Below are 143,086 nucleotides of genomic sequence, written 5' to 3' on the forward strand. Positions count from 1 at the left end.
GCTCGTAAAAACGCACGAGTACATGTTGATGCGAGATTTGTTCCGCCTGCGTGATTGAAAAAAAAAAAAAGAAAACCAAGGGAACATTCACACACGAGCTCCCTGCACCTCCACCACTCCAAACGGGAATTCAAATAAAAGAATGGAGCGAGTGCAAATATCCAAACATGTATCGTCACAGCGCTAATCTGAATCATTAACAAGCTGTCAGTGTTCACGGGTTTACAAGGAAAAGGGAGACGCGAGGAGGCTGCGCGAGACAAAAAAAACACGCAGCGTATATAGTTTTCTAATTACACGCCGATGAAGCCGTGGATTAAAACTGTTGCATTTGATGTTGTTTTTTGTGTCCACATTAGTTACAAGAGACACGTATGAGACAATGCCACACACACATACACACACACGGTTGACTTTATTATAATTAAAACTGTGCAAAACTAGATTTACATCACACATTCACCCCCTGCACAAAATTGTAATCATTTAGAGCTTCATTTAATAATATTGGATTTTCCGGCTTTTGTGTAAGAATTAAAAGTATTTGCTCTATAGTTTTTCAATTTCTGGCTTTTGTAAATGTTTTAACCATAAAAAAAACTAATTTTAAAAAGAGGTGCTCAGCACACACGCAATTATATAGATATTTCTTTAAATGTATATGTATATGTAAATAATCTCAAACCCGTGTTTAGCTGTGATTGTTATTATTGCTCATCAAGCACATTTACTAGACACTTTTATTGTTCACTGCTGCATTTTATAACACAATAAAAACCCTCTGCAACACTGATTTGACTGAATTGACAGAATTCAAGAATGACCTAAAACATGCTGATTATTATTATTATTATTATTATTATTATTATCATGCCAACAATGTCTCAAGTTGTGTTTTGAGTGGGAGCTGTGGGATTTTCAAGTGAGATGCTCTAAAGCAAGTATAGGGGCGATTCCGACACATGTGTTGTTTTGTTTGAGTGGCAGCAGTGATGCAGCAGTGATGCAGCAGAGGAAAAATCAAAAAAATCAAATCAAACGTGTGTTGAAAAGAATCATTTTTGGAGATGCAGATATGTAAACATTCTGCACTGACGCAGTGACGCCGACAAATAATCAATTCTTAGTTTTCCAGTTGCTGGAAGCTGCTGCTGCTCCTCCACTGTGGGTTTTGTTTTAGTTTTGAGTGCTTGTATTGATTAATGGAAAAAAGTAGCCAACAGAGAAAATTAAGGATGCAATGCATCGCAGTGGAATCAAACTGAGACTGTTGACATAATGTAATCATAATCAAACTGTGTTCTGAAACTAAGAAACTCTTGAAAATATCATGTATTCTTTCAAAGAAAGAAACGAATATGGCAACACAAATTATAGACAAACATTTCTTATGAGGGAACTTTGCATACTCTGCACACTTTTTTTGTACACAAATCTGCAATATTCAGCATTGCTTTTCATAATAATAAATAAAAGGATAATGGCAGCACAGAAGGTTTCACAGGGCCGACAAACTCCCTGAAGCTCTGTGGTCAGGCAGCACAGAGGACTACTCTGTGTGTGTGTGTGTGTGTGTGTGTGTGTGGGAGGTGGGTGGTTGTGGGCATTTTCAGGGGGTGGGGGCGGGGTTGTTTGGCTCTAGACCAATGGCAGCGCAGCGGCCTCAGCTAAAGGTCACATGGTGTGACCTAACACATTCTCACCCTCGCCTATCTGTGGCCTGAGGAGAAGTTCCTCCATAACAAGATGCATGAGCGTCCGAGCTCAGGTGAAGTCCAGAAACTTCAGTTTCAGCAACTTTTTACCGATCCCCCCCACGATCAATCGCTTTTTACTCACTCGCAACAACATTTACATTTGTTTGCAAAAAAAAAAAGTACATCTTTTCCTCCAACTTGTGCTTTATGTGAAAATATTGACTTGAGGAAAAGGTACACAAAGGCACGTAATGTTCCCCTCAATGGTACAGTATATGGCGCGTTGTGTGCAACTACACGCATGTGCGTGCCTTGTGAACGCGTGCTGTGGAGGCTCGGTGCCGTCTGGCGAGAGCGTGTGAAAGCTGATAATTTTCACGACGCACGCACTTCCTGCTCACTGAAGTTTCTATTAAAGAAAGATGAAAACAAAACACACATCTGAGGCGAGATTGTTTTCTCTCCCAAATCAATTTCTGCACATTAAGCCTGCTGGAAAGATCAGCAGCATGGCTCTGATGGACCTTGAAATAGTTGGCAGTGGAAAAAATTATCCATAAAGTAGGAGCTCAGAATGTTGTTATTTTGATAGAAGAAATTTTTTTTTTTACATTTCTCCATTTGAAAAGCAGCGTGCACAGGTAAACCAAATCCTCACCATCACTCATCACAGATTTCACTAAAGTGTTGGAGGTTCCTCAAAGTTATTTTGCTCTCTGAGGTTCTTTAATGGACAAAAACACAGTAGTCATGGCTACCCGCACTTATTTAGAGCTCTCTGACTTGTGTATGTTGTGTTGTGTGAGTATGTGTCATAGGGTTATTGCAAAAGAAAAACCTAGCATGCTCAAACTCCTCTGGATAAAAAAGTGCCATTCAAGTGGTATTACGCGGCATTAAGGTTGACTTACCCAGCTGCATGAAAGACCACTAATCCCTTATTATGTTCCACACTGATAATGTGAAACATATCCCACATTTTTAACAGATATCATCTTGGGATGGGCATGTATATTCAATTATGCGTTTGATTATGAAAATCCATCCGTTCATATATTAAAAAAAGAAAAGGTTTCATCAATGCATGATGTATTTTTTTTACTCCTAAATAGCAAAATTGTGGCGCATCTATTACCACAAGGTGGCAGCGGAAGTGTGCATTTGCAGAGGAGATGACATTTTTCTTGAATGTACTCCTTCAAGCTCAAGTGATGAGATTTCCCAGGGTCATTGAATGCATCTCTTTCACTGCTCCTCATGGATCAACATGCATTACTTTCAATCCCTCTCATGCACTGGAGTTTTCTTCATCGTTGTTTTCTGTTAGCCACACAGCATCACATGTGGCTAGCATTGTTGCCTCGCAGCAAGAAGGTTGCTGGTTCGTTTCCCCCAGTGGAGTTTGCATGTTATACTCCAGTTCCCTCCCACATAATCAAAAACATGCCGAGGTTAATGGAACACTCTAAACCGCCCATGGGTGTGAGGGTGTGGAGTAAAAAAACTTACTCAACTTCTAGCTTGTTTTGGCCCATGTGCAACAACAGGGCTGTGTGTGATATAATTGTTGCTTGAAAAGCTCACCCCTAATACCATCCACTGCATTTATTTGCATTATCCATGGAAAATCACAAATATGTATGGGGGAAAAAAACCAGCCTGAAGGGCCCCACCACACAGCTCCCTAAAAAGTCTCCTTCATGCCTCTTCACGTTAACCCGACAAGTCGAAAGCTGCTAGCATTTTCGCCGCGTCGTGTTCAGACACCTTCAGTTTACACAGTCTGCCCCAGATGGCTTCTCTCAGCACTGTTTTTCTAAGGCCACCCGTCATCTAATGTAACGTCTTAATTGACGTTTACCTCTGTTGGCTGCTGTCAGCCACCCAGAGTCTGTGTCTGACGAGCAGCCTGGCAGAACAGTTTCCCAGGCCCCAACTTAAGATAGAAAATTACACCTGAGAGCCTCTGTTTGTTTTAGCTTCTTTTTTTCCTCCCCCTCCCTCCCACTTCCTTTCTTTCATTTCTATTGAATTAGAAAAATGTGTTGTTAACTGTCTAGCGCCTCCCTTCGTGCTATAGTTAATTGCGTGAGTGAAATCCCGCTCATCTGCTCCCATCTCTCCTGTAAAGTCAAAGATCAGACGACGAGCCGCAGCTACACGTAGCATCTCATTTGAAAAAACACGCATTAAGTGCATTTAGTTTGGAAATTTTACTCGTGATTTATTGCGTCAAGACATTTTTCAATGAATTTTGGTTTAAGGGCTAAAGAAACTTGATGACAAAGGCACGTCGCCCCAGCCCTAAAACTTACACGCAGTACTTTATTTTGAAAAGGCCTTCCTAGCGGCAACTAAACCCTGAACCATAGCACCTTTAAGAGTTTTCACACACACAAAAATAGACAACTTTATATAGGGGAAGACTTTTCTTACATCACAAAGTCCATTTTAATGTTGAAAATGTGTGTTTCCTGCAGGGCTGCAAAAGTACCAAGTCTTTTGACAATCAATCAATTGCTTTGAGTGGTTCTTTTAACCATTAAAACAAGCAATAAAAAAGATTTTATGGTTTATTTGCTCCACATGAGATAGAAATCATTAAAACTGAATAATTTTGCTTTATGGACAAAACAAGACATTTGAGAAAATCATCACTTCCAGGTTTGAGAAACACTGATGAACATTTTTCACCATGTTCTGACACTTTCTGGACCAAACAATGACTCATTCAGCCTTATTTTACTGAATTAAACCACTGTGCTTTTCAGTTACGAAGGAGAAATTACCAATATGAGGGATATGCTGCAATGCTTAGATGATTTTAGAACCCTAATTTCATAATAATTTCCATTTATCATCCTTTTTTCAAGTTTACGCAGAAAGAAGTATGATTACATTTGCACTTTCACATCCAAACATGTACACTTTTAAGCAGCAGTTTAAAAAAGGGACTAAAACTGTTATTTGCCACTTTACGTTTGTACCTTTACGATATGATACCATTGATATATACGCTTTTATCACTTTTAAATTCATGTATCTTGGTCGCACTTAAGTTATACATAAAATGTATTATCATTAACGGAGAAGACACTGTGTATACACTACCTTTGATCGTTTAAACGCGTTGTGGTCGGGCAGGCGGCCGTTTCTCTCATTAAAACAATCACTGAGAGGAAGTGGAGTTTAACATACAACCGACTTCAAGCAACTGAAACTTTACTTATACTTAACTTTAATATACTTTGAACATCAAACACATCTCTGCCACAGTGCGACAAAATAAAACATCATTATGATAATGTGTATAACTTTACATCTGAGTCAATATTTCTGTGTCATCGGCGTCACCGCCAAAAAGGGAGAAACGTTTCGACTTCACTTTACAAATAAAACCAAAGTTTGATGGGAGCACTCCTCACATGTGACTCTGTGATGCAAGTCAGCGAGCATGTGTTTCTGTTACTGCGCACGTGACCTTGCGATCAATAAGCTCTTCATCCACTGTTTCCACAGCCTGTTACTGCATGTGACCAACCTGCCGGCAGCAGCCTGTGGTTTACTCAACCACCAATTACTGTGTGTGTACCTCCATCAGCCGACTGTCACAGAAGCTCGGCCCGCTGACTCACTCTGAGTTAATGTGGTGCTGCTGAATTGTAAGATACATTTTTTTTGCTCTTTATTAAAAACAGATGTTGCATTTTATAGTTTTTTATATATAAAAAAAAAAAAAACAAGCCCAGGGGTTTTCAGTTAGTTTTGCTTCCCAGTTGATGAGCAACAAACTGTATACAAACAAATATAAATGGAAATGTCTCTGTTACTTTAAACATAAATATTGATTTGGTTTTGTGTTTCTGCCTTTTTTTCCCCCATTTGCTTTTTTATTCCATTCCTTGTGCAATTATAATTTTTCATATTTGGGTAAATGGTCTGTATTTATATAAGAGCTGCAACTAATGATTATTTTCTATAATCAATGAATCTGTCAACTATGTTCTTGTTTGGTCCAAGAAATGTCAGAAAATGTTGATTATAGTGTTTCCCAAACCACGGTGTCTTGTTTTCTCCACAAACCAAAATGTTTCGGTTTCAATGATTTCTTTGTGATATTTAGCAAGAAAACCAGAAAATATTCACATTTAATTATTATAAAAAAACTCAAAAACTGATAAAATTGATAACCAAACCATTCATTTAGTAAACAAGTCATGTTTGATTAACCGTTGGATGATTTCTTTGTCAAATGGAGCGAAGAAAAAGATGAAAAGATGTGTTTTTCTAGTTTTGATGAATACTTTGAGCAGCTTTACACAGCAGTTTTTGCCATTCACGCATCCAAATAATGTATAAGCTAAATAGGTAATGCAAAAAAAGGCAACTTGTCAAACTTTTGGAAACTTTTCTGAGAACAAAAATGTGTAAAATTACTTTCATACTGGCTATAATACTTTGTCAAGTAATGAAAATAATTGGCTGATGCTGATCCTTAAAAAAAGGGGCAAAAATCAACCAAATCAATAAATAAATAAAAATCTGTTTACCTAAGAGTTCCTATCTTGTTTTATTGTTTTATTCAAAGTAATAGGCAAAGTCTTAAAAACATGGGTTGCTTATTTGCATTGTTGCTGAGATAAGAGAAAGTGCCTTGTTCTCTTCCTGTTGCACCTCTTCAATGTCATAAGACAACAAATACTCTCCATAAATGATTGTTCTATAAATGGGCAGCAGTTAACCCTTAAGGACATTTTTCAGCCATTCTGTTTCAAATTATTACACTATTGTTGCTGTGTTGAATGAATATAGCTCAAATTTTCCAGAGGATATTCATTTTTGGTCAACTTTAGAACTGTCATCTCAGTTTCTTAAATTAGCCTAAAATGGCTAAGCTACGCAAGAACTTCCTAATTTGTTTCTAGCGTCACGAAACGCCACCTTCACAGAAACAGCTGTAAAAATATAATATAGTAATATTTTTTTCCACTTCAAACGAGTCGGTCTTTTAAAGCTACTTCAGCCTGAAATAGACACGTCAAATATTAATAATATTTTTGAAATTTCAACCCTTTAAAGGCCAGTTTGTTTTCACAACTCCACTGTTTTTCTATCTAAAAATATTATTATTCATTACTCATTTAAAGTGGAAAAAAATATTAACATATAATATTCATACAGCAGTTTTTGGCAAGGTGGCGTTTTCTGCCGCTAGGAACAAATTAGGAAGTTTTTAAAAGGAACCCTTAAGGGTTAAATGTAAAATAAACAAAGGGAACCGCTCCACCTGGTCTATACCTGGTCCAACCCCATCCAGAAGTGACTTATACGCTCAACCTATATGTCACAGATGGCAGCATTTCAGTGCGGGGCTGATATAGGAAATCCACTAAGAAGTATTGATCTTCTCTAAGATCTGATCTCCACAGGACCTGAAAATATGCAGAGAACCTGGAGGGAACCTGGAGGGAACCTGGGGGGAAGAAGAGCCGCTGGAACCTGAATCCTGAGGTAATAACAGGCATGAACGTTTAACCTGCACCAATATCACACTAAACATGTATGTGTGTGTAGAGTGTTTGTAAACTGTCTGATTTAATGATGATTATTAATCCAAAAGAAGGAAGTAATGCAACATTATGGACACCAGCTGATGTAAAACACCAGAATAAGACGCCATTAAAAGGGGGAAATCCTTTTCTAGTGGAGGAAGTGATGCACATGAAAGTTGGATTTTCTGTTAACTCACCATATACTTACAAAACTTATAGTTTTTAAACCATAGTGAGGTCTTAAAAATAATAAAAAACAATAGAAGATGAAGAAAGTATATTTAGCTGTATCTAAAAACACAATTTCATGACATGTTTTGACAGAATCTGAGCTAATGAACTGATTCAGATCTCTGTCTTCAAAGTTTCTTTCTCCTTTTTTGGTATAAAATGTTATGTATAACTGTTTAACTTTAGGTGCAGCTTGAATTTAAACATAGCACAGATGTGACACTTGAAAAAACACATTTGTCAGAGTTTGTTTATTTTTGATTTCCTGGAATCAGTTATTAGCCAATCGTGTGATCAGAATGTGAGTGTAATTGTTTGTTAAAAATAAATGAATAAATAAAAAATATCATTAAAAAAGCCGAGTCAGGTTGTTAAATGTTTGTTACTCTTAGGTTATTGAAATGTCAGGTTATGGTTGAAGGGTTATGAAGTGTGGTTGTATGAGGTATAAATAAATGATTAACAATGCCCTGACACATGCACACACACAGCCATTTCCAGAGACATGCCCTGGGAGCTTGACACTTGCAGGGACACAAGGAAAAACAGATTTACACCACACAACAAAAGGCTCACCTAATATAATCTATGTCTAAAGTTTACAGTATCTTAAACACAAGTTTCCCAACAGGAAACTGAAGAGAATAAACTGCTCTGCACGTTGCACTGCCACCTCCACCAGTAAATTCAAATGTGTCATCTTAAATCTTTCATTCAAATTTACGCAAACTTATACCAAATCACGCAGCAGGAAAACCAGCAGCTGCCGTGTCCTGTGAGATTAAAAAATGTGACATTTGTGGTGAAGGCAGAGCAAGGACTTGATGAAGAAGATACATATCCTTAAAATATGATAGACATAGACTTAAAGCAGGTGTAGGTTTTATTAGGCTATAATGTTATCAGATGAGCACAAGACGCTGCAACAGAAGCAACTCTGTGCTCAGTGAAATCAGCGTCGATAATCTGAATTATTCTCCCATCTCCTTAGTTGTAAAAAACAAAAAAGACTAATATCGAGCCACATCAGCCATGATGGCACTGCATTGCTGTTCAAAGTCAGGAGCAGGAAGTGCACACACAACTGTGTGAACGTGTGTGTGTGTGTGTGTGTGTATGTCGCCCTCAGACAGTTTTAATCTGTGATAAGACAGTCACGTCCAGCGTTGTCGTCTGCCATGTAAACTCTAATGCAAAGCAACCTGCCTCCTACGCCTCCAGTCTCCACGGCTCCCCCTTCATTACCACGCGCAGCAGGAGAGCCACGGGCGCGCGCTAACGTAATCCCTGCTGGAAGGTGTCACCGTATACACATGTCATTAACGATGCAGAGGCACACACACACACACACACACAGGGCCAGGATTGGCTAAGAGATTAATGATTACAGCAGCAGCATGTAGGAGTTTTCTGTCTCTGCAGGAGATATTATGATGATGGCTCATAACATCATTTGTAATAGTCAATGTATGTTTCTTTGTTGTTGTTGTTAATGACGTCACCTCGTACGTGTTAAACCATAATCTGCTGAGATGAGGTTTTCTTTAGAAACCTAGTAGAAAGAGTGATCTATGAACAGTTTTTTGGCATTTGACATGAGCAGTTCCACATGAAAACTACTCTCTGAATGCTTCATTTCAATTACTTTTAGAGGCTGGGAGAAAATAAATAAGCAAGACATTCAAAACCAACACAAAATGTAGAGGTGACAAACAACATATTTTCATTATTGACGAGCTCTGTTTGTTGTTTTAATGTCAAAAAAAATGTGAAAAATGTTTCCGTTTTCCAAAACCACCTTTTTTGCTTCCAAACAGAGCAGGACCTGACAGCTTCTGTGACTCGCCGTGACTCACTTTGAAGCATGTGCCTAATGATTTTTGTAGAAAGTCTAATATATTTATTTATTTATGTTTATTTATAAGCATAAGACTGTATTTTGTAACCATTTCCCCAAAAAGGCTGCTGAAAAAACACTTAAATGTATGTTACACCTCATCAGTGCTGTGATAATGCACTAATAAAGCTGTCATCCATTCTGTCATGTGGTTTATTTCAAAGAAAACATCATCCAGCAGAGGGCGCCAAATTAATTTAATGTATTTAAAGCTCAATTCCTCCCACATTTACATTTTTTTAAATGTATCTGTATCTGTTAAGTTTAAAAAGAAATACACCTCACACTCACCATATGATGACAATATCACTCATATGATTTAGCAATGTGCAATTTGCATAATGCACAGTTAATAAAGTTGTTACTTGAACATACTTTAAATAAAAAATAACTTGCTTCCTTCATGGCGAGCATCTTCATTCTTGTATCGAATGGATCTGCGCCATCAAAAGAAACATGACGAACAAAAATAAAGTCAAGTAGACACATCACGAGGACATAAAGGAGAATTAAAGGTCCCCACTGTCCCTCTGATGTGACACCAACACTGTATTCCCCTCAATTTACGAGGCATCAGGGCAAGTAATGAAGCGGAAAGGTCAGGGGGAATTTGTTTTCATCCGCTCTAAACCAATAGGTCAGATTTCCACTTTCCACACCACATCTCCGTGACTGCAGCTGGTGCCCTTTCGGTAAAAATAATACATTCACCACATTTGGCCACTCATACATCATATCACCAATTCTCCATCCGGCAGAGAAATTATAGAATAGATTTACTGCATGGGTTCGTCTGCAAGCCGCAGATATGATATCAACTTCATGCGATGTAAGCCATACATTATGAATCCAATTTGTTTGGGAGAGCAAAGCAAAATCTGCGGGAGCTGCCGCAAGTCGTCCTCACGCCACTAGATGGCGGCATGATAGTAAATACCATGGTGAATTCACTGAGGAAGGAAATGATCAATTCATAATAGACTGTGACACTTGTAGACTGCATCAAATGTCAAAATAAGAAGGATTTAGATGATAGATTAAGAACTTTTCTATATAAAAAAAACATCCTCACTTTACAGGACATTTATTGCACTACAAGATAATTAGGAATAAACAATACTAAATTATATTAAATCATCAGAAGGATTTTTGTTCCCGTAAATTAGATCCCCATTTACTTATATTTCTAATAAAACAATTACACACTGCAGTGTTTAGTGTTTAAAATGGATGTTTATGTGCCACTGTGGTTATGCAATGACTTAGAGAGATGGAGAGATACTGTAGATTGACAGATAAACAGTGAGACACATAGTTTTGCTTTAGGGTTTTAAGGGACTGTCAAATTCTTTGAATGAAATGAAGATGAAGATAACACCAAAAACAAACCTCTTATTTGTTATCTATTCTAAACTATTTCCTGTGTCTGGGTTTCATTAAAGAAATGATAGCTTCTGTACTAAAACTGGATAATCATAATCTAGCGTAATATAATCACTATAGCAAAAAAAGTGATGAAAACAACATTTTTATATATATATATATATATATATATATATATATATATATATATATATATATATATATATATATCTTTGATAAATGTCTTAAAAAGTTGCTTTTATACTTAATAATAATACTATTTCCAATGTTTTTGACATGTTACCAGACAAAAACATAGTGAGATCATCGCAGTGCACGGATTGATTATGAAATGCTTTAACAAACCTGTTCAGGGACAGATGTCTGTTTGTAGGACAGAAAATGATTGATGCATAGCAAAAGTGAATGAACTGTATGTGTGGAATACAGTGTGATGGGGTGAGGAGGAGGATGTATGATCTTACACGACTGACACTCATGAGAAGACTCTCTTTTTAACAAAAATCACAGCAGATAAACATCGGCAGTTTACACAGCGGTGAAAAGGTCACTTCGCGGTCGCGGGTGGTTTCCTGATGAGATTACAGTAACTGGTCTGATGTGTTGTATCAGTGATCTAAAGTGGCAGCTCACAATAGCAGCCATTTTCTATGACTCAACCATCTGAAGCTCAGAGTCCTTATCTCTTGAACGCACTTGACACAGATGATAATACAGAAGAACAAGTCTCAGACCTCAGTGGAAACATGTCGTGATCCTCTAATGACAAATTAAAAACAAAGGGAAGAATGTACTGCCGAGAGCGAAATAAATGAAGACCGTGAGGTCAGACCGGGGTCATTTATATGACATTTAATAACGAGGTACAGTGCAGCTTCAAGGGTCAGGGTTCCCTGAAAGGTAAGGAGCTAGAAGTTGAATCAAATAATGTGATTATATAGTGAATAATTAATAATACGTCAACGTAACCTGGACAAAATACACCTGTATATTCATATACAAGTATAGTTTTAGTATTTGAGGAAGACGATCATCTTGATCAACAAATGAAACATGAAATAAAAAACAAAAAAATTACAATTTCTTATATTCTGTAGCAGCCTTTCACCATTTTACTTCATTTCTGTCTCACTGTCTTTCCTTTTAAAATCCATAGTCATGTTATTTAAATCTAAATACATAGGAGCTTTTGATTCAAAAAACAAACCTGATTTCAATCTCGAGTCAGCTTAAAAGTACATTTTTTACTTGTTTTTCAAACTGTGAAGTCCAGGTCTCAATTAACTCAATTACCATTTAACCATTTTAAATAAATAAATGAATTTTTTAGTAATTAAATACCAGAATGTAAAAAAAAAAAAAAATCATGGCATGTGATTAATTTACAGTGATGTAAAATTAGCAGTTTGGATATCAACATTTCACCGTCACAATTATCCCGACCAAACTAATTGTGATTGACGATATTATTGCGATGATAGCTAAATGGTGTTTTCTTAATCTTAAACAGGTGGTCAGAAACACCGCAGATAGGATACTTGTTTTTCAGTGACAAATAATTACTTTGTTAAGATCTTATTAATGTCATGAGGGAAAGATGTAGCTCCCAATTGTGGGAGGACTGTATATTGGCGAGCAAGAAGGGATCTTTAAGGTCCCTCACGATTATCACGATAATAGAAAATCACCACAGTTAACTTCTTGTAAGGGATTTTTATCATGGTTTTCACACTTAAAACCTTTTAGCGGAGCACAGTTTAGACCCCTACTAATTATTTCACTATGACACATTTATTTAAACCTGAAGTCTTGAGACATGAGAGAACGGCTTTGATGCTACTTTTCCTGTTCTGATAAAACACACACACCCTCTCTACATTATTCACTTGAGTGACTTTCCCTACATAGACAAGACCAGCACATGCACACTTGTGCGTCCTCAACAGCACTTGAGATTTACTTGATGTGGAGGGAATGGACTGGGATGATGAAAATCCCAGATGATGCCGTTATACACGCAGTTTCAGCAGCAGCTGATCCAAAGGGAGACTTTAAGATGACTGTTTTTACACAGTCAGATGTGTGGAGGAGTCACAATACCCTGTTCTACTGCTAAATTACACCCAAGAGACCCGTGGGAAACTAACACTGCAATGATGAAATCAGAAAGATGGATCGGTATGGGAAGCGTAATTAGGTAACCAGGGAGGGGAGGAAAAAAAGCAAAGAAAGGTGCAGGCACAAGAAGTGCAGCTTCAGTCCGTGTGGCTCAGGTGGAACGGATTCATTCTTCACAAGCCAACATCTTTCATCTTAACACAAAAAAGAAGCACAGAGTCCAGTGCCAGCTTTTCATTATCATCATTTCCAGCCAATACACAGCACAACAAACAACACTGTAGTTAAACTACAGATGTTTTACGATATCCATCGTTAGAGCAAACAATCTGCCCAGTGTTGGGTAATTTCAAAATCAACAAAATCACAATTTTTACAACCTGAGAAAGAGCAGAATTCAGAGCGACTCAGTGTTTTTAATTCATTTCCAAAGAGCAACATGTTTTCCCCTTTTACATAGGGTTTTACTCAGGATCACTGTAAAGTTGTAGACTGTAGTTGTAGAAATTACATTTGCATCATTTTAAGCCAAACATTGCATTAGGAGCTAATAACCTAATGTTAGTTTAAAGCTTCTAGCACTCAACAATAGCAATAATATAACAGAATATATTCATCACAATAGCATTTGTGTCCATTCTCAGGTTGAAAGCCTCTGTGTTGTGGAGTGACTCGTAGCTAGAATATAGACATAATGAGTTAAGCTATAATATCATGTATACTCCTTCTACACAGCATTATGGTTCCAGAGAGCCAATTTATACTCAAACTGTGACTATCAGCTGTATGAGGGCATCATTATTCATGAAGACAACTGACATCAGACACAACAGCAACAGCCACAGGTGATAGCAAAGGAACACAGCCAGAGGCCTGGTGAGCATGTAGCATCTTAGCAAGCAGACACTGAACACAAGCCTCACACGGTATAAAGCCAAGTCATCGTCCCACAATATAAAGATGCAGAACAAAATAAAAGCAAGCAAGCAAGCAAGCAAACAAACAAACAAACAAACAAACAAACACTTACTTGGTGAAGCGTCTCAGAAGAAGAGTTGTAGCTACACAAAGCGAAGCACCAGACAGGAAATTTAGTCCACATAGTCGTTCTGAAAGGCATTATGACGATAAACTATCAGTCGATATGGACGTAAACTGATTGGAACGTGTTAATTTACACGACACAGACATGTTCACATAAATTAGCCAAAGAGTCAAACCGCTAACAGCGGCATTGCTGCTTTAAATAGAGCCTGTCGCGTGACTGCAGCGGCACACCTGAGTTTCCCGCCGGAATTAGCCCCGCAATTTAAAGGGAAAGTCACCATTAAATTCCATGAACAGCAGGGGAGTTTATCATAGAAAGTGGTGGCGTTTTATTCCCTCCTGTGAAGAACTGGTGATGACCATACACTGTAAGTCCTTAGCTCTCAAACTGTGGTACGAGTACCACCAGTGGTACGTCAGGTTCTTCAGGTGATACTTGGTGGAACATCGGAAACGCTGTGCTACTGTACCAGTAGAAGAGTGTAGAGAGTATGTGATCAGTGTGGAGCGTGGGAATTTTGACCAGACTGCGTAGAAAATGAAACAAATAATAATCACTTTATCTCTTGATTAAACTAATTTCACTATACCAGTGTATGAAGTATAGATGAGAGAGCTTTTTTTTCTTACTGGGATTAAACCAATCCATAACTGACTTTGCTTGGTCTATTTACACGACTATATTTTAATGTTAATGGTGTTACTTCATGACAGAATATTTTCTCACGTGGTATTTTCTATAAAACGTTGAGAACCACTACTGTAAGTAATAGACAGTAAATATTAATTAAAAAGGAAACTATTACAGCGCTGGTTCAGATAAAATTAGTCATACACTAATTATGTTTTGTGCAGTAAAATTTATAGAAAATCCCATTTCCCTCATCTAGCTTTTTTTGGGGGGGGTTGTGCAATAGTGACCACCAGTGTGTTTTTAGGTCACCAGACTGTGGCAAAGTACAAATATATTAATAGAAACAGTTTTGAAACAATCAAAGTTCAGTCTCTCAGCCTTGTTCCAACTGCCAGAAAAAAAATCTGATGATTCACATGTCCAGATTTTATCCAGTCTGGGCAGTAAAGAAAAAAAAGTCTGAACCCTCTGAACCTTTCTTAGATAGGTCAGTCTGAAATGAATCTCCCAAAATTAAATTGCATTAAATTTGCTTAGTGAATAATTCCCACGTCAGCATAACTTGTGAAAATGTGACCAGAGACTGCGTTATTTTGATCATGTCATGTCAAACTTCCTTATCCAGTTCCCTCTCCTTGACCAAACACCGATGGTTTTGAACCGCTCCTACAATTATGTCATTTTCGTGACTGTTCAGTACAACAAATAGGGGTGTGGTGAGATTTTGCAATACCAGAGAGCAAGGCTTATGTACCCTTTTATTGTAGCGTGATTTGTTTAGTGGATTATAATGCAATGCAAATACAAGACAGTTTGAAATCAGAGTAATAGTAGCAGTGGCTCTAGTAACAGTAGTAGTAGTAGTAGCTGTATGAGAAGAAGTAACCACCATAGTATTGTGGATCATATGTTAGAAAATTCCAGAATTAAGAGCAACCGATTGTGTGGTCACAAGATTTTTGTGTCCAGAGTTTGTGTGAGAGAATCGGCATAAAGTCCATGTCAAGTTGCACTGTAACCAGGACACATCATCATTATCCTCGGCCTGTTATGCAGACGTTCAATTATCAGGTGACTTATGACCTACGATGGAACCTCTGGATTCAGTGATGAGTTTAGTTGAAAGATTTCATTGAAGACAGCTCAGAGACAATGTGACACATCTTCGCAGATTCTGGAGAGCAGCGTGCCAGGTCTGATACAGATAAAGTTAATAAGCCTTGGGATTGTGTATGAGGTCCACATGGCTGGTGCCTTGGTATCTCGAAAGGGAACCTTGAAAGGCAACTAGTTTGTGTCTTATCGTAGGTTTTGGCTGTTTATATTCAACACCAGGTTTGGTTATAAGAATATGTAAGCAATTAAACAAAGATTTTCTCTCACACAGCTCACCAAATAAGGAAATAACCTTCATGTATATCTAAAGACAGCGTCACATGTGCGTACATCATGGTTTCACTGCAGCCTTGAAGTTAATAGCTAGGTGAAAGTTTAGTCCAAAGGCATAAAAAGAAAAGCTCACTCCACCTGTTTACCTTTTTCCTAGATGAGGAAATAGCTTATACAATGGGCTGAACATTCTTTCAAAAATATTGGCTGACAACTGATGATTGGGCAACAAAGTGCTTCATAACCAGGCTGCTAAATGCTAAACTGTGTGGAAGTTATGTAATGAACAATATGTAGATCCTTCCATTTCAGAACAGATTGCATTTTTCTCAAATTTCCAAAATGTTATTTAATCTAAATTGAATATTGTAAATATCATCGTCGGGCAGGTTCAAAACTCTTTTTTAGTGTTTGGCGAGATGTCAGCGGAGAAAATCAATGGACATTTAATACCTCTGTAACCCGAGGTGTTAGAAAATGTGGCCATCACTGTGACGGAGCATCTTCTTCTTGAATTTAATCTGTTGTTGTGAAGTTTTCTGGTGATTTGTCGTGGCTGCTTTTAACTTTTTCCACAATTAGCCATAATTTTCAATATAAAACACAGACAATATCAAACAGACTTGTGGATCCTTTGTTTCACAGTCTTGTAGCTTGTGGTAAACTGGAGGTCATGGTACAGACGAAGCAGGAGCCAGTCTCTAAAAAACTTTTTTCCTAAAATGAAATTTGTTTTCCTTCCTTCCTTGGTCCAAACATCTTTTAAGAACGTACTGTGCTTATAGGACTGATGCTGACGGCTTTCATGGATATGAAAAGAGGACAAAGATGACGTGTTGTATTTGACTATTTTGTTAAAGTTCAGTGTTAAGATCTGTGTGTGCCTGTGGGAGGGGGTAAAGTGGGTCTGATCAGCCCAGGTGGTGCATATATTTGTGTCTCGCGTGGTGAACGATTGACTCTTATAAAGTGTCAGGAGGGCGGAGGAAGACTAGAGTGACATGAAGATATGAGGGGCTTATAATTCCTGCAGTGTTGTTGAAAAGCCGTAGAATGTAGGTTTCCACAGTTGGTGTCCTGTGTATGGAAGCAACATTCTGAAGAAGGGCGTGAGCAGTAGCAAACTCATCAAACGCTCCACCTTCCCACACCCATGATGTTTTTCCCCAAAAGTTAGCATTTCATATGTAAAAAGGGAACAAACTGGACAAAAAAAATGTTGAATTTTACTTATGTGCAATTAAAAGTACTGGTCTAAAAATGTACTCAAGTTAAAGTAAAAAAGCAGCTTATTTAAAATGTACTCAGAGTAAAAGTGCGTGAAAAACCCTCACATTAATTGTTTTTAATAAAAGGCAAACCTTTACAAATTAAAGTGCTGACAAAATAAAATATGTAAACATATGCATCAGTCAAAATGGGTCAAAGGTCACATTAAAAAGTTTCCAGTGTGTGAATTTTTATTCATTTATTTTTAATTAGGGCCAACTCTCAGTAATGGATGTGATTTAAAAATGTAGCAAAGTACAGTACTTCCAAAAAAAACATATACTTAAGTAAAAGTAAATTTAGAAATTTTAAAAATGACTTAATATGTATAATATGGTTTTCAATATGGCATTGTTTTCACACACGCCCCCCCTTTTGTTTTCACCCAAAGGGGGCGTGGTCGATGAGAAGGAGGAATATGAGACGGCGCTAGGACCCAGAGCGCGCCTTGCTAAGGAAGAGGGCGTAGGCTCGTTCAGCCGGCGGAGGAGGGAAAGACGCCGCCGCTGCCGCCACTGACGAGCTGCTCGCGCACAACCGCGAGAATCGCGAGCTTCTGACAGCAGCGCGAGCGATGCCAGTCTTCGGCTGCGAGGAAACAGACTAGTAAAGAGAAGCTCCCCCCCCGCTCTTGGCCGCGTTTTGTCTTGGTTTCAGCGGCGTGAACACAGCGCAGCGAGCATGTCGGTGCTAGCTCTGCAAGAGTATGAATTCGAGAGACAGTTCAACGAGGACGAAGCCATCCGATGGATGCAGGAGAACTGGTAAGGCTCTCGTCTTTTATTTGGAACACAATCTCAGTGAGCGGTTTTCACCGCGGTGTTTGTGACTGTATACATGCACCGGCGCATATGCATCAGCCTTTGCGGGATTAAACCCTCCGCCTGTATCCTATTATATCACACTCTCTCTGTTCCTTATCCGCAAACTGCAGCTCGTGTCTCATGAACTGTGCAAAAATCCACGCACGCACGCAGGCCTCGAGCCGAGTGTCGGCGCGAGCCGCTGTGTGTACATCCCACCATCCGCTGTGGGCATCACAGGTCGATGATGTGTGATTTTGTCAGGAGGAGATGTTTTTTTTGTCTTTGATTTCCCTGTGATTTATCCTCTCGACGTCAGTTACCGCGATACTGGACACTGTAAAGGTCACTCGTGGCTCCAGCTGCCTCATCCATGTTGGACATATAACCACTGGCCCAGCAGCAGGTTATTAAATTAAGCCTGATCACAGGCTGATCTCAGCCACGAGTGACGTGTTGTCCTTCATGATAGGATCTTTCCATTTCTGTTTCAAATCAGGTAAATAAGAGATAAGCGAGTCCTTTATTCGTCCCACATGGATGGGGGAAATGTGCAGTGCTACAGCAGCCAACAATCACAACAAGGTAGAAAAGTAGAATTAAGGTTAATTAAGGTAACAACAATACAAAAACAAGATAAGCAACACTAGCTTCACTGTATACAGTATATACAAATGCACTTTACTGTACAACACAAAGATCTCTGGTGGTGCGCAGAGTAATCTGCCGCACGATTAATCAGATTGATTTCTGCCCTGTTTTGTAATTGGTATTTGTTATTACTTATTAATTATATGAAATTAAATCCAAATAACTCAATTTATCCATTAGCTTCATATGTGTTAAACCTTCAGGTTGAGTCATACACACCACATCAACATACTTCATGTCCTTAACCCAACAAATGCCACAAAATAGCCCAGTCTGATCATCACATGATGTACAAAAGACCCTTTCAAGTGCATTATCTGTTAAAAGTATTGAATAAGAGCAATACATAACATGGAATAAGATGACACTCTTTGTCATATATTTAGTAAATGCACACAAACTGGAGAAGATGGAAGAGATAGTTGAATAAATGCTTATTTAGGTAAAGCAGTTTTCTCTTGTATGTCATATTTTATCAGATGGATGAAGACAAAAGTTAAATGGCATAAAAAAAAACATCCTCAAACTAGCATCATACATTTGCCTGCAGCTGACCTTATTTCCAACAGTTGCCTCTGCCCACTAAAAAATTGCTCAACTTCTAGATATCGCATTCAAATCCTATTTAAAGTTTCCCCAGACCTGTGTAAACATGTTTTTGTTGGGGTGGACCGGTCCAGTGCAGGAGGAAGAAAAACCACATCCCAAACTCGTTTTGCCTGAAAACAGTCAAACGCCCTAAAAATGTCACTGAGCAGCAAATCCACATTCCACACATTGGGAAAGTTGGAATCTATTCATTGGCTCCATTTTCATAATTACCGGCTGTTCACTTACTGTCAACATGACTGACGGATTGATTCATAGATTGCCACGTTGCCAAGTTAAAAACCAGGTTTTTGAACAAAGGATTAGTCAGAGACAACGGTTCTACTGTCACTGATCAATCACTAAAGCTCTCCAGCCCTGGAATTGTTGAGGATCCTGATTTGAAATGAAAACTCATTTTAGACCAGTCACTGTTTACCTAAGGCTGTGTCTGCCAGGCGTTGCACACACACACTGTTATAATATCTTGGGTGATTATTTCACTGTTGCCACTGAGGTTAAGTCAATATTGCTCTGTGGTTGTGTACTTTGGCACAAACCAAATCCATCCAAACTTGGGCTGCAACAGCTAATCCAATATGTAATCAATATGTAATCAAATTGAGGATTTATATTCAGCTTCTTAAATGTGAACATTGTCTGTCATTTTTCCTTGCTAAATATAACAAAGAAACCTTTTAAACCGATAAAGACACTTGAGCACGTCTTCATTTCGAGGTTTGGGAAACGCTGATCAACATATTTCGACTTTTTCTGACACATTGTGGAGCAAATAAGTATCCGATCAATCGACAAAATAATCAGTTGTGAGAGAAACCATTAGTTGCAGCCCGAATCCAAACTTCTTCTACATGGAGTCGATGAATTCCCTCTCTGGTCCATGCCAGGATGAAGCTTCTGAGCAGAGCGAAACAAGTCACGCGTTGGCTCAGCATAGGCCTCATTAGACGTTCGGCATCGCCGCGTTTGTGTAAAGCGGAACAGGATGAGCCGGAGGCATTAATCTGGCGTCATTTGCCATCTGCTTAAGCTCAGCATAACATTTTTAACATCGCTTGAGTAGCACACTCTCCTGCTCTGAGCTGCTCTCCAAACACTTTCATGCTTATACAGTGAGACCGAGTCTGTGTATGTGTGTTTGCAAGAGAGCGAGGGAGAGAGAGGGGGAGGCAGCATGGGAGCAGTGTGTGTGGGAGCTGTCCATGTCCTGGTACTGACAGCCGGCCAATCGCGTTCATCTTCTGATGTCTGCTGACAGAGCGCGAGCCAATCACGCCGCAGCCCATCTATGCTGACTTCTCAGTGCTGCTCTTGTAGTGGAGGGGCGTCGAGGTCGCCCAGACTGTTGCCTCCTGTCTGCCATGTGCAGGAAATCTGACTTTAATATGTTTGTTTTTTTTAATGAAAGCAGTGGACTATGTGTGACATGAGGCAGATAAAAAAAAAAAAGTGAACTAGACTTAGGGCACATATTCACCACCATGCAAAGCAGACACAAATGAAGCCACCTGAAAACCAACTGCTGTTTTTTTATTACCCTTTAATACTTCCCACACTTCTTTAACAGGCTTATGGTCTGTTGGGTAAATATCCACTGTAATCCAGATATTACATTCACAGAGGTGCAAATGCCAATTACATTAGGGTTTTTTTAACTGAGAATATTGTTTAAGAATCTGTTTATGAATTGCAGCACAAGCAGGTTCTATTATTTTATCAACAAAATAGACATAATATGTTGAAAACAGAATTAAATCTATATTTAGGCAGGTGAACTAGGTACACTGTCTAAAAGAATGTATATTTTCTTCAGATTAATGCTTATTGTTATAAATGTGTGTCTGTGTATATATATATATTTATGACATGTAATATATATGTGTATATGTGTATTATTTTTCAGATTCTTAGATGTGAATATTTTCTGGTTTCTTTGCTCCATTTGTCAAAGAAATATTCAAAACTGAATCATTTTGGTTTGCGGACAAAACAAAGACATTTGAGAACATCATCGTTTCCAGGTTTTTCAACATTTTATGGACCAAACAAGTACTTGATGAATTGAGAATGTACTAAAACGTATTGTTAGGTATATTTAAGTTAGTCACAATTGAGTTAGAGCAGACCACCTGAGCTGGAGCATCAAACCACACAGGTAAGACAACTTTACACTCTTTATACCATTGTTGTCGGTATGTCAATTTAGTCAGCATATATGCAGATTAAAATGAATCTCGCAAACATGACCTATATCTAGATTAACTTGAGTATTTGCATTTCAGATTAGCGACAATCCCGCAGCACTCGTTTAAGCTTGAGCTGTGTTTTCCTACCACCATTGTCAACGTTACGATATTGGCATGTGCAGCAGAAACGTTTCAGACTTGAAGGTACAGTGTGTCGGATTTGGCGACACGTGTTGGTGAAGTTGTGTGTTGCAGCTGAATGTCTCTCACCTGAAACCTTTGAAGCATGTAGACGAACGGAGCCTTCATTTTTGATGAAAACTACGCAAAAGGTGTTTGTGTATGTAACTATTAAAGGCTCATTGACAATAAAAACAATTTATACATTCAGGTCATTGTAATTGTTACACACTGGACCTTTAATTGAGCTGTTAAATAGGACAGAAATGTAACATTATATTAATGAATTCAGTTCCTTCACTCTTCTTTGTTTACCCTTTGCACCTAAATCCACTGCCACATCAGATTAAAACGTTTGTGACTATCTGCGTTCTCGACGGTGACCTAATGTAACACATTTGACAGAGTGATGCTCATATGGGAGCTGAATATGCACAGTATATAGAGTCAGTAACAGTCATTGTTTTGCAGGAATGAATGGAGGCTGGTACTCTGATCTTATGCGTTTCCTGAAGACTTTGAAGCACAGACAGCTCCGGCATTGTGAAGCAATAAAGTGACTGGCTGAGAGAAGACGAGGAAGAGGAAGCAGAGGACATGGACCGGCAACACATGCTGTTATTATGATCCAGTTTACCCCGATTACAAGCACGGGAGCACGAGTCGGGGAAGGAACAGTTCTGGATAGAACGTTTTATAAGTGGAAAAATAAAAAGATGTTGACACTTTGCTGTTATTTCGGGGCTGTCGGCAGCCGCTGCACTTAGCACCCAGAACCCGATAATTATGTGCAAAATAACGTCATGCACAAATAGAACCTAACACATCAGCTGGGTGATATTAATATACTGTAGTGACTGCTGTCGTTCCCTTGGCACTTTTCACTTTGTTCAACATTCGACATCCTTTTAACTTAAGGATATGAGCAAGTGAAGACGGGTACAGCTGCAGATGTGATAAATGGAACAGGACTTAAATAGCATTGTTTGGCAAAGTACATCTTCTGTCTTAAATGTCGTCCGCCGACTCTCGATGTTCTCCCGCAGACGTCGGTATCATGCGGGTTGCTTGAAATCTGTGTTCTGTTTTTTAAAAAGCGTCTGGGGTAGTCGGCTTAATGCACGTTTTAATGGATCTCTGGTGGTTTTTGCCCTGAAATGACAGAAAACAGCAGACGCTTAGTTTGTTGCAGTGGGAACAATAATGAAGTGTGTGGTCTGTGGTCTGGTGTTTAAAATTCTGCCACTTGTGTATTTCCATTTTCATATTGCTGTTCCTTTCAAGGAATATTTTCAATTATTGAATCCAATATTTCAGAAACATCTCAAAAGTGATGAGGTTCTCAAATGTCGTGTTTTGTCCACAAACCAAAATAATTCAGTTTTTAATTATTCACTTGTACAAGACGGGAGGAAAACTGCTGTGTCATTCAGTATTATTTATTCAGTGTCTTATCAGTGTTTGGCACTGTGATGGGTTTTTCATTTTCACTTCAACTATTTTACTTTATTCCTTTTTTGATTTACTTTTTGGTATTTATGAGTTACGCATCAGACGTGAACTTTACATCCCACGCTCAAAATAATGCTGACTTTCAGCCCTTGTTACCTCATGTGCTTAAAGGAATACTTCTCTGATTCGCCTTTAGCTTTGTATTACCAGAATAGCGGTAGTATTTTTGAAAAATTGTGTTTCCCAACCTCAGTTTCCCCCGAGTTGAGAAATATCTTCGTACTTTTCTTTGCTACGTGCCCACCAGTGACACTTGGCCCTGTTAGCATAACTGTTAGCAAAGATGGCGAACACTGTTTGCATTCTGGGAATGAGGTCCCGCCCCCTACGAGAATTACGGAAAAAAAATGGAATTAGCACAAGTGTCTCTGGTGGCCACGTAACAAATAAAAAGAATGAAGATATATGTTGTTGTTGTTGTTGTTGTTTTTAGCTGATTGAGGCTTGCTTCATCATGCCAGCATTTTAGGCTCAACTGAGATGAAATCACTTCCCAAACTTCCCAAAATTAGACATGGCCAATATTTAATGCATTTCAAATAAAACACATTACAGTATATTGTTTCCTGTCCTCACTTCCCCTTTGAAATTCTAGCCATTCCTCCTGACAGTGAAACTGCGTCACGCTGCTGCCATTTGAACAAATGCAGCACTTTTTGATCTTGATCAGTGCTGACCATGTTAACCCAGAATCCCTCAGGCTTGATGTTCTCTGGGCTGCTCTTCTTCTCATCTCACAACTAGGCAAAGTCAGAGATGAAAAAAACAACAAAAAAAACATAGTAATCAGAAACAAAGTTCTTCCTGGAGCTGTGCTGTTTTATCACAACTAATATCATGCTCGCTTACTGCCATACCATCTTAAATGCATCGTTCCTGTTCTTTCCTGCACCGTTTAAACCGTCAAAGAATGACCCTTTAAGACACAATCTGAAATGGTGAAGAGAAAAAAAAATGTAGATAACGTGATTTGTTATCCATGCAGGTCACAGACAGTCAAATGCTTTTATCAAATATGATCCGTCATTACAGTGTTTATAGAGTTGAGTGCTATTCAACGCAAGATTCCAAACCAGCCATTTGTCTTTCTCAAACTTGACTGGAGATGTTTTTAAGGCACTTAACTGGCATATAATTATAGTCACCACTCAACAAGAGTGTAAGTGTTTCCTGTAAAGAGAAATCAACCTTTTATATTGTGTCACCAGATGCGGAATGGACTGAAGTAATGGTAGTAGTTTCACAAGGTTGGTCATTTGAAGTTGCATTAAAAACTGCATGCATAGATTTATACACTTACACTTTATACACAGGCCGTTAGCAGTGGTGTAGTCTACATGATGTGCAGGTGTACACTGTGCACCTGCTACAAAAGGGACAAGATTTCCGTTTAAATCCACTTAAAAGTGCACATACTTCTACTGTATATCGGCAGAGTTTTTGTCAAAACTTGCACTTTGTTTTTTTTGCAAATAAAAGTTGAGGACCTCGATCATTTATATTAAAACTCATCATGTGTGCTCTGCCTTTATTTATTAATTGGTTAATTCAAAGAATTAAAACATATTTTTGGATTTTCTTGAATGTGAATATTTCACATTTCACATATTTTTCATCATTTCCAGGTTTGAGAAACGCCAAACAACTTTTTTCAACAATTTCTGACATAGTATGGATCAAACGATTACTCGATTTATTGAAAATAATAATAGATTATGAGAATAAGCGTTTGCTGCAGCCCTAAATTACGATTGTATATGGGAAATGACAAAAAGGCAACCCTTAAAATGGTGATGCAGTTGATGGTAGAGCAAAAAGTTAGTGTGCAGCCATTTGATGTGTTATCTGGAGAGTCGCTCATCTGCTGCAGCTCGTCTAATATTGTGGTCTGTGGCTCATCCCACACTTTGACAAGTCCCACTCTGAACTAACTCTTTGAGTGCATATGTTTCGCATGCGGTCGCGTCCACATTATGTGACGCTGCGAACCACACGCTCCGCTCAGACGCTGAGACACCGGCTCAGTGGCCCGGCCGTGCAGACTCATCGTCGCACTGCAAACGCAGGATTATGTAATGGGTGAAATCTCCTGGATCAGCTAATGCAGATTCAAGTCCCACAGCAGGTTACCCAGCAGCTTTGTGCAGCACTGTCCGTGGGGGAGGGGAGGGTTCATCGATTCAACATCCTCAATGCAAGACCGAGTGTTTTTAGGGAAGGGAAACCAAAACAGAAAGTGCACACTTCTGTTATGATTTACCGACTCAATACCCCGAGCTGAACCTGGTGATTTACTGTAAAAAGTGTGTGACGTCTTTGTCTTAGTTGCCTGGCAATCATGATTTAAGTAACAATGAGAAAACCTGAACAGTCTAGAGACAGCTTGATGTTCCTCATCGATTAATCCGTCTATTAGTTTCTTGATTAATCGAGTACTTGTTTGGTCCGTGTGATGTCAGAGAATGTTCATCAGTGTTTTCCAAAGGTTTGGGAAACACCAATCAACATTTTTCATCATTTCCTGATACTTTGTGGACCAAACAGCTGATTTATTCATCACAAACCTTAGTCAATTGTCTTAATGACGACTCTGTCACAATCAAACTATAAAAACAGAGATGGCATTGTCATATTGCATGTCATATAATCACAACTGTACACATTGATAAAGACTCCTTTATAAGAACACTAAAGGTGTCATTATCAATGTGTACAGTGACGATGACACCTCGAGTAGAACACTTTATTTTAAACTTGATCGACGACTTGACTACAAGTTTCACAAAATAAGAAATAAGCTAAGTCACTGATAGTTCATTTCAGAACCTAAACTGTTTATAAACCCTTTATGTAGTTGATCTAGTAGATAATAGGAGTAGATTTTTAACATTCTTCTGTTATTTTTCTACTTGCTTTGCTTGAGATTTTGGAGAAAACAGCAGGAAGCATAGCAAAGACAATTTGCTGTGTGAAATGATAGGTTTATTGTATTGACCGTGCAGTCAGTTGGTGGTGGCTCTCTCTTAGCTTTTGCTGTGCAGTGATAATACTTCACCTGCTGCTGAGAAGATTAAAAGAATGTATCACTTGTACGACGATGGCGTCGTCGATGATTGTTCAGAGCGGCGCGTCTCCAACTTTTTTATACCAAGTAACACCCGAGGAAAATATTGATGTAATCGCCAACACTAAAATACAGTGGTGTAAATAGGACGAGCAAAGTCGGATTAATTCCCAATAAGATAATTTGCTCTCTCATCATCCTCCTCTTCCTCACACATACTTCAGACACTGGTATAGTGACATTAGATACCCTGGTATATACAGTAGAACAGTATTTCTGATTGTCCTCCAAGTACCACCAGAGGAAGCTTATGTTCTACTGGTGGTACACATACCACAGTTTGAGAACAATGGGGTTTAGGGCATCAGAAAATCCAGTAGTACATATTATCTAATTGTTGACTTTGAGATTACTTTTTTTTTTTAAATCTACTAATCCTTTACGATGACTCTGAAGGCCGTGGCCCTCGGGTGGAATCATGAAGGTGTGATGTGAACTGACACTGGTGTATTAAATGCAGACGTGGCTCGGCTGCAGCTGGCACCAAAGACAACAGCGGCAACATTCCTTCCCCCATCACCACCGCCTCGCAACAACTCACCAGCTTTGACCATGCCTTTGGGTTTCTGTAGCCTGTTTTTTTCTTTCTTTCTTTCTTTCTTCCTTTCTTTCTTTCTTTCTTTCTTTCTTTCTTTAGTTCTCTTGACAGCAGTGGAATCCGTCATACGAATGCTGCTGTAGGCTACGCACACTGTAGCCTCTAATGCACTTCGTCATAAAGATAAGATCATACCTTACAGTGTTGTCGTACGGGCTGTAAATAAATCTAACTTTGAAGGAGCTCATGTCAGTAATCATGTTAAACAAATGTAATTATTGTCTCCACAATGGCTGGTTAACAAAATGACTTGTCTAACCAGTTTGGGTCAGTATCTGTCGTCTGCTTTTATAATCCAGCAAACAGAGATAGTGATTCACAGAGGTGGTGTGTTGAGGTTAAAGCGGCGGGCCGAGTTGGTTGTACTGTATTACTAATAGAGCTGAAACCATGAAACGATGAATCGATTATTAAATTAATCGACAACTATTTTGATAATCAATGAATCGGTTCAAAGCTTTTTTAATGATTAAAACTAGGATTTCCGATTGTTTAAGCTTCTTAAATGTGAGTATTTTCTTCATTCCTTTACTCTAAATCATTAAAAGTGAATCATTTTGGTTTGTGGACAAAACAAGACATTTGAGAACCTCATCATTTCACGCTTTCTGATAATTTATGGACCAAACGCTTAATCGAGAAAATAATCGACAGTTGCAGCTCTAATTACTAATGTATTAGAAGAGATGTGGGTGTGGTTTCTTTGGAATGAAGCAAATGTTGACCTTTTTTGAATCTGATCGTACCAGTTAAGATCGAGGCGATATGACTGCACACACTGTTGTTGTTGTTGGCGTGCACTGCTGAGGTGGCAAAACAGAACAGGGTGGCTTGGTGTTTGTGCAGTGTGTATACATACGTCTCGCTTCTGTGGGAAATCTTTGCATTCATAGCGGAATGTGTTAACAACCCATCGGACCAGTATTGTAGTGTGTGTCACACAGGCGACCTTGAATTGGCACTCGTATCCACTTGCGGATGAGTTCTTTACGCTGTAATTCAGTCGTTAATGCGAACGCCGGGCGGAACGAAAGCAACATCGCTTCTTGAGCTACTGCTACACAACTCATTATATGCAGTGCTGTTCCTGTGCGGTCCCAGAGTTCCCTGAACGCCTCACGCCTTGTCCCTGAACACTGTCCTCTTGAGGGCAATAATGATTTATTTACCTGTATCTCCACAACAGTGTTGCTGTACATGCCTCTTATGTCGACTTCCCTACCTGCGGCTAATTCCTATTTCTTCTGTAGCCTTTTTTTTTTTTGGCTGATGTTGTTTTTAGACATTCATGGAGTTTTCCCACTACTCCATTCTAGCACTACTCGGCTCGACTCACCTGTTTTTTTTTGGTTTTCCATTAGTGGTAGTATCTGGAACCTGGTGCTTTTTTTTAGTACCTGCTCTGTCGAGGTTCCATGCGAGCTGAGCCGTCAAAAATATGTGATATCGTCAGACTGCCGGACCACTGATCGGTTTGAAGCTTTTGTCATTGTCACAAAACAAGATTTCTGATTGTTTTAGATTCTTAAATGTGAACATTTTATTCTTCTTTGCTCCACATAACAAAGAAATCATAAAACCCCAAACACTTTTCTTCAGATTTATTTGTGCCACTGTTGTGTGACGATGTGACACAGCGGTGATCTCTGATAAGTCCCTCGTTGCTGAGTAGAAGCAATAAGTGTAAACTGAAAACTAAGCATTATGCCCGCACACACACACACACAAAGAAAATGATTAAATCATCATTTCAGGCATTGCCTGAAGTCAGTGAAAAAAAAGGAGTTTGTGTTGTAAACAGTGTGCTGTGCTCATGATGGAGGTCACTGCTGGAAGAGAAAAGGGAAGGAAACAAAGTGAAATGGTTAGACATCATCAGTTTGGAATGTATTTTTGTACACTGAGAAATTATTGTAAAACTGCTTATATGGATATATGGATATTTGTTATCTTGTTTAGTATTTTCATAAAAGCCCGTCCAAACCTGCACAGGATGAATAAATGTGTCCATCATGTCAAGATGCTTCATTTGTTGCAGCACACGGCCATGCGATTGTATAGATTATCCCAGAATCGACCGTGTACCACGTCATCAACGCACACGATGACCACATTTACCTGGGTTTGCACTTGCGATCATAAAAAAAAAATGTGTTTTACTTTTCTTGTGTGTCACAGGAAGAAGTCCTTCCTCTTCGCGGCTCTGTACGCCGCCTGTATCCTCGGCGGCCGTCACGTCATGAAACAGAGGGAGAAGTTCGAGCTGAGGAAACCGCTGGTGATATGGTCGCTCACACTCGCTGTTTTCAGGTGAGGAAGAGAACGTGAATGCCTCCTATCACGTCGTAGCATAATCTGGATTATGAAAATGAACAATATGGGAATATGCATATATACTGTGAATGCGTTTGAGTTATTTGTAGCAGCCGTCAGGTTCTTAGAGATGCACCTAATCCAGTTTAGCTAAACACACTGACTTTGTTTTTCACAGTGAAACTGAGTCATGGTCTATTTGCAGCTGCATATTTTAACACATTCCAAAACTGCAGGTGACGCTTTCACACGGCTCAGACGATACTGTCGTGCATAAGAAGCGTGTATTGTATTGTCGAGGTGTAGCAACAGTATGTTCTCATGACTCTGGCATTGCAATTGGAATGAATTACGACACAGAAACAACAAAATTCTTTGCTGGCAGGTGATGAACCGACTCTAATATGTATGTGTACAGAATTGAAGACAAATAAAGGTACGATATTTAGCTGAAACAATAACTCTATTAATCGATCACTAAATGAATCGTTAGGTATTTTGATAATTGATTCATCCACATTAGTTTGAGTGTTTTTTTTTAAGAATTTAAACAGCTTTTCAGATTTTTCACCTTCTTGAATGTGGGTTGTTTTTTTGTTTTTTGCTCCATTTAACAAAGAAATCAGTGAAACTGAATCATTTTTATGGATAAAACGAGACATTTGAGAACACCTGATCAACATTTTGTGGAACAATTACCCGATTATTCGAGATAATAATCGACATATCAGTCGATTATGAAAATAATCATACGTCGCAGCCCTTGTACTTTATGGGTGGCTTGATACCACTTTCTGATTTCACAACCCTGAATTCCTACCAATATCCGTGTAATAGCCATGGTGGACATCTCTCTCTATCGATATCCGATCCATTGATTTTGACCAGTATCAGACCGACGCTGATTCAGAGGCTGGTATCGGCTCATGTCGTCGTCGTCGTACTTTTACACCCGTACAACTTACAGACTCATGTCTACATGGACCACCTCATTATTTGCCTCTTGTCTCTCTCTGTGCGTGCAGTATATTTGGTGCCATCCGTACTGGGAGTTACATGACGTACATCTTGATGACGAAAGGGCTTAAACAGTCGGTTTGTGACCAGAGTTTTTACAACGGGCCCGTCAGCAAGTTCTGGGCGTACGCATTTGTACTCAGTAAAGCACCAGAATTGGGTAAGTCAATAAATTTATTTTATTTTTTTTTGTTTATCAAAAGGCTGCGTGGTCCCTTTCTTTTTTGTGTGTTCATCTCTGTCCTTGTGAGACGTAAATGCCACGAACCCCAGGGTTAAACCCAGAGCACTGATTCCTCTCTGTGGGAATGAAAGGTGACAGACGCTCACTGTTCTCTGTTCTTCTCTCCGTGACTCTGTCGTGAACATGACTGTGACTGTCCGTTCTCTGGTGTCCAGACTCAGCTTCACAAATGTACAGTCATGAGTATTAAGAAGAAACAACGAGGGCCATCTTTGATAATGTGAAGATTTCCGGGGTTCAATTGGTCCTTTTTTTAACACTAACATTTACATACAAATGCACTGTTTTCTAAAAATCTAATTTACATTGTCACAATTATCATTGTAGCCAAATTTAAGCCTGTGGACCATAGTTTAAACACCCCTGCCATACACAAAGCCCATTACTGTAGAGTCAGGAAGTCAATCTACATTCATTTTCCATCATTTCATTAAAGTGTACATTTACTCTTGATTAGAAGAGCCTGAGGTCATAGGATTTTTATTATTATTATTGTTGTTGTTGTTTTAGGTTTGTTTTCTTAAGTTAGGAATGTTACTTCTCAAATGTCATTCTTAAAACCTGACTTCCAGTAATATCATGGATTTGAAACAAGACGGAGAACACTGGATGAGGAAACCTAATGCATGTTTTAAATTGGCAATAAAACAATCCAAAATAGAATAACAATTAAACAGCAGCCTCTGATTCGCTAATTTGGATGCTTTCAACTTCAGATTTGAAAAGGATTAATTGTTCATCCCTACTGTGTGTATACAGCATTATTTTATTTTTATGATTTTAAGTTGGCAGAAAGATTACACCTGTGCCGTTTGTGTGCCGACAGCACTTCCACATGTTCGAGAGCAACTTGCAACAGTAATAATATTCTCTTTTTCTCCCTTTATTCATTCTCCTTTTCTTTACACCCCCTCCTCCTCCCCCCACATCTCTTCAGGTGACACTCTCTTCATCGTGCTGAGGAAACAGAAGCTCATCTTCCTCCACTGGTACCATCACATCACCGTGCTGCTCTACTCCTGGTACTCGTACAAAGACATGGTGGCCGGCGGCGGCTGGTTCATGACGATGAACTACTTGGTCCACGCCGTCATGTACTCTTACTACGCGCTGCGGGCGGCCGGCTTCAAGGTGTCGCGCAAGTTTGCCATGTTCATCACGCTGACCCAGATCACCCAGATGGTCATGGGCTGCGTGGTGAACTACCTGGTGTACTCGTGGATGCAGCAGGGCCAGGAGTGTCCGTCCCACATGCAGAACATTGTGTGGTCCTCCCTCATGTACCTCAGCTACTTTGTGCTCTTTGTCCAGTTCTTCTTCGAGGCCTACGTCGGCAAGTCCAGAGCAAGGGCCGCGGCTGCGGCCGCCGCCGCCACCACCACCAAGAAGAGCGAGTAAAGAGATGAAACAAATGCCATAAGTTTGAGAAGAAGGGAGAAAACAAAGAGAGGAGGGAGTTTGAGAATGGAGATATGGGACCAATGGTTTTTTAGAAAGAGAGGGAGAGGTTGAATGAAGGCTGGGGAGACGGGTGGTGTTTGTGCTTGAGCCTTTCTACTAATGTGCAGTTCTTTAAAAAGCCCCTTCCGAGGTGGTGACTCTGTTGAGGGGGATGCTGGAGAAGAAGCCAGCGCTGCCATGATGAACCAGAAGCCATCGCGAGTTCTTCACCTGATGTGTAAAACAAAAAAAAGAAAAAAAAAAAAAGTAGTTCTTAAATCGTAAAAGATAATGAAAAAAACAAACAAAAAACATCATCTGCCACAAATGTTTACTTGATATTTTAAAAGAAAATAATAATCAGAACATATGAAGATGGATGTGTAGTGTTAACCGGGGCCATCGGAGTGTGTTGTTTTTCTGTCTGTCATCTGTGTTTGTTGTTTTGTTTTGTTGGAGGAAACGTTTGAAAACACTCCCGAGTGTTTGAAGCTGCTGCGTCGGGTCGATGTGAACTGATGGGCTGAGCGGGACTCTATCTTCCGTGTCTTACGTTGCAAAATGTGATATTTTTCTCAGGTCTTAGGTTATCTCTTAAATATAATATGATATAATATAATATGCATATCAAACAAGAGGTAGTCATGTTTGGCATCGGCGTTGGTTTACAGAAAAAGGCTGACATACATCCAGTATTGGCCACATTTAACAAACAAACAAACAAGAAGAATGAAGTGGATCTGTTTGACTGACTCAGATGATCACGCTGCACCTGGGCATGATGGGAAAACGGATGCTGACCGCGCCCCTGACTTCACCGTTTGCCATGACTTTGCAGAAGCTGCCGACCACACTTGGGGTAAGGACTTGCCGTTGATTTCCAGATAGTTGACTGTGTCCAAGCATTCCGACCAGTGAAGGAAAGAAACCGAGTCTGTTGGACACTGAAAGCCCAAATGAAGGACAAACATATTTATGTTTAGCAAAAGAAGAAGAAAAACAAACAAACAAAAACAAAAAACTCAAAACATGCAAATTGTCAAAAATCTGCTGTGTTGACTTTAAAAAATAGTGTGTAACATTAATGTTGTGCTATTGTGCATTTGCACTGTATCAATGTCAAAAACAGTTGTTGCTGAGAAAACTTAACGTATGAACAAAGAGTGCTAAAAATGTGACGTGACTGTGTAGTGTCGGTTCTTTCTTGACGTTACACAATCCTGCTTTTGCTACTTCCACAGCATTTATTCACTCAATACTATGTAGCCGTAACTACATATGGTTGTGTTTCATACTTGCAGCACATCATGGATCCACCAGAGTTCACTGAAGTCGGTGTGCACAGTAAGTGCGGGTTAAATTGAGCCAGATCTAAATAAAGAGTACCTATGACTCTGCTAATGGGCTCAACCAATTACCTCACTTGCACCCTAAAGATCCAACTGTGCACTGACCTATAATCATTATGCATTGTGCAAAAACTGTTAAACTGAAGGGCATATCATTTAAAAAATTAGGTGCTTTTTTCTGTTTTTAAATAATTATTTAACTGAATTTTGAATTTCTTCCTGTGACTCATTGTTTATATGCATAATCACGGCATATATCGAGATTTTAGAGAAATAAATGATCAATGTATTACACTTAAATGCCATATTGTGAACTTTTTGATGGCACCGTGTGTAGTTAAAGGCAGTTTAGTGTTCATTATTTGAGAAGAAAGTTACTATTTATTTCCAACAAGGATATTGTTTGGTTATGTCAGTTATTTATTCTGTCACAAGTCATAGTTAAAGATTATTTAATCTGCATCTACATTAAACATTCTTTCAGTGTTTTCGAAAGGAAAACACTGAAAACAAGAAGTCATAAAAATTCAAACTTTTTTGGTCATGATTGATTCCCACTGCAATCTATAGATATACATTAGATACTAAAATCATACAGCAACAGATATAAGGGGCAATGTTACTTAATAATATTAAAAATGGTCACTGGTTTACAGAGTTAATAATCTTTACTGCCTGGCTGGCATTTTCAATGTCAATGCAGTAAATAATGTACAGAATTCAAATGATGGGATTAAACGTGACATTTGAATGGAGGTATTAAAGGGAATGATACATGAATGTATTAAAAGAAATGTGATTCATATTCATATAGCAGTGGAGTAGTAAAACCAGAAATGAGGAGCAAAGGTGGCAAAAACAGTGAGAAGAACAGGACGGGTGGTGAATTCTGTGGACGTGATAAACATTACAGCAGGTTTTTAATGCACAGTTGGAAATACAAGGAGGAAATAAATAGAAAATGGATGGAGGCACTTTTTAAAGAATTTAAGGTCCAAGATGGAATGCCCTTGCCTAAAATATCTAATAAAAGATTCTTCCAAGGCTATGGAAACCAAACAATTTCTAAATATAAAGCAATTATACACGTATGCAAACATACTAATGGTTCGTATATTAGATTTCTGCCAGCAAAACCTCCTATATTCTTGGTTCAGTGTTTAAGGACATTGTATGTATTGAGGAAATCAGTTGCTTTTCTCACTTTATACCAGTTGGTGGCGGTAATGCACCAATAGCCAAATGGGGTCGTCTCCAATCGTCAAGAAAAACAGAAGAAGAAACTTTTTTGCCTTCTTTTATCTTCAAAACTCCGGTAAATGATGAAAAACGACCTGACGAATGTCAAACAAACTGATTTATTCTCAGTAAAGTAGCGTGGTTTGAAAAGTTAGTTCATTTTCTACAATGGGTGAAACTCAATGTTAGCATGTGTGACGAAGTCAGTGCTGCTAGCGCTAAGTTTGCCGCAGGCTAATTTCAGAAAAATTCACTTTTGGGAGTTCAAACAGGCGGTGAGTTGTGGTGTTTTTCAAATGTGTCTCTGTCACTAAGTCTCCATTAATTAACCGTAATTTCCCACACCGTACGGCTAATTTGTTTATTCAACAAAGAACGAAACGTTTATTTTTCAAGCTAACACCTGTTTGTACCTGTTTTCACATCAGTGGCGTTTCTCTCTAAAACCTAAAACTGGACCAAAACCTTGTCTTCAATCTTAATAATCACTTAATATTAAACACGTGCTCATACGAGACCGGTTTTCACCCGTTAGTTTCTAAACAAAGCAATCATTATTGATTAATTATTGCTTTTCCTTGCACCTGTGGTTTCTCCCCCCGTCGACCCTCAACACAGATGATTTCTTGATACGCTATCGCCACCTGCTGGAAGAAAAGACAACCAGCACCCAAATGTAAATTATGAAGAACCAGACAACAACAGTATCATGATTATAATTATTAGTTTCCCGTGTAGTCTGGTTGGTTTTTATCTAATTATTCCAGGTGAATTACAATTTCAGCCAGTTTAAGCTCCTTGTACAATCATCTAATCCCAATATATATTATTTTTTATGCTTTTAGGGGTGGTTTTGTTCATATTTGTACCATTTTACCCTCGCTCACTTTTAAAGTAACCTTTTGTGTGTTGTTATTATTAGAGAATGAATTGGCAGCTATTATGATATTTGACAGGATTGTGATATAAACTGAAGCTAAGTGGCTTATTTGTTTTATAATAGTTTCAACCCCACTTATGCAGATATATATACAGAATACACAGAATACAGACACAAGTATACAAGTGTATTGAATGTTAAACCTTTCCTTGAATCTGATTCAGGAAAACAATTTGAAATGAAATGAATCTGTTGTTACAATATTTGAAAAACCTCTCTATACTTTGGTAAGGTTCACTGAAGTATGTTACAGTGGAATTTTCCTCCACTTAAAAAAAAGCATGTCTCAGGCTTTAGAGCAGAGAAGTGAAAATGTTCCACGCTGACTCTCAGGAGAGAAAGAGATTCCAGGTTTGGGACTTTCCCTCCTCCGAATTGCACACATAGATTCTGGCTCACATGTCTATGTCCAATATATGCATTAGACCCCATCCACTTTTAGAATTTAAATCTGCCAAAATCCTATCTAACTAGTGTTACTCTGTCCTGCTCAAGAGCTGAGGAGACCAAATACTGACCTGAAGGATCAGAGCAAAGCCTTTGAGTGGGCAGCTAATTCCCTCTTTAGCCCTCATCAGCTGTCCTCCAGGCTGAGATGGAGAAGTGAGTAATGACACAAAGCTATCCCCCCCATCTGGCAGAAAAGTCCAAAATTAGCTATAGATGGAGTTTCAATATCACACTATGTTTTCTTATTACTGTTAAAGATACATGATGTCTCTCATCTGTATCATATAACATGTTTTATTTGTGTGATTGAGGCAAGAAAAGTTAGTCGTTTTTCCCTAATCTAGAGAAAAGTGACCTTTGAAACTGTTTTTTAAAACTGTTGTTGATGCTACACACTCACACAAAAGCAAAGATGGAAAATACTCCCCTCATTTTGTCTTTGAATGCTTTTATAGGTCACAGATGAAGAGGATGTGCCTACTGAAAGAATCAAAGCTTGCATTAGGATGGTGAAAAAGAGAAGGCATCATTGCTGTGTGTATTGTCTGGTGAGTTTAATATTTATTGCCCTTGAAATAATCTTTTCAAGTTACGCAGAAAGTCCTCACGGAAATTGGTGGAGGACATTGTTACTCAGTTTAAGCAGACTAAAGCAGATGTTTTAAAATGATAAAGTCTTAAGAATCAGGTTTATTGCCAGGCAAAGTTAACACAATACTAGCCATTTACTCTGGCAGATTAGAGCTGCAACTAACGATTATTTTCATAATCGATTAATCTGTCGATTATGTTCTTGATTAATCAAGTTAAATGTCAGAAAAGGTTAAAAAACTCTGATCAGTGTTTGTCAAACCTGGAAATGATGATGTTCTCAAATGTCTTGTTTTGTCCACAAACAAATGATTCAGTTTTAATGATTTCTTTGTTATACTGAGCAAAGAAATGAAGAAAATATTCACATTTAAGAAGCTGTGACAATCAGAAATCTTGTTTTAATCGTGAAATTTTTTTCAAACCGATCAATTGATTATCTAAATAGTTAACAATTCATTTAGTTAATCGATCAATAATTGATTAATCAAGTAATTTTTTTCAGCTCTAGTGCAGATATAGGATAAGAAGAGAGAGACCGATAAATAATATAAGGAAAATTAAAATAGAAAAGAGTTGGATAAAGCTATTATTTACAACCGAGAGTGAATATAGTTTAAAACAAAAGCCAGTGCAATCTGTCTGAAGGAAAATATCAAATGTCAGGTTTTACCTTTGTGTGGAGCTAAAGATGTGTAAAGTGTGTGCGGTTAAGGACCGGGATGCAGTCTGCACATCATTGGTATACAGTTTAATTTAAGCAGCAACCTTTTACAAGTTTTACGTGACACAAACTGGAATTATATTCCACACTGTGGTCTGTGCGTGCGTGTGTGCGAGTAAGAGATACTGTATCAGTGCGAGGGTCTGACAGTTTTACTCCACACAACCTGGTGTGGTGCAAGTGAAAAAACCAAGGATTCACTAAAGTCATAAACTCCCCGGATGAGGAGGAGGAGGAGGAGAATGAAGTTATAAATCTTACCTTAATCATCGGTGTTATATATTTATAATAACATTTAAATCAACGCCACGTCCATAAAAATCCACCCCCTCGAGGCCCCGCGGTTACTCACAGTGTCAGTGACTCTATTGCCCCCTGTTGCCCCAATTGAGGAGTAATACAAGATAAATTGACACTGGGCCCAATTTCATCTTTACTTGAAGGCTGAGCTGCTGCTGCTGTTTAGAGTGGTGCCCTAACCTATCTGTTAGCTCTAATGGAGGCCAATATATATAGATAAGTGTGTCTTGCCAGGAAAATCAATATCTATGTGGCCGCTGATGGTTTTCAAGCTAAAGTGCTTTGTTTTCTGCCATTGCCTCGAAACAAAGAGACAGCGGCTCCTTCTATTAACAATTCCCAGTCAACCTTGAGAGGTAGCTGCAGCAACAGAGACAGAGATCGCAGTGGACAGACGGGGGCTGGTGGTGGTGGTGGTGATGGAGGGTGGCAGCGTTGGGTACGAGCACCACTAGAGCGTTAGATTTCGTGGAGGATAGAAATGCACCCTCAGTGGAGCATGGGCATGAGAGCTCTGGAGAGGTATGATGGTATGATGGGTGTGTGAGAAAAATATTTCTTTCAATAATTACAAAATAACGTCATTAGAAATGTGTGTGTCTTTGCAAAGAAGAGTTTAAGATGAAGTGGAAAGACAATACATGATTCAATTTCTATCTATTATTTCAAGGGACGTCTTCGCTTGACTGAGTCAAAACTTAACCGTTGGTTGAATTCGTTGAAATCACTGAAATACTTGGAAATTAAGAAAATTGATTGGATTATAGGAGGATATTTTCCAAAATGTGTTATTTTCATGTAGAAAACCGAGGTATATGGTTAAAGAACACAGATAAAGTGAAAAGAACATCATTTTAGATTTCATCACCTTACCATAATTATTTTCTGAGATATAAGCATAGATGCAAGAGAGGACCGAGCCATATGACCATACTTTTTTGGCATTTGGAACTGCTTCGGAACTTAATTTACCAAAATCTAGTAGTGATTTGCCCGGTAAAGGGTTAAAAGAAAACCCCAGTGTGCGCAGTGTCGACTTTGACTTGGATAAGTAATGCAAGAGATGTCATTCTGTTTGTCTGTTAATAGCTGGTGACTTACTAAAGGGTGTCAGCATCTGCAGTTGTTTTTTTTTTTTACAAGTGAAGTTAAACGGAGGTCGGTGTTGTGCTGTTCATCAAAACACAATTGTTGCGCGTATAGTTTTATTGATGGAAATAAAAAAAAACAAACACTCTTTTCATTTCACAGTTCTCTTTTTCCAGTTATAGAACATTAGTGCTGTGACAGACAATGAGAGTAGAATACGCTCTTTAAATCACTTCACTGCCTCGCATTTGTCATTACTCCATAATACTGTATATACAGTTGTAAATATGTGTCCCTTTATGAATTAAACAAGAAGTTAGCATCTAGTTTCTCTCCTAAGATCACACTTAATCCAACAAATGAAGGGCCATTGTCACATATTTAATAAATTGATCAGGCCATCTTTAAATGTGAATATTTTCTGGTTTGTGGACAAAACAAGACACTTGAGAACATTGTTATTTTGAGAGTTGGGGAAACAACTAATCAAGCAGTCGAGAAGATAACAGATGACGGATAAATTGTACTAGTATACTTAAAACCAATTTTAAACAATCTTTATTTTATTTGTTGTTTATTTTTTAGTAGGAAACATAAAGCTAAGCAAACACTGAAACACCCACAGGTGAATTCGACATTTTCATAAGCAAGCAGTGGAATTGATATTTACTTTTCTGTATTTACCGGTTCGGCTGTGTTTGTGTTATTATTCAAGTACATGAGCTTGTACGACGCATGATTATGTACATATGTATGTTAATAATGTATATAACAGACTGTACACATGTATTGTACACAGTAAAAATGTTGTCAGTTAGTCTGATGGCGAGTTTCAACCCAACTAATAAAGACGTTTGTATTCTAATCTTCACTAAATCCTGGAATAACTAAGAATCAGAGATTGACGATAATGCGTAATACGACTACGATCCAGAGCACACTGATAATGATCATCCACAGTTTAATTTTTCAATGTTATTCAGGTATTTTCTGTGTTCAAAGGGTCCAGTGTATAATAATAATAATTAGTGAGATCTAATGGTGAGACTGCAGCGTGCAACAAATGGAAGACTCCACCACTCACTCCTAACCTTTCCCAAGCTACAGTGACCTCAGTGACCAAAAAGGATGTAATTTTTCCACCTTAAGCTTACACTGGCTGTTTTGTCCATCCTTTATTAAGCAAGGCCCTTGCGTTAAGTACGTATAAAAGGCTAAGGCTATGTGTTAGTATATTTAATTTCTGCCAATAAACTCTACTAATGTCACACTTTGGCCCTTTACTGCTGGAATGGACCTCTTCATTTACAGACATTTTAATCTCTCGGCCCATCTAGGAAGCAGACGGCTCTGGGTTTGTTGTTTGGGAGAGGGCAGCTGGTTTGAAAGTTGTACAAGAATACGAGCTTGATAGTGACAGTGACGGACTTGAATGACAGGCTGTGGATTCGTCGACCTCCATGGCGACAGCCGACGCCATCGAACACTCGTACCCTCTGTTGTGTTTGGACAACGTTTCTGACTCGTCACCTGGTGAAGGGAGACGCTATAATTTAACAGCTCATTTTAGTTGTAGTTGTATAAATGAAAATGAATAATGTCATTAATATACATAAAAAGTACCCGTCTCTGAGGAGCACGATGGGCACACGGCTCTCCGCGGACAACTCGTAGCAGAGGCGACTTTTCCTCCCGTGCCGTTTTCTATCAGCATGTAGAACTGTGGGTTGAGAAAGTCATTCATTCACTGACTTCTGTTAGAGGTGGTGTGGTGAATTTATTTGTAAATAAACAGATGATTCATTTCTAAAGATGTAAAAACTTGTTATCGCATGTTCTCTGATTCTCTGTTGTGATAACAGATAGTGGACTTTTAATTGACAGTTTGACATTTAATTTAGCAAATAAAAAAGCGTGTTTTTTTTCAGTCTTTCAGAATTTAACTGGATTTAAAAATGCCACGCACAACTTAGGTACTATTGATGTAATTATTCTACTCATGTTAATATTGTGGTGAACTTATACATATAATTATTAACTTGATGATTAATTGGGAAACTAATGCAAGTATTGATAGTTGCATTTGTTCTCCTCAAAACCTTTTCTCTTTGTATTCATTGTGTTTTTAAACAACTTCTTCTTTTCCCTTCAGCTGCTCCCTTCAGGGGTCGCCACAGCGAATCAACCTCCTCCATCTAACCCTGTTCTCTGTATCCTCCTCTCTCACACCAACTAACTTCATGTCCTCTTTCACTACATCCATAAACCTTCTCTTTGGTCTTCCTCTAGACCTCCTGCCTGGCAGTTCCAACCCCAGTGTCCTTCTACCAATATACTCATGTATGTTTTTAAACAACAAATGTATGATTTCACTACTTATTAACTATTAATTAATTTAACTTAATTTAACTATTACACAACTGTTATACTATACTATTAACACAACTTCGTGTTACTTGATGAAGTTATAACTGTGATGATGATGATTATTATTGTGGTCTTACCCGAGGCACGCTGGTGGTGGTGGTTTCTGACATGCTCTCATCTGTCACGCTGGTCTCACTCACGTTATCCACTGACGGCTGTTTGCGGAAGAGTTTTCTGGTTCTGTAAAGAAGTGAGTAAAATAACATTTTAATTGAATTTAAATCCTCCTAACACTTTCTTACTGTAGACCCAAAAGGCATTTTTTATGTGTTTTCTTTACATGTTTATGGCAGGAAATGTGACAGAAATGTCCTTTTCTCTACTGATGAAAGTATTATTCAGCACATACTGTATATTAATATCCACTCTGCTGGTTTCAGTTTCTTAGCTTTCAGTATGTTTGATCTCAACCAGAGAGGATCTAGTCCAGATCTAGTCCACGCGTCTAGATTCAGGACCCTATGTTTGTTAATGTGTTGGGAGGATAAGAACGGACGGCATAAGAACCAGGCTGAGTGTTTTTTTCCCTTCACGTCGCCGTCTGATTCTTTACTTGTTTGTGTGTTGCGTCGCAGAGGAAACTAAACCACCTGCACTCGAAAAAACTGCCCAAGTGCACTCGCGCTCAAGTGCAGAAAGCAATTTGAAGCAGAGCTATTGGCGGCCATGTAGCGTCTCCACTGTGGTCATACCTCAGCGGCTCCATTTTGTCGCTGAGAGATGACCTATTTTTATGTGTAATTGCTGTAGAACAAGCTAAACCAAGCATGTAATTGAAAGCGTGCCACTTCCACAGGGGAACCAAGGCTTGCAAACGATAGGATGTCATACGTGGAGGGTGGGAGGGGGCGGGGGGGTTGTGTGCTTTGTGAGTCAAAAGAGTGGAGAATGCCAACAGCCTTGTCCGTAAGCCAGCGAAACACCCGTAAAACAAATCAGCTACTTAGAGACAGCTCAGGTGGAAATAAAAGGGAGGAGGGGTGGCGAGTGTGTACTTCTACATATGCTCCTCACTCACCCGGGTCAGCCTGGGGGGTTCCATGCATGTGATCTGCTCCCTGACCCCCTGCTGTCATGCCGGGGACACCTACATTTCACGGATCATGCCACCATAGGTTTGATAGACACCTTCTAAATTCTGTCAGCTTATTCAGTGCTGCTGCAGCAGCCTGTGTGTGTGTGTGTGCGCGTGTGCTGCTCTGTTCTTCTAACGTCCAGCATTGGACTCACAGTGTGATGTCCAAGAAAACCTGTGGATCCATTTATATTGTATTATGTTGGGTGCAGTACTGTTCCACTTTTCTAAGGAAAACCATGTCCTGTTCTGTTCAGTTCTCGCCTTTCCATCATTTTTGACATTAAAGTAATACTTCACTGATTTGCATTTAGCTTTGTATCACTAGACGAGGGGTTGTGTTTCACAACCTCAGTTTCCCCCTGGGTTTAGCGATATCTTCATTCTTTTCTTTGTTACATGTCCACCAGTGACACTTCTGACACTTTTTCAAAAATAGTAATACAAAGCTAAATGCAAATCGGGGAAGTATTCCTTTATGTCTACATCTATATATCTCGGTCCTTATGTCCTCTCACCCGTAGCAGTAGGTGACACAGGCAGTGATGGAAAGCAGGCAGAGCAGGCCCACCATACACGAGGCGATGACCACGTTTTTCCTCTTCTGTGTCTCGGCCTGTTGAAGCTCCCACCACTCCAAGTCGCTGAACTGACAACGCTCGCCCATGTATCCGGGCAGACAGCTGCAAAGGACAAGGGGTTGCAGGTGAAGACATTCCCGCTGTCCGCCATTCCCCCCCTTTGTTCCAAATGTATTGTGTTCAGTATAAAATTAGGTTCATTGAAAATAAGAATACAATTTTCTGTATCTCTTGACTGTGTTACATTAAATACATCTCTTACTGTTGGCTTTACTTGTCTGTAATCACAAAACTGGCAGAAAAGGTTAAGAAAATCATAACTTTACTAAGCGAAATGTCTTTAAAATGAATATACACTAATTACGTAATTTAAGTTCACGCGTGCACAAAGTATCTGGTTCAATTTGTGTTTTTATAAATGAGAATTTAGTGTTCCCTCCACTGTAGACACTTTGTCATGACACAGAAGCTTTAACTGTGGAACAATACTGGCACCTACTGGTTGGTTGTTGGAATTAACTTAAGAGTGTTTGATTTCATTTCCCAATTGAAGTTTGATTTAGCAGCTTATGGAAAAACCCCTTTACTAAAGAACTAATTTGTCAGATAAGTGGATTATACAATTAAATGATTGATTACTTGCAGGCGTAGGACTCCATTTCAGGGAAGTAGAAGCAGACGCCCTGGTACAGACAGTAGGACTCGTGGCTGGAGGGGCAGCTCTCGAACGAGTTGCTGTCGTGGTGTTGGGATGTGACATCGGCAGGGCTACCGGTTGTCACCCATGACGACGACGATGATGTAGCCTGCAGCTCTTGAGGTAGAGGAACATGGATTTTATAAATATACAGTCTTTTTGAAACACACCAGTACTGAGTTATTGTCCAGTTTAAGAGTCAATATAATTATGTTTTTAGTTTTTTTAATCTAAAAATGAAAGAAAATGCAGCAAAAACAAACCTTGACAAGTTTGTCCGTTGGGGTGATATCCAGCCCGACATTTGCAGAGATATTTCCCCAAGGTGTTTTGGCACTCTTCGTTTTTGTTGCAGTTGTGTGTTCCCAGTTTACATTCATCAATGTCTGGGTCAAAAGTTGATTTATAAAAAAAAATAAAAAAAAGGATCAACAACCTGTCAAAGTATCACAGGTATACAGCATTTACTGGTGAAACTGTGTTAAAAAATTAACTGTTTGGCAAAAACAAAAACACTCCTGGCACTTTCCCATTCCGTCGCCTACAGTTCAAAACCCTACTACACAATATGAGAAATAAAGATGTTTCTGTGCTGAATATAATCCCGTGACCTTTTTCGCAGGATGTGTACAATATCTTCAAATAGGACAGAAATACTCACCTACACACGACTGCCCATCGCCTGTGAAACCTTGCAGACACAAGCAGGTGGGACTGCCCGCCTGAATCAGGCACTCTGCATTCACGTCGCAGCGCTGTGAGTAACACTCATCCTGGTCTGACAAAGAAGGGGAAAACAGAACATTTACCTATATAGGAAGACACTGGTCTTGTAATAACTGTAAAACTGAAATAGCCTTTCTTAAAGGTGCACCGTTACCTGAAACCATCTTGTCTGTGAACAGAGTCGGCTCGCTGGATTCACTGTCTCCAGATTCTACACGTTAACATTAGTGTTAAAACTTTCCCATCGTCATTTACACTGATTTTTACACAGATATTTTACCTGTTACTGTTCCATTTGTATCATCACCGGGAAAGCAAGTTTTCCCATCAGCTGAGAAGAGGTAGTGTGTTAGACAGGAGCAGAGGGCAAATCCTAGTTTGCTTTCACACATTTGGGAACAACCGCCGTTCTGATGAAGACAAACATCTGCCCCTGAAGATAGAGATGTAAAATTGACAACGCGAAGCATCGTAGATGTTAAAAATAGGTTGTTTACCGTTGTCTGTTGAGCTGTTTCCCATAATATAGCTAAAATAATGTATTCATATAACCTGATAACAACAACAACCACAAAAATCATTACTCTGTAGCCATAATCAAAGCTGCCTCTCCTCTCAGTTCATGTACTAATTCATCGCTTTACCTGGTTTAGCAAGCGGATGGACAATCACAATGGATGTCGCTTGGACCGTGTTGCCATGGATACTTTGCAGTTTCTTCCCTGTCCGCTTGTGTACGCTTCTCAGCTGCTGGTGCTCGCGATCCGAGATCCAGAGCCCGTCCTCAAATACCGCGAGGGCAAAAGGTCGACCTGGACAAAATTAGAATTGGAGGAGAAGAACTGGAGTTGGCAAGGTGACACCAGGTGAGATTCTCTTTCTCTTGGTGATGCCGGCAAGGTCAAGAACCAAAGGTCAAGATAATGTAATATTGCTGCTGCGTTAAAATATCAAAAAATGACAAGGCTGTTCTATATTTTCCAAGGAGTGTACGAGTGTAAGACTCTTTTCAAGGTAACATAGCGTTGACTTTTAGTTGCCTGAAGTAAACCCTCAATGAAATGCCAGAGATAGGGTGGAAATATTCTGTATTTCTAGTCAGTGTGTTGTCTTTTGATGTTTCATCCGATTCTGTGTATGGATCACAACTACTCATTGTAATTTGCTGTGCGTTCTGCCATCAAAGCTCTCCCTTTAAAACACAAATGCACAGGGAACCAAACAAGACAACAACACAAACTTGGGTCTTTTGTATTGTTGTTTAGATTGAGGGGACCCCTAGTGGCAGAAATGACATGCTGCATGTTTTAAAAACGCTAAGATCTAAGGTGAGATGGAGTCAATACTGAATGAATTGTTATTGTTAGAAGAATAATAACGCATACAAATGTGTGTTTTTGGATAACTGCATCAATTACACATTTTATTGAATATGTACTGTATATAGAGTAGCTATTATTTCACTTAAGACTCAGCTCTTGAAGCCTCTTGGAGGTTGTCAGATGGCTTTGTTGGTGAGCAAGAGACTCAAAACTGCTGGCACATGTGTCATTAACATGCGACAATTATTGCATTATTAACAAAAACATATGCAGATATTGTGTTTAAATGTTTGCTTTCAAATAAATCAATCAAGGAAATACTATGATAAAATGAGTCTTAGATTGAGAGCCTTGGTCTAACAATGTTATTTATCAACTTTTGCCTTTACTGTGTAATTTTCAGTCAAAGTTCATTTACACGTTTCAAAACCAGCCTCACCTACTTGGTTCTCTAACAGGGCTCTTCGGTCGGAGCCGTCCAGGGCAGCGGTCTCTACCCGACCGCTCTGCTGGTCGCACCAGAACAGACGCTCGTCGGTGAAGTCGATGGCCAGGCCGCTCGGCGACACAAGGTTGGTGCTTGCGATGACGCGTCGGTCTTTACCGTCCAGAGAGACACTTTCCACCACAGGCTGGGCTCCGATATCAGTCCAGAACAACTTCCTCAAAACAACAAAAAGAGGCATATTAAGGCATCAATTTTATTAAATAATCACAAACAGGCTACATTCTGTATTTTAGTTTGTTTTAACAAAAGTTACCATAATGAAAAGTGGTTCAAATGGATTTTAAAATGTTATTTAAACGGTTTATCACATCAAATTCATAAATCACAGTTCGCTCCAGTGGGCTTTACATAAGGGAAAAACAAAATCTCTTTTCAGGCTACTTCACAAAGTTGAGGTCGAATTTGAAAGTGGGGCGGGTGGACTCACTTTGCCAGAGGATGAACTGCGATTCCTCTGGGTTTTTCCACTCCTTTGGTCACAATAGTTTCTCTGTTTAGTCCGAACAAGGTACTGGAGTCAACAGTTGAGCGGCTGGAACACAAAAGCGTAACATCAACAATTCAAAGTTTCACTTTTGTGAATGTTTAGTAACACAATAATTACCCAAAAGATACCATAAACTATATTCCTGAAAATAACCTTAATAACAAAAACAGTTACAAACCTCTCATCAGTCCAGTACATCCTGCGGTTGACCCAGTCGATCGCCAGTCCCTCCGGAGAGCTCAGATCCTCAGAGACAACGATGCCTTTGGATTGGCCGTTCAGATCGATCCACTCGATTGTCTTTCGGCTTAAACTAGTGAAGTACACCTTCAAATCACGTACGAAAAATGTTTTAAATAACGAAATATAATCACTGTTTGAGCAGACCAAGCCATGCAATGGTACCATCTGTCCCCTAGATGTCAGTAGATTGTTATTAATTTTTGTGTCTTACTTTGTTCTGGAGTGGGTCGTAGTCCAAAGCTGTGATTGCTCCTCTGGGCTCGTCCACCAGGATTTGGTCACCGGTGCCATCAGGATTAATTCTCCGCACGTCAACTAAATTAGCAACCAGCAAATAGGGAGGTGGTCCTGGAAAAACAATCAGTGTTAACACAGTTAAGTGAGAGTTATGACAAACGTTCTGTGTTTGCTGTGTGGGCTCATGTGCCGCACAGCTCTCTGCTTTGCCACGGCATGACTCACCGGTTGCAATGCACCGCATGCCATCATGGTGGAGCTGGTAGCCAGGCAGACATTCACACTGCCACTTACTGGGGCTGATGGGAGTGCAGACCTGACTGCAGCCTCCCAGATCTGATGATGTGCAGCCTACAGCAGTCAAAAGAAAACACAGATAATCTGTGTAAACTATAGATTTATTCCAAAATGTTTGATTTTAACTGCACTTTTTTTTTTTTTTTCAATTTTTATCTGCATTCATGTCTTTTTGTACATTTTAACGCCAACGTTCATTCAGTCATTCCCACAGATGGTTTGTGGGAGTTGGAATTGAGATAATAATCATTTGTCGTGTTTAATGTGGGTGCGCTTTAAAAAGTTAGGGAAGCATTGCATTGTACCACAGTCTGTCATCACTGGGTTTACCAGGCAAATTGAAAAGTAACAAAAACCTTCAGTCGATTGGTTTAACCCTAAGTTGACTTTTATTGACTTGTTACTTGTTACCTGGGTGATGTTTAACCAAATGCACAGTGAGACTGCAAGACCATACCAGTACAGGCGTGTCCATCCTCCTGTAGTATAGATCCCTGAGGACACACGCAGACCACGCCCTCATCTGTCATCAGACATCCGTGGCCACACTTCTTAGTCATATCATTGCCGTCACATGGTGTGATCTCTGATTTAGGAGAGAAACAATGTCATGTTACATGTTCAAATATTTCTCATATAAATTTTTTTATTGTTCCTGGCAGTAAGTAGATTCTGTGGAAGAAAGTAGATTCTGTGGAATGCAGTTGAGAGTTTTCCCTCAGTGTTAGGTGATATAAATGTGACGTCATAGGTATGTGGTACAGTATGTCCTGTACCTGTGAATGTGGGCCAGGTGAACACAGGCAGACTTCAGTATAACATACAGATATCAATGTAATGTGAAATAGTCACAGAAGCTGTTGCCGTTGTGCGGCTGAATTCTTTCAATGGGTAGCAGGCAAATAATTTGTCATCTCATCTCGTTTTCTCTCTAAATGTGTTTTTATTGAATTGGAAGCAAAGGCAACGCTGCCGTCACCTCGCACCACGTACAATAATCTCTGCTGCTGCCTCCAAGCATCTCGTCTGCCGCTTGGCTGCACACTTGTTTTCTTGTGCACCTTCTGCTTGTCTGCTGAACAGCTTAGACCAACAAAGCTGCTGCTGCTGCTCAGATAGTATACGTTTGTTCCCAATTGCAAATGCCACCTTATTGTGTAATCTTTGTGCGTCTCTGAACCTTTCCTGTTCTCCGGGCCTCAGAGATTACGACGTGTCCAATGGTGCAGTTTTGGATTTAGTCTTAGTCTGAATTTTAGAACATGTGTATTAAATGAATTTTATGGTAGAAATTCACAATTTTATATTTCCTAAAAGTCCTCCACAAATTCAGCTGTTCTCTGACCAGCAGACCAGTAGTTAGTTGACCAATCTAACTAAAATATTTTTTATACACGTCCTCATGACTGCATGACGATAGTAGCAAAAATATTAGATTGTCTGAGGTATTTGTTCACTTAAAAACAATCACTTGTTACGCAGACAGACAACAGACTGGCATTATGGCACAGAGGGATGACCAGGCACGCTGAGAATTAAAGGGATATGGAATAAAGTGAATTTGAAGAATAACATCATCCCAAGCTGCAAACACGCAGCCCTAATCATAGCTTTGACTGCTTTTCTTGTTCGATGTTACAGTTGTAATTTATTGTGACTAGTCCCCATTGAATTTTAAATGCTGCGCTTCAAACTGATATATTGATACGTTGAACAGTTTAGGCCTCTCACAGTGTGACAAAGTGTCAGCGCTTTGACCCGAGTAACCTAACACACAATTAGGAGTTCTCATACGTCCAGTCTGTCTGCTTGTCTGTGACCCTGCCTTTTTTATTGGCCCAGAGAGGTCAAGGTAGTGTCTAGAGGACAAATGCCACCTTTCATAGACCACACACACACACACACACACACACGCACACACAAAAGGAAAAAGCTCCAGATAGTGACCAAACAATGCTAGCATTGTCAGTTTTTATACCAACATGTTTCCTAAGTCTCCCATTTTATTTAGAGTTTTACATCGAGGCTGACTACCTTACGAATGCCAGCTAGTTTTAAGCTACTGCTGCTGAGCCAATTTACTGCAATTAAAACTGAACCAGGCTAATTTAATTGCTGATATATTACAATGTGATAGAATAAGAAATGACTTATAACATCGAAATGATAAAAATACGTTATTTAAGGTCAATTTACTTTACCTCGACACGTCTTCCTGTCTGGCAGGAGGGCGTATCCTTTCGGACACGTACAGAAATAAGAGCCTGGGATGTTTTCACAGCCAAGAGAGCATCCGTGGTTCCAGTGGGCACATTCATTTACATCTGCAACATTCCAATAATACATCAAAAATAATGGCTCAGCTAAAGAAATAAAATGTTACTTGCTAATACTTATTGTTGATTCACCAACCTTCACAGTAAGTGCCTTGCTGACTGAGAGAAAAGCCCTCATCGCACTGACAAACCCCTTGCTCAGCTTGGTTCGAGCAAATGTTCACACAGTTTCCACCGCGTTTGTCGCAACCTGTTTGAAAGCGTTTACAAAATTAAACAATTGATGGAAATATAGAATAATATAATGTTCTCAAAGTTTGTCTCTAACCTGTGAATGACGAGAGGGGATCTGTCAACGGCTGGTTGAGGGGATGTACCACCTTAATGTGAACAGGGGGTTTCGCCATTTGTCTTTTATTAACATCCACCGGCTTTCCACCACTGTACTTGTCCACTTGCTTTATAGCCCGAGATGCAGCGTCGGTGTAGTACAAGTACTCCCGGAAAACTGATATCTCCAGTGTCGGAGACCTGACAAAAACAAAGAGTCCAAACTTTACACTGAATAGAAGTGAGTAATTGCAACAGAGAGAGAGAGAGATAACGTACCAAAGTGGCTGATCTATGACTTGAAGGCCGTTTCCGTTGTAATCACAAGAGGCGATGGCACTCTCTCCCTGCAGACCAAACTGAACCCAGAACAGCCGTCCGTCTTGTCGGTCGATTGTCAGTGTTTTCAGTTCTTCCTGAATCTTCACAAGCGTCGCTTTCACCTGCCCCGTCGCGTCGGACCGTCGGATACTTGGACTCGTTCCACCAGACAGCCAAAAAATTAACCTGCAAAAGTGTGTTTGGCATGAACTTAAACTCAAAAAGTGGATTTGGACACTTCAGACCATGATCTTAGATCATTAAAAGTCATTATCGAGGGAAGGAAATAAAACATTTACACAGTAGTAACAGAACAAGTGCTAGGATCTGTAAGCAGATTGTCTTTTGACAAACATAGACGTGTGATGAGTTATTTACCTGTTAGTGGGCTCGACTATTACAGAACTCGGTTGGATCAAGTGTCTCAAAACTGTTCTCTCATTTTTCCCATTCAAGTCCATTCTCTTAATTTTTCCCTTTTCTTGACTCGCCCAATACACAGAGTTACCGACCCAGTCCACTGCAAGACCCGAAATGTGTTTGTCAGACGAGTAAAGTTTCTGGAACACAATAAATAAAGAAAGAAAGAAAGAAAGAAAAATGTTAATTTAATAAATTCCAGATCAAGGCACACTATATAAGTGTGTAGGAACTACATCCTCACCTGTTTGTGTGCTCCCCTCACTGACGCTTTGTAGATGATCCCACTGTGTGTGTCGGCCCAATAAACTTCCTCTTCTCTGAAATGAAAGTCGAACAGCATCGAGCTTCCCACGCCGGCCACAAGCCTTCTGTGGTTCTTTCCGTCGAGGTCCATCCGGTGAATGGCTTTACCGTGACCAAATATCAGGAAAGGCTGTGAAGCTTAACAATATCAAATGTCATGTGAGTTGGTGAAATGTAAGGACCTAAAAACATTTAAGATTATTCAAAGGGTACACTCGCTGTTCTCACTCAGCAGTGATGTAAACGAATAAGGATTTAAAGTGTTGTGTACTTGGGAATTTGACATACAAAATGATTTATGACCAGTCAAATAGCTTAGGATTTCTTTTGTGCTGTCTGTACTGAATGAGTTACAGCAGCATATTTACCACTTCATGTAATTGCAGAGGGGATTTTGTCTGTAACCCAATAAATGTCAGGTAGGTAGCTATGGCAACTTTAAAAGAGGTTGTGCAACGCTACACCAAATCATCATGTAATGAAGTTCAAGGCAAAAAAACATATATTTTTCCATCAATGTAAGGCAAGCTGGTCTATCACGATCATGTTGAGCCATGGATACTTCTCCTAACTTTCTGGAATGAAGGAAACGGTGAGCAACACCAGACAAACAACATGATGAAATGTCCTTAATGGCCTTCGATAACTAATAAGATGGCCACTGGTTGCTGAGTTGCTAGGAAACACGCTGATGAATCATTGATTGACAAGTTCACAGGGTGGTCAACATGCTTCCTTAACCCACTGGATGCATGGAGTACTGGCAAACTCACATTTTCCACAATTTCACAATAGGGACGCTAAAGATGGTTTATCCCATTGATTTCCCAATTTATATTGTGGTAAATACTGCTTGGACATTTTGAGTGGGTATTTAAGCTGCTAAGCCAGTTCACCGGCTCGGCAAATGTAATCCTTTTGTTTATGAAAACATCAACTGTTTGCGGATTGTTAAACACAGAGAAAATAAGATTATATATTGGCTGTAAATACCCAATAGTAATAAAGATCCTTGTTGCTGAATAGGTATTATCATTATTAGGTATTTTTCAAGGCTTTTATCTACATATCATCAATTGAGTTATACATAACATAATGTACGAAGATTGACTCGATATCTCAAATACATATAAGCGTAATGTTAAAGCTTTTCATCGTAAACAAATATCTGTTAGATTCAAAACATTATCAGTTCACGTAAGCTCCACATGACTCTGTATTTGTAAGTCTTATTTAGATCTTGTGTCACCAGGCGACATTCCCACACTGCACAGAGGAAGTGATTTTTATTTATTTTTTTGTTAAGGGTGTGACTGAAAACATAAAGACGTGTTTCAGCATTGAACTCTACTGCTCAGAAAACGTCTTGTCTGATAGTATTGCTTGACAGAGCCTGTGATAAAGGACGTAGCACACAAACGTTACGCAATGCAGCTTTAAAGTTATTGTATCCCGATGCTTCTCAAGTATATGCACAAACCTTAGAGTGGTGTAAACTGAATTTGGTCTCTAGTGACTATTTATATACTTTAATTGCAATCTTGGCACAACAAGTTGCTTGAATGTCTGAATAATTTGGTTTCAGGCTCCTTGAATGTGTTTTTATTTCAGTAAAATACTTCTTGTTAATAGACTGGGTTAGTTGATATTTCCGTGGCTGTTGTGAAACAAGTTATTTGCGGTCGTCGTCAGAGCTGAAGCTGAACTCGTCTGCCCGTCTGTTTGCACACCGTCCACAAGCTTTCGAATGCTGTCCCTGTGGTGTCCCACAAAACACTTGGTCTCACTCTGAGATACACCCACTCTCCACTGGCTTGTTTACAGCGTACTGTACCTTCAGCACAGTGTATCATATTTGCTGATTAGTCCGAACAATAATTCAGTGTGAATTATTATTAATATAGAGTTGACGTCTTTTACTTTATATTGTGCTGCTGGTCGTTGAGAAGAGGTCATTTTTAACCATGGAGACACATTGCATAAGGTATAATGGAGATTAAATGTAACCCCTGTGTCTTTTGCCAAGCCCAATAAATCTATAGAGCCTGGATTAAGAATGAGGAGATGGCCACACTCAGCAGAATACCTAGTAGTCTTACACCTCTGAGCATCACTTCTGTCAATGCATTCAAATGGGATTGTCAGCCTGTACTGGAAAGATGTCAAACTCACCCACACAGCTGCTGTTTCTCCCCGCTCGTGACAGACGTTCGTCCCAGCATGCTGTTCCAGGGGCCAAGGCTCCAGATCTTTGCACCATGAAAAAGATCAGCGCTGCCGTGATCGTTGCAGGCAACATAATCCTTGGCCTCACCCTCTTTTGCTTTGGGAGTTGCACTGCACTTCAGTCTTTCTCAGGCATTCCCACTGTCGGAGCTGGTGCACAAGAATTCTCCCAAATAAAGCAACATCTGCTTATAAAGTGTTGGCATCTTTGTCCAAGGCTTCAACCTTTTGAGAGACAGCGGAGCTTTGCATACCAGGAGATGTCCCCACTAAAAGATGAGACGGACGTAAAAAACCCCTCAATGAAGAGATGGAGGACTAAAGATGGTGGAAGAAAGAGAGTGATACTGTTATTACTGTATTCTACCAAAAGAGAAAAAAATGTGTGTGAGGAGGGAGATCCTCCTTACTCCCTACTACAGCCCCCGGAGTGCCTGTCTGTTTTGGAAGCAAAGATTGAAATTCCTGACACCCCCGTGGTAAATTTTGCACATGCTAGTCCAGCACTGGAGCAAGATCTTCTTGAAGGTGCAGTCAGTGTCTCGAGCAGAATGTGGAATATGCAAGAAATGAGGCTGAGCTGAAGACGGGACCCACATAATAACAAGTCTCACCCTCACCCCACCCCCCTGACCCATGTCCTTTCTCAATTTGGATGGATGTCTCAGTCTCAGAGTTTTTGTGTCTGGGAGGGGTGCATACCGAGATGGACATTCCTTATGAGGCAATTGGACAGGACATATCGCTAAATTATATATATATATATATTTTTATTTATTTGCTGGAAAAAGAAATCGACATTTGGTTCTAAACTACTGCAATGACTTGCAGTTACAGTATCAGTATAATTATTGCATTACGCAGACACACAATAGACACAATGTTGACATGTCCTGTGAGTGAATGGGATGCCAGTGTGTCAGACTGTCTTCACGTTGCCTCCCAGTCATTAAAATGAGTCACTATCCCGATTATCCCTAAATTGTTTGTCTTCATTTTACCCCGGAGAACAACTAACAGACAGCAGGAGTGAAGACCGCCATTCATACCCGTCCATGACTAGGATATTTGTCAGCTGAGACAACGTCACCGCTAACGGGGGGAAAAAGCAGAAGATTTACATGGACTGAGACAGTTGCCTTGTCTCCTGGCGAATGTTAGCTGTCTGAAGGGCGCTGACCTTTTCCCACGGTGTTACCCTGAGCAGATAACAATGGAAATGTTAATGTCCCTATAACTTCACTTCAGGTGACTGTCGTGCTGAATGACAAACACAGAGGGGGTTTGGGCGTATCCAGGATACAGCAAGAGTACATTTGAAATGCCAACCTACTTCCACTGGTCATCTCTTATTTTAGCATCACTTACAAGCAGCAGAGTGTTTGAGACTGTATAACTCTAGATTACAGAAATGTCATGCTGTAGTATATATTTTGAAAAGTGTACAGTATATCACTATACTGTTAGAAATGTAGCTTACAGTAAAATAGGAGTGAATGTACAATGAAATCAATAAAATAAGAAACAACGAAATTAGAAAAATAAACATCAAGAGCAAAAGTATACAGTTTAGATTTGAAATGTGCTACATCAGTCACATTTAACTTTTAACCATCAACCCGCAGCTTATACATCACCTCGGAACGTTTACTCAACGGTGACCCGATGACCACAACACCCCGCTTTGTTGACGAAGGGTTAAAATGGCGTGTAGAACGGGGTAGATGTGTCTTATTGGAGGTTTTTAGGGTTCATGGATATTTCCTATCTCTTACAATGAGAGATATAAAATATAAATAATTTCTCTCTATGCAGCATCGACCATCAGACTAAACTTCATCTGGATCTGATCCAGATTACAGATTAAATTTGACTGGGGAAGTTTACTAAATTCAGATCTCAGTGACATCTTAACAGATCATGGATTTTGTCATGTAAAATGTTAATAGTATAAGCAGTTAAAGTCTGTATAGAATCTGGATCTGTATAGAACCTCAAAATGTAATTATTCCAGGTGCTGGTCGAATGTAAAAAGCAGGTTAAGTGAGTGTCTTGGCAGAGGTCTGGCTTCTCTGACTGCTCTTCTTTTTTACATTAATCTCAAAGTCCAGTGTGTCATAGCACCATGATTTAATACAACATAATGTTTCCCACAGCCACACTTTAAACAAGTGTTAAGCAGTTTCTTTGCCATTTTAATATTTTCTGTCACAAATTAGAGGTTTCCAGGAGAACTGTGACGCGATTGTATAGCATCGAGTGAAGTGAAGTATCTCAGATTTGCTTTAATTCATCTCCTCCCACTTGCAACTGTGGCACATCTGAAAAGGAGATTTATCTGCAGATATTTAATAGATAAATTGTCATACGAGGAGGATATAGCTCTCTGAGGCAGGACAACCACGGAGACAAGAGAGACAGATGGATAGAATAATAGATTAATAAACAGACGGCCTGTCCAGTCACAGTTTATCCATCAATAGCACAGTCCGTTGTTGTCCGTTATCAATTCATTCTGTCTGTTAAAACAGTCTGGCTGCGGCCGTAATAGCGGCGCAGCTACTATTAGAGATTACTTTGCGATGCCGGCTCATGCAGATGGTGGCACAGAGGTATCCATGGGAACAGTTTCCCAGGTCCATCCATGGTCTTATCTGGAGTCGCAGCACTGCTTTGTTCATATGTGCAGGCACAGCACAAATGTAACCTGTGGATTTTCCGGATAAACGAGCTGGATTGTTTTAAAAAATTAGTGAACACATGTATGAACATCTCTATAAATATCACAGATTGGTCTTTTGTTAGTAGCAACATTGTGAGGCCTCTGCTTAAGGCATAGCGTTTACTCACTGTTTGTGCCTCAGCACTAGCTTTACCAACACAGACTAAGGATAGCACGATAGATGTAATCTCGTCTCATCAGTGGTATTCTGTTTCACCAAGATCTAACAGCGCTTTTGATTTGCCGTCTCGACGTGAGCAGGAAGTTACGATGGAGCACATTTTTTACAAAGGATAAGAGAAAAATTATTTTACTGTAATTTATAAGTAATTTTTTTGTTAGAATGGATTTAATAAAATTAGTATCGAAAAAGTCTCAATGCCCAGCTGTATTCATGGCAGACCTTTTGACTTGAAGTGCCAAATTTACAGATAACATGGCACAGTGACATGACCCGAAACATAATCCAACAATTTTTTTGTAGTTTATTATTAAAAAAAAACATACAAGTCAATTTATTGACAAATGTATACATAAATTCATAGAAACTGTCAAATCTTATGTCAAATGCGTTGACACTGCTTTTCTTTCTCCAGTAAGGCAACAATCAGCAGAATTCTGAGACGCAACATTGATGTTGTAATGTCGTGATGGGGGAAGTGGTGAATCGTTTTTTTTCTTTGACACATCACATGACACTTTGCATTTTGGCATTTAAATAACATTAACACCACCACACACAGACTCTTTGTATAGTACAAGATATATAGTAGTTCAACGCAGGTGCTGCAGTGCTGCAGTGACAACTATGAAAAGGAAGTTTTCAGGAAATATAAGGCTCCACAACATATATAAGGACATGAATGAATGAATGAATGAATAAATAAATGGCAGTCATTGACTGATCTCACTGGGGTTTTACAAACAGCATCCAGGAAATGTTTCCATGTTACCTTAGCTTTCAATATCCTGATTGAAAATGAACGTGTTAAGCCGTTAAATTTACAGCAAACCAGTGCTGTATAAGCCCACAGATGTGAAATTTATAAACCATTTATAAAGATTTACCTTTTGTTTTTACAGGTAATATCAGTGTCATAAAAGGCATAGAGAGTATTTCATATCTAATGTGGCATTTTGGGCACTGGCCATGGATTCCTGGTGTCAACAGAGATACTCGGAGCGGGAGCAGTCGCTCTTATATGTCATCTGAGAGTCGATGCTTGACCTGGAGCACAGCAACATTCGCTCGGATTCATTGGTCGGCCGCCTTGACCAGAGCTCGGTCGGATGAGAGTTCAGAGTTCTCTGTTTCATGGAGATTGTCTCGAACTTGACGTAGCTCTCTTTTCCGAGCTCCTCCTCGTCCGTCGCCGCGCCGCGCCCCTTGCAGTACAGCGCGAGGATCTTGTAGATCAACAGAGCAATGAGCGGCAAGATCAGAGCACAGGCGATGCCACTGATGACCATGAAGAGCTGGTTTTGCCCAACGTCATCCACATTGTCCAGTGTGTAGAAATCCGTGCAGGGATCTTTACCAGCATCGCTGCCTTTGGCTATGAGACAAACGGAGTACCTCATCCCAGATGACAGTCCCTCTAAAAGAAGTTTTCCGATGCCAGCATTTGTCTCCTCTGTCCTTTTGGTTTCGTCCTCACCGTAGGGTGAATACACAACTGTGAGTGGGGCATCGTTTGATAGCCCATCTGCTGTCCACAGCAACACTGCACTGTCAGATGTCTCCTCCACAATCTTAAGGTCTTTGACAGACTTTAATGTATCACTCTTTTTGCTTTTTTCATCCGCTGCAAGCTTTCTCCCATTTCCTCCTTCTTGGATCTTGGTTTGTTTGAAGGAGCCTTTCTGTGAAACGTTGCTCGGGGTAGTTTTCGGCTTCTTAGGGACGGCAGGTTGTGGCGTTGAAGTCTTTGGGAGAGCTGTGGATGCTACAGTGGGAGAGACGGGAGTGTCTGTGGGAATCGTTGCTGTGTCCGGGCTGGTCAGTCCAGTGTCGGGGCCTGGTTCCACCGGTGGGACTGTGGTACTCATGGTGGTGGTACCAGCCACTGAAAGCGAAATGGTGGCTTCTGCGTTGCCGGCTACATTCTTTGCTTTGCAGCTGTAGTTCCCAGCGTCCTTGAACAGTATTCCATGCAAGCTCATAATAGACCATCTGATGCCCTCCCCAGGTGACTCCTGAACTGTGGGGTAAAACAAGAACACAAAAGTCAGTACGGATCAAGTCTTAACACGTCGTGACCCACTTTGCTTCTTTTAAACAAAGATTATGAGCCTTTGGCACCATCTCTGCACGGCTTAACATTTCCTGCTCATCCGGCAGTAGATGTACACGCAACAGGTTACTAAAGATTGGGTAGAATAGATTTGAGAAACTCTATAGATTTAATATCATACCTGTGTTGTTGACGAGTGAGCCGTCTGACTTAGACCAGTAGAGAGCTGGCGTCGGCGTCCCTGTGGTGTCACATCTTAGGAGAACGTTACTGCCCAAAGGAGACGTGATCTTAGTCGCAGAGGTCATGACCGACGGTTTTACGCAGTTGTCGAGTTCAGCGCGTTGGAAAAGCACGCCGGCTAGATTCTCCGGTCCGCCACAGGTCAGGAAGAGGTCCATGAAAACCACCGGTGTGTCTGCCATCTTGGAAATCTCTATCAGCTTAGATATTTTACAGTCGCAGAACCAGGGGTTGTCTTGAAGGCCTGCGGGTACAGAGATGAGTTGTGAATGTGAAACACCGTATACTGTTAAATGCTATATTACATTGTTTGACATGCTGCCATGTAAGCACACTCCGATCTCTCCATCATATGGGTATTGGGGGAATTAGGGCTGAAACGTTGATTAATCCATTACTAAATGAATTGTCAGCTATTTTGATGGTCGTGTATTCGGTTTGAGTGTTTTCCAAAGAATTAAAACCAATTTCTGTGATTTTTCAGCTTATTTTAATGTGAATATTTTCTGGTCATTAAATCTGAATTATTTTGCTTTGTGGACAAAAACTAGAGGTTTGAGAACACTGTTATTTCCAGGGTTGACAAACACTAATCAATATTTTATGACATTTTGTGACATTTTATGGACCAAACGATAACTGATTATGAAAATAATTGTTAATTGCAGCCCTAGGGGGATCTAAACTTAAAAAGGTGTTGTAGGAGACAATTTCCTTTTTTACATGGCTGCCATAAAGACAAATCAAAGACTAAAACTGTTGCTTCTTTTCCAGTAAATGTACATTTTATGTGTTTGTCAAATGGAAAAACTGTAATGCCTAATGATAAATTGTCTGAGGTTAGTTGATTGCCACTTTTAACAATTGTCAATTTTAAGTTAACTCGTGAAAATTCACATGATTACAGTCCGTGTTTACAACTTCCTGCTTCCTGTAAATACCCTGCTGCACAGGTGCGACATGTCAGCGCATGTGCCAGTGTATATGAAAGCCCTTTAACCAGATTAGTTTGTGTTAACAGTGGAAAAGCACCTAAGCTGCCTCTGGCCCTCCTCCAGTTTGTGGCACAACACTCTTTCCATTAGCCTTCCTGTTAGCATGGACATTAACGGGTCGCAAACAGCATTAAAACACATTATAATCATGTCCTTATTTTGAGCTAAAATGAACATATCAGTAATATTAGGGGATTATTGTTTAAAAACCATTAAAAAAAAAAAAAAAAATTAAATGCAATTTTTGAATGAATGTATTTGTAAAGTAGTACAAAGCAGTAAAGCAGTATAGCCGGGGAAATGTTTTGAAGGCGTGCTAAATAAACTGTGTGTGCACAGTCCCATATTTATTTTTTTCCCCCCTCCTGCTTAATCCCGTCTCTCCTTCACCATCGCACACAGCCAGCACGGATTAGCTTGCTTGCCCTTACACAGCGTATTAACAATATCCCTGTCACTGTCTGTGCTACACTGTACACTGAACACACACACAAAAAAGATTATTAAATGCCACAATAATGTTATACTGTTTCCACTGGACGAGAAGACAACAAAACCATCCGCTCTTGCTTTGAAATGGAAGCTCTAATGTCAAACCAAGTTGTTCCAGTCACTGTTAATCAATGCCAGCAATTATTCCATTGAGTTTTAAGTTGATAGAATTAGGTGATTGTGCTCTGTAAATTATACGTTGTTTCTTTGTGATTTAAAACCACCCGTTAATATAAAAAAACAACCTAAAATGTAAGTGAAAATAAATTTTAGAAAGATCTGCTTCAGCAAACTACTCTTTTTAGAGATTATATTGCCTCAAAATTGGACAATCATCAACTAGAGCAGCTTTTTCTGACTAAAAGTTGCTTTCAAATGCCTTTAGAAGCCTTTTTGTACTCTTACTACTATTTGTTTGTTTGTATGAATGTTATCTTCATGTTAGGTTCAAATGGAGCTTTGTAGGTTAACATTAATTAGGACAGTACATTAGAAATCAAGTCACTGGTCAGAATAAGGTGATTAATCTGTTTGACTAAGTCTGCCTAGATTAGCAGGTGATGGACTGAACTTCCTGAAGTAATTACAAATGAACCCAAAAGTGTCCTGCCCTTTATATCCTGTAAAACCACGTTGGAGATGACCTTTTCCCTTCTTACCTAACACAATTTTCTGGGAGGAATTAGTAGAGGTCGGTGCTCCATTAAAGGGAGGCCAGATATCCATAAGATCAGAGGGCAGTGTTGATAATTTGTTGCTGGATAGATCCAAGTAGGAAATGTTGAGGAGGTAAGGGATGGCCTCGGTGGGGACATTGGTGAGCCTGTTGTTGTGCAGGTCCAGTGTCCTCAGCAGGGGCATCTCTTTCAGAGATTCCCATGGGAACATGGAGATCATATTTCCGTCCATTCTGAGCTCGTGGAGCACTTTCAGGTTGTAGAAACTCCCGGTGTCAACCGAGGTTATGGAGTTGTAAGTTATCCACAGGTACCGCAGCTCCACCAGGTAGTAGAACGCTTCCGTCGGGATTCTGCGAATAGCCGTTTTCTCCACGCGCAGTTTAACTGTGTCCACTGGGACGTTGACAGGGATGTCGGACATGTCTGGGTCATTGCAGAGCACAGATCTGTGAATGAAAGACAAATTAAAATGTGTGTTTTAAAGCATCAATCATCAATCTACAGAGTTATAATTACCTATGTCACAGCATCCGCAGTATGTACCCTACATTTATTCATTTCCTCACCCATCAACTCTCTATCATGATGTGATAGACTGTAGGCCACTCCCCAGATTGCAAGGTCAAAGGTTATGTGGATTGACTTCCTCTAGATGAGGGTGGAATACCTGACATTACCTTTTAATTATGGTAAAAGCCATTCAATAAGATATCAGTCAGCATTTCACGATTTTCAACATTTAGCTTCGACTGTTTTGATAAATAGAGCCTTGATTGTGACAATATTTTAGCCCAAATCAATTTCACACATCTGTTGTTTTCTTTCATCTTTTTCCTCATGAAAATAATACTACAGATAGAGAGAGAAGTGTTGTGGATTAGTACTAATAGGACTCACTACGACCAGGACTAAGTCTAGTGGTGTCAATTAGGTCTTAAAGGGATTGTAACATGCCAGGAAATGTATATTATGTCAGTGTAGTGTCCAGTGTAATCTCTGCCGTTTACATTGTGGTGAATTTTTAGATAGACTTGCCTTTGTTTTTAATGTTTAAAGCTCTGCGCTAAACATAATAACTTGTTATTCCTTTCCATTCCATTCCATTCACTGTTCACTCTTTCAAACGGATCAACGTAATAAACCTGATTCACAATCTCAGTTCAGGATTACACTCGGGTGAAAATCGTAGTAAGGACACTAAGTGAATGTGCCATTGTTTAGTTTTTACCTGGTTCCTGCTCCGTCAGCGCGTCCATGGAAGACGCACGTGCACTGCGACGGACAGAACGGGCGAGCCATACTGAGGCAGCATAGGAATACATGCACGTAGAGAAGTCGACGCATGGCTTCACCGAATGCACCCACACTTCTCACACGGAGGAGAGATCAGGTAGAAAGACATCCGGATTCATTGAGAGCTCAAAAAAACAAAACACACATCCTTTCCCCCTTTTAATCCAAATGTAAAATAAAGAATAGAACCCTCAACGTCCATAAGACGCAACTGTACACAGGCTGCAGATCTAATTACAGTACAGGTGACCTGTCAGATTGACGGTCTCTGTGAGGGCGGGGGGAGGAGCGGGGGATTAGTGGAGGATTTCTTGGGTTTGACAGGGTCACGCAGCAGAGCAGGACTAGTTGCTCGGACATGGAGCTAATCGGCTAATTCTGGAGGTTCCCCCTCACGGGATTTAGCCTTGCCTTGTTAAGCCATTCACTTAGCAATCACAACATTGTGTTTTCTAGGTTTTAGTGGCTGTCTGTACTCTTAGAACTATTTTGGCTGCTTTTTTCCTATTCCTGCTATTTTTAAACGTACAGTATATATAGAGGGTTTAAGAACATGCAACATAGTGTGTTTTATATCCTTTTCTTTTCTCAGCACAACCTACAGGGAATCTGATGAAAATTCACCAATATATATTATTCACTATATAACACACCTGAGCAAAAAGCGCTCAAAATGTTTAAAATCGCATGCGTGATTTTGTGCAATCTGGAAATATGTCACAGTTCAAAGTTCACTTGGCTCGTTTTTAACAGTGTTATAATGTAACAGAGTACAAATACTTTGTTACTGAACTTCAGTAGAATTTTCACATATTTTTACTTCATTTATATTTCTGACAACTTTTACTCTGATACATTCTGATACGGAAGTTGAGTTGGTGAAATAATGCCTGTTTGTTGTCGCTAGTTGTTTTTAGGTGCACCAACTGTTAGCTGCTGTTAGATTTTGGCTCCAAGTGGACGTAAACCACACCAGCGGCTCATTGTTTACCGTGTCCGACACCGAGGCTCTGGTCTCCGGGTTACTGGTCTCCGGGTTACTGGTCTCCTGTCTTCCAGGTTTCTGTTGTACACACCGGACGCCGGGTTTCACCTATTAGCTGTCAGGGGCCAACCAATACTTTTACTTCTAATTGTATTGTAAATTACAATACATTACTTTTGATACTTACAGTACAGTAAATGCCAGGTACTTTTAAGACTTTTACTCAAGTAATATTCTAAAAGGTGACTCATTTTCTGGTAAGATACTTATACAAGACTGTTTTTTAATAACTAAAAGAAAAGAAAAAAGCCTGTATATGTGACCTATAAACACACACCATGGGCACCAAGGGTTAAACACGTGTATGGCCATCCTTCACTTGCTGTTAAATTGTTTCTAAAATAAGAAAAACTCTTTTGTAATCTCCCCCAAATTCCCTCAGTGTAAATATATTATTGAGCTACAGACCATATGTATAATGATTGGGTAAGTTCTGTCTGGCACCGTGGTGTAAAAGTGTAATCTTGGACGTGATTTATTACCTGCCTGGACAGAGCGGTGGCTTGGGGAAGGGCGGGGGGGGGGCAAACCCAACCTGCACACTGATGACAGGTCTTCAAGTGAAAAGTGAAGCGCTTTCATATTTTTCTGCAGACGTTGGTTTTGGCTTGGTCACAGAACAAGAAATTACTCTCGTGGTTTAATACGTTCATAACCTCACATAACCCCAACCCTGACGCCAGAGCGGGAGACGTTATTCGGCGTCATCTACATTTTTGACAGAAATTGATTTTTTGACTTTGCAGACTTTCAAGTCGGCCTGCATTTGAAATGATCCTTTAACTTCTAAAAAAGAAAAGAAAGAAAATATTCAGTCTTTGTTTGTGTCACAAAAACAAATCACCTCCATGGAAAATAAATGAGGAAAAATAAGATTAAGCTCTTACAATTCTGCACTGGAATTCAAGACATTAGGACATGTTATAAAACATTTTAAGGTTTAACCTGAATAATGTGTTTTGTACTGAATATTGAGTATTCTGTTGTGCATGTTCTGTACACATCAATATGGGAAGAGGAGTAAGGGAGACACCTAGTGGTTATAGTAGTTACTTATAAACATTACCTTCCCTAATGTAACTTTTTACTGTCTAATCCAGGGGCTGCACCAGTAAAATAATAGCATAATCACCTATAAACAACAATAACTCACGATTTGTTTTTCCTTTATCATACAAAACATATTATGAACAACCTGAAATTTACAATACAATTATGCTTTTTTTACCACATTAATCACGCATGTGTATTACAACGTAAAAGATCAGCAGTGCTGTCGTTAAATACACCAGACTTAAACTGAGACCAAGACAATACCAAGACCAGAGGGTATCTCACATAGAAGTGGTCTCAAGTAATACAACTGTATTTATTTCTCCTCCTTAGCACACAGCACACTTTCTCCAATGTTCTGTGCCGCACTCACTCGCCACCACAGCTCTCAACTGCAGACATAGCTTCTGCCTCCACAGAATCACGTGACGTAAAAAGGCGATTCGTGTGTTGGAGAGCGAGAGAGAAGGCGGCGACAAGACTGTGTTCAGGGTGAGAAACTCCTGCGATGCAGTTCATGGAATAAAATGCAGAAGAATCGTTGTTATTTAGAAATGAGATTACGATTTATTGTGCAGCCCTAATTCTAATCATAACGTGGCCGGTTCTGGTCCGTGGGCCGTACTTTGACAACCCTGGTCTAATCCAATTAGCTCATACAGTTGCCATAGCATCGGGGGGGGAAATTGATAGCAAAAAAAAAAAAGGACACAAGTGACATCAGTTCTTCTTTAACAAGTACACAAGTGAGTTTTATTTATGCAAGCAAATTTGATCATACAGGTCAAATAAGCCACCTCAAGCTGTTGGCACATGAATGTACAAAACAGATTAAATTCAAAGCCTGCTACTATAAGCATTCATCGTGATAGTACAAAAGACTAATGCAAGGAAAAAGCTGAGAGCGTTTTTTTTTTTAAGCTTTTTTTGTTTTTGTTTCTTACAGATCATTACAGATTAAGCAATGTTGGTATTAGTTTTAAGACATGGTCGAGAGCTCATCACAAACTAAACGGACACAACTGAAAAACTACAGTCTCTAATATCAGTAGCATAATGCCGTAAGCATGGGGGGGGGCGGTTAGTACTGCACATATATAAACAAAGGGTTTGATCCAGCAAGACAGTCATAATTGTCAAAAAAAAAAAGAGAAGAAGACTTGGAAAATAAAGTAACCTTTGAGTCGATAAGACTATACTTATGCATGTCCATGCCACGAAAAACATCTAAATTCACAGTCTTTACTAACGGTACAGTAATCCAACTTTGAGTTGAACACCAATGCGCTTACATCTAGAGAGAGAGAGGGAGAGACAGAGAGACAGTGAGTGAGAGAGAGAGAGAGCACAGAAATGGTCAAATAAGTGCATGAAACTAGCTTTAAGAAACACTGACAAAACAAACTTTGCCAGGCGAACGATCGGACGAGGCCACCTCCTGCAGTTTGTCGCATGGCGCTGAGATGTGCAAGCAATTACAGTTACTGTCATGAACAAAATCACTGCGACACACACTTTTCTTACATCTGATAAATCCACCGAGGGGAGGAGGGAGGAGGAAGAGGAGGAGGAAGAGGAAGAGGAAGAGGAGGAGGAGGAGTGCCATCACATCAACAACATTTTACTGTCAGGGTTTTCTTTTCTGTTTAAAAGGCGGATAAACTGCAAACCGGACCGGACCTACAGCGGTTTCTTTTTCTTCTTCTCCCCTGAATTGTCCTTAAATGTCAGTAACATATAGTAGGCGAGCTTTGATATATTGGTATTTACAGTGCAGTGTTCTGCAACAGACAGGAGTTTAGTGCTTATAAAGTTCCTCTTTTAAGAAATTAAAAAAAGTGGTTATGAAAGCGTGTTCGTGTGTGTGCTTCTGTTGCTCATGACTCAAAGACAATGGGATCATTCGCAGTCCTAAAATACATCTAAATGGCAGGATTATCAGAAAAATAATTTATATTTAATCAACGTATCCCATCTTTGACACCCATCCACAGTCATTGTTCCCTGTTTAACAGGCTTGGCACATCTAGCGAATATTTGTCTCACTCTAAGGATTTGGTATTTTGTTGTCTTGCTACTGTAGAAGTTCAAATAGAAAAGAAGCAGGTTATTAATTGAATTACTGTCACGTGAGAGTGGCTCTAATCCCTGGAAATACTGGTATGACAGAGGCTGACGTCGCTGCTTCCTATACCGTGAGATTTAAAATAGTATTTGAAAAATAACCACCCGTTCACATACAGTACATAGTTTCTTGAGGATGATGAAGTCTCCACACACGCACGCACACGCACACACACACACACACACACTCACACACGTGCACACGTGACATGAGGAAAATGTGCTTGAAAACCCTTTTTTTTTTTAAAAGCCCCTGTTGACCCCCCTCGGAAATCAGCGAAAAAAATAAATAAATAATGCAATTAGAGCAAAATGACACTTAAGCATCTTATAATAATAAATCTTTAAAGAAAAACAAATATTTATGCAAATGATTCAGAGTAGAAAAAAAAAGGATATACTACTGCTACTTCTGATTCTACTAACTACACTAAAACTGTACTATTTATTTTTGTCACTACTAGCACTAAGCAAACTGGTCTTCAATGATAATATAATAACTGCTGTAACGATAACTGTAACACCATCCGTGAGAGAGGTAAAGGGGCTTTTTTTGTCTGAAATGCTGATTGTGACTGGGGAGGTTTTGAGTGACCCCTCCCCAGACCACATTGTCATATGACGCACCAGTGACATCAGTGGTGGTGAGGGCCCTAGGCGCCATCCGCCCAGAGGAAAGGGTAGAGAGAGAGAGAGAGAGAGAGAGAGGAAGAGAGAGACAGAGAGAGAGGCCGGAGTGGCAGGGCTAGGCCTCACGCTGGTCTTTTATGTGTAGGCGTTGAGACGCTCCTTGGAGCGGGTGGAGTGGATGTCGTGAAGTTCCTGCTCCTCCTTGGACTTGATGTCCTCGTACTTCTGCATCCGACAGGCGTCCTTCACGTAGGCCCAGTTAGCCGACAGCACCATCAGGTAGTGGATCTGTGCGGAGCGTGACAAACAAAAGCTCATTTCTAACATGCTCTCAATGAATTCAACGTCAACGCTAAATATTTGTACGTTTTAGTTTAGTGTTTTTCAAAAAGTCACTCTCTCAGCTTCATTATCTGTTAAAACAAAAATGTGCAAAAAACGTGCAAAATGGCATGAATTCTGACATTAAAGTCAGAATTCTGACTTTTGTTTTAGAATGCTCAGACCAAAGTTGGATTTTTTTTACTTTAATCTCAGCATTCTTACTTTTTCTTCAATCTCAGAATTCTGACTTTTTCTCTTATCTCAGCATTGTAATTTTAATCTCAGAATTCTGACTTTAATCTCTTCTTTCTTTCCAATTTTCCTTTCTTTCAAATTCCCCCCCAGCCCTAGAATATAATAATATAGTTTATGCAGATTTGATATATTTCTCATCTTTATTAATTTTTCTGATGAAAATTTAACACTTAACTTAATGTACTATGTCTCCAGTTGTCCAGTAGGGGGCAGCATGTGGCTAAATGTGCACCCAGACTCTTTTTTACTACACAATCTTATAATGAATGTATTGTGTTTACACAGCTTCTGTTTTTCAAATGAAATGACCGAAATACTCACAGATTAACATTTAGTATTATTTGGATTAAATTCTTTGGGGGGCAGGTTGATGCATCTCCTGCATGATCTTCTGTTTAACTCTGTTTCTGTCTGATGGTTTTATGGTCTGCTCAGATGTCACAGAGCATCTATTGTGTAACATTTTCTCCACCATTAGCTGAAAAATGTCCCGCGACAATTTGCACCATCATCCGCAAACATAGAAACTGCCGTCTATTTTCCCCAGAAAATGGCTCCTCGCAAATTACAGAGTGATGTTTGCAACAATTTCTGAACCTTTCTTCTCCCTGTTTCCATGACAACTCATTGACATGTCTGGCGCCTCTGAAAAGAGGGAGGGAGACAAACCCTGTCTTTTTTCACTGCGCCAAAATGCCTTCCATCCTATCTGCAGCTATTCTCTCACGGGCAAAGTACGGAAGCAGCAAAAACACATCCATCTTCCCAGCGACAAAATAACCTCCCTCTGTTGCCGTCTTCTCAAACACACTGCAGAGAATATCTGCTCACACAAAAGTGAAATCAGTCCTTGAGATACAGGCGTTGGTTACTGAAGAAAATTGACTATTTCCTCCTTCTCCCTTTAGTGCTGTGATTTTTAGAGACGTTTACTGGTGTCTTACCATAGCGATGACGGCAGCTCCTGCCCCAGCGAGGGCACAGATGAACAGGTGGAATGTCATGTCAAGCTGCAGAAGAACAAAGCACAGCACGTGTTACTCTTTTTATTACCTGTCCACCAAACCCCCGTCATGGAAATGCATTTGTAAACATTCTGAGCCTTTATCGTGTGCGTGTGTCTGTGGTGATGTCGGCGGATTGTCCGCACATTTTGATTTAGCGGAGATTTTTTTACGACGGACATCCTTCCTGATCCTTATTCTGGCTTGGGCCTGGCACAATGAGTACACTGGATGTTCTCTTCCAAGAGCATCTTCTGCACTAGTACTAGTACCCTAACCATACCCTCTATACCCATCTCCTTCTGCACTTGCATCCACCTCGGCACTCTCACCCTCCATCAGTCCACTGTTCTTTCCAAGACTTCTTCTATGTCACTTACTCCTCTCTTGTAAGTCGCTTTGGATAAAAGTGTCTGCTAAATGCTTAAATGTTAAATGAATAAGACAAAATGTCGGTGTATTTGTGAATGAATTGTTCTGTTTTTTGACAGCATTAATATTTAAATTCTGTAGTGTGTGAGATATACAGGAAGGAAATGCATACAGACATAGAAAATGCACATGGAGGTGAATTAGATTACGATTTTTGTTGTGTTTATTGGAAAAATGTGAGTTGTGCACATAATCATTTTATAAATGAAGCTTCTTCGGTTTGTTTGGGTTGAAATAAGCTTTGAGAATAAATTCTAGTAGCTCTCGGCCATTTTTGTTTTGTCAAAGTAGCTGAAAATGGGTTGGAGACCCCTGATTTAGAGTGTCCAATTAACAATTAGCCCTTGACCTGGCGTGCGACCGGCAGCTGGCAACCCTTCGGTCACAAGCCAAGTTCTCTAAAAAGTAAAAGTAGAATAAGTTATCCATAAGTATGTTTGTATAAGTGAATAATCTGACTGTAGGCCATGATAGTTCCCTGCTGTGCTTGGGGAAAGAGACATCCTTTATTAGATGTCACTAATTCTTAGACAATGGACCGTTTAAAAAGTGGATCTATATTCCTTTTGAATGATGCATGCAGTGCATTTTCACTGTCAGCGTTTTTTCCTGTCTTTTTTGCAGTGGTTGTAGATTTTATTTGATGAATGAATATCTGATGAAACTGACGTTGTTGCTGTGTGTAACAACGTTCCATGTCACACTGTACTGTCATCATAATGGTTTTCTTGCCTCTAAAATGAATTCATGGTACTTAGGGAAAAAAAAAGAAAGATAAAATCACATTTTTTTTTATAATCTCAGAGGAGCTTACCTCATTAGATTCACACATCTTGTAGAACTTTGCTGATCCAGCACACACTGTTTTGGCCTCAGCGAGTGGTATAATGCCTGGAAACAATAAGGTCAACATTGAACCGTGTATAAATACTCATGTAGGCATTAAAATGCAGACAAAAAAAGGACTTTAGAGGTTCGTACTGTATGCACCGTCGGAACAAATTGAGGGAAACGGCACACAATAGTTGTTGACATTTGTTGAGGCAGTATTAATTTCTGCCAGTGGCTAATGGACTGGAAGAGTTGGCACTAATTAAAGATAATGAGCCACTCGCAGGAGCCCGTAATGTGACGGACTTATATGGACAAGTTTAATGTGATGCTGTTTTTTAATGTGATTTGAAGTTTACAGGACAATATTTTGAGGAGAAAAATGGAGAGCGTCAATCCTTTCATCCCGTATAATACATCATTATTATATATTTGTGTGCATGGAATTAAAACCAGTGAAGTGTGAAATGTATCGTAGTTAATTAAATTGTTTCAGAGCAATAGGAAAATGTGTTTTTTATCAGAAACACACTTGGATAAATGTAAATGTTTGGAAGGAACAACTGCAAAAAAGCAGCATTTATACTAACACAGATTGGAGGGGCTGTTAATCGTGGGTGTCATGAAGAGATTAGTGAGAAGTGAGAGCTAAACTAGAGGGAAGACATACAGCAGGGAGTCAGGGCACATCCATCCTTACCGTACTGGCGCGGGTCCAGGCAGAGCGTGGCCCCCTCCATCATGGTGGCGTTTTGGCACAGGTTCCAGATGTTGAAGTATATGAAGACTGGGAGGGAGGTGAACGCAGTCACTCCGAGCCAAGCCAGCATGAAGATGTATGTCAGCATGATGAACTAAGAGAGAATAACGCATCATCTTATATAAATATTCATTCATTCATTCAGTCATTGTCTACCAATTTATCCTCCACATGAAGGTGGCAGGTCACTGGAGCCAATTCCAGTTGGCATAGGTGGGCAATTTAGAGCGCTGTTTTTGGTCTGTAGGAGGAAACTGGAGTACTCCATGCTGCAGGGCAACAGTGGTAGCCCCACCATGTGGCTTGTTAAAAATATTAAGAATTAAAAAATTTTAAGGTATCTCTTCAAGACACACTTAAAGACCAGGTCCTACCGGGGCATTATAGTCTACTACATGGCATACTTAACCCTTTTCTGCCTCCTTGTCCTTTCTTTGGATTTGATTATGTCCATGAGCACACGCTTATCCTCGCTAACTTAATGAAATCATTCATCACAAATACCATAGCATGGCTTATTTCCCCATGCCCCCATGTGGAGCTTCAGATTGGTTGAGCAATTATATTCCCGCGATAATCTTGTTAGGATTGCTTCCAGCTCTGTGATCGGCTCCATATGGGGCTGGTCTCTGTTTTTTTTTCTTTAATTCTTGTTGAAAGGGTCATCAAATTATGGCTTTATATGATGGTTGATGGTTTTTAACAATAATAATAATAAAAATATAGAGCACAGTCTTGACAAACATCTTTTTAGGACACAGACTCGCTTGTGTCTTATTGGTCTGATCTTTAAACTTGACACAATAAGCAAAATCATATCCTCTAATGCTCCCACAAAGGAAATTCTCACCCACTCAACATTTTTCAGGGGAAATCACCTGACGTTTAGACTGTTTGATTGAGTGCTAGTAAACACTGTATACTGGGTACAACTCGTCGTAAATCTCGGCTAAATTTGACATGTGCTAAAGTATTAGTCATACCCAAGCGCTGACGCAGCGTCCGCAGGTGGTGATCTTGAAGTCTCCGTACAGGTCTTTGATGGCTCCACTGGTGAAGAAGCCCTCCACCATCAGCAGGATGCCGTAGACAAAGAAGGCCGACGCGATGCCGTAGATCACGTATTTGATGATGTCAATCCTAGAAGATGAATTAAAAAGTCGTTCAAAAATTGCAGGCAAGACAATGACGATTTCTGTTCAACTGCAGGAGATTAAACGTCTATTTATTCTCAAGACAGAGAACAAAGTTCATGAAGTCTATGTGCTTCCTCCGTCATTATCCCGCTGTAAACTTCAGAGTGATCAATAATCACCCTGGCGTATATTGATTACTGTATTACACGAGGAAGGAAGATCATATATCACCAAATTTTGACCCACCCCTTATAGTGATTGACTTACTGATATATCTAAGTATGTAAGATATATATGTACTGTTAAATCAAGTGAGAAGGAAGAGTGATTTTCCCAAATGCACTTGTTTTTTGCACCCTCTGGTGGCCATTCCGTGTACTTTTACTTGCTGATTGGCTTCAGGAGGAAACCACATCGAACATGAAAGAGGGATTTAACCCGTTTTTTGTTTATTTTAACCAGAAAATGTCCTATGAGTAATTTTTTTTCCAGTATCACTTTCAGTATCTAGCAGTTATTTGCAACTTACTGCGTGTTAAAATTTAAACTGAAGAAAAACAAAGGTTTTATTTAAAATAAACGCTGTCGTTGTGCATGAACACCAGATTTTGCGTGTTAAATTTGAAATTTGAACAGTTGAGTTTTTGTCTTGATGTCCAAAAACAGGCCAAAGACACAGATTCGCCGGCTTCCCACAACAGCGGGAGGGAAATTACCGTAATAACCACACTTTGGCTTGGACGTGCAACTTCTCAGCCTTCAGAAACCGTCACATAATCACGGAAATGCAACGTGTCGTGGGCTAATTTTGCCTCAAAATCGCATCTTGTTCTTAAACAATAATCAAAGTTATGCGGTGATTTTGTGCAGTGTGGAAAACAAAGACTTTATAGCCTTTTCCTAAAGGGTTGATGTCTTTTTTTTCCACAGCTAATCAATACTTCATTTGTACATCACTACTTACATGGTGAACACGTCCAGCGCCTCCACAGGGCTCCGTACCACCTCGAAGTAGTTCTGCAGAATGGTGACGGTGCCAGACAGAGCCTCGTGTCCGCAGCCGCAGAACAGAGCCACGCCCGCGTACAATAAGATGGTGGCTATGAGGGACGGGTACGGAATCCCACCCAGGCATTTGATGCAGCATTCAAGGCATCCTAAACACACACAAAATGATAACAGAAAATGCAACAATAAGTCAGCAAAGACATAATACTTCATTTTTCAAGTAAATGGTGCCATTTACTTTTTTGGAAATGTCCCAATATTTAGACAAAAAATCTCATTAGGGTCCGAGCACAAGGTTGCGTAGGAGACGTGGTTTCAATATCTGGCATAATATTTACAATTTACTGAACGTTAAAACATTTTAAACTGAAGAAAAACAAGATTTGAAATTTGAACAGTAAAGCACATATTTAATATAACATTTGTTTGAGTCTTTGTCTCAGTGTCCAAAAACAGGCCAAAAAAATGGAAACCATGTACTGTACTATGTTTCTCCAAATCTCTCCTCTGTGGTGACAAAGACCCCGATTCTTCCCGCGTCTTGCAACAGCGCGAGTGAAACTACCGTAATGGCCACAACACGTTGGCTTTGATGTGCAACTTCTCAGCTTTCAGAAACTGTTTTGCGATAGCACAAACTGTCTCGTAATTACAGTAATGCAAACGTGTCGCCTGCGATGTGCTCGGTGTTACAGCGTTAATGGCCACCTCTGTTTTATATCTGCTATCTCTCTTGGTTACACTGCCATGTTTGTTTTGTCTCTACACAGGATGTTGGCATTTTATTCAGAGTCTTAAAAACGCCACGTCGTGATCGCTGACCTTTAACCCTATTCTTCTTTGCCTCGCATCATTAGCCCGGAGGCCCTCAAAGGTGACGAATGACTGATGAGTTTTAACTTCAGTCTGCTGTCGCACAGATTGCTCACAGAGAAGCTCGGTCTGTAAATACCGGTGCATGGATTTATGAGTCTCTCCGTCTTGTGGGTGAGAGAGTCAGTCATTTCTCACAGTAACTGCTACTGAAGTGGGATTTATTTCATGTGCAAGCACAGAACATAACCAGTCTTTATGGGGTCTTGCAGTGCATTGCAGTATATTAACCCCACAGATACGTTTTTTTTTGTCTTCTTCTGGATTTCTATTGCTGTAAAAGACCCAAAAAAACTAAACCAAACAGGAAAACTCCTCCTGATCAATAACATCACAGTCATGGATCTTAACTGAAGTCAATTCCTGATCAAAAAAAGCGATTCTGTGACACACACAGGTTTCATGTGTCCGCAATAAAGAAGATGAAAGATTCCAGGAGCTGTTTTCAGCTCCGTCTCTTTCATGGTTATCTCATTGTCTTCGTCTGAGTTACAAAGCAAGAGTCAGAGCAAACATCCCTCCTCCTCCTCCTCCTCCTCCTTCTCAGCTCTTTGCTATTGACTCTGATGTAAACCTGAGTGGAATACCAAGTAGCTGGTCTGCCTGCTGGGCTGTGCAGAGCACTCAAAATGCTCGCTGCAGCTCATACCGTAGTCCAGACTGGCGTAGATTTGCGCTGATGTAATCCAGTGTCAGTCTCTACATTGTCTGCCCCTCTTTTTGCTCTCCCCTCAACCTTTTTTTGTCCGTGAAAGGTTTGCTGACAAAGCGCAGTGTTTTCCCAGTAACTAGTGCCGCTTTAACCCAGTTATTATCACCTACTCTGGTCGGTTATAGGCTGATAAATTGTGCAGACTTTGACGTTTTACTCCAATGTGGTTTGAATTGGATAAATAAGTCTCTTTAGAAAACATTGGCGTTTCTCCACACAATCATTTGTAGCAGCCCGGGCCGTCGCCTGGGACGAGATAAACCACAGCACACCTCACCTTTGGTGCCTTTTAGACTATCAGGTGCTTGCAGAGCCACCTGATATCCATTCCATGGAGATCCACAGGCAGTTTCGCGCCAATTCACACCTCTAATCATGTGACTCTGACAGCCTGCAGCTATGACTCCCCCCAGATCAGCCACTCGCTTGTTGTGGGAGTGCTTAATTCAGGTAATGATATTTGTTCTGTCAGTGTTAAAACATATTCTACCCATGTATTGTTGTTTTTTTATAACCCCTCTTCCTTTTTGTAGCTCGATGTCTGACAGCTTGTCAGCAGTCTCTGTGTGAACCTCTTTGCAGAGGTGTAGAGTAACACAGTAGACCTGCTTCACAATAATAAAATATGATGTGGGAATCTCACTTTCTGCTCATACAAGCTTTTTAAAATGCAATATCTCTTTCAAGTGCACTGTAGAAGCTACAGTTTGGGAATAAAAACACCAAATTTATCATGATAAGGATCCTTAATAAGTCTTAATAGGCATTGATTAGTATTAAAATGTCTTAAATCCCTCTTTGTGAAGACACATAGGAAGTGGAAAATCTCAAAATAAGGGGTACAGTTAAGTAAGTTAAAGGTAAGGGTAACGTCATGCACTAACATCACGCAGATTAGGACAGTGTAGTCAATACAATTCTAACTTTTGCACTGGACTGAAAAGACATGTTTTATGTTGAAATAAACATTTGGGCAAAGTTGTCCCTAACTCATGTGTTTTGGGCAGCTTTGTTGTTTTTGTTTAGTGTAAATTTCACTCACTTTCAAGTGGCATTTAAAAAGGCTTAAATTGAACTTGCTTTAAGCAGCAGGAACCCTGGACTTCATTTGCTCTAAATCAAATATAACTATATCTCTAAATATAGGATTATCCAAAACACTTGAGCTTGTGTCATATGGATTTAGTTTTTTTGGGGTTTACCTTTCAATAACCACCACACAATTATATATATATTATTCTAGAGTCTGTAAAATTATAACCCTGACAATTATAGACTCCTTTTGTGGCTCTTCTTCCTTCTCACCCGGTGCTTTCGGGGCTGAGCGCCCACCAAAGACGGAGAGTGATTCCATCACCACCTCTTGCCCCAGACTCATTATCCTGAGTTACCTTATCGTTTCAGGATGCAGGCAGTGACAGGGTTTATTGATGCGAGCGTGTTAACTGGCAGCGATGGGAGTGACGGAGACGTCGGTCGTGTGCGTTCACACCTTGCGCTCTGGTGTCTGTTTAAGACGTGGTTGAAACTCAACTATCATCAGCGATACTTGGCAGAATGATTGTATTTATTTTATTCTATGAGTCCGACATGTAGGGGGGGGGTTGAGCAGCAGCAGCAGCAGCAGCGGCGTGAATAATTAATGTCCAGTCCTCAATTAAGGTTTACTACCTCTACATTATTTACTTTTCTGCACACAGATCAAACCAGCTGGAGGCGACATCTCGCAGTTCTTGATTTGAAATCTATTTTACTTACCCCCCCCGCCCCCACCCCCGATGCCTGTAACGGCACCAAGTCATAGAAAGAATAGAAGATGAAAGGAAACGGGCGAGACATTCTGTCAATTACAAAATCCAGTGAACAGACTCGGCTGCTAAAGTTTGTGAGCTATACGACAATCTCCTGTTCATGATTTGAATGTTTCCATGGAAACAGTCGGAGATGAAGTCACAGGATAAGATGGCAGAATAGGAGTGATGTTTTATTGATTGTCTGCTTTTAATTTTGTGGAGGAAGAAACTCTTTCAGACCAATAAAGACAAATACAAGGAAAGGGTTCATGTGTTATCTCAGATATTTGATTTGAAAGCCATGTGTTTCTGCTGCATTGAGCAACAATCCCTGTAGTTTGTGTTTAAACACGACTTCCGCTCACGCCGCCGCCTCCGCTGCTGCCTCCTCTCATTTCCTCCCAGCAACTCCCTCATTGATCTCGACTGACTGCTATAGTTCGAGAGGGTGAAAAATGGCAAACGGCGGTGCAAAGCGACTCAGAGAGAGGCTCCGCGAGACGCTTGATCCATAATTTAGAAGTGGCACAGAGCAGCAGCAGCCTGACACATTTCATTTATTATTCATGTTTTTTTCTGCTTAGCCCCCCTAACATTACCTGCAAGGTAAATAAAAGATCTCCGGGCTTGATGAGGAGAATCTCTCACATTCAGAGGTGATGTAGTGCAACGGTGTCTCCCACTGACATGTCAAACATGGAGGGAACTTGGTTTCATTGACTTTGGCTAAGCTGATTTGAATGGACCAGTGGGAGCGATGATGGAGAGGCTCGTGCACGACATGCTTTCACTTGATCTGGTCAAGCACAACACAATATGGAGTATAGGTTTTACTAACTGAAATTAAAAGAAATTTTTTTCTACTGATTATTTTCCCCAAAGCACCAAATTATAAAAGTTTGTATTTGTATAAAAAGGTTTTTATACAAAAAGAGAGAAGATTTTAGATGGTGTTTGTTTTTAAAATATTTTGGTAACACTTTACAGATTAGGGAACACATATTCACCATTAACTAGGTGCTCACTAACATGCATATAACTTTATTATTAAGCACATATTAACACCTTAATCAGGAAAAATCTTAATTCATGTCGTAATAGAGTAGAATAAGGTTATGTAGAATAAGGTGATAATACGCACTTAATAATTACTAATAATGGGCTGGTGTGCTGTTTGTGCATGTTAGTGAGCACCTAGTTAACAGTGAATATGTGTTCCCTAATCTAAAGTGTTACCAATATTTTATATACTCCAAACAAAAAAAGCTTCTTCTGTTTTTTTAAAAAACGAGAAGCCTCCATGACCCCAAACATTGTGCTCCAATCAACAGACGGCGTCTCTCTAATACAAAGAGAAAGGATGACCCCCCCTCCCAAGGCCCCTCCTGCCTCCTACTTCTCCTCCATCTGTCAGTGTCATATCCGACAGGCAAAAGGGACGCACACACACACACACACACTACACACACACACACACACACACACACTCTCTGAACACACCAACAGACTTTCACTGACCCAGTCGACACACGCATGAGGGACGAGGTTATCCTTGAATAATGCTTAGAGGTAAACGACATCCTTCAAGGAACGCTTGGCTCTTAGCATCCGGCCGACATTTGGAGTTAATTATCTTTAGATTTGCCGTCCTTGTTAGGGCCACTAATTAGCTACATCCCATCATATCCATAATTAGAGTTTTTCAAGCACGTTTTTCTAACCTCATTGTGTTTCCTTAGTTCCCCTTAGTTTGTCAGTGGATTTTAGCCAAAAAGTCACTTGTCAGCTGACTTTCCGTAGCTTCAAACACTCGTCTTTCAGATCTCATTAATTTAAAAAGGTGTATTTTTTTAATTCCACCCTGTGTTGTGTTTTATTGTTGCATTTGCTTTTTAAATTGTGTTTGATCTGCAATCCTTGCATGAAAGGTGCCATACAAATTAAGTTTATTATTATCATTAATAGTTATCTGCATGTAATTATTGTAAGGAAAGCCATTAACTGTACAAAATATTTGATGCTATATGGTGGAGATTTGTTCTTTCATTAGAGAGAGAGAGACTTCATTGATCTAATTTGAGATCCTGTGATGTGTCCTGTGATGTTTCCCCATCTTAAATTTTAAAAGAAACGCTTCAAAACTCACCCTCCAGAATGTTTTGTGTGGTACTCTACACAAGTAAATAAACAAAGAGGAAAGGTTTTTGCATAGTCATATCATTCTACATTTACTTAAATAATGCTTACGAGTCAAAATACACACTAAATATTCCATTTATTTGCTTCTTAAAGATCGTTTTGGACTGCAACGATTGTACGTCTTTGTTGGTTCGTCCCTAATTAAAATCAATCATGGGAGCTTTGCGTCGGGCACAGTTACAGCCGCAGAGGAAATTATGAAGTCTCAGCGCTTGAAGGAGGAAAATGAGCCAAATTTAAATAAAGGTGACGGCATAAAGCTGGAGGGATAATCGTCTTTTAATGTGCGGCCCGTAATGACTTTGTACCACGAGACAGACACCCAGGTTTTGCAACTACACTGTCGAAGTTCCTTGTTAACAGATGAGTTTTGTGTGTGTGTTGGGGGGTGTTTGAGAGCTTGGTCCTGGAGAGAGAGAGAGCGAGGGAGGGAGAGAAAGAGACGGGAGAGAGAGATCTCAGTGGGGGGATGGTGCGTCTGCGTCTGCCTGAGAGTAATGGGCGTACATGTGTCTCCGTGCTTTCCTATATTTAATGTGAAGCCCCCCCCCTTCCCCTGAAGCGAGCAGGTTTTTTCACCCTCCCCCCCATCTCCTCTGCGCATGTTTAATCAACCAGTATGGTTGCCATGTCAACCACAGCGCAAAATCTGCAAATACATCGGGGGCACTTCAGAGCCGTGACCCACTTACTGTATGTCAACAAATTCACTGGGACAATAATGAATGAGATACTCCGCACAGGCAAAAAGCACGTTAGAGGCCAGGTCCAAAAGATCATCCGCTGATTTCCTCTCTTTATATCTCTCTTTTTTCTTTTTTTTCCTCCACTGAGGGATGGAAAAGGGCTGAACGTGACGTGTGTTCGCACCGTGTTCACTCCAGGAACTGTGGGACAAATGTCATAAACTCTGAGACCATGGCGGCTTTTCCAAACTCAGGTTCAAAAGTTTCAGCCATTCCTCAAAATCCCATGCTAGTATTGACATGCCATCTTTTTTGAGATACTAAGGGCAGAATGAATTTTTTTTCATCATAGATATCGAACACCTGCTGTCTTAAAAAATCTATACCATTTCACCAGTGAGTAATTTTCGGTCGAGAACAATGAAGGGATAAAAAAAAGTCCTCAGAAGTTCCTCCAGTAACGGAGAACAATTGGTGGAACTCCCCTGACTCTCAAGTCAAATAAGGATTCAGAACAATGAGGGCAAGAGAGATGGGGAAAGTTACTGTAACTCACTGTTTTTTTTAGGCCTTTTTCTGGACACAACTAATGAGCATTAGATGCTATTCAAAGCCTCATGATCAACCAAAGTGAATGACGGGAACATATGTACATATTCGCAGTTATTTGCACACCAGTTTATTAGTCTCAGCTTCATCTCCTTCCAAAATCATCACACCTGAACAATTAACATTTATAGCAGAAATGTTTTTTGGAACTGGATGAGCTGCTAAGAGCGATTCTGCTGTCTACTGTTGTCATTCCATGTGACAGTTTACTACTCTGTTGTCATAAAATAACAAAAATCATAAAATAAAATCGATTGGTTGCCTCATATTTTACAGCTTGCACTGTTGGTGCCTTGCAGAGCAGATTCTTGGCTCAAAATAGCTGCCAGTTGGGCCCTTCCATTTTTTTTTTTCCGTTCATTGACATTTAACAGAACCAGTTTCTTCTTCAAGTCCATTACCCATCATGGTCTGCACAAATCTGGTCATTTCAGGCCTAGATGGTCACATTAGTGGAAACCTGCGACCAAAAGGTGTCGGTTCTCTTCCTGTTGATCACGACCTCCTTGGCACGTTATTGCGCGCACGCTGCTCACATTTGGCTTGCAGCTGAAGTGAGCGGGACCCACCTGGTGTGTCTGACTCATCATCAGAGATTTGCACCTTCACAAAAACATGACAGAAGGTCGTTAGCATGCCGAGTGCACTCGTTGACACCGACACCTTCCTTTGCTGTATTGGAAGTGCCTGTTTTGGGTGATGTCCACGGACGTGTGAAATCAAACAAAACGGAATTGTATCGTCAACTGTTAAGAATGTGATAGACCGTGAAGATGGCACCTGGCTGATGTTAGAGGCTCCAATAAAAAGAAACACTTAAATTGTTACGGTCATGCTGTGTTTGTGATTTAAAGCCAATGTCTGTAGGTTTGGAAAATCTCACAATAGCAGGCTACAATTTGTCAAAAAAACTACTAATACATCCCACCCACTTGTCGTTAGCTACCTCGTCAAAACCACGCCCCAGAAACCCTGACGCGGACGTTTCTTCTGCAATTTTGCCCCATCTTCTGGCGATCTTCTCTGCTTCAGTGACGTGTGATTCTCTGGCTTTGATCTTTATTACAGTCTTGTGTTGAGCCTCGGTTTGCCTCACGTTTAATTAGATTTTTGTGTCTCATCGTCCACACCCTTGCACTGACGACTTCAGGGCTGATCTTCTTCCTCCTGGAGTTGTGGATTCTTCTTCTTGTGACTGTGACAGATCAGCTCTGATTGTCCTTGTGTCTTCTATCTCCTCTTCTGGACTCATGTAGACCTCTTTTGGCTGTTCAGTTGAGCATTTCTATGTTTTATATACAGTAAGGCTTTGTGAGCATGACAGGCCTTAAATAGACATCTGTCTCTCTGGACTACACCACATTTTTTCAGTTTTTCCCCTGATGCTTAACTGGCTACTTGATCTTTACAGCTACAGAAACATGTGTTTTTCATTTACTTAAAACCATAAATGTGGTTTTAAGTAAATGAAAAACACATTAAACCCGAGTGGCTTTAAAGCAGAGCAAGTTAGTTGACTTCTCCTGGGCGTGAGCAATCATTCTCGAACTCTTCAACAAATGATTTGATTGTGACGGGCAGGCGGGAAACGCAAGTGACAGTGAAAGAGATGTGACGGGGCGCGTTCAATGTTCGCGAGGCCTCATCAGAACAATTACGTCAGTCATCTGTTGTCTTCCGTTATGCGGCGCTGACAGTTCCCGAGTCGGTAATTTGATAAAAGTGAGCCCTGCGTCCTCCTTCCAACACTTGTGTCTTACCTTGTGTCACGCGTGATCAATCAAGTAATTGCCTGAATATGCTGTACGATGATCTCATTGGACAAAGGTTTTGGAAAATGTACTTTTTCCAAATTATTTGATGGTGGTATCGTTCAGTATTGTTCAGACAACCATGTCTAGATGTAAACCCTGGATCTCAGCCTGTGCGTTGTGAAGCCTGCGGTGTGTTGTTGTTGTTATTGTTGTTGTTGTTGTTATTGTCACCGCGTCGAAATGACTAATAAGCATAATCATGGCAAAGTTCCAAAGGGAATCCTTTCACCGAGTCGCCCAAAGAAAACAAATCAAAAATCTTCCTCACTATTTGAGCAGTTATTACTGAGACTGTGTCGCCCGTGATTGCCTGCCAGAGGCTTGTGAGAGGCTGCATGCGTCCGTGGTTGGGAAGAAACAGATTGAACGTTAGCTATTAACATAACATAAATAAATAAACAAGCATGGGACCAACAACTGTGAGAATAAACACAGGACGTGTGGCAAATAATACACATTTGTCATAGACTTTTTTCCCCCTGTAATCCAGTCCAAGTAACACGGAAAAACAATTACGTCACCTGCAAAAAATAAAAAATAAATAAATAAGGGAATTGCTGGTCCTCTTATGCATCTTTCATGTGGCATATGCCGAGTAACTCAAACGACACTGCTTTAAGCCCTCTGTGTGCACGTTTTCCAAGATATTTAGAAGGAAAAAGATAAAAAATTTTGACTTGCACTTATCCACACATGCACAGTGAATGGATGTGTCATATAGAAATGCACGCACAGTTTGCATGGCTGCGTCTTTCAGTTGGGCGAGCAATTTTGTGGCATTGGCAAAGAAAGACAAGAGAGTTGGGTTTCTGCTGGAGAGGATTGTGTGAGTGCACACCTAGTAATGGCGTCCAACAGCTACTGGATTCAAATCTGAAGTTTACTGTCAAACTGTACGAGATTTCTAATAATAATAATAATAATGATGATAGTAGTAGTCTTGCAGTAGTGTTAACGGTCCCTTACAAAATATAATCCCTGTGTACTCGATGAAGATTAACAACATATGTAGATGATCATGCTTCATAATCCCACTTTCTCTTCGTTTTTTTTTCCACTCTGAATCTCGTCCTTTGTCTTTTACTTCCCACACTTGGACTCGGCGAACTATTCTTGTGTCAGTGAGAATGTCATCAGCAGGAGTGGGGGCGAAGAAAGAATAGATAATGACTACACTTGGCCAGTGCCATGGCAACCGTTTCAACTCATGTATGTGTCTGCATGCGAGGAGCGCTGAGCTGCAGGGCGGGAGAGACAGAGGAGGGAAGAGAAATCACCAAATGAATGCATGAAGCCACCCCTGACACATGAAGTAAATCTGCTTCAAAATGCTGCAGTCCCCCGCGTAAAACAAAGATGCACCATCTCCCTTTCTTGCGTCCCAGTAGTACAGTGAATGCATTCATGCAGAGAGAAAAGGTGATGCTGCGGGGTGGGGGGGGGCGTCTGTGGGTGAAGCATAAATAGCAATTGCAATTTGCACAAAACGAATGCTGCCCCTCGTCTTTGAAACAAATGAAAAGATAGCCCCGCTCTTGCTCTGGCACTACGCTAAATGTCGCACAGAGACCGGGGTTTTTGGCACACAAAAGCCTCGGTTTGCTTCTCCGCTCTTCATGTCTCTCTCTCACAGTCGCTGTGACAGGGCATGAAAACCTTATCATACAAACAAAGACTAGCCTCGTCCCCGTCACCTCAGCCCCCCCTCCCACCCCTCTGAGGCGGTGCACACCCCTCAGACTATACCCAAACAACACATGCAGACGTGCACTCCACAGCGGAGTGCTGATACTCTGTGGACAAAGGAATCACCAACAAACAGCTGCTCCCCTATTCAGAAAGGGAGAGGCTGACATTCGTGCATTTGTCTCTGCAGCAGCAGTGTTGACACAAAACACACAATTCACGTCGACTTGAGAGAAACACTGTCTTACCTTTCTGGGTCTGCCCCTCATCCATGTCCTCTTCCATTTTGCTGCTGCTGTTTAACAAGAGACGAGTAGAAGAAAATGCCTGTTTTGTGTTGCAGGTTCAAAACCTATTTTAAATATCAATTTTTTTGTAAGTGGTAGTCCTTTCTCTCAATCGCGCTGAGGTTCCCTTGTCGGCTGTGGTTTCTGTCACACTCGTGAGCGATGTGAGGGATCACTGAGTCTTTGTGGTGCTGTCCATCGCAAGCTGCCGTGGCAAGTGCTGAAACCCTCCTTAGTCCCTGGCTCAGGAGGAGGAGGATGGGGAGGAGGAGGAAGAGGAGGAGGAGGGGAGCAGAGAGGGGCTGGATGGAACTGAGGGTGGTCTCTGTGCTTGGCAGGGAAGCGCATTGTGCTTGGCAGGGGTGCGTCGCTCAGGGAAGACGGACGTTTGAAGGACGTGGGATCAAAATAGTGAAAAGAGTGCGGGATTACACGCCGAGTGAACCTAAACCGTCTGACTGTGTCGTGGTAAGGTAGGGGTGTTCACAAGAGAGTGTTACCCTTCCTCACCCAACCCACTCCAGACACCCCTCACTCTCAGACTGAATGGTTGAGCCTGATGACAACCCCCTCCAACCTCAACACCACCACCACCACAGCAGCAGCAGCATCTCTACTGCATTAACTGAATCTTTCCTTAAGAAAAGGAGAAGGGGGGGGCATTTGATTCCAAAATGGTATTCTCCTAATCTTGTTAGTCATAGAGATTCAATTATAAAAACCCAATGAGGAGGTGTCATTGGATTCTGATCATGTGAAAGCACACAGTACAAGTGTGATTTGGTGAATTTAAAATTTAAAATGAATGATAATGTGCATGGGTTGAGGGTTTTTTTAATGCCCAAGAAGTTCACACATACTCTGACCTGAGGTCACACACACACTCCTAACCCTTCAACACTGAGCACAACGAGACGTTCTTTGCATTACTGTTTAATTATGTGATCATTTGTGCCATCGGGAAAGAATTGCAACAGTTTTCGGAAAGCTGAGGAGTTGCAAGTCGAAACCAACTCGTGGTCATTGTGGTAATTTCACTCGCGCTGTTGCAGGTAGGCAGCCACATGCAATTTGCAGGAAGCTGGTGAATCACTGTCTTTGTCGGTTGGGGAAATGCATTTTCCATTTTTTGGTCTGTTTTTAGACATTGAGTCAAAAACTCAAACAAACGTTACTTTAAATCTGTTCAAATTTCAAATTGAACACGCAAAATCTTGGTTTTCTTCATTTTAAAATGTTAAAAGTAGTATTTTTTACATGCGGTAAATCGTAAATAACTGCCAGATACTTCAAGATATTCTGGAAAAATGGACAAAAGCACTCACTCACTGGACATTTTCTGGCACCTTTATGATTAAAATAATAAACACATTTTGAGGCTTAGGTGTTAAAGGGTTAATATTATGCTTATTATAATCTGTACAACATGTATTCACCACCACAGTTCAATGAGAATCTTTGTGTTTTGCTGGAGAAGAGAAGTCTCTCTCCCATAATAAGAGATTTTAATAAAATGTTTTACGTGAGTTCAAAATCAATACTGTGGTAATTGTACGTTGAAGTTCATGCAGAAGTTGTAGAACTGGAGTTCATACTTTTTTTGTGTTTCCTGGGTAAAAACACTGTGAGCAGCTGCATGTGTTCAGAATGAGAGGCAGCTGCTCAATGGTGCTTGTTGTGCAGAACAGTTAAAGGACTTTTCCATACTGGAAAGCGTCACAGGGTAATTTCGGGACACCGAACCCACTGTTGTGGTCCCTATTTTTAAGACCACAACAGGACGTTTGAGTGATTACGCTGGCGCACAGATGCTGAGAATGGGATCTCAGTCTCAATTAGAACACGACCACTTCTGACCTGACGTTTGTGGTCAGACACGATCTCGGTGGATTCTGATGACTTTGGGAAAAGCTTAATCGTTTTTATGAAGTCAGACGACAGGGATGCAGGACGGCGTGTGAGTGATTTAAGCGACCGCTGTTTCCTCTCATTGTTTTGCTCAATAATATTAAATTGCTTGCACTTTTGAACTTTGTGGTATCGATTGCTGTTAATTTCCTTTCCTTTTGGGGAGTTTGTACAGCGGCGGGTAAATAGAGTTCGGCTGTTATCGATGTTCCTGTTCGTCCTCGCTGTGCAGAGTTGAAGAGGAGCATGACAGATGCGTCGTATGGAATTCATTCATTTGTCAACGCTTTAGCGTCTCAGATGCACGAGGGGGTGAATGTACTGTAGATGGATGGAAGATCATTGGGAAGAAAATGTGCCGTCTGAGGGAAGTCTGACTTGACTTGAAGTGCAGACAGATGGAGGAATGGATGGATGATCAGACAGATGGATTGGATTGGATGAAACTGTAATGATCCCTTTGGGGATGGAGCCTCTGATATACTGCAGAAAACCTGGAAGAGAGTCAGGAAGTTTGAAGACTGATAGTGTGTTATTCAAGACATAATCTGTAGCTTTATTATGATGAAAGTTGTCATCTCCTCAGCGGTTAACATGACTTTGTCACATATGTCTGAATACTGCTGCATTCGTAGAGCGTCCTCGGGCACGGCACCACTGTCACATCTCCTTCGTGGCAATTATGGTAATATTCCAACATGAATGCAATGAATTATTAATGTTAAGATGTAATGCTTTATTAATGTTTCATTTTCCTAATGTCAGATTGTTGATCATTTAATGAATTAACCTTCAGCAGCGCAGTGTTCTAAGTGGCTTAACCACCTGTATTTTTATTTATTTATTATGCGTACATGCATACAGATGGTTAGCTCATTACATTAGTGCAGCTCATGCAAATGTAGCGTGGAGTCCACCTCATGAGCTCACCCTGTGCTGCTGCTGTTGTTTTCTGCCATTGGTCATTTTTACTCTGTAATGCTCTTTATAACACCACCAACTCAATCACTTTACAAGATGTTTGTTTTGTCAGAGAGGATTCAAGTGTGAACCACGTTTTCCCGTCTTGGTTTTGACCCAAAATACACTCGTTCTTTTGTCCTACGTTGTATTTTTACCTCAGTGTAGCTTCCTGTTTGCCGCTGGCCTTTCTATTGTGAGAGTATAATTCTCGCAGGTTTTCTCGATGAAGAACACCGTGTTGTAAAGGATGCAGCCTGTGACTGCTTTTAAAATCCACTCTCTGATGACTTTGGGTCATCGTGTTTTCTTCTTTTCAGAATCAGAATCAGAAACAGATTTCTTGCCATGTTTGCTTGAATCGATACAGGGAATTTGCTTTATATATAAATGACGCAAAGTTGGCTTAAAATTGAATTATTCTTTGGTTTAATTCAATTTGAATTGAATGATTTTTGTAAAACTTCTTCCTTCTTATTTTACAGAATAACAAAATACGAAAAATGAGTTTTTCCCTCTGATAGATATTTTGTACTGCATACTATTCTGTCTTAAATCTAATGTAACGTTTCAGTAATTGTTTACTTTGCACTGTTTGGACGTTGAACATTAAAAATACTCATTTGCACTTCATTATCTTTAGTCTCTCGGGATTAAAATATTAACAGCAACATGGGCTTGCATATTCGCTCGTTGGTGACTAATATTGTTATTGCATTATATGAATTAGCATGGTTATTATTATTAATATTATTATTATTATTATTGTTGTTATTATTTTGTGGCTCGGTGACAGCAGAGATTGAGCCCTGATCCTGCTCCACCTCGCCAACCCACCCCCCACCCTTGTTTGCGATTAATAAATAAAAGCCAAATAATTAGTGCACACTCTGTAAACATCACATTCTGACATGCAATTGGTTTTCCACACATCTGTGCGCATGCTGACACACACACACACACACACAGAGTGCCCCACCCCTTGGCATGACAACATGGCCACGGACGAGCTTAAACCGTGGCTTTGTTTGTGGCGCTAAGAGATTTGCTTTGCGGGGAGGGGAAAGGGGGATATTTATATTTATTTATTTTATTTTATCCTTCACAATAACCCACCTCTGGTTAGCCGTGTTACTGCTTTCCTTCCTCCGCCTGCTGCATCCCCTCACACTCACACTCACTAACCACAGCTCCCTTCACTCTGTGGACATGGCGGCAGATGGTGAAATACTTTCTTCTGGCATTTTAAGCACCCTCCACCGTCACCAGTGTGCATTTGCACATAAATGTAAGCGCACGCTTTATCGGTTTTAAATTAATGTACCGGCGTGTTTTCTTTTGTGTGCCGGGCCACATGCATGTGTGCTTTAACGTCCCGCGGATGCTGCGCGAGTTTATGACCAACAGAAGGAGCCAAAGAAGCTCACAGTAAGCTTATTAATGTCTCCTGTATGCTCTCCAGTATGGGCTTGCTAGTTCCCATAGCAACCTGGCCTGAGTTATTGTTCAGTGGGAGAGGTGTGTAGATGAAGAATAAATATAAACATCACCCTCTAACCCTGAACTTAGCATTTTATGTAAAGCATTACTTATCATTATTATTATTATTATTATTATCATTATTATTATTATTATTAGAGGCTACAGTGTATAATTTATTCAGCATTATGATAAAGGAGCATATATGGTCACTGGCTAATACATGACAATCTAATACATATTCATAATCAGTCAGGTCTGACTCTGCTTGTGCCCCCACACTTTGGATATTTGGAACGATCCAATCGAGATCCAAACACAATCCAAAATTCCAGCGTTTGTCATCGTGCGCCTGCAGAAGTCAACAGGCGACAGTGCTCTCCATCCTAAGTGCTGGTGTGTGTGTGTGTGTGTGTGTTCACGCCTGGTCAAGCTGAGGGAGAACTCTAAAGACACTGAAAGATTAAGGAGGTCAGCTTTTACAGCTCCTCTGATGGAGGCGGTGCAGAGAGGCTCCTCCAGCCAGCGACTGCCATGGAAACAGCACTGGCTGCTTCCACAGAGACCACGAGATGCTTTAGCTGATGGGAAATGTTCAAACGCTCACTTTAAATTAACACAATTGTTGATGGATTGATTTAGGAACAAAGTGCCATGTTCCAATATTTTCACAGTCTATAGCAGGAGCTGTTGAATTGTTGTGGATATAAATCTCATGGCCTGTTGAGGCTGGGAAAGATCATATCATCACAGAACTGAAAGCCCGGGCTCTTAGACCACACGAGAAGCCGGGCAGTCAGCCAGAAACACTTACCCATCCTGTCATTTCTCTTTCACTACGGCTTCACAGCTCGACTGCGCTGTGCACCGAGTATCCACGAGTGCTCGGAGGTTTGGGGCCAACAGAGAGATCGCAGTCTTGAGTGAGTTTAAGTGGCTCTGGCACCGGATATAACGCCTCAATAATGTTTATTATACAGAAAATAAAATAAACACAGAATAGAAAATGTACCATTTGTTGTGCCAAGATTAGGCGACATCTGTTGGCCACTGCTTTACACAGATATGTATATCACACACAAATTTAAGAAACGTGTTTTCAATAGTTGAAGATTGAATTTTGGATGAAGTGTTTGGAAATCCTTTAGATATCTGACTGAATCATTTCCGTATTGGAGGAAGAAAATAGGTCTAATAGAGTCTAAATGAAAACTGCTCCACGTGGACCTTGCTTGAAACGATTATAAAACATGATTTGTGTTGTTTATTGCCCAATACAATCTGTTTTATTTTGCAATAATACGTTGTATGTATGTGATCGGTTAACTGTATGATTTACTGCAGCTTAATGGCACTAGGAAAGTATGATAATTGACCTTGAAAATGCTTGAAAAGTACTTAAATTTGACATTAGTAAAGGTGGTTGAACCATGTTTAAAGCAACCACACTAACTCTTGTGGTGGACAATGTGTAACTCTGTAAGATGACGGCACAAAGGACACACACACACGTCTGTTAGGAAATTCAATATCCATTCAATAAAAGTGGTCCATTCTTAAAATGTGGTAGTAGTTTTACAGCTGAAATATACATAAGGACTTAATGTTAAATGATAAATGTGTTATTTGATCACCAGACAGTGGTTCTGAGAGATTATGTCTCATTCCCACAACAACAACAGAGGGATGGAAATAAATACATACATTGACTGCCTTCAAATAAAATAAAAGCCCTACACTGTTCGTCACCGCAAAACTTATTATAAGAGACTGTCAATTATAATAAGTTTCGTGAGTAAAAGATCAGACAAAAATTAAATAAACTTTAAAAAAACAACCCGGATTTAATCCAACTCTGTAATGGAATCATCAGCATTATGTAATCACCTCCATCTCTCCCATCTCATTTATTGATTTGAATATAATCCACAACCAGTGACGTACAACGAAGAGCAAAACATGATCAAGCTTATTCAGCATTGCTCATGAATATAGCAACTCTAATAGAGTAAAAAAAATGAGGGACATTAATGATTTAGAACCAAGACAGGGAAAGACTTTTTGTCCCGATGACAGTGGTTATTTTTAATTTAAGAATAAGCTGCACTCAGGGTTTGGTTTTTGGCTGTGAGGTGGTGCTGACCGACCACCTACTGCAGAGACTGCAGCGAGCCAATGTGTTTGGCAGGTGGTTGATTTCACTGTCTGTGCGTGCAGATTGAGAATAATGCAAATTGTACCTCGGTGATAGTGAAGGGGAGGGGCGGTGCAGATCCAGTAATAGCGGGGGGGAATAAATCTGAATAGCAACTCACACAAACTTGTTTTTGTATCTGCGTGAGGACATAATGCATTCCCTAACCCTAACCTTAACCCAACTCTAACCCTAAAACCAGGTCTTAACCATGAAAAAAGAGAGGCCTTAGGATACGTTGAGTCAATATTTGCAACATAAACTGGTTTATTTCCTCTTTTTTTTATCAATGGCTAAAGTCAAAAACCATTGATAAGAAAATCTGCTCACGACTCCGAGCTGCCACCTAGTGGCACAAAGCGATATTGTCCAGCCAGAACAGTAGACCATGGACAGTACCATTACATAAGCCTCAACAGTGACGTAATCCGCCCGTCCACACAAGTTATTCTCTGTATTTAACAGTAACATGGCATAAAGAAAGAGCTACATGTTCATTTACTGTGAAACACAAACACAATTAAGTGTCAAAGCAAAAACTACATTCTATTTTCTTCTCTATTTAACCAGGGAGCATCTGAGAGACTGACAACACCTTTAGTTCCGTAAGGAAAACAGTGGTGATTTTTACATTTTATTTATTTATTTTTTGGGCAGAGTTGACTGTGTATATTTGCAGCGTATACACAGTGTATATTTTCTGACATAATAAACCCCACGATTCATCAGCCAGACACAAGAGAAATGGACGTAAAAAAGGACTTTTCAGTGTGTTCGTAGTGTCGCTTAATAAAAATGACTGTTTTATCAACTCAAAATAATATTAAATGACACAGAAATTACTATGAACTATGCCTTAGATGACTTGACTCATATTTTCACAGGTCACGTTAGTGAGAATGATCTTGTCATTGTCTTAGAATCATTTTACTTGTTTTCTTTTAATGAATAATATCTCATCATAGCCCAGTTTTTAACATCACGTTGTGTAACAGCACTTCAAAATGTCTCTAAACAGTGCAAAACACTTTCACTAAACTGCCTGTATAAATGTGCAGTCGTCAAGTCCCTGAATTCATCATCAAACCGCTTTATTTTTCCTGCTCCCATTCAACATTAATATCATTGTGTTATTCACTGTAATCTCTTACCAAAATGAATAGACAAAAAATAGCAACCACAAAGATGACTAAGTCAGTTTATTATGTGGGACAATAAAGAGTTCTTGTAATGATTTGATTCAAAATGACAACTGACCGTTTCAGATCATCTTAAATAAATGTGGTTGAAAAAAATGTCACATTAGGTATAAATAATTCTCCATTTTTGGATCTAAAATGCTGTCCCTCCTCTGTCTATAAAGTATGTCGGTGTTAATAATAACAATAATAGACACACATGTATGAAAACATTAATGAATTATCTTGTCACAGCTTGCGCGTGAGTGGTGCACTGCTGCCCTTCTTTGTCTCACATTATATTTCCATAGGAACAAGTCATTTTTTTATTCCTGGCTCCTGTGGGAGCACAAACACAGCAGTGGCAGTTTGCTGCCCCCTAGAGGATGCAGTGTGCATGCAGCATGTCAGAATCTAGTAATGCAGTAGCTCCATTTTACACGCATGTAGGCGTCATATGCAGCAGTGTACAGTCAGTGGACGGTCATGTTTGATGATATAGAACATTTCTAATTTAATCAAATAATACAACCTCATTGTATTTAATCAAATATTTTTATGTAAAGTGGTAGAAACTAAGATAATATGAAAGTAAATAGATCAATATAGGCATGTGGTATATGAGAGTTCCTTCTTTTGTTTTTAAAACATCAGAAACGCGGCGCGCAATTTAAAAACAACTTTAATCATTCACTTGTGTGCAATGCAAAACATAGGATTCATTCATTATAAATCAGTATAGGCTATAGAGTATTTTTTTTTCAAAGTGCTTCACTCTTACCTGTATCTTCTAAACACTGCAAATCTGTGTATAGCAAGTACAACTGTGTGTGTATTAATATGCGTTGGTGCTGTCAGCGACTTGGTGCACATAGACTGTATGTAAAAATAGATGCAGCCTTCCGGTTTTGAAACGTGAAGCCCTCGGAAGTAGGATGCAAGGAGCAGTTAGCCACTAGGGGGCAACGCTGCTGGTTGTGAAAAAGAACTCCACGTCTATAATATCAGTAAACGTGTTCCTGAGGAATTAACTCTTTGTCTCTGTGACCTGTTTCAGGTCTTCTTCAATAGAACATGATGTCAGTTTTGGTGCCGGTCAAATAGCAAATGTTACGTGTTTGTTTTGCAACCAGAAGACTATGATCATCCTTTTTTTACAGTCTATTGCACTGCACTGCACCGAGGAGCAGCTAAAATAAAAGGTTGGAGGAGTTCACGTGGGTTGAAGTGCTGGTTCTGTGTCAAAGGCATTGTTTTTCTTTTCTTTTTTTTAAAGTCCCATCGAGGCAGAAAATGTTGTTTTCCTGCCTGTCATTGGTACTGCAGGAAGTTCCTGAGCCTGTTGGGCAGGGGGAGGTGGGAGATGAGGTGGAGTCGATCACGGCCGACACATTTCCTGATGCACTGGCGACACACCTGGCTCAGGAGTCGTGGTGTAGCTGTTAAAAAGATAAAGATAGACGGTGTCATTTAGGACGCTTGTAGGATTCATGCATGGACTAAACTAAAGAGAAAACAACTCGTACCTTCGTAGAGCAGCAGGAAACCCTCCGTTAGACTGCTGGGTGGAGCCACGTCGACTGGCCTTTGAAACTCTGTGTTCCTGGCGTTGATGTCCGCACCAAAGTCCAGCAGCAGCTTCACCACGGCTGTGCAGTCTTTCTCCGCAGCTGCATGTAGAGGCGAATCCAGGGATCTGCCTTTCTGGACATTTGCACCTGTTTGAAGGACACACGTGTTTATCCCTTCATAATGAAACTAAAAACTAAAACTCAGAGCCAGACATGTCTGCTGTGAACGATAAGTTAATTAAATTAACTAAAGGTTCATACGTTTACTTTATTTTCATTAGTTGGGAATGCGAGTCAGGCATTCTCAAATATCCAGGACATTTTTTTCTGCTATTTATAGGTTTGACCTATATTTTTCAGCCATTTTTTCAATTAAAATTTAATGGAATATTGTCGACTGGTGATTTTTTTATCCATTTAAGGAGTCAGTATCCAGAAGAAGCAGAGGACACAGGGAAACAATATTAGGAATTTCTGACTTGGCATGACAACCATTAGAGTTAGTGACCAAAAATAGGAAAACAATAGTTGGAAGTCCCCAGCATTCCCATTTAGTTGGGATATGCACATGTTCTTGTTTTTTTTCCTCCAATCTTTGTTAATTGGGCTTTACAAAAGCATCAAATTTGCATCTAAAACATTTGTAACAAATAATAAGTTGTACATTTCAGGCAGGAAAATGACGATTGTGGTTTTCATAAGCAGCTTTAAAATAGTTAAAAGTGTATACATGCTTAAAATTTCCTTATATCATCTTTACGAAGAATTAATTTAAGAATAGAGGAACTCACTGCGTACTAAAAGTGTTTCTTTTATGTAAACGTGTACACTAATTGTTCCTGTGTATCTCTTTGTGTGTGTGTGTGTGCATTCAGGATGCGGCGTGCTCGGCGCAGCATATGGAGACGTAAAGATGCACAGTGTGTGTGTATGTGCTGACCTTCCCTCAGGAGTTTCCTGGCACATTCCAGCTCTTGGCAGACGCAGGCCGTATAGAGCGCGGTGCCCAGGTGAGGAATTTCCATGTCCACATCTGCCCCCCAAGTCACCAGAGCCTCCACACAGCCGTAATGACCTGGAAGTAATGGAGCGCGACGGCGGTAATAAGGTGAAGACAATGTGAGATTATTCTGCAAGCTGTTTGACTCAGGGCCACGTTGGGTGCGTTTGAAGCTGTTTTTCACAGTGAAGGTTTGTGAAAATAGACTTAAAAAAAACAGCGAATGGCACAAATACAAGGGGTTGAAAGACAGCTGTAACGGTTGGTTGTAATGATATACTGAATTATGTTGAATTAGAATTTTGTGACATCTAACTGCTACTAATTATTACACTTTCACTTACGAAATTCAGTGGAAAACGACCTGTGATGACAATTATTTACATGGCATACCCTCACTGTTCACTTTATTAGGTACACACGTTCAAATGCTTGTCAACTCTGTGTGGGGAAGAAACGTGACTTTGACGGTTGTTTTCCAGTGAGCAAATATAAAGACTTTTGATTTCCACACACAATCATCTCCAGGGTTTAGAGAATGGTTTTGAAAAGGAGAAAATATCCAGTTGATGCCAGAGGTCAGAGGAGAATGACTAAATGAGTGTATGGGTTACAGGAGCAGACCTCAACAGGGCTTTATTAGTGTACTTAATAAAGTGGCTGCTGAGTGTATGTTTGTTTTATAACATACCTTTGCTGGTAGCTTCGTGGATGGGTGATGGATGGTAAACAAGGCTCTGGGGTTTCGCTCCGTTTTCCAAAAGGATCTCCGCGCATGCCACACTACCCACTGTGCAGGCGTTGAACAGAGGGGTGACACCATCAATCGTAGAAGCATTGACCTGTGAACACATTTCCAGTTTATCGTTATTTTTAGGGTGTTTTTTTTTGTTTCGCCACGCATGTTGACTAATAGCAACGGCCTGAGGGAAACAGTTGAAGGGGAAGGAAGTCTTAACAGCGCCGCAGCAGATGAAGAGCTGCGCGCGGCTCATTTGTCACCCCCCCACCCGTGGAAATTACATTTGACCTGTGCATTATGGCAACATTAACGTGTCATGAGGCCAAATGTATGACTTACATTTGCTCCTGCATCAATGAGAGCTCTGGCACAAGCGACATGGTCTCCGAGACAGGCCTCATGAAGGGGCGTCACATGGTCTATAGTCAGAACATTCACATTGTGACCCTGGAAACCGAATCAAGCAGCCACAGACAGTTTTTAGTGGTTTTGACGGGCATTAACCTTTGTCGGCCTCTGTTGGTGAAGCCTAGGAACTGCAGAGAGATTTATAAAGCTTATATGCAGTGAATAACACACACTCATGCTCCTTTGTTGTGGTTGATAGTAACTGATACACCTCTACACTTTTCGTTTTTTAAAACAATTATGAATAATGTACTTGCTTATTATAGCAGAAATACTTACTTTTACTACTTTAATTAACCCCAGATAACCCCCTTTCAAACCTCTACCCCTGCAGTCTGACTGACTTTATGAATAAAACCAATTTAATTGCACAAGGAATAGTAATACAGAACCCAATTTACAGTAGTAGCACACATGCAGGTGATGCACATGTAATTGAGATTCCCTCACCTGTAAAATGAGGGTCCTCAGGGCCAGTAGACGGCCTTGACTCGCAGCATCGTGGAGCGGTGAGCGGTCGGCCCAGGATCCTGACACAGGAATGAGAATTCAGCGGGTTTTTAAAAAACATAATTTAACTTATTTTATGATTCAGTTACCCACAGTGAGCTGAGTAAGAACCCCTGAAGAACATCAAATTCAAAACATCTAAAGACAACTTTTTACTTAAATGCAGAAAATGTTACCTATTTTGACACCTATTTTTTCCTCTTCCAAAAATGTATATTATTGTTGCTATTCTGATTCTGTTACACATTTTTACAACCTTTATTCAGACATGCAAAAAAAATAAATTGTACTACCCTGAACCTGTAAATATGGAAATTAAAGGTTCTTTATAGGTCAATGAATATTGTATGTTTTGCTTTAAATTACATATTTTCAAAATAGAAAATAGACATATGTTTCAAATATTTAATATGAACTAAACCTTTTTTTACCTTCATGTTTTATAATACCACATTATGTGTATATATACTGTATATATATATATATATATGTTTGTCAATATGCAAACCAGCCTTGTCATATATATCTATATATGTATGTATATATACATATATAATTTTATATATATATGTATATATATATATAATTTTATTGAGCAAACCTGAGTCAATGTCCAGAATAACAGCCATTGCATTCCACACATTAGCATCATCATTCGCCCCTTCCTCTATCTGAATCATAATTTACTATTTTTTTAATAAAAATATTGAATTTTAAGCTACTTTTTAAAACTTAATTCTATTAAAACTTAAGCTACAGCCTAACAGCCTATTTCTCTTGACAGATATAACAGATTTCTTAAAATGTGGGGACATGCCTTATCTCTCATAGTAATACACTAATCTTGACTAATTAATATTCTACACAGTGGGTCCACTTTAAACCCAGACGTTCCCTTAGCCCACGATAGCTACAGATTACACTGCCGCTGTCCCTCTTCACCCAGAATGTGTCCTCAAAACGCCTGTTCCTGAGAATGTGGAGTGTTGTTTTGGTTGTCTGCAGTGTGAAAGGGTGCACTGCATAGCTGGGAATGGAAACTAGGGCAGGATGGGGGTGGTGGTGGTGTTTTTTTTTTAGGGTAGTGGGGCTGTATCATGACTGTGTTCTATAAATACATTAGAGAAAAAGAGCTGCCAGCCTACAGTGTCTCCGTTTAGCATTGAATGCACACATCAGGGTTTATAAGTTGCTATAAGCAGCATAATTGGAAACCAGGCTTTTGTTCATACTGTATGTATAGCACGTGTTAATGTGACTACAATGAATGGCTCCTATAGTTGCCAGATTAGCAAATGCAGTATTTATAGCTCATTTGTAAACATGGAAATTGTGAGTATGTGTGTGTGCATGGACTGTTTCCACTTGAGTGTGTAGGAAACAACATTACTATTGTCCCTGACCCCGTGTGCCTGAGGTCAAATCTAATTGTCCTAAAAGGTACAAAGTATCTAACTCCAGATTGTGCTGTTAAAAAAAACACAACCCAAAAACATCACTCTCATGTTTTTGTTGTTTCTCCTCCTGAGTACTCACCGTGTTTCTGGCCATAATCATAGAACTCTGCTGATATCCTGGCCGCTTCTTTGCGGTTCCCGCGGACAATGTAGAAGTATGTCAGCAAGTTGAGGGAGATCTTCACAAAGAGCTTGAAGCAGAACAGTGCCAAGATGCTGAGGTAAACATTGGACAACTGGGCCGCGAAGGGCTTGTTGGTGAGCTCCTCTGTTGAGTCTGGCATTTCTTCTGGCACGTTCACTAGTAGTGCTGTGTCGAGGAAGGCAGAGAGGATCGGATGCTACTCCAAAAAGCACAAGAGTAGCCTGCTTTTTTCTTCTGGGGGCACTGACTGGTTGGCTGGTCCTGACAAAGAACAGGCTGGAGAAAAAAAAAAAATGTTTTGCAGCTGCTACTGTGGTGGAGAGCAACTACCGTAATGTTATTGTACAATGGGAGTGGGTGTGTGTCTGTAGTCACATAGTTACACATAGTTCAGCGCTCACACTGAGTCGCTTTCAGCCACCGATGAGACATACAGTGCATTTTTACCTGAACTCTAACCTATCATACGGTTTACTTTGTGATAAATAAGCTAATTTTGCATTATTTTACTCAAAAGAGTTTTCAAATCTGGGTCATTTTAATAGTTTATGTCTGAATAATTGAGATAAAATGTGTTTTTTGAAGCACATTTGAACTCATAATAGAGAATAAAGTGTTGAGAAATTTATTTTGACACAAAAAAAGTCTTTAAATATTTGTTTGTCAACAGTTAAACCTGTCACACTTGGCTAAATATACAGTATATATCAATAGCTCTGGTCCTTATGAACAAAGAGCGCTCTCATGTTTGTGTGACCCCTCTGTTATTGTTGCAATCCAACATGCCAGCATCATTTCACCTAATGGATAAAGGTGGCTAAACATAGCTCGCTGAATAGTTGCCTCTTGCAAATAATTACATCCCCCAGTTGACCATCGAATGTTATCAGGAAAGACATTATAAAAACCTACTACATCTTTGTTTTTCTTATCAAATGTGTCAATTTTCATTTCTATTTTTATCTTCAGATATGGACCTATACTCTTATTTTTTTTGTTGGCTTTTATACAAGTGCAACAAACTCCTTTCTCTCTTGTTGCCCTGGTACCATAACAATCCCAGAGTCTACAAGAAAACAAGTGTAATGATGACAACGATAACAAGAGCAGCAGAAGCAAGAGTCTAAAAAGCTTTGAGGTTATTCTGAGTCCATTTAGACTGCTGCTGCTGCAATTATAGCCAAGACACCCAGATAATAATATTCACTGTTGTGACAAAGAAAATATTAAAATAAAGAGAAATTAAACTTTCTGAGGAAACTGCCTCTTGCAGTTAATTACAAACAAAGAAAAAGGTGATGACACATTTAAATCCACCATCCTTGTTGCCTTCCCACTCACCCCTTATAACTGGGTCTACATTTAAAAATGATAATAATAATAATAATAATAATAATAGCATTTTATTTATTTTATTTTCAGTTTCACTCAAAGCCTCTCAGGTTTCACTGACCTGTTGCTGCAATTATGTGTTTATCAACTTAATAAAATGCTGTATATTGTCAGATTAATAGTCTTGGTTATTCTGATAAATGCATTTTGAAGGTTGATTGAAATCTAAGTAGTATTTTATTTTGTTAGGTCTCTATTGTATTGTATGTAAAAACTTACTTTCTGTTTTACAAGAATTTGCCTCTCACTCCACATGGATCATTCCGTGCTTTGCCACCGCGCATGTGCCAAACTACCCTGCCTCCACTTCCGCAAACATCTTTAAACGTGCACCTTGTGCCAGTCTGTACCGTTTGCTAATGTACGCAAGTTTCTAACCGACGTTTCTGCGTCAAATGACGGCCCGCCGCCAAGTGTTTGCGGTTGTTGTAGTAACCGTTTGCGCGCTCGTCGCTCCTCTGTGTTGCGTGAATGTGAACGTGAATGCGGGTGACACTCGGCACAAGTTGAACGGCTCTCACGTCGATTTCGACTCGTTCGGAGAAAAGTTTCCCCGCGAGTATGACGATGTCAACAGCGGCGACTTTAACCGGCGTCGTCTCCATTTCCAGGTGAGAATAAATATTGTTCACACAGAGTTTGTTTACAGTATTTAACTCACTATTAGTAACAAAACCTCACTATACACCACGCCCCCTTATTCACTGTCAAAAAAGTAAAAATACGTACGCCACTGAATATAAAGTTCCGAGCGGAACCATGTAACTAAACATTTATTTACGCACTGCACTTGAATGCATCTTTTTATTTTATTTTACATGGATGTTTATTTTATTTTAAACAGAAATATTAATCTCACTACGTTTTTATTCTACAAATAAGCAAATAATAATAATCACGTAATAAGTTTAAATACACAGTGAAAGAGTTTTTCCTCTCTTTGCTGTAATTGTTTTGTGTGATTTATTGTATTATTATGACCAGTTCTAATTAGTAATTCTGTTATTATTATAACTTTGTGTGACATTGCAAATAGAGCCACTAAAAGGCAAAAAAGCTTTGACATATTGTCTAAAATTAAAGGTATTCATCACTAATCTCCATCTCTAAAATATGACATAATTGTTTCACACATGTAATCCAATCAAAGTGTTTCTTTTCCATAGAATCTGCAATATTCTGCCAAAAAGGCAAAGAGTTGCTGAAGGTGTAAAAAAATAAAATAAATAAAGAAGACAAGTTATGAATAATTACTTACTTTTTTTCTTTCTACCACATAAATAATCTGAGGAGACACTAAATCAAGAACATTACCTGTCAGAGAGACCGGGCCCCTAAGTTGGCATTACTTCTTAATGAAATACATAACTGCACATAAAGTAGTTAAAATGGCTCCATCTTGAGCGGCGATATCAATAAACTGCTGCTTTTATATTAATGTGTTGGAATTAACAATCTAGTGATAAAATACATAGTCGTATATCAGTCACTCTGGACATTTATCTCTTTTAATCTTTTAATACTCTTTTGCTCATAATACTTTAGTTGGACACTGACTTATTTTTAAATCACTGTAGTGGTATTTTGTTTAAGTTAAAGGTCAAATGTAGAAAATGTATTATTTTATACAATGTTTTGATTATAACTCAATTTGATGGACTTGTCTGCATTTATGCACACCTAATATTTCATTTTTCTGTTGTTGCAGGAGGCTACAAAGCGACATGCGTACTTGAACTCATTTTCCACTGCACCACAGTCGGCCCAGTATGGTCTAAACCTCTTTTCTGACCTCTCACAGGACGAATTCAGAGGTAGACTGAAGTTGTGTCACCTATTTTAAGATTTCTAGATTGTATTTAGCTTATTATATAGCCACTAAAGGCTCTGTACCTTATTAAATCTACTGGAAAACCCTTTTACTGTGTCTCCTGAAAGTGCTTCATTGGGTGAAATGGATTCACTCCGTCCACTGAATCTGCACAGTCACTGTTGATGTGCATCCTTGTGTCTGCGAGTGACTTTGAACTGTGTCTGTCATCCAAAGATCTGTACCTGCGAGCGAGCGTGGACGGCGCGCCACACTTCTCTGGACCGAAGACAGAACGGCTCCCGGCCAAGTTTGACTGGAGGGACAAAGCGGCAGTGGCGCCGGTCCAGAACCAGCTCGCAGTAAGGTTTAAATAAAGAGATAATGATGATGAGATTTTGTTTACTGTTGATAGGAGTGTGCCGTAGGTACAGAGACACAGTCAGGGGATGGTGATCTTGCTCTTGATGCCAGGTGTTTTTCTTGCTCTTTAGCCTTTAAGACGTTAAGTTTGGCATGTCGCACTTCAGCGCTTAACTTTTAAATATAAACAAATGTCTGTTACATCAGCTGCACACAACTCTCTGTGTTCTCAGTATAGCTGTGTTTAGATCTGGTGTCGCCCAGTGACTGCGCACAGGAAGGGATTTGTTTTATATGAAGACAGAGTGGCAACGGCAGAATTATAAAAAGCAGGAGTATGAAAATGAAGCGTCGACGGAGCGTTTCAGGAGTGAACGTTTGATGCTCAGAAATCAAGTTGTTCAGGAGCTTGACGAGAGGAACGTACACACACACAAAAGCTCCTACAATCAGGTCTGTTAGTTATAAAGTGTATGAATAGTTTATGATGGTTATTCTGTTTATGAAGACCGAACGGGGACGGAAGCTTTAAAATCGAATATATCCCTCATTCATCTTCTTCAAAAAGTCCTCTATTTGACTCATGACAGCGGCTTAAAGTGCAGATGCACCATGAGCTGTTGTGATACCACCAAAATCACCATTTGACATTTAGGGTTAATGTAAAGAAACCTCCCCCAGTCAATTATAAAGTAACATAAAGCACTTTTGGTGGAATTGGGGACATTAGTAACAGTAAAGGAGAAGCGGGTGAAATGATAAAGTAAGCTATTAAGTGTGAGTTTTGGTCAGAGAGGACCAGGGGACACGGGCAGGCAGAGTGTTAGTGAGATGGAGCTGTTGCTCGTCCTCCCAGTTTCACTTTCTGCTCTTTTTGTCCTTTATCTTTCGATTTGCCGTCGGGTATGATTTTTTTTTTTTTGCTGTAAAACTGTCGTCCTAAGGGAAAGACACAGCCTGTACGGCGTGGACATATATTTTACCCTCTTGAATTCAGGTTAGCCGTCCACACCAGGGAGTGCTGTGTGCACCTGACCGCACTCACCTACTGACTTGCTCTCCTGCAGTTTTCCTGCCCAGATTAGCCCATTTTCACAAACTCTGCCTGTGAACCTGTTCCCATAGATATATAAAGATAGACCGAAAATAAAATGCAACGATATAGCAGAGGGTCTAATTATTTTGTATACTCGGCATAGTTGACTGGCTCTGGTTTCAGTATTGATTTTAAGCCAGTGAACCATATTGAGCAGGAAAAAGTACTGGATTTTTACACTTGCAGCCAAGGTTTTCATCACATTTATGGGATTTAATGTTGCGTAAATAAGCCTATATCGTCTGATGCTGTTTGGAAAATTAGATTTCATTTCACACAGGAAAGAAAATGCACTGTGTTTGTTTTACCTCTCCAAAAAGCTATATAATCTATATAAGATGCAACATTTGGTATCAAAATATCTCAGATAATCCTCAGCATTAATGCAAAGGTATAATTAACGGTTTTCCTTAAGAGGCAGCAGTATACCTGAGGTGTTTCTGTCAGTAGATGGCAGCAGAGAGCAGTTAGTCACAGTTGATTCAGCCTGCTCAGGATCATCATTCTCCAAACCCCATTTGACATCACATCTGAATGTTGCTCTAAATAAACTGTTTCAGAGATTTTAAAATATGAATGACAATGTTTATTTGGCCAGCAGGTTTGCAGGGGAAGTGAGGTACGCTTTTATTGGAAAAAATCAAATTTTACTTTGCTGCAGTTTCCTCAAGCAACGCATTAAAATTTCAGCCTTTCATTGCTGTTTTGTTTTTGTTTTTTCCCTCATTACTGTAATGACACCTTTGCAGTGCGGGAGTTGTTGGGCGTTCAGCGTGGTTGGTGCCATCCAGTCTGCACACGCTATTGGAGGCTCACATCTGCAGCAGCTCAGTGTACAGCAGGTTCTGGACTGCTCCTTCAAAAACGAAGGCTGCAACGGAGGCTCTCCTGTCAGGGCTCTGAATTGGTTAAAACAGGTATGTACAGTGAGTGTGTGACACGTTTACCTCACTTAAGGCCTTCAACACATTCTTAGGTCTGTTAAGAGTAGAATAAACCTTCTAGTACTTCAGCTTTTGTCCTTTAAAGAGGCAATAGACAACTTTTTGGCTTAATCTTGACATTTTGATGACATTTTGTTTGAAAAACAATGTCAAATGCCCTTGAAATATTTGAAATTGCCTTTAAAATGTTCATGCGGGGTGCTTCTAATGCTCCAGTAAAATAGAGAGTTATATTTTGCTTTTATTAGTGTTATATAAGTGTTATATTTGAGCCTATTACAGAAATCTTGTTATATACCAGGGTATGTGTGCGTAGAAAATGAAACGAATAACACAAATAAATGAATGAATTAAATACTAATAATTAGAGTCACCTTATGTCTCTTTCCATCTTAATCTAATTTCACTATACCAGTGTGTGTGTGTGTGTGTGTCTGTATAAGTGAGGAAGAAGAGGAGGATGAGAGAGAGCAAATTACCGTATTGGGAATAAATCTGCCCCCTGTGAAAAGCCCGTAGCTGACTTTGCTCGAACCTATTTACACCACTGTATTTTAACTTTGAGAGCAATATTGTTCAATAATAACCAACCTCACTTCATTAAATAATAATTTCTTAGTGCTTAGAATCCATACTGATCCTTCATTCCCTTATATCCTATAAATAATAAGTGTCGTATAGAAAAAGTCTCTCATCTTAAATATGATTTGGGAACCTTAGTAAAAGTGGACTTGGAGACATTTCGGGCTTAAATGTATCACTACAACGTCCTTCTCTTGGCCACCGAGAAACTTCTCAGGTAAAAATGAAGCAATTGTATTTACGCCACAAAGGAACTGTGTTACTCCTTATTCGAAACAGTGATGAGATTAGCGTTCACCTCGTATCCCTTGTGTTTGTCCACACGGGGCTTCTTATTATGACACAATGCGACACTAACTCTGAGCAACAGTACTGTTGGTATTGCTTCTGCCGGGTCTAAAGACATGAAAGTTGTCTGTTGCCTCCTTTAAGTCGCTGTGTGCGACAGATATGGCAACGCTGTTATTTATTTTAATTAAAGATATGCGTTGTAAGTGGCAGTAAGCAAACTCAGATTGGTGTTCTCTGCTGTCATCGATACAAATGAGGAACTGTGTCTGTGCCAGGATTTCTCCACAAACGAGATGAATGAATATTTGAACTCTCTTTCCTTCCAGACCAGAGTGAAACTTGTGCCTCAGTCCGAGTATCCCTACAAAGCCAGGACGGGAATCTGCCATTTCTTCTCTCAGTCACACGACGGCGTCGCTCTGGTGAACTTTACCGCACATGACTTTGGGTAAAAACCACAGCACACGTTTTTCTGAGTTGTTTGTAAGCAATAAAGGCTTAACAATTAACAGCACCGTAGTCGGGACGAAGTCACATGTCATTTTAATGTGTTTTACCAAGGACAGAGGAGAGGAGGGGAGAGGGGATTGGTTCTGTCCAGTGACACGCCAGTGTTTACCGTGTCAACACGGACGTGGGCTGCTCAGTAGGACAGAGGCTTTTGACTCAGGTTAAATTATTTTGGCCCAAAGGTTATTTTGAATCATAGAGGAATTGTGTCACCTTTGTTTTATATCAACAGAACGGTGGCTCCTATTTGAGGATGTTATGCCTTTTATTTATTTATTTATTATATAATATTACACGGGGGACAGTTAAGAGTTGTTATTTTCCGTACAGAAATGAGTAAATATGTGGCAGTTATTAACCCCAGTAAATGTCAATGTTGTGCTTTACTATTCAGGTCATGAAAATAGACACTTCTTCAAGGTCACGGTGGAGACTTAACCTTCCGATAAAGGGCATTTATGTGCTGAAAAATAGAGTCGTAAAAGTTTTTTTTTACAACGACTGAAACCACACCCCAACATGAATGGGGGCTTTCAATATTCAATGAAGTTTTGGCACCGACTCAAACTCCATGACCCCTCTGTGGCCCATATGTCATGAGTCTGGCACAGGATGGCATCACAGCTGTGCCCAGTGGGCTTCGTCGTCTGCTCAGAGGACAAGACGACGTGGCACAGGATGTCTGCATATGTGCGACAGAGAGGACGGGAAAATAAGCTCCAGTAATTGTTTCAAAATTGGGAGGAAGAGTTAAAACTGAGTCTCATAACTAAACTGCAAAACTCCTGCCTTTACAGTATTGTCCATAATGCCAGAAAAAGCTGTTAAATCACAAGCCAAAACATGCCGCCCCACCCACGGGTACAGCTTTGTTATTCTGTTATTCAGTGGCCAGGAGGAGGCAATGATGGGTCAGCTGGTGGAGCGTGGTCCCCTGGCTGCTGTCGTGGACGCTGTCAGCTGGCAGGATTATCTGGGAGGAATCATCCAGCATCACTGTTCCAGCCAACGGTCCAACCATGCTGTTCTGGTCATTGGATACGACACCACTGGTACATGTTGCCTCCACGTTGGTGCGAGACACAAGTGGAAATCAAGAATGAATGGAGTGTTTGTATGTTTTTGCTTGGATTAGCAAGAGATACAATACTCGCCTATCTAGGTCAAGAGCGTTTTTGCAACTTCTGGGGCCCGTGAAGGTTATTTAGAGTAAAAGCACTTGGCGACATTCTTTAGTTAAAAATATACCCTTCTTAATCAGCTTTAATCACTAGTTGCAGCTGCAATCGAGAAGTGTCTCATTCCTCCAGTTAAGTGGTAAAGCCATGACAGAACAATATATTTTAGCAAGCTAATGAGCGAGTCCTAAAGTTCTAATTTATTCTACATAGCAACTGGGCCGGTGTGAGATAGTTTGCACTAAAAAAAATAACCGTTTTACAATTCATTTAATTTGCCATAAATCAGACATGTTAAAAGATGCCAGCCCTCAGAAGAAGAATTGATTTCCAATTCCACATTTTTATAGCTTTAAGAGACACATTTAAATCCGAATATGAAGCTCTGAAAGCCACAGTATCTCTGCAGGATTTACTCTCTGTAGATTTTTGCATATTTTCCATTTTAGTATTTCACCTTTTGTCCCCTCTGCTTCCGTGTGGTCCTCTTGAGTTCACAGTCCTCCGAGAGGAGGAGTGTTGATAGCATGACATGTCACGTGTGACCTTCTGACATCGCATTTCATCATTTCTAAGTATAGAAGTTCTGATTATTTTAAAGCAACGTGCATAAGCTTCTGTTCGACCTTTTCAAACTTTCGCAATGACTTTTGTTATCAGTGCGCCTTCTGTCCGCGATTATGCTGTTGACACACGGTGGAATTTTTATGTTCTCCGCTTTTTAATAATTATTTCACATGCATTTGTTTGTCGATATTAAATTAAAGTATATGAGTGATTATGTAATGATTTAAGCTGGTCACAGCAGCCGTATACACACACACACACACACACACACACTCTGACAACACATGTTGTCTGTTTTAGGGGATATTCCGTACTGGATCGTGCAGAACTCCTGGGGAACCACGTGGGGCAACAAGGGTTATGTTTACATAAAAATTGGCGGCAACATTTGTGGTATGAACTTCACCTCCTCTCATTTCCTGTTCATATCCCCTTTGTTCATGTCCCCTCTATCCCCTCAGGGATTAATACAGCTCTCTCTTCTATCTTCCCAGGTATTGCGGATTCTGTGGCAGCAGTTTTCCTCTAACAACATCACGTGTATTTCTGGCATTTGTTGGTGTGTTCACTGCTGTAAACTCGAAATCAGTCAACTGCCGCCAAGCGTCGCTGTAAATAATGTTTCTTTTTATTGAAATGCATCACCATAACAAAATAAATCACGCCACATCTTGATAAATGTTGGGTCATAATTGAGCGATGTTCTCACATACACACACACACACACCACAGTAAAACTAATAACATGAGCAGACACACAGTACAAAAATACAGTATAAGGTAGATACACGTCGTGGGTTATATAACTCAAATGTATACACAGATAAGAGTATTTATTGCATAAATACAACCACATTATTAACATTATGTACAGATGTTGTGGCTACTGTTAAATGGCTTCACATATTGTAGATGTTGACATTGATTGTTTATACAGAGGATTCCACCCGAGCTACATCTGAGTCGCTGGAAATAGCTCGCTCTCCGACACCTTCCCTGCGCTGACATGAAAGATGATTCATTGATTGTGGAGAGAATAAAAAAAAAGAAAAGGAAAAGTCTGCATTAGCACCAGTTTGATCACTGTGCTCACCGGTCCGTTTGCTTTCAGGTCAATTCACTGTGAAAATTTGCATAATGTTGTCGAGAAAACATCTGAGCAAATCTTATCAAGGAGCCATCTGCTGTTGTCGTGACTCATGACCAGTCAAGATTAGAGATTAGAGCAGAACTGGTCCACTATGGCAGTTTGAATTATTCTGGTGTGTCACAGGTTTTGTAGCCTCACTAATGGACTAGCAATTACATTTTTTTAACATGATTTTCCTCTATTTACATCTCACGCCACCTTCAAATGCTTTAAATTGTTCCTCACATCAAGATCCTACCTCTGTCCTTTATAATCCCATGTTTATATTTTGATCTGTCACGCTAAAACGGATATCCTCTGAGACGTCTTTCCTTAATGTCTCTCAGGCGGCGAGTGTGAAGGCTCCGAGTCCGAGTCCTCGCTGCTGCAGTAGGAGCTGTCGCAGTACTCGGCCATGTAGAGGAAGGTGTGAACGTTGGGATTCAGCTTGGGCACCCAGTGGCGAGGCACCAGGAACGTTGCCAGGTTAAAGAGATCCACAAACACTTTGTAGCGGTCACTAAAAGGTACAGAAAATAATCAACCTTATAGTATTTAACTTGTGTGCTCTTAAAAACATAATGGAGCATCTGTTACATTATTATTCAATTTTAGTTTCTGAAGGACAGGAAGTCATATTGAGCTAATAGAGAACTTTAAACACATATTTGACCGTGTCGAGATGAAATGGCCATATGGCAAGTTATTTAGATAACGACAAAGTGTCCGTAGGTTAAAAGCTGATTGTACCTGACAGTCGATCTCAGGTAGTGGTAGCCAGAGGAGCCTCCAGTTCCGGCTTTGCTGCCGATCATGCGGTGCACCATGCACACGTGGTTGTCTGTAACGAAAGACAACAAATCCATTCTCTTGGCTGTGCTTGTTTCATATCGGTAAGAAAATATATATAATGCGATTAATCAGCAGGCGTACAGGATGTAATTAGATTCTTCTGGATAACTGAAGTTGTGTAAACTCTGAAACCCTGCGGTTTCCTCTTGAGAATTCCAATTCCCTGGTGAGTATACGCAGCGACTTACATCTCCATTTTGTCATCAGGGTGTCAATATCCATGAGGGATGTGAGCAGCTGAAAAGGAACCTGGAACCTCGGCTCCTCCCTGAAATACAAATGGTAGTCATTTATGAAAAAGTGTGTCTGGTTCGGTGTTGATAGCAGTGTTAAAAAGAACCAGTGTCCCCCTGTACCATACCCACAATTCGATTAACATCTTAAACCCTGGAGTTTCACATTAATTATCACCTTTTGGGGGCTGCCTCGTGTCTGTTGACTCTCACAAAGCCTTAATGAGCGTCACACAGGTTCTAAAAACCCTTGGTTTTAAAGACCTGGTTAACGCGTCTTTCGATAAAGCTGACAAATGTCTCACGGATGCAACAGCACAGAGAGTCTAATTGCTTGTTTTTTGTTTTTGTTTTGTTTTTTACAGCTGGATATCATGTGGTTGACGGGGGTTTATGAGGGAATGTGACTTGGAGATTTTAGTGTCTCTGCTGCCTTGGGAACCAGCATCTGCACCAGTGCTGCTGTGGTCAGCAGCAGAAGCTTATAAATATGAATCTGAAGCAAGCACACAGACACACACTGTGTTGACAGAGGTCCCCTAGACAATTGAAGGTAAAAAAAAATAAAAAATAAAATGTGTTAACCTGTAAAAGAAGATCATCAGAGCGCCTTGGAGAGCCTTGTAAGAGAGCCGCCTCTCACCTTGTGGGACGAAAAATGAAATTGGGTTCAGTAAAGTGATTTAGATTTAAACTTAAATGTCCAAAAACAAGTCCAGGTGACAAATACAAGCAGGATGACAACATTTGATTCACCTTTGCTCATCAGATGGTCGTGGCGCTTTTCATCAAACAGAGACGTGAAGAGCTCTTTCTGTTTGACCACCTCAGCCATCATTTCCTCCTTCTCCTCAGAATCTGTCATTTCCTTTTAAAGGGGGAACAAAAAAATGGGAAAGAATAAACACAATCTCTCGCCAATCATACGCCCATTTCTCTTTCTTCTGTTTCAGAAAGCTGAAGCCTTCTCTTACTGCAATGTTCTCCCTCTCTTGATTCAGCCCGTCAAATATATTGATTTCCAGCCGTTCCCAGAAATTGAATCCGTCCACCTCCAAACCAGGAGTTCTCTCCAGCCACTCCTGAGAACAGGTACAAACAATTTTATTTTCTACATTTCTCTACTGTTCAATAGCAAATAAGCTCACACAATGTAAGACACAGTGAACAGAATCAAATACATGCTTAGAAACTGTGACCTAAATCTAAAAAAATTGATATGCAGGTGGCTGGTGTTACCTCGACTAACTTCAAGAGTGTGGGCTCCTGTTCGGTGGCGAGCAGCATCTCGCTGTCATGGCCACTGAAGTTGTCCCTGTAATGTTTCCTGTTGTATGGGACCCTGTGGTTGTCCGGGACCCCGATTTTATTCTCCAGGAGTCGAAACTGAAGACTTTGGAAGCCGGAGGCTGGTGACAGGTATTCCCTACACACAACAACAGTGAGCAACACATGCACACAAGAGCAGGCACGGTGCAGCTCATGAAATTTTCAGAGCCAGAGTAGAGCAGAGATGTACACTCACCGAAAGTCAAAAAAGTCCAGTGCTGTCATCGTCTCCAGCACAGAAAACTGGTCGACAAGCAGCCGGAGTATCATCACAATCCTGTGGATACGCGTGTTGACCTTGAGCATGTTGCGCTCGTCTCGTACCTGAAGGAAGGCGTACAATTTGTGGAAGAATAATTAATAATCATAGTAGTTTCCTGATACAGGGAATACATGGATTAAATTAAAAATATCTCCTATTAAATATAATTTATTTTTAACAGAGGTGCTGGGGATCTCTGCCTATTACAGTGTTCTCCTCTGAGTATCGTGTAATATTCAGTTTATTTAAATCAATCTCCTCGATGACATTTAAACGTTCGACTTGAAAATGTTTTTCTCACTCTAGGGTCTATTTAAATTTTTGTCAATGAATGAAATAAATTATAATCACATGAATTTAAGTTCATTTCACCTTAAAATAAAGTGACTTACATGTCCACTGGTGAAGATCTCCCGCACTGAATCGAGTTCAAACAAAATCTGTTTGAACCACAATTCATAAGCTGCAATGAGACACAAGAAAGGTTTGTTATATTAGAACGATATTGCACTCATGCAGCAAATACAATTCAGACATACCAAGATAATTATAAAGGTGAAAAGTCACATTTTACATAGGCAATTATACAAGGAAAACAAATGACTTATTTGAAAGGTTCATATATATATATATATATATATATATGTATATATATATATATATATCACAAAGGCATGTGCAAATCCATGTAAAAATGCTTTTTTCTTTACCTTGATGGGTGACAATGAAGAGGTGCTCATCGTGGATCTTATTACCTTTCACTTCACTCTGCAACACCTGGCCTGAGAGGACTTTATCAAGCTGAGGGTTGGAAAGAAATAAACCGTTTGACTTAAAAGCGCAACTTTAAAGAGTAAAATGCAAATCCCGGTGCCAGTTTTTCTTTTTAAATGTCCGGCTTCAAAGACTGACACATATGGTAGGTGGTCTTTTCTACCTGCAGGTAGTCCCCATAGAGGATTCCTCCTTTACTGGCCTTGTTAACTCCTGCCTGCGAGGCATCGTTCTCTTCAGGATTTGGAGGCTTGTTTTTGAACAACCTGCATAGCAAAGAGAGAGAGAGGCCTTTTTTATGGCGGTGTTTTCCCCAGGATTAAACTTGTGCAATCTTTCTAAAAATCATTTAGCCAAAGAGAGAAATTAAAAAAAAATGAAGATGCCAAATGTAGGTACATACAAATGCTTCTTCTCAAAGTACGGACATCCACTCATGACTTTTCCAAATCAGCAGTCGCTGAAGATGTGCTCGTCTTCCTTAACTAATATTTACTAAAATTGTCTTCGCTGCTCTCAAGTCTTTTTAAATACCAACCTCATCCAATCACCCATGAGAATAAAACCCACACCCGGTCCGCCTCTATTTGTCTTCAGTTTACCTTGAATGATGGCCACCTTCTGGACTTTGTTTGACCGGCTGAAAGAACGGTCACAAGACCCTTTCTCAAATAACAGAATGCAAAACAACAAACACAAACACACGTGTATATGACTTTTGATCGAGCAGTGCCATTGCCGGCTAAAATAAAGTACAAGTACATTTTAAAAGACCATTTTCTTTCTAAAAACACAAATCAAAGTGTCTACTCTTTATACTTTAATTTCCCCAGGAAATAATCTAAACAATACAGTAAATATAATAAGATAATTTGTGTTTGATATGAAAACCATGTTAAATGGACATGTATTAACTATCATTTCATGTCATACGTGTAAGTGTAGATATTTTTGCTTTTACTGATATTGCGTTGAAGATTTTATCAGCATTTATAATGCATAAATACGTTAATCCTGAGCAAAGAGTAATGTTTTACATTCAGCCACAGCTAAAAAAAAAACCTCAACTTCAATTCTAAAACCTCACCCTTACTCTAAAACCAAGTCTTCAACCTAGAACTTTTTGTAAATACTGACCAAAATGTCCTCACAGCTACAGACAGAAAGACGCTCACACACACACACACACACACACACAAACATTGGGCTCTAGTGACTTCTTTCAAACTTGGTACATCCTGGGAATCATTGGTCCTTGGACTTGTATGTAAATATTTGAAATTTGGTTAATATTTTATTTTCTTCAGTGAATGTTTTTAGAGATGTGTAGACTCAAGGCTGTTATGAAAGTGTGTGTGTGTGTGTGTGTGTGTGTGTGTGGAGAGAACACTATGGAGTTTCCCTGATGTGCTGCTTCAAGGACGTACACTATGATTGTGTTTGTGTTGTGTCTGCAACCTGAACATGTCATGCTTTTTTGACCTTTCTTCATCGGAAGGAAACATGTTTGTTTTCATTTGCACATGGCCAGCCTGGTTGAAACGTACAGCTGGGCTCGTGCCTGTCCACCCACACCGCAGCTCAATGTCTGTCACAACATACATTTTTTAAATAATTAACCAGTTTGCTCAGTGTAACAGTCACAATCCACAAATCCCTCCGTCTCTCCGAGATCATTAGCTCCCTAGTTTTCCACCCACCGTTTTTATAGACTTTTCATACAGAGTCCCAGCACCCTGCAAAACTGTCCTCAGAAGATCACAGGCATGATAACAAGCAGCTATTTCTGGATTGGGACACAGCATGAGCCGAGTAATATAAGGCAGCGGAATGAACTAGAACCAAAAGCGAAAACGCTTTGTTCTTGTTCCCATTGAACCGGAATGAATGAGATGCTACTGACGAAATAGGGGGAGAGGCTGGAGACGAGAGGAGTCCGTCGGGGTGAAGCCTTTTTGAAGCACAAGCTAACATGTCTGTCCTTCTCACTGATAGGAGTCATGTGTCATTGCACAATATCTCCCCGGTTTAAATGAGACAATGGTTAAAACAAAGCACGTTGTATATCGCCTGCTTTCCCTCTACTGTCATGCAAATTGTCCTTTGAAAGTTAAACTGCCGTTTTCTTGTCTAACAGCGCACAGTCCTTGAACTCTGCAGTTAATCTGCAGTCAGCGTCTCCGCGGAGCTTCGGCAATAAATGCATTTATTACACGAGTAACAACGGGGAAAACAACAGAGACATTTGTATCTTGTGGAAAGGACGATTCATCTATTGCTATTATTACTCCACATTCTTTAATAAATCACCCTTTAGAATGATTATTGCAAACTTGGCATCCTTGTAGCTTAAATTTAGATCACTGCATATTAAAGATGTGTAATTGATATATGTATATATAAGTACACACAGACATACGTAAAATTTACAAGTTGTTTTTGTATCACTACTATTTCTGCTTATACACGTAGCACGTCCGAGTTTTACACACTTTAACGTCCTGTGTGTAAAACACACACTTATTGTGTTGTTTTTCATTAACCCTGAATGAGCCTTTTATATTTATGCCGCGTTTCATTTACATTTCAAACCCTAACCCACCTCCATGTTGACCGTGTTTAAATTGACAAGTTGGAAAAAACAGCCTAGCCTAGCCTAGCCTGGCTTAGCCTAGCCTGGCTTGGCAAACATTCGTCAAGCTAGCCATTGTTAGCGCTGTACACTCTACACGGTGTTTTTGGCAGCCATCTTTTGAATCCCATGTCACGGTTTGTGAGGTTGCTACAATTTACGGCGCTGAAAACCTGATTTGAGACTTTAAATACTTGTGTTACAGTTAAAAGAGACATTTTGGACCTCGACAATAATGGACAAACTAAACAGTTCTGATGCAAACTGAAGGCTACAGAGGCTCTACCAACAACTACTTGGAAGAGAAGTCTGTAGCTGCTTACTTCCCATAACAAAATGCACTTTTTAAAACTAATAATCCCCTTAATGTAGGTCACGACCAGATCTCAATATAAAGCTTTTAATGCAGTGATAAAATCCCTTTTGTTTCGTGGTGGAGATCCTTGTAGTTCACACATTGTCCCTGAAGAGAACTGCATGCACAACCACTGCAGAGAGGAATATTCAAATCTACTGTAATTTGGTAGTGTTCTGTCTAGTAGGCGGATTTGTATAATGCAGTTAGGTCATGAGTACAGCGGCTTGATTAATCGCAGTACAATGGGAGCTGGCCTTTCCATTCTTTATTTTACTTTTATTCATTGAATGCAAAACCATTCACTCCAGAAACATAATGTAATTCAATAAAGGGCAGATTTCTTTGAGGTTTTAAGGGAAAGGGGTTGTGAATAAACATCTATTTTTCTGGTGCTACAATGTGAGATAAAAGCAAAAAAAAAAACAAAAAACAAAAGTCCCCTCGTTGATTTTAATACAGCATAAACTCTGTGACATTTCCCAGGATTGAACTGTGTTTATCTCCTAATTGTGTTGGTGGTTCTGTGAAGAGAAAATCCACAGATTATCAGCAGGAGGTGAGACAATGCACAGTGTGAAATTCAATGGCACTGTTTCGCAGAAAGAGCAGGTCCGGTAGACGTCGTGGAGTAAGTGTGTGTTTACCTAACACACTGCATAACTGTTCAAACGCGTAACATCTAAAGGATGTGAAATTTAAGATTTAGAAACGTGTGAAGCAAACAACTACACACTGTTTATTTATTTACCATAAGCTCATTAGCGAGCTGCAGCTCTAATATCACATTAATCATTTCTGTATTAGTTTCGTAAACTCAACTTCAAATTTAGTGCAGATTTTTCTTATTCCCGACTTCAGGTCGTTTCATTTGATTGGAAATCTGAGTGGGAGGAGCCTTATGAAGTGTAATCTGAGAACAACATTGCTTGACGTCACTAATCATAGCATGACATTGACCCCGAGCATCATACAACGTATAATATGATGTATAGTTTGTCCTTCAAGGCTGTGAAGTTGCTTCCACCGGACACCTTAGATCCCTACATAATTTCATACATGATAGCGTTATTGAGCACGGCTATCTCTGTGTTACATCCACAAACTGAGGCTTGACTGAATTATGAAACACGCTTCTTCTTCTTCTTCTTCTCTTTTTTTAAATCCGCTGCTCTGATGTAGTTATTGCATGACATGTTTAGCTCTTTGATGTTCTTGCAAAGTCGTGCCATCTTTTTTCAACGAGCCTTTGAAGTAGATCTAGTTGCACTGCGTAGTTGGAGGGGCCGTGCTGCTGCTGGTGTTGCTGCTGCTGCTGCTGCTGCTTTGGCAGTGTCTACTGTGGTCACAGTGTGATACTGCAGCAGCACTGCGGATCATTTTCATATCGCCGCTTTACCTATTCCATTTGATGTCTCTTTAAATTAACCTGGAGAATAGTGAAACGGCACTTTTTTTGAAACCTCAAACTCCTGACTCACTCATCACTGCAATTAGACAGAATTATTTAAAGCAACAATATTTTTAATTTTCTGTTCCTCGTTTGTATGAAAGTGCAGAGATGAGCGTGTTGCTATATGATCTATAGATCAACAGAAAGCTCTTTCTGAGCTGTGCACTTTGCACCACTAGGGAGCATCAAAGTACTTTTAAGAGAATGAAAGATTTGAATGCTTCAATTTCTTTTTTTTTCCCAGAGCTTGGTTTGTATTTGAAGATGTTTCAGAAGGAACTTTTTGTACAGATCTGTGGGAAGGGAGTGGGATATATATATATATATATATATATATATATATATATATATATATATAAGATCACTGCAATTTCAGTGTGAAGGAACAGTACACAATGGCTTACATAGGAACTTTAATGAGGCATTGCCATTGTAGGACGGTGGTGGAACGCAATGGTTCACCCGGAGGGAGTCTGAGAACTTTAAAGGCATGTTTTTCCAGACGTTGTGCTGAGGAACATTCAAAGACATGCTGAGCTCTATATGTCATAAAAAAATTAAGTTTCTGACACAATATAAAGAACATGTGGGAGTCTGGTGGTAAAAGTAAGAGGAGGTTAGAAACAACAGCATAAAACAACCTTTGAGCATGGAATATTCTCTCCCATTTGGTTTCAAATGCCGTTTGAAGTTGGCGATAAAAAAAGAAGTCTGTTTGGGTATGAAGGGGCTGTTTTTCAGCATTACGCATTCCATCATCACAACTCTTGTGCGCTTTGATGGCTGAGAGTGCGGGGATGTTGATCACAACCCCAAAAATTGAGCTATCAAATGCTCACACATAAACTTATACCTAAAATTGTTTTTGATTGCACTGCCGACTGTGAAGAATAGGTTTTTTGGCAGCTGTCTCCATTTCGGCTTATTTATAGGAAAAATTATATTCTCACATTTCATTCCTCGGCAGCACTAAAGCACCCGGCTGACTGAGTAATTCCGCAGTTGTCCTCTTGCTGAGATGATGTGGTTTTTTTTTTTACGACCTAATGTCGTGCCATTCATTTTCAGAATACTTAGATCATACGTGAAAACATTTGGACAAGCTCACACACTGTATTCTATCCTAGTTATTATCATCAGAGTAACCACATTTTGTCACTTATTTAAAATGGACCAGTTTATTTGTGATATGAAAACAAAAACAGACGACTGTCCACTTCGTAGAAACAACACACCAAAAAAAGAACCGCCATTTCATTTTAATCCATGTGTGCATTTAACATTCAGAAAAAAAAAAAGGCAAAAACCCCTCATACCTACCGAGAACATGGACGTGATCTATAATCGGATCCACTGTAACCTTGTTTATGCACGATGGCCTCATGAAATATTTGTGTTTGATGAAATATTCATTGGACAGGAAGCCAGGTCAAAAGGCGTTGTGTCCAATAAACACTAAATTTAGTGGAAATAATAAGTCGACTGCATGTCACAGATACATCACCACTTGTAAATACTTGTCACCACATGCACAGGTTTCTGTTAAGTACTTAAACAGAGCATTTTTGTGAAGAAGCCCCACCTTAGCTGTATAAGGCGGAATGTAACTGAAGACGAAAGCGATGCATGTCCGAGAAATTAAATTTAAAAAGAAAATCTCAATCCGATGGACTTTATTTTTATATGTATAAACACAACATAAATTACTGATAATATGACTAGTACAGACATTTATTCAGTTTCTTAAAAACACCATAAAACTCTTGCATAATTTACAAAACATGGTGTCCCTGTGCTATCCAAGACACATCTGTGCCTTTGTCTCCCCAGACAGAGTTCTTTATACCTTTACTGTCCCTTTTTTTTCTCCACAACGAATATTGGGTATTTAAAACAAGGAGATTGTTTTCTTTCTTTTTTTTCTGTTTAAAAGCATCTCAAGAGAATAAGACATTTTTGATGTTTACAGTGCTAAATCTGGTATACGTAGTAGTGGCTGTTTGGTGACGATATCGCTAATGTCAGAAGTCTCTGATTTTGAAAAGAAACAAACATTTGCTCAAGGACACTGCTCGCTGTGGGTGTGTGAACTCATGAGCCCCCGTACTTCCAGAGAAGTGCAGAGATGCATTATGTAAACATTTCCTTTGCTCTTAGAATACTTTGTTGAGACAGATTTTTCTTGATTAAAAAACAAACAAACAAACAATAAAACAAAACAAAAAAACACACACCTAAACTAGCTCACTGTTTCCCCAGACACACAACTATTCCCCTGCTTGAGAGTCCAGAGTCCAGAAGGATTGTGCTACAGAGAAACTGACCTGTAATTGCCATGTTAAGGCTTGGTGTAGTTATACATTTACTCTGTAGTCCCAAGGTTACAATGCACAGCATTGTTGTTGACTGCTTGTTTGTTTGTTTTTTTTCTGTTCTTTTTATTTCCTTATAAAAACACATGGACACTCAGGATACATATCAGCAACCCGTGATTACAGTTTCCTTTCATTTCATTCGGTAGTACGTCTCTACCAAGACTAAGTCTCTTTGGCAGACAATGGACCTCGTATTGTTACCTCTTCCCAATTTCACTTTGCCGAAGAAAGTGGATATTATTAGCGCTGTCTGCTAATTCTGGGTACTGCTCGATTGAGAGCACGTAGTACCCGTCATACCCCAATACTTTCCCACTACTTAGAAGCTGCCTCTTCTCTCCCTCTGTCCAGGGGCGAACCCCCTCCTCGCCGTCGCGCACTCTTTGCTGCTCTCTCGCCCACGCGCCCGCAAGAGCGCGCTGGCGAGCCAACTCGACAACCCGCGCTTTCTCCTCATCCACAGTGGATCCGTAGCGGATGTGAAGCGCCAAAGCCCCGGCGCGGACCTCCACGTCTGCAAAACGGCGGGTCCGACTATCCATGACTGTGGTGGACTGGGAAACGGTCACGTTGACGCCGTTCTCCAGAGTCTTGTGTCCACTCGTGAGGTGCAGAGCGGCAAGGTCAGCGTCTGGAAGGCCCGGCTTGACAAAGTAGTGCGTGTCCCTTCCTTCTATAGTGAAGTGAAGGTCTTCCAGGTAGAACGCGTTGTTCAGGATGGTCGCGACCTTGATGCAGTCCTCGCTGGCCACGTTTAACGTGTGAGTGCGGATGCTGCCCTTGTAGATGGCGAACATGACGGCTCGTCCGATGGGAGACATTGCCGCTGAGAACCACAGCCAAGACTTTTCACCTCTGCGACCTCGACTGAGATGGACCTCCGGCAGCCGCTCGAATGACAAGAGAGAGTGCGCTTGTCTAGTTACTTCCTGCTGGACCCCAGAGATGGACTGTAGGGAAAGTGCAGTGAAACGTTAATGCCTGAACATGGCAGAACCCGACTCTCCAGGCTATTTAGAACCTGCTTCTGCTCTGCTTCAGAGAGTTTTTTCCCCTCCCTTCCCTTTTCAAGCTGTTCTCAAGCCACAAGTAAAAAAAAATCCCCCATGACAGTTTCACAGCAACACTTTTTTTGTGTTGAAGCATTAGACTCAGTTCTTGGCATCAAAAAATGCCAAGAATTACAATAGTAATACTACATATATGTAAAGTTAGACAGTGGTAGATGTTAAGCTAGTAACTAAAACAAGACAGATGGAAGTGCACTCTGCGTATTATGTGTATTGCTATGGAAATGCAGCCCAATTAAAAGTGATATGTAGTAAAAAAAGAAAGCAGCCAAATACTGGTTTAAAAGAGAGAGTGAGAGAGAGAGAAAGTCTCTGTTATCTGTAGGAAATTCAACACTATGAGAAGCATTTTCTGTTGAGTTGGCGTGTGTTTTAGTAGTTTTAATTTCCACTGTTTGATTCATTAAAATAAAATGTTACAGATATTAATTGTACCCACCGGCAGATCGTCCCAGAGCTGACTCTTCCTCAGTTCATACGAGGGCAAGCTTAAATCAAATTTTGGCACTGGAAACCCAGGAATGGTGTTGTGAAGATGAAAGCCAAAGGTTACAAGCCAGCTGTTCACATCTGTGCAAGACAAAGGGAATAAGTAAATAAATAAATGAATAAATGTTTATAGATAAATGTTATTGGTGCAGAAGTTAATGTGCGGAAATACTGGCGATAAAATGAATGGTTAGCTGGAGCAATAATAGTCATCGGCATGTTTAACAGCAGTATCACCTTACCTGCTACATATTCTCTCACTTCATGGACTCTGCTGATGGGGTTGTTATTTCTGAACATGTACAAATTGAAAGGCGCCGGCTCTTTGCCAATGTTTTTCCAGGTGGATACATCCGGAACAGTCCACCTTCCTGACATTATGTCATAATCTCGCTCCCCAAAGTGCAGCAGTTTGGTCAGCGGGTCGTACAGTCCTCCATGAAACCCGAGCACAAGCTGGAAGTCGGGGTTGGAGTCGAAGTAGATCTCACCGTACGCCGTGTACTGCAGCTGTTTGACCAGGAGTCCGTTGCTGGTGAAGACAGCCAGAGGTGTGCCGGTGTTATCACAGGCGATGTAGAACTCCTCTCCACTGCTGATCTCCATGGCAAACAGATGGCCTTGGAGGTCATAGTAGAACGACGTGATCTCTGAACTGGAGTGGTTGTACACATGTGTAATCCTTGCTGGGTAGCTTAGGTCTGCGTAGAAGTACTGCAGGTGTTGGCCCAAACTGGTCTTGGTGGATACTCTGCGGCCAAGTCCGTCGTAGCGATACTGAATGGTCCAGCCGCCGCTCTTGCTGTAAACCCGCACCAAGAGTCCTTTGGAGTTGTACTCAAAGATCTCTGCTCCCCTCTGACGCAGAAAACCGTCTTCATCCATTCTGTATTGAATATCTCCAAGGCGAGTGATGCGGTCCCTCAGGTCGTAGCGCAGAGGAAGGAGTCTGGCGCTGTTTCCTGCGTTCAACAGGTGCAGGTTTCCGTTAAGGTCGTACGTGTAGCGCCACATCACTTTGTCGTTCAGGTATACAGTCTGGAGCTGGCCATCCACATCGTACTCATAACTATACTTGGTGGTGTTGGCAAAGGGACCGATCTTGATCTCTCGCTTTGTGACTCGGCCCACGTCGTCGTACTGGAAAGTGATCCAGTACATGAGCGACCGAAATATCTCGTACTGGATCTCCTTGATGCGTCCGTGTGCGTCAAAGTGTTTGGTGTAGGTCATGACGGCCGTGGAGATGATCTGATTTATGTCGTAGTAGATGACGCCAAACTTCCCAAACTGCTCAATCTTTCCCGAGATGTCGTCAAACTGGTATAGGTCGATGGGCAGCGGCGTTTCGTTGATGACGCCCTGCACGCTGGTGACGCGCAGGCTGCTGTCGTAGGTGTAATCGAAGCGCGCGTTCACCATGCCGTCCTCGCTGAAGCGGAAAATCTGCCGGTCCACCAGGGGGCCCACTTGGCGGTAACGAATGGAGCAGATGAAGCCCTCGTTCTGCAAGTTGACCGTCTTCAGCACGCCTGCCATCTCGTCATAGGTGAAGCTGACCCTCGTGCTGTCGTAGAGCATCTCCGACAGTTTGTTCTGCCTCCGGTACCTGTACAGGACCCTTCGCCCCGTGCCGAGGTGAGCCACTCTCAGCAAGAGGCCGTCTTCGCTGTAGTCCACGGCCACTGAAGCGTTGCTCTCCGGGGGGTGGTACAGGTTCCTGTAGTAGCCCACGGAGCGGATGGTCTGCATGGTGTAACGGGCCACACTTGGCATGGTGACAGCAGAGAGCCGGTCGAGAGAGTCGAAGTCGAATATATACTGCCGCTGACTGTGGAGCAGGAGAACCATGGACTGGAGAGAAGAGAGCAAAAAAAGGAGTTGCATGAGATTTATGCATAATGGAGTGCGAGCAGTGTAAGTAAAAACTAAAAATTTAAATAAAAAATGCACCAAGTAGCATTGACTAGCTCTGCGCTGCCCTTTGCGTTATCTATTAATGTAGTACACAGCTTAATATTAAATACTAGACGATGGCACGGCGGAGTACTGTATGTTCTTTGACATGGATTTAACTCTTTGATTAGTGTAATTGTGGTTCATTTGTTGGTAGAAGTTCACTTCAAATGGGTGCTTCCCACAAAAGTTTCATCAATTCACAGTGTATGCAGTTTGATCTCTCTCGTATAGGTTTACTGGTTTCTCTGATGTCAACACTAAAGCATGGCTCCCCGTGCTCCCTGAGATCTCTTTGTTCCTTATGTCAGTGTTGACATGGCCTCTCCTCTGGGTCATGCAGTGAAGAAGTGGCTTAGAAAATCAAAGTCAAATTCTATATTGTATTTTCTTTTTTTTAGCATATTATACGAGAGCAAAAATCATTAAAATCGATGTGTGTGCACAAGGTGTCGATGGTGGCAAAGATGAGCGGAGAGCCACAGAGACTGGACAAACCACACTCTCTTTCCTTCAACAGTAACATGTTTTCGGTAAATGAGCGCACTTTTAACACCTGACTAAATATAGAGACGACACAATGGGCAAAAAAATAGCACCATGATTACAGTAATTAGGAAAAAATCCTTCAAGGATACCAATTCTGATATGTTCCTGTAGCGAAACAAAATGGACACTCGTGAAAATTGGTTTACCTCTAATTTTCACGGCAAAGGGGGAAAGGAAACAAAGGGAATTTGATAAAATTGCAGGAGGTTCGAGGAGTAAGGACTGCAATCAGTGCGGAGAGCTGAAGGTGACTGAACTTCATCAGCACTACATGCCGCACTAAACTCTAATTAAGTGAATTATAAATAATTAGGGTCAGCAGCTGGTTCTATTCTATACTGTTTTTAAGGGAGCGTGCACATACTGGATTTGGTGGTTGCATAACAACACTAATGTAATCCTAGCCTATGTCGAGTGTCCAGCGTGTTGTTTTTCTATTTACTCAGTTCTTATTAACTACTTCTAAATATAGGTTTGTGGCGGCTGCGCGTGTCCAGGCTTTGTTTGCCTCTGCTTGTTTTCTGGTCTGTCTCCTGCCCGAAACACAGCTTCATGTATGGCTATTGATGCGCTGCAGAAAAACTGTCGACGACAGCAGGGTACGCTTTAATAATATTTCAACCATTTCTTTAATTTGCCCCGGAATAGAGCTTTTTCACAGGAGTCAGTGTTGGCTTGTCATAGTTGGAAAAACGCAGGTGTAATTAATAACACTCGGCTTCCAATAGAAGGGCTTACGGTGAGGAATGCAGACGTGTTCACACTGTGAAATGCACCTATGCATTCCTTCAAAGATCTATTCTTCTCTGCCGAGTACACGTGGATGCAGGTGCACTCGTTTTTATCCAAAGCTTGTGAAGGATGCTCATAAATCTGCAATTAATGTAAAATGATTACCATATTTGCTAAGTACCTCTGCAATAAGCAGAATTGCATGCACGGGGGCTGGCAATTATTTCAAAAATAAGTGTCTACAGAGTGACCTTTGCTTCCTGTCAGGGTTTTGATTCACCCTGTAGCCATAATGGCCACCCTGCAGTGCAATATATCTTGTATATTGCCTGCTGTGGTCATTTTATTTTCTCACCTGCTCTAGGTAGGTGTAACTCCATATCTTCCCATCAGCAAACACCCTGGAAACCAGGCGGCCTTGGCTATCATACTCGAGTCTCTCAGTGGTGGGACCTCTCTGCAGGGCACTAATTTGCCCGCTGCTTGTGCGGCTCACATTAACCGGCAGTAGCTTACTGCTGGGCACCCAGAGCACTGGGTGGCCCGCTGTGTCGTATATAATCTTCAAGAGGAACTTTCTGTGGTCGTCATAAATCTTCTCCGTCCTGAGGGTGCGGTCGTAATCGACGGAGAGAATGTTCCGTCCGTTCACCTGTGGGGAAATTTTAATTTGAGAGTCAGAAAACAACGATCATACTTTGCCGTTCGGTAACACTAAAAGAGACATTCTTCGCTTTGACGCCACTGTGTTTCGTCTGCCAGGCTCTATAAAGTGTATTCACGGATTTCTACTACAGTTGTCACAGAGATTAACACCCCCCTTCACGAGGCTCTTTAAACTGAGAGACACTGGCAATTGTTCAGGTGAGCATAAATCACTGCCTCCTAAATTTAGTGGGGATGAAAATTACTGTGAGGCAAAGCAACCGCCGAAGTTAAGTTCATAAAGTCGTGTAAACCATAAATCTGAGTCAGATTCTAGGAAGGAAGGAAGGAAGAAGAGGTGAACTTATCGACTGTACTGGAATATTGATACTATAAAAACTGACGTTGTGGAATCAACTCCTGTTTTGAAGCCTCCAGATTTGGAAATTCATAAATGTCACCTGCAACCAGACACATTTTGGACAAAACCAGCTGTCAGTTACACTCATAACTGCAGTGCTTTATGGTATTTTTTCCTCTAAAAGTTAACATTACATTGACACCATTAACTCCTCTGGAAAACATCATTATAAAAGTGGAAATTTGGCTCATTTCCACATAGACTTCAATTATTTTTGCAATCAACGGCGTTAACCCCCTGGCTAACTGCTACTTCCGTCCTACTTCCTGGGCTTCGGTATTCATAGCCGGATGACTATTTATATGTGCCTATTTCTTTATACAGTCTGGAATAGACACATTAAATGCAATGATTATCAGTTGCATGTGCATCAAAGATAAAGAGAGGGGGGGAAAAAAGAAATCCAAGCTTACCCTAAGTTTGCGTCCAAACACGATAACTTTCCCTCTGGCTTGTTCCTTACGGAAACGCCACTCAACCAAGTTCTGCCCACTCTCCCCTGGCAGGCTCATGTTGCGTCTGGCTACAGTTGGGTTGGCGGCGCCTGCCAGGATGTGGGGCTCGGTCTGGTAGTGGGTGTCCATCCCGTTGGCATAGGTTATCCTCAGCGAGTTGTCGAAACCAACCTGGTAGCTACTTCTACATTGGTCTGGGGAGGAAAAAAAAAGGTTTTATAGAACAGATAAATAGGTGATTACGCAGCAAAACTAAGGTTATTCTTGGGTTTTCTGAGCGTATGCTTGTGTCTAATCTTTAATACTTGAAAGTCCAGTGTGTAAGAATTGGTGACATCTAATGGTGAAACAGCAGATTCTCAGGAATCGTTGCTTGGCTGAAAAGTAAAAAAATCTAATTGCGAGATTCTTGCTCCATGTCAAGAAAGACTTCATTTCAAGTCACATACATATATAATGGAGCTTAACCAGTATCTGCTCTTTTCTATAATCTACTGCAAGGACACATTTCTTACATAAGGAATGTATTATTGACAGTCCAGTACAGCTCATATGTGCGTCACAGGGTATAATTGCAGTCTTTACAATGTGAAATTGATTATTTCTTTATTTTATTAGCATAACAAGCTTCTGCCTGAAAACCGTGGCTGGTTTGTCTATGACAGGCTGCTGTAGAGACAAGGTGGTAGCAACCTCCATGAAGCATAATGAATAGCCTAATTCTGAGGTGTTTTTATTTTACACACTTTTGCAAACACACTTACGGGAGCGAGTACAACTTCTGCCAATGCAACCCAGCAACATTTTTACACACTGGACCTTTAACTAGACCATCTGGCTCTGGCCCAGAGTAGAAACCATTTAGACACAAGGTTGATAAGTCTCCCTGAGTCGCAAACCCACACACTGAGAGAGTAATCACTTACACTGTCGTCTGTCAGACCCTCTGAGCCCCAATGATACACGACTTAAGCTTACTCAACATTGCCCCCGTGACCCAGACACAATGACAAATAACGGCCCACAAAACAGCGTCAGGAAGACGAGTGCCACTTCCTTACCCTGAGCCAGGGTGTAGAAGGCACGGATGGTGGAGCTGTTGGTGGTGATGCTGATTTCCTCCTCTGTCGTGGAGCTCTCGACGTCCACCGTCAAAGCGCTGTTTATGTCCGCGTACAAGTTATTCACCATTCCGGTGGGGAACGTCACGTTCATTAGCCGCCCCTCACTGTCATAGCTGTGTGACAGAAAAAGAGCATCGAATGACAAGGCCTTGATATGTATGAGGGCTCTCATAAGCCACAGTGTATTCAATTATCAGCTCTCTCACCCTCGCTGTGTAAGACCATCAACTTTATTGTAATTAAAATGTCATTTTCTTTCTTCAGCACATGAGCAAATGGATGTCAGACCAAATCACAATCCAAATGTTTGATAAGGGAGAATGACACATCTTCCCCGGCTATCAGTTTTATACACAAAACCACAGGCTGCTAATGAACGGAATTATTTGGATGATTGATGTGTCACTATAATCTCGACTGATTGCTCTGCCTTTTTGTTATGTTAAGGATATCATTCATGGTGTAATGTGACATGACATGGACTATTATAACAAATCAAATTATGAGTTGGTCATTTTGTTAAACTTTTTTTTTTTTTTTTTTTTATAAATTGAATGTATGCATATGAATGCAATATGCTGTTGTAAACCAGCACATGCTGTATGTTACTCCTGTGCTTTCTACAGCACAGAGCATATGGTTTAGTCTAGGGCTAAAATGAACAGCTTTTTTCACTCGGGGAAACACAGGGTTGTCCCAAAACCTGGTCTTGTTTTGTCCACAGACCACAAAAATATTCAGTTTATGGAGCAAAGAAGCCAAAAAATACTCCTGTACTACTATTGGCCCTTAGTCAAATAAAACCAGATTTGATTAGATCTCGGATTTAATACTTTGTTGCTTTGCCTCACAGTAATTTACTTTATTGATGAAGCCGAATTTCATAATTACGTTTCCATGACACACAATCACCCTCGAGCCGTTTGTAGGTAGGCACCGTTACCAACTGCAGAACCAACTTGTGCTGAGCTGTGAGACTGGACACATAGCAGACATTCTGTGTGTCTGTGTGCCGTGTGGCTTAAGGTTGGATATTAAAACTCTATAGGATAGTTTAAACTGCCTACTCATCTGTAAGAAAGTTTGAGTATTTTTTTCCCCCCCATTCCTAAACATAATATTATCTGCCAGAATGCTAAGTGAACTTTCCAACATATTTTGCATTAGTATGCAGAAAGTAGGAGGTGTGCTTAATTTATGCCATGTGCTGGTTCCAGCTGCAGAGCAGCCTAAATGATGATCCTGCCAGCCTCCATTATACTTACTCATAGAAAGTTGTCCAGCCAATCTCTGATGTCTTGGTAGCCAAGAGGCCGTTGTTACCATGGTAGGTGAGAAGCACCAGCTCCTGGCCTTGTGTTGTCAGAGTTTTCAGTCTGCTGTTGGTGCCCATGGTCAGCCAAATCACCTGGTTGTCGGGGGCAACAATGCGCACCGGCATGCGGTTGGGATCTCTTCGGATTCTCAGGGTGTTGCCGCTGCTGTCGGTGACGGCTGTGATGTCGTTCTCCGTGCTGTAGCTGAACGTGTATTTCAGGTCGCCCGTGAGCAGGCTTGCAGTGTGCTGGTGGGTGCCGTTGCTGTCAAACATGTACAGCTCCTGTGCGTCAGGGGAAGCCACCTCGTATGTACCAGCGCTGGAAGTCAACGTTGGCCCATTTTTATAAATGGCCCGGATGCGGATGTTGCCCAGGTCCGCCACGTAAAGTGTTCCATCTGGAGCTGCCACTAAAGACGAGGGAGCATTGAGCCTTGCATCTTTGGCATAGCCGTCTCCTGTCTGGTAACAGTCACAGTTGGCGTCGTTCTTGCAGTCGCAGTCGGAGGGAACGCCGGCCAAATGCGTTATCTCTCCATCCACAGAAACCTTCCGGATCTTGCTCATCTTTCTCTCATCTGTCTCTGCTATGTAGATGGCGCCGTGGAAAGATATGGCAATGGAAACGGCCGATTCTAGAGGGGTCAACTGTGCTCTCCGACCGCCGGCCACGCCGCGCTCCAGTCCGGCCAACGGGCAGTGGACGGGTCGGCCGGCCGCGATGCTCACTTGACCGTTCTCTGTGATGCGCAGGACTATGTTGTTGTCCAGGACGTACAGCGAGTTGTCCATGGGACTGACTGCGAGGTCTGTGGGCCACTCCAAAATCACCTGAAACACAGAACATCATGAGATTAATTACCCCAGCCTATTCATAGCCGTTATTTATTTATTTATTTATTAATTAAGTCCAGCTGTGACCTGAGCCCAGTTCATTGTGTGTGTTAATTAATGCAGAATAACCAAATTTGCAGATCACACTCTGAGTGTAGCAACACAAAATAGAGGTCGAGTGTGTAACATTTAGGAGGATTTACTGGCAGAAATGTAATATACTACTCTTAAAATAAGCATTTTAAATATAGCTTTTGCTTCATGGGGGGTGCTATCTTGTTCAACTAATGTTTCTACAGCGATAGCATTTATTTTGATGCAGAAGTGTACTATGCAAGGAGGTGGAACATCCTTTCTGGTATGTGAAGGCCATCGTAGCTCCCAATGCATGTGGGAAATCCACTATTTCACGATTAGAAGTCTAATTATTACACACTGGACCTTTAATTCAAAAACATTCATAATCACAATCGCAACATTTAATATGACTCTAATCTAATCTAAGTCATCGTCTGTGGGTAAAATGACCGTATACATCAGTGGACGTGGGAATAGCTTTCCAGTACACAAGTTTATCAAACTTAAAATAGGCCAGAAAGAAAAACAAGTAACATGTGAAGTTAGAAACCCTTGAGTTATAATATTATCTCTTATCTTAATGTTGTGTTAATCCTTTGCAATCCTTACGTGACTCGTGCCGGCGCCGAGACATAAAATTGAATCAGTGATTCTGACCACAGAGACTGTTGAGATTTTTGTTTTTCCATCATGCCGTCTCTCCTTTATATAAAAATCTAACTTGCGAGTGAGGTCTGAAGGATCTGGGTTTTATTCCCTGTGTGACTATAGTATAGCTTCAAAATAACCTTGAGCATGCACTTCATGCCTCCCTGCACCATTTGTGCTATACTAACTGGCACTGCAACCTGAGAGAGAAACTCCCGGTGGGAAAAGGGGCTGGGAAGGAGGGGTCAATTAAGTACGTGGAATTAAATCCAGTAAAAAATAATTTCACACAGAAATATCTGAAAATATATCTTTAAAAAAAGCTCCTATTATTAACTGAACTATTGTAGTCTCCCTGTGCCCGTTTGACATCAGTGTGCAGAGGCAGTCTACTAAAACAACTGCGTCATTAAAACTGTAAAAACTGTGCTTTTCTCTTCAGGCTGATCAATAATAAAACATACTGCCACTGAGGCTGCTGCTAGTTAAACTGCACTGAGCCAAGTGTCTCGCTTACAAGCCTGAGGATCACACAGTCTCGCAGAAAACCCACGTTTTTACCGGCTCAAAGTTAATTAGCAAAAAAAGTGACAAGATTAATCCCTTGTCTACGTTATTTTACACCCCCCCCCCTTCATGTTCACCACCCACACATGTGTGACAGATTTATTTTTTCTTCTGCGTACAATAACAATATTCTTATGTTATCCCCGTTTCCTCCCCTGCTTCCTTTCCCCCCTCTTAATGTTTTTTATTGTTATCTAACCTCTTGAAAGGACACAGGGATATATGCCTGTCAGAGTCACCGCCTCTGACTGTGTTACAGTTCTTCCTCATCTAAATGCTTTGTTTGCACTCTTCCATTTTTTTTTTTTTGCGAGCCAATCTGCATTAAAACGAAAGAAATCTAATTAAAATGTAAATTGGTTAGTTAAAAAGCAAACAAGCAAACAAAATGGCACATTATAAGTGAGAGGTGGGAGAACCTGATCCTGTGGCAGTTTCACTCTCGACAGTCAACACATTTCATATAAAAAAATCATTTTATATTTCTTTGTTATTCACCTTTAAGATGTTCTCAAAGTCTTAGAAACTCTTAGAAATGAGGAGGGCTATTCACATAAAGCTTCACAGCAAGAAACAATGTAATGTTTCTTCCGACAACTGATTGCGTAAGGCCTCTTCTTTTTATGCCGCCTTCTTCGCCGGCGCTGTGTGGATGGTAAATTGTGTTGGTCAAAGCCAGTCGTTGCTCGGGAGCTGCTGAACGAGAGGTTTTTCGTGTGAAGCGGCAGCGAAGCCACCGAGTGCTGCTTCATTATCGTGTGCGGCGTAAGTGTCCTCAATCCTGAGAATATTCTCGCCGAGCGCTCGTACACAAATTCAGCTCCAGCCACATCAAAACAAGCCCCCCCAAACTGAATAATTATTCATCCCTTCTTATCATCTGCCATGACCTGAAAACTCATCTCTTCAGTAGACACTTGATGTCTCCACTTCCAGCCTAAATCACATCCCTCTCTCTGAGCACACATTTTCCTCCTGTACTTTGGGAGAAAATCTCCTGCTTCTCGTTTAGAGCTGAATTGAGTTGAGGGGGAGGGAGAAAAAAAGGCACATCATAGCACTTTATTGGTATTCTAGAATGTGGAGCTTATTCCACTAATGTCTCTTCTCTGGATAAGATATATTAGTTAAATGGCGTTTTTTTTTAATTAAACCATTATTTAACTCGGTGAGTTAACACAGTTTGGCCCTGGAAGAGACGGGCAGTGCAAAAAACATGTAAATCCAGTCCTGCAAAGCAAATGTAATTTCTCCTCTTCACACATTATGTGGCTGTGGAGAAAAAAAGAATGATGGAGTGAAGTCTGAAAACAGTTTTTCTCCAGTGTTCTGTTCAGAATATTTTGGGTGTGTCTAAAAATGTGGCTCAATTATGCACACGTTTGCATAACTCCTCCTCAAACCCTCAGTGAGCTTCATCAGCAGTTCACCGTTCTGCCTTTGGTTTGAGATGTCAGTGTCATACACTGACTGTATATTAAAAAAATGTAGCGCGGACGGGAGTTGATTTACTAAATTAGTAAAAATAACTCATTTAAACTAACCAAGTCTTTTTCTCACTGGATTTAGTTAGAGGTCTCAATTACGAGCTCCGTGTCGTCATCAATAGCACCAAAGATGCCGCTTTTGTAAATTATGTATAGATGATAAGGTACGGTACATAATGACGACAAAGCTCCATCGCATTTTAAAATAGATCATAGAGTGAAAATGATCACCGTTAAAATGAATATTGCAGGATCGCTCAGAAAATTCACCATCAGACATTTTCCTCAAATCAACCCATGGTTCCCACCAGTGTTTGCTATTTTAACTGTAGCCGCGGCGGGTGCTAAGCAGAGAGGAAATAAAAAAAAAAGAGGCATTTGCTTCACGTCTCGCTCTCACTCAAACATCACTTGCCCCTGAAAGATCATCGTTCATGAAATAAATATGTGTTATTGCAAATGAAATATAGATGCAGTTATGTAACCCTCTGCATGTCAATGATGAGTCACGGGTGAGCACGCTGAAAGTGGGTTAAAGGGGGGCACAAGGTGGCGCTGTGGCATGCTTAGAAAACCCCGCCGTTATCTGCGTGTGGGTCACCTGATTGATGTCCATGCTGTTGTCACAGGTCAGAGGGCGAGCCGACGTCAAGTCGTTGGAACCGAGGAAAGTGGAGATGATGCCGTTCTGGTCCACCTTGCGGATTGTGGTGCCGTCGACGAAGTAGATCAGGCCGTTCTTGTCCACGGCAATGCCTGAGAAAACAAAGCCCCACAACGCTGTGAAGACGACAACAAAAGTGGACCTGCAGCTTTTTCTCGGCTTGCATGACTCGGTTGGATGGAACACGACGGATACATGTGTCACGCTTGCCTTCCCATTATTCAGGTCACTGCAAAAAGCACACCTATCAATAATTCACACGCTGCTTTTCTGGTATTAAATAATTTCTCAGACAGAAGTGGGAAAGGCTGTATTCATATGGTACGGTATATATGCACTCGCCACGTCTTGTAACCTCTCTTTCTTCCTCTTAGAAAGGAGGACTTGGTGAGGTGGGGGTGTCAATGAGTGGTGCGTTTGGGACGTTTTTTTGACAGCGGCAATCATCAACAATCTGCACACCATTTTAGAAATGAATGAGCTGGGGAGCGGAAATGACAGCTTCGGCCAATTTTAGATGAAAGGGGGTGAACGACAGTTGCCATGGTGACAACTGTGGACTAAATTGTCTTGGTGATTGAGTGTCAGCTCGGAGTTGGAAGTTCCAGCCAAGCCAATGTGGAGCTACATGCGGCGAGACTATTTTCTGTTCTCCGCCGCGGTTCGTACACGCTGTGACTTTGGGTTTATTGTTCAAGACCGAGGGAGTCTCAATCTCAAGATCGCGTGCAGTTGAGCTCTGGGTTTTTTGTCGGTGGTTAAAATGTTCTTAAGGAGCATTATGTTCACTTTTACCTCCAGGTGAATTCATTTTTCAATGAAGTCTTTAAACACTTGCGAGTGGTTTGGTTTGACCCTGTGGTTCGGCCGGCACAAGGTTGCTATCTGCTAAATCATTGACGAGCTGAGGGAGCCCACAGTAAAACCTCGGGAGCTGGCTATCTGACAGTCTGAGATTCTCAGACAGATGAAAGGTGTCACATTTGAGCAGAGATCACCAAATGTCTGCGAGGAGGCAGAAAAAAATGGAGCCATCTGCTGTTTCTTCCCTGGTCTCGGCTTCCACCCACTTCATCATTAGAGATGCTCCCTCAAATTTCCTTCACTCATGCCTTTATCGCCCAGCTAAGGCAGAGCTGTTGCAGTTGGCATTCAGTGCGGGCAACAACGAGCGCAGAGCAATTCATCTTTGCCTTTTCATCCAGAAGAATTGAGGAAAAAAAGTGAGCAATCGAAGCACAAAATGGCCGTGTGCTATTTGAATGAGGACAGCGGGTTGTTGCACAGTTGCTTTTGACGTGTGGACGGCTGTTATTTACTCTTACAATAGCTGCATGGGTGAAGAACCCAGATATTTACAGGGAATATGTGTTCAATAGCTCTGCACTTCCACAGCTGCTCCTGATCTAGAGTGGTCAGTGATGTGGGTCTGTCAAGAGGGGTGTTTTCTTTTTATCTGCACACAAAATACCTCATTGGACACTTGCAGGGAATGACAAATCAATAAACAATAAATGCAAATGATTATTATCATTTGCACGACGGCGGCCACTGTTGCTCGGTGTCCACCGCAGCATTATTCATTTACTGCATGACAGTAAAGAATCTTGAATCTTGGAGCCGCGCACACCTCCAGTTTGATTCCACGTTTTCCAGAACAGTTGGAGGCATGTTCTTGTCATGGTTTCAAAGACGACGGTAACCATGGACACTTGCTCGAGGATATATGAAGATATCCGCCAGTACCCGCACATGGACAATTCAGCAATCAGAACAAAAAAACGAGGAAATGACAGCGAGCAGTGGTGAGAAATCGCGACTACTGGAAGGTAATATGAGGTTACACGTGTGTGGAACGCCCTCACTTGGACCATCATTTGGATCTGAATGTAACCACGGGCGTGAACATCCTGGACATCTGTGCTTAGCTCTGTGAGCTAACTCTCAGCACTGGAAGAACACGTGCATAAATGGACATTTTCTTTCACTAATTTATTTAAAAATGTTGGTAAAACTCCCTTAATTCTTAGGTGTCTGAGAATAACTCTAGGCCAAACCATTCAATTATTCCAACCAGGTGCCAGAACTCCACAAAGGCAACGCTAGTCCTCTCAGCTCATGGTTAGTCTGAACAAGTTAAAACGAAAGGTGTTGGTAGGCGGCAGCTGCGGCAGCGCACTGCCTTGATTTATATTTCTGAGCCGACAGACCTACTTCAAAACATGAACCAAGGGCTAAATTTGTACATTAAAATCTGCACCCAGTCATTAAAATAATGGAAATCTGGAGGCTCCGAGTTGGCACTGAGCCCCGTGGGCACATTAATTTAAATCCCCATCACTGTGGTATACCTCTCCACCTCTCCATTAAGCTCAACATCTTCATCAGTATAAAAACGATACCTTTGGGTCCAGTGAGAGAAGCCTCTGGAGCTTTGCCTCCGTCGCCACAGTGGTTCTCGTCGAAGGGCAGACAGTGTTCGCCGGTTCCTGCCACCACCTCTGCGTTCGACTGCAGGTCCTTGGTTCCGGTCAAGGTCTTGGGCCGGTAGATCCTCCGGGAGTTGGTGTCCGACACGTACAGCTGGCCACTCACTGGGTTAGTTGCCAGGTAATATCTGTGTGCTGGGTTGTTGCTGCGTTCAAGATAATAACTCAGTTATATATATATATATATATATGTGTAGTCATTGCTTTTTTTTTCTTATAAATGCCACAACAGTGCAGCTAAACAGACCATTAACACTGCTAATATAAAACGTGACCTAGTGCAATAATCTCTGCAAAATACCTGCAGGAAAAAAAAAAAATCTAAATGTCACCCTATACCCCTAATGAAATTTAGCCTGATTTTCCTTCTGAATAAAACATTCAGTCAAGAATATCACTCCACTGTATCTCTCCAGAGAGTTAACACTGTTTTCAGTATGCATTTAATTTGTAGAAAATACTGAGAAAATATTCTGAGGAAATTCATGGCAGTGTAGGGAGTTATTTAAGGGCTAATAGCAAACTCCTGGATTCCACTTAAGACTAACAATATTAAAGAACCTCCTTCAGAATCACATATTAGCTTTAATTGGCTTCAAAGTGTTGACGGTGAGTTAAAGCTGATGCTCGATCAGGTTGTTTTCTTCTCATTAGGAATGCCATTTTCTAAAACACACACTGTAAAATGGCGGCTTAAGTGGAGCATGTTTTCTTTCTCCCTGTCCAATCGCAGCTTTAAAACCACCTTATTATCAGTTCAGTCCTTCAGTCCTTTACGGGGACAATCAAGTGAAGACGGTGACACAAAAGACTGCCTCTGTGGTAGTTTCATCTGGATGTGGATGCAGGGGCCACGTGTTGCCAGGACGACACACACACACACACACACAAATGTTGACTCACAAGCTAAAATACAATATCAGCTATTTTTGTGCGAGAATTTCCTCAGCAGGAGAGAAGAGGGCAGAGCCTTTGAGAGAGGATAAGTAGGAGACACAGAAGGTTGAAGAGATGGACGTCAAACCAAATTTAACTGCAGTGGGGGGGTTCCAGTTTACAAAGCAGAAATGACAACTTGTGCGCCAGATCATTTCATTTGTTGTTGCTCCCCTGTGGGGAGAGGCTTTTGGAAGTGGCAGAAATGACTGGCTGATGTTAACAAAGAGCAACAACTAATGACATTGCATCTGTTGCTGCTTATCTGCGTCTTTCTCTCTGCCTTCTTACCAGGAAATTAAGCCATTTCGAATCCACGCAAATATGTCGTTAGATTAAAAGTCAACAGATTTCAAAACACGTGATTGACTGATACTTAGATTTGAATAAAGCCAATTAAATAATCATTTTCCCCTTTGAAACAAATTCAAATGTGACAAACTATTGAATTAACCTTTTCTATTAAGGCAGCGTTGATGCATAGCAGGTGATTAAGTGTCATTAAAGAGCTCAAAACAGAGGCTGTTAATATGAAAAACAGCCGGCTTTACAGTGCAGTCGTAAACATGGCTTCTCTGGTTGCACTCCAGCTTAATGGTACCTCAGTCGATACTGGTTGGCTTTGGAAGTAGGATAATGTGACAGCAAAATAAATGTGGCAATGAAACATCTTTGTAAAATGATGAAGATGGAGTCGTAAAAACCTGACAGCCTTTATGAGTCAAAGTAAATGCCCCAAAATAGACAAATGCAAACAAGTTCCTAGAGAGAACTTGCGTCTCATGAAGATGAACATGAGTAACTCTCCTTTTTTTACAGTCGACCTGCAGGGGGTGGACGCCATAAATGAAACACCTGTGCGAGATTATGCAGTCTCGTAAAACAGTCGCGCAATAAATAAAACCTTTGTGAAGCTCCTGATGTTAAGTAAGTTGCGCACTAATTTTTTATGTGACGTTTTAAGGTACCTTGCACCTGATATGTTATTTATCTGTTTGGGGCTTTTTTTTTTCTCCACTTTCCACATGTCCTCTTCTTTTAAGTGGTTGTATAACTGTATACATTTCATATTTATCTTGTTTTCTCTTGTGATTTTGCTCTGGTACTTCGAGGTGCAGTGTGTGACGTTGAGGAGGGTTTGTTGGCAGAAACTGAATATGCTTTAAAAATACTACTACTAAATAGTACGGAGAGTTGATGCATGATCTCTTCCCGTTCTACTTACTGCACAGTATCTTTTGTTAAAGTTACTCTATATTATCATGCATCCTAATGCATGTAAACCTACTGTAATACTATTAAATTGAAGCGTTTCATTAGAACTCTTCCAGACTGAGGCCCAAAAAGGTGTTTTATCGGTAATCAGAAGACCCCCAACTGATCCAGAAACACCTAACAGTTGTAGAGTTTGAGGTATTGCTGCTAGTCCATAATGCCAAGATTAAGACAATTAATCTAAGCAACTTCCTAAATTTATTGGCTTCCTTTGGACAGAAGCACACAAACAAATAAAACTGTTGTTGCCTTCTAGCACTAATCCATGTAGGATTCACTTAAAATAAAATACGGGAGCAAACATAAGTCACACGGGCTGCCAATGACCCGGTCATCTATCCTGCATCAGCAGACCTGCACCGACATAAAGAGGAAAATAAAAGCAAAGTTTCTCTCGGTGACAAATCAGCGTGCACTTCATTGCAGTGGGGAGGCTTTATTTTCTCAGGGGGTCAATTAGAGCTTACAGAGCTTACAAGGAAATACTGATACAGGCACTAATCAAACCTACCCTGCACCTGCAGCTAGACGTCAGTGAATGGGAGCCGTGTACTAAAGGAGGGAGCTGCTGTGACATTCATGAAACAATTCGGGCAAATTGATGTTGATTTTAAATTCATGCGACAGAAACGTATCAATATCACGTAATTTTGTTGTCACACCCGGCGACGCTGCCGTGATTGCCAGCTTAATAAATTCATTCCGGTTTACTCTGCGCTGCACCTTCGGGCACTTATGGTCAAGTTAATCACCAGGACAACACGAGTGCCAACAATCTGCATCGTCACTCGATGCGACGCTGCTGCTGTTGTCTTAATCATGAATACAGAGCAGTTGTGGAAGCCCCTGCGGATAAGAACATCTGCTGAACCCCATTACTTGAAATGTAATTAGAAGCTTCACGACGGTAATGTTAATTGCGGCCGCTGTTGCACTGGACTGCATTGAAATGTATACGACGACGACGACACCGGCGGTGTATATTTACATTGACGTCTTGCCTTTATGTAATACTTAATTCTTCAAATCTGTTCCACTGCGCGTCGCAGCATTCTGTCAGTAATCACACGGCACAGATGCACGCTGTGTAAGACGACACTCTTTCACAGCGTTCAGACGTAATCAACCTATAATTGGTTTGTTATAATTACACGTGCTAATCACTGGTGCCAAAAGGTGAACGTGAAAGGGAGAGTTACTCGTGTATTTATGAAGCAGATGATAAGGATGATGATGTATGTAAAGCAGCAAGGGGAAAAACATGCACTAAAATAACACACCTACCTGTGTCTAAAGTCTTTATTTCTATGACAGGGTCAGGAGGAAGCAGGAAAAGAGGAGAAGAATCAGGATCAAGACATTTGCAGATGTGCAGAAAGGGAAACTTTGACCTTTTTTTTATTTCCATTTAAGGACCAATCACTCTGTCTTTAAACTGCTTTGGCAACCTTCTTTTTCTCCACATGACATATAAACTCTCCTACAAATGAAGCCAAATGCACGGATCGCCCCCTGGTGGCTGGCTGCAGTGTCTTTCATATACCTATAGTCTATGCACCAAAAACCTGGACATAGTCTTCCGGTATATGTGAAGTAAAGGAGTTAGCCACCAGGGAGCGACGCTGCAGTCTTATGTTACAATTTTGAGGGAAAATAGACAATAAAGCATGGCACATGTAAGTGAACACCGGTCAAATCACTCGAGGCTTCACAACAGGAGTCAGTTTTGCGTCCGTTTTTATGCCTATTTAGTCTATTTTAGACGATGCATAATGTATAATCCACCTCCTCCTGATCTCTCTGCTCATAATTTCTGCATCTAGGGATCCCTTAATCAAAACAGTAACAAAAGACTTTAATGACAGCATGGGATCATGGGAATTGTTGTCTTCCCACCAGTGCCAGTGAAAATCTGTCAATACGGACTCAAGGGGTTTCGCCCCGGAAGTTTAGTAGCAGAGGGGCGGCGGCAATGACAACAGTCCTGAATACAAATATGGAGTTTTATAAATTTAAAGAGTCGTGGAAAAGCCTTTCATTGTGAGGTTTACACCGAGTTATCCTACTCATCTCGAATCGTATGTGCGATGCTATACAAAAATGTGGTGAAACATCCCGATTGACAGCTCAGAGAGACTGGAGGTTGGCGGAGCGTGACCTCGTCTTGTTCCTCAGAGCGTCTGGGGGTAGGAAAATACAAACAAACTCAGAAAGACAAAATCTCCCCCCTTGAAGAGTAAACACATCCTCTCGAGAAAGTCAATCCAGAGAAAGTGGAGAGGTGGGACTGTGGCCGAGAGACACAAACCACAGAGAGGGGAAAAAATATTCCACTCCAATCTCCAATCTCTATAAAAACCTCATTCTGCATTACCACTGCTCTCCTCAGTTTGACCACTCATATTGAAGTATTGATTCTGCTGTTGTTACATTTCCCACTAAATGTGGACTTTACACTCACAGCGGCTGATGGAAGTTCACAGAGCCCCACGTGAGATGTGTTGTGCAGAGACCATGCGTCACGTAATCTCTTCAGCGCGTCATGCAAATATACAAACAATGACGATATAGTATATTTATGTAAAGAAAGTGGGACTCCTTTCCTAATGTAACAGTTTAGGTCTGTATTGCTTTCTAAAAATGTGAAGCTAAATTTAATTTGGTGAGCACAACAAGTCTTCATCGCAGTGTTTTATGTATCTCTCTTTGTAAACGAAGTAAAATAGGTGCTCGGGGACAGAAAGCATTTCTTAAACCATTATTTATCAGGGAAAGTGTTGCTGAGCATGCACGCTCCTTAGCAGCGGCATCCTGTTTTCCTCTCATGCTGATGTAATCTTTCCGATGCTGGAGCGGCTAAAACACTGTGCAGGTACATTAGCAGGTTATTGAGGAAAGGGTGGTGTGTTTTTTTTTTTTTCTTTTCTTTCTTTCTCTCAATCAGTGACTCAGTGAACATCCATTACACTAACTTGCACACCACAACCCGCCGCGTCGACAGCGCGGCGACTCGTGTACTTCCGAAGGCGGCCTTCATATGTTTGTCATCTCTGCGTCTCATGTAGGATGAGAGCGAAATGTACATTTAATCAACACCTGCTACTTTGAAACAAGCCAACTGGCCGAGTCAGAGTCATTGCTGAGAGAAGCCAAGTTGGCATGAGGGTGTAAATCATCCCAATTACACGCTGAAGACAGGATGTCTTTCCTAATTATGGAGATGGATGGGGAAAGGATTTCAGATTTCTATGGGCAGAATAAAGATGTGTGCGAAACAGGAAGTCAGTCCACTGTGCCATTTTATTTCCCCCCCTCTTCCCAGTGAGGACGAAATGTAAAGATGAGTTCAGATTCTTTGCGCTAATATTAACATTAACTGTATCCACACCACGTTGTCATCATTATCACTATCACATTACACTAGATACATTTTTATATACCCTTACTATTCATACATCAAGCGTGACAAATAACCAGAACCCTGTAATTTCTTTCTTTCTTTCTTTCTTGTAATTTGAACCAAGAAAGGAAAAAGAAAACTGTGTCACGGGAAGAAACGCGGAGTCAGCATTATAGCGAGAACGAGCGAGTGCATAGTCATTTTACTTGATGAAAGGAAAACGACAAGAATAACACTGAGGAGAGGAGAGGTTGCTTTCATTGTTCAGGAGCTTAAACTTAACCACTTTACTACTACAAGCCCAACTTTAGGATCTCTGTCCGACAGTCCACCTCCATGTCTGAATTTATTCTGAAGTCACGTGAGTTTCTTTGAGATCCTGAAAGCCCTGGAATCTCCCCTGGAAAATCATCTAGTGTGGGGCGGGCTTTAGTATTTTAATGTTGTGCGGTCAAAACGCACTTTCTGACTGGTTAGATGTGCAGAAATGAAATGCAGAAAATATTGACCTAGTTTTGAAAAGATTCAAGCTGCAAAATCCCCCAGTGACAAGTTTACATTGACTAAATATGGGTTCAAAAGATATTATTGGTGTATATCTGGTTTGCAAAGGCTTATATGTTAAAAAATAATAAAACAGTTAAGATAAAAATAAATAGCCTCCATACAACAGGAACTTACCTGAGCTCCATGATACTTGTGACATTGCCAGATGGGAAGATGCGGCGTATGTAGTTGAAATCTCCAACATACAGACTTCCATCGATGCCCCATGCCAGAGCCACCGGCGCCAGCAGCTTGTTGCCTTGGGCCTGTCCGTTACAGCTGGGGCACGAGATGCTCCTGCGCCGCCCGTTCCCCATGACGGTGGCGATGACAGGAGGCTGGAGAGAGATGAACTGGTTCTCCCCGCTGCCTTTGTAGAGAATACCTGCGAGACAGTGGTTCAGTTACTCGCAGGTGTGGAAGCCCGGTGTATTTGTGTCACTGCTCACGGGTAATGGGCTCATTATTTATCCCTTACTTAAACTCAGAGTCTCTTGAGATGCATAAAAGACGGATACGGAGAGAAAGTGGGGAACATAAAATGGCCTACAGTTGATTTAAAGAAATATATAACATGTTAAAGGAAAGCTTTGACATTTTTGGGTTCCACACTGATTTGCTTTCTTGTGGAGTCAGGGAGAGAAACTCAATACCGCTCTCGTGTCTGTGTCAAGAATCCAGCTGGAGATTAGCTTAGCTTTACTTAGCATACAAGCAAAGAGAGAAACTAATTCCGTCTTCAAGCAAAGCAAAAAGGTTTCTTTTCACAAAAAAAGGACATGAAATGGAACACATTATTTATGACTGTTATACCTTCATCTTCCACCGGTTAGCATAGCTGTTAGCGTGACAGTTTATGTTTTTTTTACATCTTGGGACAGTACTCAGTCATTTTTATTTATTATTTTTTACTTAATTTTATCAGCCATTTAAAAAGCCTTCACTTGCAGTTCATGTTGAACTAGGAACTGAATTTAAAGATGCAACATTAGCAACAGTAATCGTGTCTCCATTATGTAAAATACCACAGGGAGAGAAACTACTGGCAGTGGGAATAATATTGCTCACCTTTTTTTTTTCAGTCGGTTAACCCAGGTTAAAAAAAATCCCTGATGTAAATTTAGTGTGAAAGAGGTTTTAGTTTAGTAATTGTCATATTAATGCAATATGGAAAGAGAATTAAACAAGTTCAAGACATTAATTTGGCCCGGAGAGGAAAACATTTCATCATAACAAAAGAAATAATGAATGTGTGCGGTGTGTTTATGAAACCATTTCAGCGTGTTTATAATGATTTAAAGATTCAAATGGTGCAGAGAGTAGTTGGCAACAAGAAGACTATAAATTTAACTGTCATGCCTTAATAATTCAATCCAGCACATTATTATAGAACCACTTCCGTGTGTTCGAGGAAAGCTATATATTATCTCAAATAATGTTCCTTTTTCTTGACAGTTTTTCCCGGGTGAAGTGGTGAAGCTAAATATGCTGCACTCCACCTCAATGTAATGCTGCATGATTCTCACTTTTTTTGGGGTGGGCGATGGGGGTTCACTCTTCAAAGCAGAGAAACACATCAAACAGGAAGAAGTGCTTGCTACAAGCGCTTAATTATACACATCCAAAAACCTGTTTGGGTTCACACTTCCTCTGTCCTAATTAGCAGATCTGTGACACCACTGAACGTCCACGTAATGTTGCTCTCCCACAGCGTAATCCCACAAACCCCCCCCCGCCAGAACCGTCCACACATGTGAAATCGAGCGTGCAGCCGTGCCGCTTGTCCCCTCCCTGATTAGTTCCTCTCATTGATTTAATTGATTGAAGGGCAAATTCAAATGAAGCCACAGTCTGGCAAGACTCTTGACAGGACGCTCTGACCAATCCGTCTTTTGTATCCGAGAGCGTCTAACAAAGACAAATAGGTCCGCGGGACAGCTTTATGTGTGACGCCATCAAATGTGCGACCTTGGGACTTTAATTGAAATGTGATCCATGCGTCTGCTCAATGAGTGAAACGCACTGTGTGATGAAAACTCTCAGCTGAGCTGCACGGACAAACAAAGCGGCAAACAACAAATAACGCTGTGTAAACTGACTCGATTTTTAATTGCTGTTTGTGTAATAGCTTATTAACGTTTGCAAAAAAAAAAAAAAGACAAAGCTGTTTCTAATATCAAAAAGACTAATGCGGTATGTGGGACGTGGATCAGTTGCAGCAGTGCAGACATCTCGCATTTTGGCAGACGTTCAGCTAAGGAAAAAAAAAAAACACAACAACAACACTCATTTCTGAGGTCATTCTGGCAACATGCCGTGGTCCTCTCTGTTTACACTTCTCTCACAGTTTACTGTACACTCAAGCCTTACCATAGGCTATTAGACAACAAAATGGAATGGAATTAATGCACCAATCAATAATCTACCCCCGTGATGATTCCACATTTAGTACGGACACTCTACTCCTTCAGTTGGATTTTCTTACACACACACACACAACCTCTGCCACTTGTCTGTGGAGCAGCTGTGTGGAGTGAGTGAGCACATTAGGGTTCACTTTTTTTTTCCTTCCCCTCAAGGACACAAGGCTGCGACACATAACTGCTGATGATTGTTGCGAGGATCAAGCCTGTGATGTCTCGGCTGGCGAGCTGCTCAGAAGAGGACTTTGGTTTCAGACAACACCCAGCACCGCCCCGGGGCCCGAAAACAGGGGAGACTCCCAACACTGTGCAAACTAAAATGGATTTAAAGATGTTTATACATAATTTATAAACTCACCTCAGCCTGCCTCTGAGTTTTAATGGAATCTATAAAACTGTAAATAAAACTTCCCTGAAAACAAAATGCTTTTTTTTTTCTTTTCAAAACTGGCAAAGTAATTTTTTTTTTTCTGCACAGACTGAAACGAGCCACTGCTCCCTTCAACAGATTTTGCAGAGGAGAAACCAAGTAAGTGTGGCAGCTGAATGGATCAGCAATTAGGGACGTGTCGGTACGTTGATTAGTAAATTAATGTGGGGGCGTGTTTCGAGTTCTGGGAAGAAGTTTCTCTTTATAAATAAATAAATAAATCACTGTTGTCTCTCTCTTTCGCTCCAAGATAACAAAGATAACGATTCATTCAGCACAACAGACGATAATGTAACTACATGCCGTGCAGCAAACAATACAGTCAGTAATTTGCCAAAAAATAACAGAAAGACATTGAATCGAATAGAAATGTGAGAAATGTGTGCAGAAGAATAAGAAGAATTTTTATTTCTAATAAAGCTGAAAATATGAAGCTGGAGCTAGAAAGAATTTCGAGCGTGCCTGCTGTTCTTGCTGCCGATGTCGTCGGGTGCCGGACTTGTGCTGGTAAAGGAGTAACATTCAGGTGGATATACTGTAACTTTTTTGACTAATTTTGGACGACATACTATACTATGACATTTTTGACTGATTTTGGACAACATACAATACTATGACATTTTTGACACATTTTGGACGACATATTATGCTATGTCTTTTTTGTCACATTTTGGACCACTCAAAAACATCATAGTATAGTATGTCGTCCAAAATCACTCAAAAACATCATAGTATAGTATGTCGTCCAAAATGTGACAAAAAAGTCATATCTCGTAAAATCAGATTTTATTTTCAAAGTATGTGAAAATGTTTGGCCCTAATACTCCGTTGTATCATTCCATATCAAAACATGTACTTTTACTTTTTGCAGTCTTATAATGATATTAGACACATATTGCAGTCTAAATTAAAAGGGGCTTCATCACATCCATTGACAATCAATTGAGAGAGCAACACAGTCCCCTCCTGTCCCTTTAAGTCTTCCTGTAATTGACACAATCGATCAAGGCACATTTTAGCACTATAGACAACTGGGGGGAAATTAGAAAAGAGATCTACTGAACCATCTTGTGAGATTGAGAGGTTGAGATCTTTACCTTGCATTGCACACTCGTGCTATAAGCAACCTTTGTGGAAAGCTTCAAAGCCTTTTTTTATTGTGTCAATGTTAGACCTTAAAACCAGCTGCTGAAATGCTGAAAACACGCTTTTATTGCCTGACTCACACTGGACCAAGGTTAGAATAGTTGTAGAATAGTCGGGATTTTTCATTAGTTTTAGTTATCTAGTTATATTTCATGAATTATGGAAGCCCATTTCTGCCAGAAAATTAGAATAAGGAGGTCAAACTTAGCCAAAAACTTTAAGGTTATCTCATAATTTCGACTTCTTTTATCACATAATTTCGACCTTTTATCTCATAATTTTGAATTTTTATCTCATAATTTTGACTTTTTATCTCATAATTATGACTTTTTATCTCATAATTTGATTTTGTTATATTTTGTAAGTTATGGAAGCCCATTTCCAACAGAAAAAAAGAGGTAAAACATAGCCTTCATAATCAAAATATCTTCAAAGCAAGTCAAAATTATGAGATTAAAAAGTTGCCTGACCATGCTCACAATGTGCAATCTTAAATGAGGTAACTATAACAGGTGACTTTAGTTACATCGGATGTTAGACATAAGTCTTTTAGTCTGTCATTTAAATGCCTTGACATTGAGTGAGCGGGAAATCAACTGGCGACCAAATGTGGCCCGTGGGCCATGGGTTTGAGACCTCTGATCTAATACATACATTTCAATAATCTATATCCAAACATTTCCTATCGTAAAGTTTTTGTCTTTAAGTTTTGTTTTTTTTATTGCTTTCTTTTTACATCCACAGTCATTT

The 143,086-nt window shown here is 40.5% G+C and overlaps 8 protein-coding genes and 1 long non-coding RNA gene across 16 annotated transcripts; 3 read left to right on the forward strand and 6 right to left on the reverse strand.

Moving 5' to 3' along the window:
- Positions 1-5,225: 5,225 nt before the first annotated feature.
- On the forward strand, positions 5,226-9,461 carry LOC122778839. Of its 2 annotated transcripts, none has more exons than XR_006361461.1 (3): positions 5,226-5,359; positions 7,112-7,208; positions 9,298-9,461. It is a non-coding gene; the product is annotated as an uncharacterized LOC122778839 (long non-coding RNA). The 2 variants fall into 2 exon arrangements; XR_006361462.1 differs by having other exon boundaries at positions 7,127-7,208.
- Positions 9,462-17,709: 8,248 nt separating this feature from the next.
- elovl6 (ELOVL fatty acid elongase 6) lies at positions 17,710-33,072 on the forward strand. The gene is made up of 4 exons (XM_044040776.1): positions 17,710-17,981; positions 29,059-29,190; positions 30,219-30,370; positions 31,392-33,072. The coding sequence occupies exons 1-4, from the start codon at positions 17,899-17,901 to the stop codon at positions 31,850-31,852; spliced, it is 828 nt and encodes a 275-aa protein (XP_043896711.1). The 5' UTR covers positions 17,710-17,898; the 3' UTR covers positions 31,853-33,072.
- A 5,652-nt stretch (positions 33,073-38,724) lies between these two features.
- Positions 38,725-53,381, reverse strand: egf (epidermal growth factor). The gene is made up of 23 exons (XM_044040035.1): positions 53,002-53,381; positions 50,768-50,967; positions 50,482-50,663; positions 50,062-50,289; positions 49,781-49,983; positions 49,589-49,702; positions 49,378-49,500; positions 47,634-47,762; positions 47,105-47,230; positions 46,854-46,990; positions 46,578-46,726; positions 46,340-46,444; positions 45,844-46,067; positions 44,727-44,894; positions 44,363-44,515; positions 44,237-44,293; positions 44,018-44,134; positions 43,620-43,742; positions 43,299-43,473; positions 42,597-42,761; positions 41,081-41,183; positions 40,200-40,296; positions 38,725-40,106 (listed from the first exon to the last, which is right to left on the reverse strand). Exons 1-23 carry the CDS (start codon positions 53,126-53,128, stop codon positions 39,910-39,912), a joined length of 3,402 nt encoding a protein of 1,133 aa, XP_043895970.1. The 5' UTR covers positions 53,129-53,381; the 3' UTR covers positions 38,725-39,909.
- Positions 53,382-56,244: 2,863 nt separating this feature from the next.
- On the reverse strand, positions 56,245-61,945 carry lrit3a (info leucine-rich repeat, immunoglobulin-like and transmembrane domains 3a). 2 transcript variants are annotated; one of them, XM_044040036.1, is made up of 4 exons: positions 61,650-61,945; positions 60,401-60,867; positions 58,193-58,498; positions 56,245-57,978 (listed from the first exon to the last, which is right to left on the reverse strand). In XM_044040036.1, exons 1-4 carry the CDS (start codon positions 61,763-61,765, stop codon positions 56,942-56,944), a joined length of 1,926 nt encoding a protein of 641 aa, XP_043895971.1. In that variant the 5' UTR covers positions 61,766-61,945; the 3' UTR covers positions 56,245-56,941. The 2 variants fall into 2 exon arrangements, with proteins under 2 accessions (XP_043895971.1, XP_043895972.1); XM_044040037.1 differs by lacking the exon at positions 61,650-61,945 and adding an exon at positions 60,938-61,640.
- Positions 61,946-64,536: 2,591 nt separating this feature from the next.
- On the reverse strand, positions 64,537-83,219 carry gpm6aa (glycoprotein M6Aa). Its single transcript, XM_044040047.1, has 7 exons — positions 82,937-83,219; positions 72,273-72,465; positions 71,156-71,312; positions 70,113-70,266; positions 69,396-69,472; positions 68,090-68,155; positions 64,537-66,854 (listed from the first exon to the last, which is right to left on the reverse strand). The coding sequence occupies exons 1-7, from the start codon at positions 82,971-82,973 to the stop codon at positions 66,702-66,704; spliced, it is 837 nt and encodes a 278-aa protein (XP_043895982.1). The 5' UTR covers positions 82,974-83,219; the 3' UTR covers positions 64,537-66,701.
- Positions 83,220-90,700: 7,481 nt separating this feature from the next.
- asb5a (ankyrin repeat and SOCS box containing 5a) lies at positions 90,701-98,201 on the reverse strand. 2 transcript variants are annotated; one of them, XM_044040045.1, is made up of 8 exons: positions 98,139-98,201; positions 96,462-96,803; positions 94,866-94,945; positions 94,347-94,454; positions 93,957-94,107; positions 93,206-93,340; positions 92,221-92,412; positions 90,701-92,133 (listed from the first exon to the last, which is right to left on the reverse strand). In XM_044040045.1, the coding sequence occupies exons 2-8, from the start codon at positions 96,664-96,666 to the stop codon at positions 92,006-92,008; spliced, it is 999 nt and encodes a 332-aa protein (XP_043895980.1). In that variant the 5' UTR covers positions 96,667-96,803; positions 98,139-98,201; the 3' UTR covers positions 90,701-92,005. The 2 variants fall into 2 exon arrangements, with proteins under 2 accessions (XP_043895980.1, XP_043895981.1); XM_044040046.1 differs by lacking the exon at positions 94,347-94,454.
- A 12-nt stretch (positions 98,202-98,213) lies between these two features.
- Positions 98,214-137,672, forward strand: ctso (cathepsin O). 5 transcript variants are annotated; one of them, XM_044040039.1, is made up of 14 exons: positions 98,214-98,530; positions 99,628-99,733; positions 99,967-100,091; positions 101,790-101,807; positions 101,938-102,105; positions 103,332-103,453; positions 104,404-104,588; positions 105,561-105,653; positions 105,755-105,871; positions 106,737-106,916; positions 107,840-108,027; positions 108,428-108,566; positions 108,700-108,893; positions 129,657-137,672. In XM_044040039.1, the coding sequence occupies exons 1-9, from the start codon at positions 98,315-98,317 to the stop codon at positions 105,787-105,789; spliced, it is 1,068 nt and encodes a 355-aa protein (XP_043895974.1). In that variant the 5' UTR covers positions 98,214-98,314; the 3' UTR covers positions 105,790-105,871; positions 106,737-106,916; positions 107,840-108,027; positions 108,428-108,566; positions 108,700-108,893; positions 129,657-137,672. The 5 variants fall into 5 exon arrangements, with proteins under 5 accessions (XP_043895974.1, XP_043895976.1, XP_043895977.1 ...); XM_044040043.1 differs by having other exon boundaries at positions 98,217-98,530; positions 104,404-104,567; XM_044040041.1 differs by lacking the exon at positions 107,840-108,027.
- Positions 105,873-110,465, reverse strand: tdo2a (tryptophan 2,3-dioxygenase a). Its single transcript, XM_044040038.1, has 12 exons — positions 110,243-110,465; positions 110,003-110,105; positions 109,776-109,866; positions 109,458-109,528; positions 109,000-109,127; positions 108,714-108,900; positions 108,449-108,556; positions 108,231-108,342; positions 108,060-108,117; positions 107,430-107,509; positions 107,140-107,230; positions 105,873-106,909 (listed from the first exon to the last, which is right to left on the reverse strand). The coding sequence occupies exons 1-12, from the start codon at positions 110,275-110,277 to the stop codon at positions 106,723-106,725; spliced, it is 1,251 nt and encodes a 416-aa protein (XP_043895973.1). The 5' UTR covers positions 110,278-110,465; the 3' UTR covers positions 105,873-106,722.
- On the reverse strand, positions 115,936-138,732 carry LOC122778751 (teneurin-3-like; the record flags this gene model as incomplete). The annotated part of the gene is made up of 11 exons (XM_044040848.1): positions 115,936-117,604; positions 118,164-118,294; positions 118,456-120,067; positions 121,806-122,102; positions 122,930-123,165; positions 124,033-124,208; positions 125,361-126,244; positions 129,629-129,783; positions 132,094-132,326; positions 135,676-135,696; positions 138,473-138,732. Coding segments are annotated over 11 exons (4,758 nt in total), but the record flags the coding sequence as incomplete, so codon positions are not given.
- Positions 138,733-143,086: the final 4,354 nt, after the last annotated feature.

Source organism: Solea senegalensis, linkage group LG12 (genome assembly GCF_019176455.1).
Source record: "Solea senegalensis isolate Sse05_10M linkage group LG12, IFAPA_SoseM_1, whole genome shotgun sequence".
In the NCBI taxonomy this organism is placed as follows: Eukaryota; Metazoa; Chordata; class Actinopteri; order Pleuronectiformes; family Soleidae; genus Solea; species Solea senegalensis.

Excerpts from the sequence above, each read along its gene's own strand:
- elovl6 (XM_044040776.1), top strand. The coding sequence starts at position 17,899 with ATGTCGGTGCTAGCTCTGCAAGAGTATGAATTCGAGAGACAGTTCAAC. Across the intron at positions 17,982-29,058 it reads CGATGGATGCAGGAGAACTG|GAAGAAGTCCTTCCTCTTCG; the intron begins GTAAGGCTCTCG and ends TGTGTGTCACAG. Across the intron at positions 29,191-30,218 it reads CTCACACTCGCTGTTTTCAG|TATATTTGGTGCCATCCGTA; the intron begins GTGAGGAAGAGA and ends CTGTGCGTGCAG.
- egf (XM_044040035.1), bottom strand. The coding sequence starts at position 53,128 with ATGTTGCCTGCAACGATCACGGCAGCGCTGATCTTTTTCATGGTGCAA. Across the intron at positions 44,516-44,726 it reads CCATCCGCTTGCTAAACCAG|GGGCAGATGTTTGTCTTCAT; the intron begins GTAAAGCGATGA and ends CTCTATCTTCAG. Across the intron at positions 40,107-40,199 it reads ATCGTGCTCCTCAGAGACGG|GTGACGAGTCAGAAACGTTG; the intron begins GTACTTTTTATG and ends TCCCTTCACCAG.
- lrit3a (XM_044040036.1), bottom strand. The coding sequence starts at position 61,765 with ATGCGTCGACTTCTCTACGTGCATGTATTCCTATGCTGCCTCAGTATG. Across the intron at positions 58,499-60,400 it reads CTCCCAGAAAATTGTGTTAG|GCCTTCAAGACAACCCCTGG; the intron begins GTAAGAAGGGAA and ends CTGTACCCGCAG. Across the intron at positions 57,979-58,192 it reads CTCACTCGTCAACAACACAG|TTCAGGAGTCACCTGGGGAG; the intron begins GTATGATATTAA and ends TTTACCCCACAG.
- gpm6aa (XM_044040047.1), bottom strand. The coding sequence starts at position 82,973 with ATGGAAGAGGACATGGATGAGGGGCAGACCCAGAAAG. Across the intron at positions 70,267-71,155 it reads GACGCTGCGTCAGCGCTTGG|TTCATCATGCTGACATACAT; the intron begins GTATGACTAATA and ends ATTCTCTCTTAG. Across the intron at positions 68,156-69,395 it reads AGATGTGTGAATCTAATGAG|CTTGACATGACATTCCACCT; the intron begins GTAAGCTCCTCT and ends GTTCTTCTGCAG.
- asb5a (XM_044040045.1), bottom strand. The coding sequence starts at position 96,666 with ATGCCAGACTCAACAGAGGAGCTCACCAACAAGCCCTTCGCGGCCCAG. Across the intron at positions 94,946-96,461 it reads TGATTATGGCCAGAAACACG|GATCCTGGGCCGACCGCTCA; the intron begins GTGAGTACTCAG and ends TTCCTGTGTCAG. Across the intron at positions 94,455-94,865 it reads TGAGGACCCTCATTTTACAG|GGTCACAATGTGAATGTTCT; the intron begins GTGAGGGAATCT and ends TTCGGTTTCCAG.
- ctso (XM_044040039.1), top strand. The coding sequence starts at position 98,315 with ATGACGGCCCGCCGCCAAGTGTTTGCGGTTGTTGTAGTAACCGTTTGC. Across the intron at positions 98,531-99,627 it reads GGCGTCGTCTCCATTTCCAG|GAGGCTACAAAGCGACATGC; the intron begins GTGAGAATAAAT and ends CTGTTGTTGCAG. Across the intron at positions 104,589-105,560 it reads TACATGTTGCCTCCACGTTG|GGGATATTCCGTACTGGATC; the intron begins GTGCGAGACACA and ends TGTCTGTTTTAG.
- tdo2a (XM_044040038.1), bottom strand. The coding sequence starts at position 110,277 with ATGAGTGGATGTCCGTACTTTGAGAAGAAGCATTT. Across the intron at positions 108,118-108,230 it reads CGACCATCTGATGAGCAAAG|GTGAGAGGCGGCTCTCTTAC; the intron begins GTGAATCAAATG and ends TCGTCCCACAAG. Across the intron at positions 106,910-107,139 it reads TACCTGAGATCGACTGTCAG|TGACCGCTACAAAGTGTTTG; the intron begins GTACAATCAGCT and ends TGTACCTTTTAG.